This window comes from Tachysurus fulvidraco, chromosome 26, assembly GCF_022655615.1.
Source record: "Tachysurus fulvidraco isolate hzauxx_2018 chromosome 26, HZAU_PFXX_2.0, whole genome shotgun sequence".
Lineage (NCBI taxonomy): Eukaryota > Metazoa > Chordata > Actinopteri > Siluriformes > Bagridae > Tachysurus > Tachysurus fulvidraco.
The window spans coordinates 1,377,893-1,482,892 of record NC_062543.1 but is presented as its reverse complement, the minus strand read 5'-3'; the positions used below and the strand labels follow the sequence as shown (position 1 = coordinate 1,482,892).

The window sequence follows — 105,000 nt, the reverse complement described above, 5'->3', positions numbered from 1 at the left end:
GGGGTGGACAGAGAGAGCGAGAGAGAGAGAGAGAGAGAGAGAGAGAGAGAGAGAGAGAGAGAGAGAGAGAGAGAGGGCAGAGAGTAAGACAGAGAGAGAGACAGAGAGAGAGAGACAGAGAGAGAGGGCAGAGACACAGAGAGAGAGACAGGGAGTCAGAGAGAGAGACAGGGAGTCAGAGAGAGAGAGAGACAGAGAGACAGAGAGACAGAGAGAGAGAGAGAGAGAGAGAGAGACAGAGAGAGAGACAGAGAGAGACAGAGAGCAGAGAGAGAGAGAGAGAGAAGAGAGAGGGAGAGAGCAGAGAGAGAGAGAGGGAGAGAGAGAGAGAGAGAGAGAGAGAGAGAGACAGACAAACAGAGAGAGAAAGAGAGAGAGAGAGAGAGAGAGAACAGAGAGAGCGAGAGAGAGATCCTATAGAGGACAGAGATAGATTATATCTATATACGAGCTAGATATATATATATATAGAGAGAGAGAGAGAGAGTTATCTATAGCTGTGTGGATATGATGACTTTGGGATTTCAGTGTGGAGAACATGTTTAATCACATCTGTCTTCTGTTCAGGTGACTAGTGGGAGTCACAGAAGGGGAAAAAACCTCAAGGATAAAAATATAATGTATGCTTCCCTGTATGATGGGCTGAGATAGGGAATAATCTGTCTGCAGATGTTCCTGCAGGACTTATACTCGCTCATGTCCTTGGGTTTTGCCACAAAATCGGAATTAGTTTAGCTGAAAAATGCCGGTGCTGGCCGGGTCTTGAGCTCTCGCGCTCTTTATCTGTCATTATGATTACTAGTCTGAGGCACGGGGGAGGAAATCGGGGCTCTTTTCCTCGCTTCCTCTATTCCTGTGCGACGGTCCATTGTCTTGGTCTCCACAAGTTTGTATGGAACATCATGGAAATGGGGAAAATCGCATATGCATGAAGGTTCAAATATATCCAAAGTTCACGGGTTGTGAATGAAGTAGAGACAAGAAACAGTGTGTGTGTGTGTGTGTGTGTGTGTGTGTGTGTGTGTGTGTGTGTGTGTGTGTGTGTGTGTGTGTGTGTGTAGGAAAATCAGCATCTGGGTCAGGCTAGGTTCACTAATAGGATGTAGAACACCGAGTACATGTTTGTAATTACTCGTAGATTTCTTCTAGAAAATCCCTTCTTCATCGACAAAACGAAGGAGAACATACAGTAGGAGAGGAGCGACGACCACCTTAAGACAGAGTGGACGGTTTCCATGGTTACCTCAGGATTCACCTCTAACGGTCGGGTCATGACGGCCTGGTGAACAAGCCTCGTCGAGATCGATACCAAACTTAAACCTCTGTGTACTGTAAGGTGATAGGGAACTTCAGCATGCTGACAGGATGCATCACAGCCTGGTTTAGGAACAGCACCAATCAAGACATGTGGCCCTCTGGAGGACGACGTGATGTATGGGTGCTCCCTGACCTGCTGCAGATCTACAGTCAGCAGTGCTGGACCAAGGCCAGGAACACAGTGAAGGGCTTCGGCTTTCTGATCAATGCACTCTTCTGCACTCCGTGTTGTGGACAGTAAAGAGCTTCCACTTCACACAGAGAAAAAGAGGCGGAGCTTCTTCCCACAGGTCATTAAGACCCTAGAACATCTAAGACTAGAGCTTGGACCTCAGCCAGATGTCGCATTCATTCATTCATTCATTTTCTACTGCTTATCCGAACTTCTCGGGTCACGGGGAGCCTGTGCCTATCTCAGGTGTCATCGGGCATCGAGGCAGGATACACCCTGGACGGAGTGCCAACCCATTGCAGGGCACACACACACTCTCATTCACTCACACACTCACACACTACGGACAATTTTCCAGAGATGCCAATCAACCTACCATGCATGTCTTTGGACTGGGGGAGGAAACCGGAGTACCCGGAGGAAACCCCCGAGGCACAGGGAGAACATGCAAACTCCACACACACACAAGGCGGAGGCGGGGATCGAACCCCCAACCCTGACGGTGTGAGGCGAACGTGCTTACCACTAAGCCACCGTGCCCCCCCCCAGATGTCGCACAGCATTATATTCCGCTTTACTCAAGATACCGTTGCTGCCAACAATCGTTCGTGTCCTCGACATATTTCCTGTCCTACCTGCAGACGAGTAAATTCTAGTCTGTGTAAATTCCGTCTCACCGCACGTCCTACGGCGAGCCGTCGTTTCCGTGACCGATTATAATGGAATGTGAATTTTTTATCATTAATGATGATCATTGGATTGGGTTTTTGGATCCCAGACATGCCATCGCTCTGATGAGGAGGCAGCTCACCCAAACTCCTCCCTGTCTCGACTTGGCACCGCAAAAAAAACGAAATGGAGAGAAAGATGGGAAACAAACATCCCATTCTCCGGCAGGTGGTCCATTCAGGAGTGCTGGAATACATTCTCGGAATCACTTGGCCCTTCAAGGATCATTTCATCGCTGCGGAGTGGATGCCAAAGTGTTTACAGCGAGCCCAAAATCAAGGCTATTTCTCACTAAAATGAAAACGGTTACTCGGCAAGGATTTAGCAGGAATGTCGACGAGGATAAATATGTAGACAACGAACATTCCTTTTAGTTCTCGTTTCATTAGAGAACGAGGCAGCGGTGCGGAAAAATCTCCCAGGTGTTTCCATGAACTTAAAGAAAGCTAATGAGCAGTTCTTAAGGGTTCGTTTTTAGTGCCCCTTTGGTGGAGTTTCCTTTTAGGGTTCATGTCACCATCAGTTCATCGGGTTAGGTGAAGTTATAAGGTGAGGCCTTAGACGATCGATGAAGCGGGACACCATCCATCGAGCCACCGGTTTATTCTAACATACAACCTTCTATCCAAAACTCTAATAATCTGTTCATCCATCCATGTATCTAAACATGCACCATCCACATATCCATCGCTCCGACATCTATTCACTTTCATCCTTCCATCATTAACCCATGTACATCCATGCCACCAAACAAGCCTCATCCTTGTACAGTATATTGGTCCAAATATACATCTATTTACTTTCACCTATTGATTTATCCATCCATGTAAACAACTAACTATTCAGCAATTCATCTATCTATCTATCTATCTATCTATCTATCTATCTATCTATCTATCTATCTATCTATCTATCTATCTATCTATCTATCTATCTATCTATCCATCTATTCATCCATCCATGTAAACAACTAAGCATTCAGCAATTCAACTATTCCTCGATCCATACATCCATCCATCAATCTATCCATCCATCCATTTTCTGTGCTGATTGTCATACACAGTGTCTCAGGGAACCTCAGGAGACTCAGGGGTCACCCTGGATGGAGCACCAATACATCACAGGGCACAATCACTCACACTTACACACCCATTTAGTGATGTCCATCGGCCAACATCTCATGTCTTTGGACCGGAGCAGGAACCCCTTGAAGAACACGGAGAACGAAGGGCCGAGATGAAAATCGAACCCCTAATGGAGTGAGTCGTTTAAAGTGAACACTGAGGTGATGCTACATGATGTAGGAGATTATGCTCATTGTGATGGAGAACCGAATCCCAGTTCTGCTTCATACAGCATCAGCTTGGCATAAGCACGGCTGTGACTAACGTGGCCTCGGCGTCCTTTCCCACTCTCCAGCCGTCCAGCCTGTGCTCGTGTAGACTCTCTGGTTCATGATGTTTTCCAGATACAGCAACTAAACGCTGTGCTTTGTTTAGTTCTGCTACAAAAATCAATTCTACTCTTGATGAAAAAGTGAAGTGACTACTCATGAAGTAGGTGGAACAAGGACAAGGACATGTTAAAAACAGCACATACAACCACCCACACACACACACACACACACACACACACACACACACACACACACACACACACACGCACATACAGTACTCACACACAGACACACACACACAGACACACACACACACAGACACACACATACTCACACACAGACACACACATACTCACACACAGACACACACATACTCACACACAGACACACACACACACACATACAGTACTCACACATACACACACACACACACACACACACACAAACACACACACAGAGACACACACAGACACACCTACACACATACACACACAGACACACACACACACACACACACACACACACACACACACACACACACACACACACACACACACACACACACAGAGACACACACAGACACACCTACACACACAGACACACACGCATACACACACGCACACACAGACACACACAGACACACACATACAAACAGACACAGACATACACACACATACATACAAATACACATACACACATTCACAAACGCACACACACACAAACACACACACAGAGACACACACAGACACACCTACACACATACACACACACGCACACACACACAGACACACATAAAAACAGACACAGACATACACACACATACATACACACACATACACACAGTCACAAACGCACACACACACACACACACACACACACACACACACACACACACACACACACACACACACACACACACGCACATACATACATACACAGACACCACAGTCATCATTTATTGTGTCATCAGACATCATTATTCATTACCAACACCATATGCATCTCTCCTCTTCAAAATACAACCTGAAACACTTTTGTTATTAAAAAAGCTGCTCACAACCTCGTGAATAAAACGAACACAACACACATCTCCACTTCAGCCAAGGACTTATAAAAGTAAATCTCGCTACTTTTTACGACTGCATGTCACCGAACGTACAGGTTTTTTTTTTTTTAGCCACACAATCGCGCTTTGTCCTCAGCAGCACAATGCTGACTTGCAATGCAGAGGGATTAATCACCTTGTGCTCTGTCAAGCTGATGTACTGCTCTTAATTGGTGTTGGGCCTTGTGGGAACGCTCGACCCTGAGTGACGCCACGCAAGGTCGGCCTGCCCGAGCCGCCATGTTCACCCAATTGGCCCATACATCACAGGCGACATGCTGGAAATGAATGAGAGCGCTAACCTGAGCACATGGCCGCTGTAACGCTGTACGCTCATCGCTAACGCCACTGTGGTCAATGCGCCTCCAACAGCACACCGACACCCACGGGATGTAGCAGGGATTTATATATGGATGCTTTAATCAACTGATCGGTATTATTTCTATTGTGTTAGTAATGAACTGCTCAGAAACCTCGTTTAACATTTATTTGGGAATGTTGCAGTGAAAAACAATTATAGCAAAATAATAAATGTTTTTCCAATAATAAAATGTGCATTTATTTGTTTGTTTGTTTGTTTGTTTGTTTGTTTTATTTGAAAACTTTCTCTGTAATTCATGTAACAAATTTGGCTAGTTAATAAATAAATAAATAAATAGATAGATAGATAGATAGATAGATAGATAGATAGATAGATAGATAGATAGATAGATAGATAGATAGATAGATAGATAGATGAAACTATTTTGAACTAGAATGTGTTTGTTTGTTTGTTTGTTTGTTTGTTTGTTTTATTTGAAAACTTTTTCTGTAATTCATGTAACAAATTTGGCTAGTTAATAAATAAATAAATAAATAAATAAATAAATAAATAAATAAATAAATAAATAAAACTATTTTGAACTAGAACGTGTTTGTTTGTTTGTTTACAGTTGCTTTTCAAAAAACATTTTATATATTAATTTAATTCTTCTTCTTCTTCTTCTTCTACTACTTTTTTCTATTTATTCTTCAGTGGTGGTGTTAAAATAAAAGAATAATAATATGTACATATTTTTATTTTTGTCAAACCGTATGAACGTACTTGTTATTTATTCGTTTATTTATTTATTATTACTTAGATTACTTTCTCAGTTTTTTTTTTCTTTTTCTTTTACTGAACACTTTATGTTGTTAATATTTTTCCGCCTTTCTCGCCGCCCGTTTGCTCGGCCGTTTGTCAGCCAGTGCGGTGGTAATGAACTGCATCTCTTTACTTATTTATTTTGTTTGTGTGATTTACAGAAGCACCTGCAAGTATGGGGTTTGTTTGTTTATTTATTTATTTTTATTTTTTATGTAGGTTATTTTTGCTGTTCGCATTTTTTTTTCTTGCAGTAATATATGAAGTTATTTATTTATGCTTATTTATGCTTTGAGAAGCCGCGAGAGTAATGAAGGAAGTCATTCTTTATTCTTTTCCCTAACGTTTTTCTTCGGCATGTCAGTGGAGCGTCTCGTCGAGCGCACTGTACGTTTACTTGATGTTACTTGTTATTACAGCGTTTGCCATTAGCAGGAACCACTGAAGGATATTTGCCCTTGACCGAAAGCGAGAGCTGCTGAGCGGTAAAGATGAGCGCTAATTCTGTGCTTGAGCGAGAAAGATCGTTATGTTTCATTAGCCGATCAAGTCCACTTAGCATTAGGGGATATGACCAGTGAGATGACCAGGAGTTTTAGGGGACATGAAAAAGTTCATCCTTGTTGTTACTTCACAGTTCCTCTGTTTTTCTTTTAAAAAAATCTATTTTTCCTTTTTTTTTCTTTTTCTTTTTCTTTTTCTTTTTGTACAAACGGTGGCTGAGATTTAGCAGATTAGCAAAGTTATCAAGAATTAGTGAATGTCTGCTCATTTTCCCTCAACACTGAACACACACTCAACACACACTGAACACACACTGAACAAACACTCAACACACACTCAACACACACTCAACACAAACTGAACACAAACTGAACACACACTGAACACAAACTGAACACACACTGAACACACACTGAACACACACTCAACACAAACTGAACACACACTGAACACAAACTGAACACACACTGAACACACACTGAACACACACTGAACACAAACTGAACACACACTGAACACAAACTGAACACACACTGAACACACACTGAACACACACTGAACACAAACTGAACACACACTGAACACAAACTGAACACACACTGAACACAAACTGAACACACACTGAACACAAACTGAACACACACTGAACACAAACTGAACACATACTGAACACAAACTGAACACACACTGAACACAAACTGAACACATACTGAACACACAAACTGAACACACACTGAACACAAACTGAACACACACTGAACACAAACTGAACACATACTGAACACACACTGAACACAAACTGAACACACACTGAACACACACTGAACACAAACTGAACACACACTAAACATAAACTGAACACACACTGAACACAAACTGAACACATACTGAACACAAACTGAACACACACTGAACACACACTCAACACACACTGAACACAAACTGAACACACACTGAACACACACTCAACACACACTGAACACAAACTGAACACACACTGAACACACACTCAACACACACTCAACACAAACTGAACACACACTGAACACAAACTGAACACACACTGAACACACACTCAACACACACTGAACAAACACTGAACACAAACTGAACACACACTGAACAAACTGAACACACACTGAACACAAACTGAACACACTGAACACAAACTGAACACACACTGAACACAAACTGAACACAAACTGAACACACACTGAACACAAACTGAACACACACTGAACACAAACTGAACACACACACAACACACACTCAACACACACTGAACACACACTGAACACAAACTGAACACAAACTGAACACAAACTGAACACACACTGAACACAAACTGAACACACACTGAACACAAACTGAACACACACTGAACACACACTGAACACAAACTGAACACAAACTGAACACACACTGAACACAAACTGAACACACACACAACACACACTCAACACAAACTGAACACACACTGAACACAAACTGAACACAAACTGAACACAAACTGAACACACACTGAACACAAACTGAACACACACACAACACACACTCAACACACACTCAACACACACTGAACACACACTGAACACACACTGAACACAAACTGAACACACACTGAACACAAACTGAACACACACTGAACACAAACTGAACACACACTGAACACACACTGAACACACACTGAACACAAACTGAACACACACTGAACACAAACTGAACACACACTGAACACAAACTGAACACACACTGAACACAAACTGAACACACACTCAACACACACTGAAAACACACTGAACACACACTGAACACAAACTGAACACACACTCAACACACACTGAAAACACACTGAACACAAACTGAACACAAACTGAAACAGACGAACGTTTGATCAGAACGAAAAAAACACGACTCATTTTACTGAATGGACTCATATGATTCAGAAAGATTCAAATGACTCGCCTCTAGTTTTTTTGTTTGTTTGTTTGTTTTGCTGAATCTGGTTGAATCGTTTAAGCGAATGAATTAAAATGATTCAATTCATGATTTGCAACGATTCATGTGTAACTTTTTTTGTCCCTCTGAATCTGAATGAATCATTTAACTGATTTACTCAAATGATTCAATTCAGGATTTGCAAGGATTCATGTGTAGGTTATTTTTGTCCCTCTGAATCTGAATAAACTCAAATTATTTTGAATCATGATTCATAAAGATTCATTTGCAGTTTATCATCCTTGCATACTGTTACTTTAAAGTGTTTAAACAAACAAACAAACAAACAAACAAACAAACAAATAAATAAATCTGGTGACAATTTCCACGATTTGGAATTTTTCCACAATTTACTAAAACATGGTATAAATCATTTCATTAAGAAGTCTTTCCGTCTCCGCAGACGTCTGTTTTCCAATTTCAGCTCCTTGAAAGTAAAAGCATGAAAGTGAAAGTGTTTATTTTCTGCAGAAAGGTGACAGTAGCACAAGACGGCTTGTCTGGTGAAAGAAAAAACCCGACAGCTTGTGTTTGCTCGGGATTCGATTCAGCCAATCGAGCCGAAATCTGCATGCAGTGCTAGCATGGAGCGCATTGGGATTAGCACGCGTGTTTACTCAGCTTTAGCTCACACTGACTGAATACTGAGTGCAGATTAAAGATCCTCTACATCAGAGCTGTGAATGAGGAATGGAGCAGAGGGTTTGAGAAGATTAACGCCAGGTCAGTGGCAGCAAAGTGATGATGGTGCGACTGGGCAGGACAAAACGCTCCAACTCCTTCAATATGAGGCACTGATTATTAACACATGTCAGCCTGATTATAATAAACACCATTAAATACCATTATAACATTTATTACATACCCAAACACTCAGGAGTCTGATTATTTATATTAACATGGATATAATGCTGAATAAGAATAATAAATAAATAAATAAATAAATAAATAGATAGATAGATAGATAGATAGATAGATAGATAGATTCATGATAAAGCAGCATCTGTTCTTAGAAGTATATATAAATATATAATTATGAATTTCACCCTTTCTTTATATGGACAAATTATTTCTAAAGTATTTATTTTTTTATCTGACAGTCTAAGGATCTTCTTCCTTAAAATGTCCTTTCATTTTTTTTTTTACACAAAATGATGTAAAAATAAAAACTGTTTTGAACAAAATAAAATTAAATAAAAAATAAAAAACGACTACTTTTTACCGAAATATAAAACAGACAAACAAATAAATACATAAAAAGTTTATAAATAAATAATATAATAAAGTTCATTTGAAATATTAAATTAATAATTTTTATTTAGATTTAATCAATAACAAAATATGATCTAGAACAGTTTTTTAGAAATTGTTAAAGTAATAAATATAATTAAAATCTTTTTAAACACAAAATAAATAAATTATAAAACTATATATATATATATATCTATATATATATATATATATATATATATATAAATATATAAGTATATATATATATATATATATATATATATATATATATATATTATATATATATATATATACATTTCTTAGCATATATATTTATTTAATTAATACATTCATATTCGTCAGCATATTACGCCATTGACATTTGCTGTGTCCCAACATCACGAAGGAGTAAAAATTCTTCTAGGTTTCATTGTTCTTCACTCATCAGTTACTGAGTCTCTGAATCATCTGTGTTTCTGTTTAAATCACAATCTTCTGAAACTAAACCAAAGCTCGAAAAAATCTTTAAGTCATCTGGACTCTGCCTCACACAATCCTGTAAAAATCCTTGCTGTCAAATATCCCGCATCACTTCGCTTCAGATGACTCCGGCAGCCCTGAAGACTTTGCCTGAAGAAAGTGTCTGAGCGTGACCTCGCTAGCGCCGTTATTCATTACCATAAAGAGGCTGATAAAGTGATAGAGGCTCTCAGGAGCAGATGGAGGGGAGGAGAAGAACTCAGCATCACTCGCTCCCACCTGGAGGAGAGGAAGACGACCACAAGCCCGCTGGCTTCGGGACGGCCGTCCTTCTGAATTTGCTTAAACGGCAGGAGGTTTTGTACTTGACCTTGGTCACTCGGAGAGGAAGCGTCCTTTTAGGAGCGTCTGCCATGACGAGGCACTTTTCAGTCAATTAAAAGCTTCCTCCGTTTTATTTGAAGTTTCTGAGGTTAAAGAACTTGTTCATAACATTAAACACAGTGATGTTTGGTTCTGGGGGTGACGGTGGCTTAGTGGTTAGCACGTTCTCCTCACACCTCCAGGGTTGGGGGTTCGATTCCCGTCTCCGCCTCGTGTGTGTGGAGTTTGCATGTTCTCCCCGTGCCTCGGGGGTATCTTCTGGGTACTCCGGTTTCCTCCCCCGGTCCAAAGACATGCATGGTAGGTTGATTGGCATCTCTGGGAAATTGTCCTGAGTGTGTGAGTGAATGAGAGTGTGTGTGTGTGCCCTGTGATGGGTTGGCACTCCGTCCAGGGTGTATCCTGCCTCGATGCACGATGACGCCTGAGATAGGCACAGGCTCCCCTGTAAGATAAAATGTTTCAGTTGTTGGCTATTAGATACCATGATCATGGTGCTTGGACCCCTAATCGCTAACATATACACTACAGTAAATCCCTGCAGAATTAGAGTTAAATGAACTTTATTTAAATGACCACACATTACATTTGCATGGCATTTCCTTCTTTCTGTGTGTGTGTGTGTGTGTGTGTGTGTGTGTGTGTGTGTGTGTGTGTGTGTGTGTGTGTGTGTGTGTGGTTGTATCCTGCCTCGATGCCCGATGACACCTGAGATAGTTCGGATAAGCAGTAGAAAATGAACGAATGAATGAATGAATGTTTGGTTCCCAACATCATAAACAACAAAAAAAAAAATGCTAAATGGACAAAATACACCATGAATAAAGTTTTATTTAAGATGTTTAGAATTTTTCACATGATCAGGTGGCTGCAGAGAGATTTAATATAAAGCCCAGTGTGCATCTCAGCGTGATGGGGTTTTGTACTGTACTGTACTCAGGAGCTCTGCCCAACTCCATTGCTGAAAAATAACCCATGGGGTTTCCTTCACTCAGCTGCATCAGCGACTAATATCGTGAATTATAGATTATGAAATCGACTGCATCCATCCAGTGCAGCCAGCTGAAGTGATTTTTACTGAAGTCTTGATTTCAAATGAAAAATTCATTGAAGCGATAACGAGTCAGAGCTTTATATCGCTCTGTTCTGTTAAAGCGCCTGGACGTTTATATTACATCGTGTCTCATATTTTTACATCTTTTTTGTTGTGTTGATATGGGGATGTGGTATCCTAGTGGTTACGGTGTTGGACTACCGATCGGAAGGTTGTGAGCACAAATCCCAGGTTCACCAAGCTGCCACCTCTCGGCCCCTGATCGACGCCCACATCCGGAACAAGGCCTTTAACCTTCAACTTCTCACTTGTGTATCACATTTATTACTAAATGTACTAAATGTCATAATGTTTCATATGACTTTATATAGAAATAACCAATCAGCTGTTTCTGTAGGTGACATCATCTGGGTTTCACCATGATTGAGATTCATGGCGGCAAAACATGAGATGCCCCAGGGAAGAACTTAAAACCTTAAACAACAAGTTTGGAAAAAAGACATCACACCATATCCAAAGCCATGGTGAAGCACGGTGGTGGTAGCATCATGCCATAGACTTGCTGTTCTTTAGCTGGGACTGGAGCTCAAGTTCAATGTGTTCTGGAATGATGAGGCATTCTAAAAGGCACAAAACAAGACAGGAACAGCATGTCCATAGACACGCATAGTGATGTGAAGCATGATGGTGGCAGCATCATGTTATAGAGCTGCTTCTGTTTTAGTCTGATGAGACCAAGGCAGAATTATTATCAGGCATAATCCTAAATGGCACAAACAAGACCATAGCCAAAGTCATAGTAAAGCATGTAGGTGGCAGCATCAAGCTATGGATCTACTGTTCTTCACCTGGGACTGGGGTTCTAGTCACGACAGACTGAATTACAGATCAGTCTAAACACTAAATCTGTTGTGGCAACACATTTAAAAAATCTAGCATGAAAAAAAACTCAAACAAATCCAAGTCAACAAAGTAACCGTGTAAGAAGAAGAAGAAAAAAGAAGAAGAACAAGATGATGATGATGAAAAGGGGCACGAGAGGGTGAAAGTAGTATACTTACAGGGGCAGTTAGCTTTAGCCATATGCTCTTTTGTCTTTCTGGCAGGAGGTGATGAAAGGCGAGCGAGTGATTTGTTCTTACTTACAGAAAATAACACCGCTGTTAGGATCTGGAACAAAAAAGAATGGGGATGAAGTAAAAGCCTGCCGGAGGAGGAGGAAGTGGAGGATGAGGAGATGGAGGAGGAGGTGCAGCGATAGCAGCAGTTGTGTGATATCTACCGGCCGTTACTTCGGGCGAACGGACTGGCGCTTTAATCTTCGAGATGTTTTGGCACTCACCTCAGGGGTTTCATCAATCCTGAATAGAAGTGATGAAGCTCACCGAATGAGTAGATAAACATCTTGAAGATTAATGAAAGGTCCAGGCATCTCAGTCACCTTGAGTTACTGCTAGACGTTTTGAGACGATCCCAAAGAGGCGGATGTTGCCAAATACGGAACATACGTCGGGTTTCATGCACCGGCTTCACTTTTGTTTGTTTTTACAGATATAATCCTGCTCTGAATAAAACACCTCAATTAATCCACAGATGATGTCAGGAGCAGACGTCTTCACGGGTCCACTTCGATCCGAAAAACCGAGGTCCGACCAGAGACCCGAGCAGGTTCGGGTCTAAAAGTTTCACGTGTGCCTCGGACACGGGTCAGTATAATTATAGCGACGACGGGTCTCGGGTAATTTAAAATGAACGTGTTTGTCCCGAACGGACCCGAGAAGACCGGAACTACTGTATCTCACGTGTGTGCATCGATTCGAGTCCTTTTCCAACCTCTCGTCTGTTTGCCAAGACTACCTGCGACATCGTGTTGCCTGCGCTAAGCTAATTTTCGTCGAAACAGACCTGTCAATCAATTTTGAATCCACGCTGTAGCGGTTACTTTTCTGTCTGACCGGTACGTGCAGGGCTGCATCGGGGTGTCCAACACTCGGGTCCAGTCGGGTTAAAAAAAATCGACAACCGGTCGGACTAGGGTCTAATTTTTTCCGGTTTGTCTTGGGTCGGGTCTTTCTTTAAAAAAAAATATGCACGTCGGGTTCGGGTAAAAAGTGATTCGGGTCACTTCTTCTCATTCGGGGACATTTCTTTAGACCCGAGAAGATCTCTAGTCAGGAGTTTACACTGAGAGCTGAAATTTTTCACATCATGTGCTATATAACGGCGTAATGTTTTTTATAAATGTTGTTTAGCCACGTATGCATCAAGGCAGTCGTGGCTCAACTGGTTAAGGCTCTGGGTTGTTGATCGGAGGATCAGGGTTCAAGGCCCAGCACAGCCAAACTGCTAGGCCCTTGAGCAAGGCCCTCAACCCTCCCTGCTCCAGGGGAGCTGTATCATAGCTGCCCCTGCACTCTGACCCCAACCTCCTCAGTTGGGGTATGTGAAGAAAAGAATTCCACTGCGCTGTAATGTATATGTGGTGATAATAAAGGCTTCTATGCCCCCCGTTGTATTTACCGGCCAGTTCTCTGGTAGCATGTTGTAGAAAAAAAGGATGGTGTCTGTTTGGCAGAACAAACTTTGCGCTCACTTTGCTCTAGAACGTCCTCCACATACCTGGAAACCTATTTTTTAAACACAATATGTTTTTTTGCTCCTAACGTTTGAGCCAATTAGAAATAAAAGCTCACACAGTAGCTGCAGATGTCTTTCAGTGTTCACATTTAAAGTGTTGGGAATTCACTTTAGAAATCCCTGCAGGGATTAATAACACACCGCTCAGCCTAAAAAGCCGGCAGGACGTGATCACAGATATTTCTTTTGTTCAGTGACAATTTAGACCTCAAGTGTTCTGCCTTTTACTGCAAAAAAAAAAATTAGACAAGGTAGAAATAGCCTCCCAGGGATAAAGGCTCCACATGTGTCTTTAGGATGCTACAATCAAGAGTTCAACATAAGTGCCTTTACTATGATGTTTATACCTTTACATATTAATTAAGGCACACAATCGGAGCTTAAGGACCAGTGATGTTCCTATAAAGCATTATTAAGCAACATCAAGCTTATTAAACGGATACACAAATGAAAATACTTACTAAATATCGCACAGGCAACAGTGCACCAGCTTCATAAGGAAGAAATAAACAAAGCGTAACTCAGATTTCAGATGTAATACAGCAAAGGTTGTGTTTGTTTTGTCTCCATCAGCCAAAGTGGTTCCCATAGAAGGCACTAATGGATGGATGGATTGATATACTGATGGATAGATGGATGGATAGAGCATTATTAGTTGCCATGACAGCCATGGTGAAGTGAATTGAAGTGAAGCATCAGGTTCAGTTGAATGCACTACTGTATATATTGTCATTTTTACACAGACAAGCAGAGATTAGTACAATACAGTGAAATGTCTCAGGGCTCCGGATGCATTTACATGTACCCACTTGTCCAATCAAAATAGAGGACAAAATGTACTAAACGTACAAAATACGTCCCCATGATGGGGCTACTCCAGTCACAAGGTAAGGTAGTGTTTGGTCCCTTTATTAGGGAAGTCGTGGCCTAATGTGGAGTTTGCATGTTCTCCCCGTGCCTCGGGGGTTTCCTCCGGGTACTCCGGTTTCCTCCCCCGGTCCAAAGACATGCATGGTAGGTTGATTGGCATCTCTGGAAAATTGTCCGTAGTGTGTGAGTGTGTGAGTGAATGAGAGTGTGTGTGTGCCCTGTGATGGGTTGGCACTCCGTCCAGGGTGTATCCTGCCTCGATGCTCGATGATGCCTGAGATAGGCACAGGCTCCTCGTGACCCGAGAAGTTCGGATAAGCGGTAGGAAATGAGTGAGTGAGTGGCCTAATGGTTAGAGAGTTTGACTCCGAACCCTAAGGTTGTGGGTTCGAATCTCGGGCCGGCAATATCACGACCGAGGTGCCCTCGAACAAAGCACCGAACCCACCCAACTGCTCCTCCAGGTGCCGCAGCGTAAATGGTTGCCCACTGCTCCGGGGTGTGTGTTCACTGCTGTGTGTGTGTGTGCACTTCGGATGGGTTAAACACAGAGAACGAATTCTGAGTACGGATCACTATACTTATCCGTACGTCACGTCACGTCAATTTGTATTTCTGAGAGTGTTCTGATAGTCCACAGGAACCAGCTGGCTGTTTTAAAAAATAATTACACAATGTAAAGTTCAGGTGTCGAAGCTTAGTCATTCAGTCATTCATTAAACAGTAGACAAGAGCTTTCAGTTCTCACTAAGCTGTGTATTTTCACTTACTTTCTCCTCAGAGATCTTTGAAGAAGCACCGACAGAGTCTTCAGGCGAAAAAAGTTTGTATATTTCATGAGACACGATGAAAATGACTTCAGTCAGAAAGTGAACTTATCACAGAAGTTATTAAAGATTTTAAATATTAAAAAAAAGAGGGGGTAGCTACTATATCTTAAACCCTGCAGGATCTCACTGTGCAGCTGGGTGTAGCTCGAGCTCCAGGATAAATCACTACCGTTCTTGCTAAAAACGAACAAACTTCCATTCAGATTTAAACATTCCTGGGCTTAGTTTTTTATTACTATAAGCAAACTATTCTCCAGAGCTAATTACAGCTATAATTAGCGAGTGAGTCGTTGGAACTGTGATTATCACCGTATCAGAAATCCAACCGGTCGAATTCCAGCCAGCGGTTAGGAGCGTACAGTAAACACGAGATGTTAATTGAGCAGGTAATTTGGTTGGTAAAGTGAAATGAAGTGCACACTTTACCTGAATGCCCCTGTGTGGTGATAAGTCATTTCCTAATTGAGTGAGTGAGTCATCAGGGAGCATATTGTAATGTGAGAAGATGTATAGGGCAAGGCAGGTTAATTGGGTTCTTCACTTGAGAGTCTCTCCGGAGAACCTTGGAGAACTTTTCCACCCCATTGGAATGGAAATCCTTTTCTCTTGTGTACAGAACTAGATTGCTAATCCTGCTCCCGAGCTTCACCCCATGATGGAAGGGTTCGTATTTCCAGATGCTGACTTCCTGTTTTAATGCCGAGGAAGGTTCATACAGACAGAAAATGCTAGACAGGGTGCTCTGCAATGGACAGGCACTAATGGTGCCATTTTGGAATTCTTATATCCAAGATGGCCGACACCGTAAAGCAGTTGTCCCCAACATTTTTTTCTCCACGGACCGGTCAATGTTTGATAATTTTACCGCGGTCCCCTGGGGGTGGGGGGTGGTGGCTATACAATTAAATTAAAATAAATCATTTTAATTTAATAGTATTTAAACATGCCTTTTTAACTCACTACAACGCTAAATCAATGAGAACCCTGAGCTTGTTTCTTTACAACGAGACGGTTCCATCTGGGGTAATAGGAGACGATGACACCCGAAGTGTGTCGCTTATGTCCAGTTTATTCCGTTGTTTTGTTTCGGTTGCCGTCACTGCAGAAATCCCCGCTTCACACAGATAGCATGTCGGAAATGGCGATAGGGATGTAAGTGCTGTGGTGACAATCTCAGGGTATTCCGCCATGACTTTAATCCAGAACACCGGCAGAGTTTCTAACTTTCTAACGACGTCTGTTTCCTGCTCATTTTTGCTAATTTGTGGGTTAAATTTGAGCAAACACAATACACACGTACACCAAGCACTGTTAAACATGACAAAGTACCGGTGAACAGAGAGAAGAGCGATACACACCTTCTCTCTCCACCAAAGCTACAACACCACTGCCGCTTGCAGCCGCTCAGCTCCAGACGTCACCTAAACCCGGCCCGATATCATGATATTTTGAGCATGCGCGGTATTGGTGCGGCTTTAGGTGACGTCTCTCAGCTCCCGTTTATTAACCTCTCGTCCATGGAAAGTCGAACAAACCCGAGAGAAATACACCACAGTAAATAAAATGGAAATAATTTAATGTTCCTTGGGTGGCCCGGTACCATTTGGTCCACGGATCGGTACCGGTCCACGGCCCGGGGGTTGATGCCTTTTGAAGAGCTTCAGAAAGAGAAAGTAGGTTTAAAACCAGGAAACAAAAAAAAAACCCAAAGACCCAGGAAGACTGAAGAGACTTTGGGTTGGAAAAGCTTCATTTGCCTGGAGATTCTTGGACTTCTTCATTTCCTCCTGCTGTTAAAGGTCCAATATGTAAATCCTAAAGATTTTTGCTTAAATCTAGCAGGGTATAACCAAACGGTTCTTCCTCACTTTTATTGCCCCAGGCTTTTTATCTAGGATCTCAGTGTACTCCTGCAATCAGATTTACTTACAGTAGAGCTCGGAAAGTAGCTTTGAACCCAAAAATGTTCCAGTGCATCAGTTCGGAAAAACTTGCATGACTGGAAGAAATGTTGTAAATAGTAGGTCAACAGTCCTAATTTAATTCATAAGAATTCTGTCAGAATGGTCTTGTTATTCATTCATTCATCTTCTACCGCTTATCCGAACTTCTTGGGTCACGGGGAGCCTGTGTCTATCTCAGGCGTCATCGGGCATCGAGGCAGGATACACCCTGGACGGAGTGCCAACCCATCACAGGGCACACACACACTCTCATTCACTCACACACACACACTACGGACAATTTTCCAGAGATGCCAATCAACCTACCATGCATGTCTTTGGACCGGGGGAGGAAACCGGAGTACCCGGAGGAAACCCCCAAGGCACGGGGAGAACATGCAAACTCCACACACACAAGGCGGAGGTGGGAATCGAACCCCCAACCCTGGAGGTGTGAGGCGAACATGCTAACCACTAAGCCACCGTGCTCCCCTGGTCTTGTTATTGTAGTGAGATATTTTCTGTTTAAAGTCTAAACTTCCTGAACACCTTTTCCTAAACCAAAGGGACTTCTGTTTAATGGTAACTGTGTGAACCACCACATCGCTGTGATGTCAGGTGTGTTTATGTCAGATACCTTCATCAGGATAAGATGGATGTTGGCATATTTTCCGGTTGGGAAAATTCTGTCCAATTGCATTGAACCCTGCCAGAGGTCTGCCACCTAGTGACAAGGTCTACTGTAAAAAAACATGTAACTGGATTGAAGTAAGTGAAATAAACACTGAAGGGAAACAAAATGGGGAAAAAAATTATAAAAACTTGGACTGGAATTGCTCAGGATGTTCGCTAATCCAAAATGCTAATGACTGATTATGAAAGCATGTGTTGCTTTGGTGGAGAGAAAGAATGGTGTCTAGAGACAGAATCAGAGAAACGGATAAAAACAGAAGCACTGGGTTGGGAAGGTACTGTGATTTTCTGCAGGTATGTAGCTGTTCATCATCTTCTAATCCGAAACCAGGAGAAACAATTCTTCGGTCGGAATTAGCCTTGAAACGAGTGTCAAAAACGAGGGAAGAATCGCTAAGGAGAAAAGAAATAGTATGAAGTGAGATATCGAAATGAAGACGTCGGAAGTCGATCTCCATTTTGGCGGCCATGTTAAATCTTTAAATCGAAAATGCTGATGAAGTTTGCTAGGTCAGATTTGGTGTAACTAGAGGAAGATCGGACGATTTGGAGACGCGTTTTGGGAGGAAGAAAGAAAACAAGAACATGGAGAAAGAAGCGAGAGAGTGAGATAGCGGTACAATGCTTTAGCGTTGTTTATTCAAAAGGACCAGTGAGCTTTGCTTGTACTAAGGATAGATTTGGTGTAAATCAAAGTAAAGATTCAGAGATTGTCAGATAAATAAAGAACGGGAGGAAGAAAGAAAGAAAAGTGGGGATAGAGATGGTCACGGCGTTCGGCAGCACGTCTAACCTAAAGCCCCGACGGACGACTACAAGCGTGATTATGACCGAGATACGGTGTGACGACCGAAAGGTATCTAGAGACTGGAAGATGTGTTCTGGGGAAAAGAAGAAGAAAGAAAAGGTGAGGGAGTATGTCAAAAAAAAAAGGGGGGGAGGCAGGAGATATGGAGCGAAGGATTGGGAGCCTGTCTGGGTCCCTTGACAGAGACAGATGGAGTGGGAGCCACCAGATTTAGTGGAGGAAGCAGTTTATAGAACACTGTCAGAGGGGAATTGGGAGAGCAGGCTGAAATCGAGAACTCGAGTCAAAGCCATCAATCTCTCTGGTGTGCCAGGCGAGATCAGACAACAGAGAGAGTGAGAGAGAGAGCGAGAGAGAGAGAGCGAGAGAGAGAGCGAGAGAGGCGAGGCTTGGTTAGCGTTCACACAAAATCACATTTTAATATGGCACTCAGAAACCAATCTCTCGCTCACTTTCTAGCTGTCTTTATGCTTTCCTAGCCTGCTAGCTTTGGAGCAGGTCATGTTGGTATCCTGCCCAGGCTTTTTCCTGCACTGGAGAGGTTCCATTTATGCTGGACATCAGTATGTAAATGCTCTCCATCCTGTCAATCATCAGCTGTAAATTGGGACAGGAGCGTCTCTGCATTTTTTGGGTGGACTGTAAAACCCTGTCCTGGATTTCACTCTAAAAGAAATTGCTTGTTTTTTTCAGTCCATAGCACTAGGTCTTAAAATACCCAACATATCTTACATTCTAATTGGATCCTGGACCATCGTTAATGCAAAAACCCGTGTTAGAAATGAGGAACGACGCAGATCTTAGTCAGGGAGTCAGGTCAATAAAGTCGAAAGAGCAATACAACACAACGGACATAAAACCGCGCGATTACAGCCGCCACACTAATCACGTTCACGGCTCGGGGTCTCGGGGGACCTCTTCATCCGCCAGGAGCTTTCAGGAGCGGAACCGCTTGGAAATTAAACTCCGCTCGGCGAAGGTGAATGAATACGAATAGATAAGCAGCTAGCAATTACAAAAAGCATGCTATTCAAGGTGCGATGGAAAAGAGCAAAAAAATTTAGGTTAATTTGGGAGAATAATGAGCATAAATCATTATTATGCACTCGCCTCTAGCCGAGAGCCGCACGTCCGTTTATGTAATCAGCAAACTTTTGTACAAACTGAAGTTGGAACATTTTTAACTCTGGTGAGATTGGTTTCTGGCGTCGAACTGGTGGATTTGTTTTAAAATAAATAAATGAATAAATAAATAAATAAATAAATAAATAAATAAATAAATAAATAAATAAATAAATAGGAAGTGTAATAATGTTTAAATAATCATTATTTTATTTAAAAAAATAATATAAAATAATATAATTTTATTTAAAGTTCTTTTAAGAGATTTTTTTAAGTTTTTTAATTTTTTCTTTCTTTTCTCCATATAATAAGACTTCAATATTAGAACCGATTATTATTATTATTATTATTATTATTATTATTATTATTATTATTATTATTACTATTGTTAATATTATTATTTATTTCATTAGGATAATTTTGCAGAAATTAATGTCAATTTCCTTAAAGATATTAGTCAATTATCCTTTTGAAATTGTTACCCATCACGCTGGCTTTTAACACATCAACATGTCCCCCTCCCCTCCCTCCCCTTTCCTCCCCTCGAGATGTCATTGAATGTATTTTATTCAATATCAGTAATTCCACATAATGACAGTCTTAGTAATGACAGCCTTTGACTTAATTTTTAATGACATCAATCATTATCGGAGACATTTCTTATTATTGGCTGATATTTGGTCCATTTCTGTCCTCGTTCAGCTACATATTTTACTTTCTTGTCATTAGACGTCTGTGGCTGATTGATCGGTCAGAAGGTTCTGATGAAATTTCCCAGCATCATAAAATCTGCGAATTGTTTCTATGGCAACATGCGTAACGTCGGCTCGATCAGAACTTTTAACTTCAGTTTCGTCGTGTTATTTAACCTCAGAACCACTTTTTAACAACAGAAATGCACGTTTTTTATACGGTATATACTGTGATGCCACTGAGTTTAGAGGAAATCCAGATTTCACACCGAAGTTTGAAAAAAGTGTGATGTAAATTATGTACAAGATGCTCGATACTATAATTACGCTAATTCCTGTAATTACCGATACTGTAATTACAGAGACTGTAATTTCCATAACAGCGTGAGCTCAGTCACGTGTGTGTGTCCGCTCATAATGGCACGTGTTTGTAATCATTAATCTGTTTTGTGTGGTTGTTCCTACAATGCTGGTTTCCTGTACTGACTACGAGTTTGTTCTTCCCGGTGTTTCCTTGATCGTACGTGCTCACCTTGTATGTTGTATACAGGATATTCATTGGTTGGATGAGTGTGATTGACAGTTTTTGTTGAGATTGGGATTTGTCTCCATTTTTCCGATGTTAGAAATCCACCCAGTTTCACCGCCCTTGGGCATCATATACGTGCTCATTCATTCATTCATTCATTCGTTTTCTATCACTTTACCCAAACGTCTGGGGTCACGGGGAGCCTGTGCCTATCTCAGGCGTCATCGGGCATCGAGGCAGGATACACCCTGGACAGAGTGCCAACCCATCACAGGGCACACACACACTCTCATTCACTCACACACTCACACACTACGGACAATTTTCCAGAGATGCCAATCAACCTACCATGCATGTCTTTGGACCGGGGCAGGAAACCGGAGTACCAGGAGGAAACCCCCGAGGCACGGGGAGAACATGCAAACTCCGCACACAAGGCGGAGGTGGGAATCGAACCTCCAACCCTGGAGGTGTGAGGCGAACGTGCTAACCCCTAAGCCACTGTTCCCTATATAAATGCTCTATTAAGCCTTATTCATTACCCCAAGAATTTTCTCACACTGTGCAGCCCAACCCCGGCATGCACGGTAACCATCCCCATGACCTCGTCACTTCCTGCTTCCTTCTGGTGTTTATCTCTGACTGTAAAACCGAGATAGACGTGTAGGCTCGCACTGGCACGCTGCATCACTCCTGCCACTTTGATTTACGACGCCGCTCTGGCAGGGTGAGGCAGCGTTTTTAGGCCGTGCTGTTCCCTCACAAACCCGCAGGTGTTAATGACTACATTTTGCCAACATCAGGTTCGGCGACGTTCCTCGCGGGACACATTAGCGCTTCACTCGGGGACAACAGACACACTTAGAGCTCATTCACCTTGCTTTGTTCCGTATAGGGCAGTTTATCCCAGCGCCGCTGATCCCCTGATTCTGATTGGTCAGAATTATTTATTAGTTTTAAACTGCGAATCAGAAATTAATTGTAACTTGTTACTGTTTCTATGGTAATGATGAACACATATTTGTATGTAGGAATTGTATTGTATGGAGAAATATCTGCTTTGAGATTTTTTGTGATGGAAGGAGTCTCCAGTTTCAGCACTTTTCTTGGTAACATGACGTTTTTTTTTGTTGTTTTTGATGATCACTCACTCACTCACTCTAACTCATTTTCTACTGCTTCATCCGAACTACCTCGGGTCACGAGGAGCCTGAGCTATCTCTGAGCCTATCTCAGGCATCATGGTGCATCGAGGCAGGATACACCCTGGACGGAGTGCCAACCCATCACAGGGCACACACACACACTCTCATTCACTCACACACTCACACACTACGGACAATTTTCCAGAGATGCCAATCAACCTACCATGCATGTCTTTGGACCAGGGGAGGAAACCGGAGTACCCGGAGGAAACCCCCGAGGCACGGGGAGAACATGCAAACTCCACACACACACAAGGCGGAGGTGGGAATCGAACCCCCGACCCTGGAGGTGTGAGGCGAACGTGCTAACCACTAAGCCACCATGCCCCCCATCATATAATAATAATAATAATAATAATAATAATAATAATAATAATAATAATAATAATAATTAGATAAAATTATTTGGCAAATTCTTGTCTTATAAATGGAATAAAACCCTTGAACGTGCTGCATGAAGTGTAAATCACTGTGTCATGCTGTCATGGGATGTTATGTCATGTCATGTCATGGTGGCGTGATGGTGCAGATTTCCTTTGACCAGCCTGATGTTAATTATTTTCCCATTACAGCATGTTTTATGTTAGATTTCCTTCCTGCATTAAAGCATTCATTTCCCTTAGTAGTAATAAATGAATAAGAAAAATACACTTCAGTTAGAAGGTCCACAAAAGTTAGATCACGGTTTTGATCCAAATGACTGTGAGCTTCATTCCGTTCTGACCTGCAACACTCCGAGAACTCATCATCTTGATGGCATGAATCACTTTGGACCTACATCTTGGTCCGTCCTAGCGGAAGTAGGAAAAGGACATGGAGCAGAACAGGATTAGCGTCGTTGTGGTTCTCCTCAGAAGTGCTTTCGGCGTAATCCTATTATACTGGGTCATTCTGTTGTGCTCCAATTACGCTCTGCCACAGGACCGGCCTCCGGCGGTCCGAGCATGGCGACTAAGGACAGGACAAAGGGTGTCATGGATGAGGAAGGACAACCGAGCAAAGTCACCTCACGCTTTGTAATGATTAGCAGTCTGTAGCCATTAAGGCTTAAAGGCTGGATTTTAAACACTAGATAGCAGAATGTTAGCTAGAAAGAACAGGCTAATGCTAAATTTAGCAGGAAACGCCTTATACAGTACAATAGAATGCTAAACAACTAGCAAGTGCTAGCTAGAAGTCCTGGATTTTATTCCGACTCATGCTAATAATCATGACACAAGCTATCCATGCTAACCCCAACACAGAAATTAGCACATACTGTACATCTCTTTTAGCGAATACTTTATAATTTTGCGGCCGATTAACCACTTTATCTATTTATACACAAACATACTGTATGTTTTTACTGAAGCAAATAAACACTCGTACATCCTGTATGTCCGCTCATAGTCACATTAAATGCTGGGGAACGTCCATGAATCAAACTAACACTTGCACTTGCTACATGTACTATGAATACACGAATCCTATTGCTTTTGTTCATTTTGACAGTAATGAATAAAAATCAGACACCAATTTACAGTTTTATGACGCTTTATTTCTTAAGTCTCCATCTTTGTTTAATGTTCAAATTTTTGTACTTTCTGAAGGAATTTCTTATTTTCTGTAAAGCTGCACTGAGACAAGGTCCATTGTTAAATGTACCCTTGGGGGTCACGGTGGCTTAGTGGTTAGCACGTTCGCCGCACACCTCCAGGGTTGGGGGTTCGATTCCCGCCTCCGCCTTGTGTGTGTGGAGTTTGCATGTTCTCCTCGTGCCTCGGGGGCTTCCTTCGGGTACTCCGGTTTCCTCCCCCAGTCCAAAGACATGCATGGTAGGTTGATTGGCATCTCTGGAAAATTGTCCGTAGTGTGTGTGTGTGAGTGAATGAGAGTGTGTGTGTGCCCTGTGATGGGTTGGCACTCCGTCCAGGGTGTATCCTGCCTCGATGCCCGATGACGCCTGAGATAGGCACAGGCTCCCCGTGACCCGAGAAGTTTGGATAAACGGTAGAAAATGAATGAATGAATGAATAATGTACCCTTAGGAATAATGGCCATCCCCATTTGATAGACATTGCTATCAGGGTAATTAGGTGCGTGGCTTAGAAAGCAATTAGCTTCTTTTTGGATCTTATTAAAGAGATCCTACAGAGAACCTACAGAGATCCTTCTAGGCCATTTGAGTAACAATACTACTATACACACCGGGTGTATCTTCCTCCTGTTCCTCCCTGACAGATGTTCTGCCATCAGCTTGACGAACCGACATAGAAACCCCTTATTTTCAGTCCAATGTTCAGACCAAAGTCAATCTTTTTTCTTTACAATGACACATTGCAGAGTTTACGGTGACGGAAGACGGTGGATTTGATGATAAATCCCAGCACTTAACATTCTACAGTGTGTAATGGCGCTTTTCTCAAACAACTAACACTCGCTACGAAGATGTATGGCATTTAATAACCGTCGTGTTTTGTTGTGCTGGGGTTTTTTTTTTTGGAGTAAATTATAAGACATTTTTCTATTTCTGTTTCTCTTTTTTTTTTCCGTGGCTTTTTATAAAGCTGCCACAGCACGTCAGAGACTCCATTATAAACACCATTACTTTTGTGTCGACGCTGCATTCCTTAGCAAGATGAAATGAAACCCGAGCCATCAGAAAGTGAGGATTGATAAATTGGAAGGCGGGTGACTGCAGGAGTGCGAGCAGAATTACCTTCGACCCGGATGGCGTTAAGTCTGTGTGAACCGATTCATTGGAACACGGCGCGGATCAGTAGGACGCGGTTTAACAAAATGAGATTCTGTTTGTAGAGGTGGAGACGTGCTGACTCGAGAAATCGTCTCTGTGTGTTTATTTTGTCTTTTAAAAGGCTGGCTGTTTGTTGTCTTGGTGCAAATCTACTGCATTTGGTGGCGAGATGAACCTGCTGGTTTTCGTGGACACGCCCCCTTAATTAATTATTATTCGAATTCGTTTACAGTTTTTATTTTAGCAAAAGACGAAGTGACAAAGACGGTCAAAGAGCGAAAACATCTAGTAGGTCAAAACTTTTTTTTTTTACCTTTGACCTTGAGATAGCTTGATTTTATGCTAATTAGTGATGTTGGTTAATATTCTTGTCTTTCAGACAATCACCTGTCATTGTCCCGTGATCTCATTATAGCATTCTTTTTTTTTTCTATTTTAAAAATAAAGTGAAATAACTCTCGGTGTTTGAGTCTAAAATTAATCTGAGATTTCAGTCAGAAATAAACCTGGGCTTCATTTTACCCGCTCTGAAAAGCGACTATCGATTTTCTTTTTTTGGCCCTCAGGGTTCGGTAGCGTTTATAAACAGAAAGCCATGCTTCAACGCTTTCCGTTTCTGACAGACCTGGACATGATCTCCACACAGGTTACTGCTGCAGCTAAACAGCCTTGGCCTCGTTTTCTGTTGAAATACGCTGCGTGTGTTAGGCTAATCTGCTGAAGGTTCACACCGGCGAAGTGTGAAAAAGAAAAAAAAATCTGAATCCACAACAGACGCGGTTACTCATACTATTAGTCATTAAGAGTCTGACTGGAAGATTATGTACCGTGTCGTAACGGCTCGGATTTTAAGAACACGAAACAGAGGCACGTAAAGAGGATTGGAAATTCATAGTTGATGTCAACACCGTGGGGATAAAAACAGACCCAGATGCAGGATAGCGTAAAATAACTGAATTTATTGACTTAAAAAACACGAAACAGGGACAAGGACTCGACAGGACATGACATGACAGGACAGAGACGACATAGGACGACACGGCTAAATAGACATAACAATTAACACATGAGGAACAGGTGTACAGAGGCGGGGAGGAAGAGACATGGGTGGGGCAGACACGTGACACAGAACATAAACAGAAGCACGTGGCTAAAGTCCGGCTGAATCCTGACAGTACCCCCTCCTCGAGGCGCAACTCCCGACGTGCCAATTCTGTATCAACCCATATCTGATGGGGCCATGATCCCGTCGAGATCCAAGAGGGGGGAGCAATGCACACGGCGAGGCAGTGGGGGGAGCAAGGCACACGGCGAGGCAGGTGGGGGGAGCAAGGCACACATGAGGCAAGTGGGGAGAGCAAGGCACACGGCGAGGCAGGTGGGGGGAGAAAGGCACATGGCGAGGCAGGTGGGGGGAGCAAGGCACACGGCGAGGCAGGTGGGGGGAGCAAGGCACATGGTGAGGCAGGTGGTGGGAGCAAGGCACATGGCGAGGCAGGCCAAACAAGAGTTAGGATAAAGGCTTAGGGTTAAAGAATTTGGAGTTAGGGTTAACTGAATTTTGTTGCTGTGTACCTGTACTATGCAATGACAATAAAGTTCTATCTATCTATCTATCTATCTATCTATCTATCTATCTATCTATCTATCTATCTATCTATCTATCTATCTATCTATCTAAAGATAAGAGATTGAGAAAAAGGGAGGTTTAAGGGTTAAGGCCTGGGGTAAGGGTTAACATTTGAGGTTAAGGGTAGGGGTAACAACATGTCTCCATATTTTAATCCTTCAACACTGCGGCAATTTTCCATCCACGACACCTTGTACTTTTTATCCATTTATAGTTATACAGACATAATGTTGTGGATCCATGAAGCAAGTCCTCACGGATAATATAGCAGCTATAAAGAGTCGTTCACCTTCAACCAGTTCTGTTCTTTTCTCTCCCTCATGGTTACGGACACACACAAAAAAAAGTCAAAACATTTCTGTCCTTAGAAATAATAAATAAATAAATAAATAAATAAATAAATAAATAAATAAATAAATAAATAAATAAATAATGTGATAGATGAATAGATTAATAAACAAATAAATAAGTCAATAAATAAATAAATGAATGAATAAATAAATAGATAGATAGATAGATAGATAGATAGATAGATAGATAGATAGATAGATAGATAGATAGATTCATTGATAGATAAGCCAATAAATAGATAGATAGATAGATAGATAGATAGATAGATAGATAGATAGATAGATAGATAGATAAATACATAAGCAAGTAAATAGATAGATAGATAGATAGATAGATAGATAGATAGATAGATAGATAGATAGATAGATAGATAGATAGATAGATAGATAGATAAATAAATCAATAGATAGATAGATAGATAGATAGATAGATAGATAGATAGATAAGTCAATAGATAGATAGATAGATAGATAGATAGATAGATAGATAGATAGATAGATAGATAAATAAATAAATAAATAAATAAATAAATAAAAGTTATTGCTTTACCTCAGACTGGTCCAGAGTACTAACAAACCTTTTCTTAACCCATTGACGTCTGCTATACGAGTCCATACAGTATAAAGGAATCGTCAGTGTTGGAATCATGACGTATTATTTATCGTTGCAAAAATAAATCTGTCTAATTAGAAGTGAGAATGCACCACCACCCAATAACAGGTGGAGTTTAGAAATCAGCGTCTGTAAGTAGCCCTACGTCGTGCTGTAATTCAGATGGAAACTAACGTAAGCGCGTCTTGTTTACAGAATCGAAGTGATCTCCAGTCGTTACGTCTCCGACTCCCGCAGGAAACTCCGTCCTGATGCTTGTTAGTTTTGCACAAGCTGACACGAATAGATGTCATGTTGTGTGCGAGGTGAGATTTGGCAAGTCAGGATTTGTTTACTCGTGGCCTTGTATCCTGAAGTTAACAAACAGAAAGAGGGAATTCACCTCTGCTAACAAGTACACACATATAGAGATATATTTTTACCATTATTTCTTTATTTCTTGTCAGGTACAAGCGGTTTAGAGACCGGAATTATTTGCTTATACAACGAGACGGTACAGATTTCATTCCCAAAGACGTGTAGATGTAATAAAATGAAGCTATCAACATTTGAAAGCTAAGGGAAAGTCAAGCTAACGTTTCTTGTCTCATCTGCGTTATTACGTCTTGAGTCACTTAACTAGTCATTCAGATATACGAAGCGGTTACTGTAAATATCGAGGGAAATAATCGTAATGGATTTCTTTCTTGGAATTATTTTCAGATACTTTTAGATCATTTACATTCACTGTCTTCTTTAAGCAGCAGAAAGTGTTTGGAGAGAGTGTGAGATGATGTGGACCCCAGTTCTGTTCATCCTGTCCCTCACACCGTACATAGGATTACATGAAACTCCAAGAAATACCAAGTGAATCACACTGGACACCAATTCCTACATGTTCTGTGTTAAAATGAAACCCTTATCTTTTCCATGCTTCCACAGATTCTCACTTCGAAAACCTACCGGAAAACGTAGAACTTCCAGGTTCCTTAGAGCAGTGGTCCCCAACCCCCGGGCCGCGGATCGGTACCGGTCCGTGGACCAAATGGTACCGGGCCGCCCAAGGAACATTAAATTATTTCCATTGTATTTACTGTGGTGTATTTCTCTCGGGTTTGTGCGACCTTCCATGGACGAGAGGTTAACCGGGAGCTGAGAGACGTCACCTAAAGCCGCACCAAAATATCGTGATATCGTGCCGGGTTTAGGTGACGTCTGGAGCCGAGCGGCTGCGAGCGGCAGTGGTGTTGTAGCTTTGGTGGAGAGAGAAGGTGTGTATCGCTCTTCTCTCTGTTCACCGGTACTTTGTCATGTTTAACAGTGCTTGGTGTACGTGTATATTGTGTTTGCTCAAATTTAACCCACAAATTAGCAAAAATGAGCACGAAACAGACGTCGTTAGGAAGTTAGAAACTCTGCCGGTGTTCTGGATTAAAGTCATGGCGGAATACCCTGAGATTGTCACCACAGCACTTACATCCCTATCGCCATTTCCGACATGCTATCTGTGTGAAGCGGGGATTTCTGCAGTGACGGCAACCGAAACAAAACAATGGAATAAACTGGACATAAGCGACACACTTCGGGTGTCATTGTCTCTTATTACCCCAGATGGAACCGTCTCGTTGTAAAGAAACAAGCTCAGGGTTCTCGTTGATTTAGCGTTGTAGTGAGTTAAAAAGGCATGTTTAATTACAATTAAATTAAAATTATTAATTTTAATTTAATTGTATAGCCGCCACCCACCACCCCACACCCCCAGCGGGCCGCGTTAAAATTATCAAACATTGACCGGTCCGTGGCGAAAAAAGGTTGGGGACTGCTGCCTTAGAGTCTCGTTTCAACGTACTAAGAATTAGGACACACTCGCTCTTATCTCGGGTACTACTCAGGACAGATGGCAGGAGAATTGAGACGCAGCAGCATCACGTTCATGTTACACGGAGCTATAGTCATGCACGGCTGCTTTAAACGATGTTTCACACACTACCAAAGACACGAAAGAAAGAAAAAGCTGTAAATATTTCTTGCGTAATAGTAACACCTGCTGCATTTCCATAAGACTCCTTCATTAGCGAGATGTTATTTATTCCCTAAAGAGAGATCTTAGAGATAAATCCTTCAAAATAAGCAGCAGAATTTTAACAGTCTTCCTCGAGGCACCTTTTTTAAATATTTTAAAGCAAGGGATTCGACCTGATAACCTTCTGCTCACTACCGCACTAGTGCTTCTGCTGACTAGTCGAACCCCTGACCAACTGCTAACAACTGCTGAGGAATTTGAATTAATTTATTCACCGAGCTGCAAGTCAGTTTTGCAAATCATATTTTCTTCTCTCCATTCTCTCTCGAATGAATCTTCCTCTCCTTCCCATCGGAAGATGGACGGTTCTCGAGTAGGGCAGGAGCAACGGCGATATCGACGAGCGCCACATTTTACATTCCCATCGTCCAGGGAACAGAGTCTATTACCAGCCGAGCATGAATTCATTCCGGCACGCTGCGATGGAAATTAAAATCATATTTCCCTTTCGCTTCTCTCCACATCCTGCACACGACGACTTGTTAAGTCTGGCACAAAGTTGACACCATTTTGTGTATTTTTAGGTTTTTCTTGCACTTTTTTTTTAGGAGTTTGGAACGACGGGCGCCTCGTCGTTAGCGGTGCAGAGGAAACGAAAGGCAAAGGATCCAAATCTTCTGAACAGAGGAGATGTCAGTGTGAGCGATGGGACTCGTTTCCAGCACTGCTAATGTTTTTATTAAGAGAAAAAGTAGCTTGAAAGGAAAAAAAAAGAAAAATACACACGAGCAGTGCCTTTTTTTTTTTTTTTAAATCAAAGAGCGATAGTAACCTAGATGTGTTGATGGTATTTTAATATTCCAAAAAAAAATAAAAATAATAATAATAAAATGGGGGTGGGGGTGGGGGCACAATGGCTTAGTGGTTAGCACGTTTGCCTCACACCTCCAGGGTCGGGGGTTCGCTGTTTAAAAAAAAAACCCTAAAGATAAAAACTTTTATTTTCTGTCTTTAAACTAATCAAATTAAATTCTATTCAGTAAGTTCAGAAACTGCTTTCCCACTTTTATTCCTTCTCTGCATATATTTTGTGTAAATAAACATAAAACAGAATTTCCGGTCATTCAAACATTTCATAGTTTTGGATTTTGTAATGCTTTGTTTTTATAGTAAGATTTTACTCTTTTACTTTCATTCATTCATTCATTTTCTACCACTTATCCGAACTTCTCGGGTCACGGGGAGCCTGTGCCTATCTCAGGTGTCATCGGGCATCGACGCAGGATACACCCTGGACGGAGTGCCAACCCATCACAGGGCACACACACACTCTCATTCACTCACACACACTCACACACTACGGACAATTTTCCAGAGATGCCAATCAACCTACCATGCATGTCTTTGGACCGGGGGAGGAAACCGGAGTACCCGGAGGAAACCCCCGAGGCACGGGGAGAACATGCAAACTCTACACACACAAGGCGGAGGTAGGAATCGAACCCCCAACCCTGGAGGTGTGAGACGAACGTGCTAACCACTAAGCCACCGTGACCCCCCTCTTTTACTTTGTTTTAGAATTTTGTATAATTTTGCATTTAATACTAATTATTTGAAGCATTTAGTATTATCCTATTTTTCATTTTGTAGCACTTTTAGTATTTCATAGTATTTAGAATTTCACCTTTATTTTGGAATTAGTGTTATTATTATTACTGTTTTCTGCCATTTTATATTTTTTCTTAATATTTGTTCACATTTTTTTGCTGTGGAAATTGTTTAGTGTTTAGAATTTCACATTATAATAACACGTTTTGTTATTATTATTATTATTATTATTATTATTATTATTATTATTATTATTATTATTGTGATATTTAAAAAATTCACAAAGACAAATCAAACATAAGCAAAAATCATTTTTGGTGATATTTATCTGTGAACTTTGTGTCATTGTGTCTATATTTGTCAGATTTGGACCGAATCTTGCCTTGTTGTTGGACAAATGTGTAAATTTTTCACTTTTTCCAGATTTGTGACATTTTTGCATTAAAATATAAATCTTAAAATGACCAAATATAAAATTTGTATGAAGTCAGCTGGATAAAGTCTTACATAATAATAATAATGACGAGATTTTGTTCTTAATTCAAGGGAAGAATAGAACAGGATTTGATTGGATGTATTCATGGATTGGATGTATTCATTTGATTGGATGTGTTTGTAATGTATTCATTCTAGCTCCACCCCTTTTTCACTGCAGTGATATGTAGACTGCTAGATAACAGATATACAACTGCACTTTTCTGCTTTATTCTTTGACTTGTCAGTGTCGTGGTAATAAAACCAGGTGCCTGAGAGTGAACTCCTGTAAATATTCGCCCTCTCACTGGGGATTTTGTTCTCAAGTCGACTTTGCGGTGCTCTCGTCATCCATGAAACACAAAGCAGCGTGATTTATTACTGCGCTCTAATTACAACCTGGACCGTGCAGGAACACTGGAGGTTTGGGTGTGGACAGACTGTAACACACACACACACACACACACACACACACACACACACACACGCTTCATTAGCAGTAGACCGTAACTCATGGCATTAATCACTCTTTCATTTGGATGCTTGGAAGCTGATTAAAGAGAACAAATGGACAAACTGAGACAGACCAAAGCAGCTCCATCTTCGCTGCTCATCATCCTCAGCCAAGGTTCAGATACACACTCTGCAAAAAATGATCTTAATGTCGAACAAACAGCTGGGAAGTTCTTGATGTTCCCAAAATATTTTAATAGCTTCAACCTTCTATGTTCTCTGGGACAACTATCCAGTACAGCCTTACATTTAAATAAATATATTTTTAAAAATTGTTTTATGAAATTATTTGATTCAATTTCACTTTGTTAAATTACATTTTCATATTTAGTAAAATAAATAAATAAATAAATAAATAAACAGCAGTAAAGTAGGAAAAGCAGGAAAATATTTAATAGCTTCATCGTTTAACTTTTTTATTTGATCGTTATTATTATTATTATTATTATTATTATTATTTTTTTTTTTTTTTTGTTCTGTGGCCTACATGTTGCCTTACATTTAAATAAATAAATAAATAAATAAATAAATAAATAAATAAATAGATAGATAGATAGATAGATAAATAAATAAATAAATTGTAAATTATTTTATTACATTTGACTTCTTTTTTATTTACATTTTCATTTCATATTAATTAATTAATTAAAGAGCTATTCAGAGATTTGTCATTTAGATCCATTCGAGAGCTTTTAAAGCAGACATGGAACATTTACAGCTTAATAAATTGTGTGTGTGTGTGTGTGTGTGTGTGTGTGTGTGTGTGTGTGTGTGTGTGTGTGTGTGTGTGTGTGTGTTTGTTTCTTTGTTTCTTTGTTTCTGTTAAAAAACACGTTTTACAGAAAGGACAAGCGTCCAGTGTCGGCACCTTTAACTTCTTTCTAAAGTTAAAAAAAGACAGAATGATCTCCGTCTCTAGCTGCTGTAGCTGGAAGTGAGAACAGGAAGTTGTTTTAGAGACATTTCACACCGTTACATGGAACAACAATTATAACGTCCTTTAATGAATAAAAAAAATTGCATTTATTTGCAAATAATCAATCAAATGCTTTGAGACGTGCAGTTATGAAAAGACGTGAAAATAAACACGGATTTTTCCTTAACAGCAGGACAGCTAATGATTTACTGAGGGGGTTTTTTATTTACGCTAAACCAAAAGTAGACTGAAAAACTTTGTGTTTCTTTGCTTGTTTTAAATCCCAGTCTGTTTCAGTAGCTAGCCGCGGTTTCTCTCCCAGCCGAAACAGTTACCCGCTCACGTCCGTACAGGAAGTGCCTGCTCTAGCACATTTGGCGCCTCAGGCTAGCTTCACTCTGGAGAAAGACGTGTGCAGGGCATCGAATGATGTTTTATAACATACTCGACGTGGACTTTAGTATCTGTGTGAGACGCCGTTCGGGTTTGTTTTTAATAAATGTCGTGACAGGTGGACGCTCGGCTGTGTGTACTGTACAGTACGTGGACCAGCAAGGAAACTGGTCAGGGTTCAGAATCAGCAGGTGGACGATAAAAATGTAGAATAAGAGTCTGTCGCTCTCACAAAAAAAAAATCTGTACTAAAAATAAAGGAAATTAATACAAATAAAATAATATTTCCTCGGATAAATAAAAAAGGGATACAAATAAAATATTTCCTCTGACATCAGATACATTCATTAATATAGAGTTATGTTAATGGTCCATTTCCTTCAATCCCCAGTAGTCCATAAAACACAGCCAAGGGGTTTTTATGGATTGTTTTCAACAACTAAAGTAATAAATAAACCACAAACATCGTGATTGATTTGTGATCTCAATAAGCCTGTAAATATCATCATCATCATCATCATCATCATCATCATCATCATCAACCTAACAAAGCTTTTTACACTTAAAATGTTTCTCTGCTGAACACAATTCTGGCTTGATGTAGTCAGAGGTTTCACACTGCTCCTCCTCCTTTCTCCTACTTAACACTGAATCCTGGCTCTTCGGAATCTGACCTCGGTTCACTCTGTACATTAAAACCCTTCTGCGACCTTCTTCTCGTTTGCATATTCGCGCATCGACAGTCCTGATTGGACAAATCCAGCTCCTCCGATCTCTCTGCTATCCTTATGCTCGTTTTAAATTTGTAGTGAAGTCGACTAGCCGTTTGTTCATCCGTATCTGACTTCCTCGAATTACTCATTCATTCATTCATTCATTCATTCATTCCTTTACTACCCTCACTCACTCTCTCACTCATTTTCTACCGCTTATCCGAACTTCTCGGGTCACGGGGAGCCTGTGCCTATCTCAGGCGTCATCGGGCATTGAGGCAGGATACACCCTGGACGGAGTGCCAACCCATCACAGGGCATACACACACTCTCATTCACTCACACACTCACACACTACGGACAATTTTCCAGAGATGCCAATCAACCTACCATGCATGTCTTTGGACCGGGTGAGGAAACCGGAGTACCCGGAGGAAACCCCCGAGGCTCGGGGAGAACATGGAAACTCCACACACACAAGGCGGAGGCGAGAATCGGACCCTCTAATTTCTCGGTGTGCCGTATTTCCCCCTCGTGCCGGAGAGCACTTCCGTCATGTTCGCAGTGTGTTTTGTCTCCCGACTCTTTCTACCAAGCCGTTTTTGTTCAGTGATGTTCAGCTACTTCCTGGTTTTAACCTCACACACTCTGCTCACTTTCTGATCGGGTTTCTGTTGCTAAGCGACCAGCCGTAACATCCTAACAGCATCGTTTCTCACTGTACACGTTCGGCATCGTGATGTGGAGTTAACACCGTAACACCGCTTCTACATCACAGGTGTGAATTACACCATCGTGTACTCAGGGTTTAAAACCACGATAACACGACGTCAAACGTGGCGTGAAAAACCGTGGTGTGTTTTCTGTAAATTATCAATAAATATCGCTAGTCAAAATGGCTAGCAAACAGATTTATATACTGCGTATCACACACTGTGAACTATTAACCAAAACAAAATGAATATAAGCGAAATAAAGTTGTATATTTGCGTCTGAATTCTCTGATGTTGTAGGAAACGGTTGTAGCGCTCGAACGCTTCGAACCTTTATTGTGAAATTTATTGTGTCCTGGAAATAAAAATGAAGGAAAATGATGATGAAATATTCATCCCTCATGGCTCAGTGATGTTAATGCAGAAGCTGCTTGGAAGTGGTAGAGACAAGCACGGCTCTTCGTATTAAATATAGCATTTTTAATGAGAAATAGATTATTATATGAAACATTCATTTGAAGAAAGCTGATTATAGTTTTTTTTTTCTTTCTTTTTCCAACAGAACAGCAGAAATTACATAGACAAGGTAGTGAAAGCTGTTTGCCGATCAGACCCATGGCGAGGTGGTGTACCGCAGGGTGGCGTACCGCGAGGCAGCATACCGCGAGGTGGCGTACCATGAGGTGGCGTACCACGAGGCGGCGTACCGCGATGCGGCACTCGTGTCACACATTCTACATCGTTCTGTAAGAGGCGTACGAAAGGACAGTGTATGTGCTTGTATGCATGGGTGAGGGAGGTCGTAAGGGTGGCGTTCGGCACCGGCTGGTGATTTTTCCTTCAACTTCAATAAATTAACCCAGCGACTCGCAATCCATCCGTCGTCTTGTGCTCGAGTTGCCGTGGCTGAAAAAAACTGGCGGTGACCTAAGAAAAGCCGTCAAGTCTCACGTTCATGGCTATACCAAGGCAATGAAGCTATTTACACATAATATACATCTTTAAATGTTTTCAGCAAAGGAGGTGACTCAAGTCTCCTATAAATACATGCAGAATACAGAGAGGATGTGGACAAAACTTCCTGTCTGCCCTTTTTACTGACGCACGAAGAAACGTGAGATACGAGAAAAGAGGATGTCATGGAACCTTCGTGGAAATGGTTAAAGGGATAGGTAGCAGGCACTTAATAAGACTGAATGGGAATTAATAACTAATAATAATAATAATAATAATAATAATAATAATAATAATAGTAAGAGATCTTAAGGATGACATGGGAATCAGTTTGACAGAAACCGAACTACGAACGTACAAAAAAAGAAAGAGTTCCAAAAAAGAAGTCACATCATAGAGTCGAATGCGAGGCTAAACTCAACATGAAGTCGTTTCACATGTACTCCACATCTGGCTTCGGGAAAACGCCGCGGCGATCCGACGTCTTCGTACTCCGTGATCGTGGACCGCTACGTTACTATACAGTACAAACTTCCTGGATAGGAAATCATTCTCAAAATAAATGCGTACAAGCCTATCATTTTTATTCCCCTGGGAAATATGGCTTTATGTCGTCTCTCGCAAGTGTAACGGACTAAAATCAGTCAAAATGAAAAATAAATAAAACATTTCAAAACATTGACATGTCAGAAGTTTCAGGCAGGATGTTTTTCTTTCTTTCTTTCTTTCTTTTTTTCTTTCTTTCTTTCTTTTTTTTTTTTTTAGAATTGATCGCTCACCTTCAAAACCACAGACAAATCGCTCTCGGTCACAAAGCAAAATAAATCAGGATCAGCTTCGGTCGCTCGTTCTCAAATGACGTGAGCGACTAGCAAGCAGCGATTAGCGTTAGGCGTCAACACAACTGGAGCTATAAACAGCTGTTTTAGTGGAGAATGTTTCCTTTCTGCCTTGTATCATGCCAAGCACACTCAGAGGGACGATTAAACAGAGGAAGAAGGAACGCTATACAGATAATGACTTCCTGTCGTCTTTAAACCGGACGGACCTAAGACTAGCGAGATGCTCTGTATGCTGAAAGTCTTCAAATTAAAAGAATCTCTCGTCCGCTTCGCTGATTCTCTACAAACCTTACCCAGTAAAGAATGGCAGTTTCAGATGGACCTTTGTTCCCTCTGAGTAATATCAAGGCCTCTTTGTCATCATCGGATGTTGAATTTATTAATATATATTTATATATTTATGTGTGTCATTTTTTTTTCTTTTCTTTTAATGATCCATTTGGAAGTGACAGACATGCTCGGACAAATATGGTACAGTCATGTTCATTTTTTTTTCTCTTCCTTCAGCAGTGAACTAAAAGGCTTAATCTCTGTATTTTTAGTTTCTTATTTAACAATTACACTTACAAAGTTGTTAATAGTACATCAAAAAAGCAAAAAAAGTCCCAAAGGAAAGGGAAATAAAAAGAATCGTTGTACGTCCTCTCCGAATGTTGCTCGGTGGCGAGTTTGCACCTTTTGTTAGCGTTTAACTTTCAGCAAAGTTTGGTAGTCAGATGGTCCGACTGTTTCAAGATCTCCGTGTTGTACATGTCCAGTGCGTGATTGACACGGATCATCTCGCTGTTGTTGAGCTTGAGTCGGTGCTTGAGCATACAGGAGAACAGGTCTAGCTGGGGTTTACCAGGCGCCGCCGGAGGGGCCAGGCGGTTAATCCTGTCCCTGATATCCAGGAGCAGAAGCATGATGGACGAGGATGAGTAAAACTGCGTCCCTTGCGTGTAGGACTGGTTGACCTGCTGGACGGCACTCCGGAGAAGGTCGGAGTTGAAGCGCAAGCTGTAGCCGAACACCTGGATGTCAGAGATCTTTATATAGATCTGGCGCTTGTTTGGGTCGGAGAGGTCTACGGGGCCATGGCCGGTGTCGTTGCGCAGGACAGTGGGCACCTTGGCACGACTGCGCAGGTAGATGTGCACCGTCTCAAAGAAGGTCTTCCAGCGGTTTCCCAACATCAGGGTCCAGTTGAAACATTGCGAGTTCTGGAGCCGGACCTTCTCCCAGCGGGGGTACCCATGTTCACCGAACGGCATGCTCCATCCTTCCGAGTGGCTTCCGCTGAATGGGTTGACGTAAACAAAGAACATGGGGTCCATGCTGCTGTTCCGCATCTGACAAATCTTCATAGACAAGCCCACCATCATGTGCAGGTAGTCCATGCGGTTCTTGTTGCTCTTCAACGTCAGAGACATGCGTTTGCGCCAGCGCGGGTCGAAGAAGGTCTCCAGACGCACCTCGTTGCTGATGAAAGTGGTGTGGATGTACAAGCGCGAGTCCATCTTCTGCAACAGGTACTTCAGCTCCAAGTCCTGAAAGTCCAGATCCGTCTCGAAACTGATGAACTGCTCGCTACGCTCCGAGTCCACGTTTTGCGGTTCGCAGCGCCCACGGTACAGCTTGTAGCCCTTGTTGCACGAGCCGCACTGAGATATGTTAGCCAAACTGCACATGGCACAACTGTTGTTGCCGCCGATCACGCACGGGATAGGACGCTGGCACAAAGTGATGCCCGTGTGGCAAACGCACGTGCGCTGGCTCTCCAGGAAGGTGCCCCAGAAGCCATTCTCATTGCAGTAGAGGAAGGACTGCACCCGGTTCAGCCACTGCAGAACAGACCTGCAAGCACAAAAAAAAAAGAAAACGAACAAAGACAAGTGAATAAAACGGACCATTACCAATGTGCCAAGGCTTGCTGTTGCGGAGGATTAAGTAACCGTCACAGGCTGCTTCAGTTTGCAACGGTCCAATCTGTAAAATGGATAATATACCCTGCCAAAAGAGAGACTTCATTTTTCTATGAATATCACATTCCTTCCCCCTCAGGCATCGTGACCTGTCATTCAGATGAGCAAATGCAAGATTTCATGTCTCTAGACTACGATGACCACGCTTAGTGAAAACCGATGACCTCAACATTCTGCAAATCAGCAGGACCTCCAGCCATCTCCAACCAAACCATCACCCATAGACATGACACCAAAGGTGAAGCTGGAAAGACCCTTTGTTCAGAAATTCTACTTTTCTTCTCAGGCGTCCCTGGAATAATTAGATCCGAATGTCATTTGCACTTAAGGGATTATGTAGCGCTAATTGGGCTAGAATTTCTCTGACTCTGACTTCACTCATATCCTCAAGTCTCCCAGGACAAAAAATCTGTGAATTCTTCATCCGCTGCATATTTAATATGCATCTAATGTAATATTAATACCTACGGTTCTATAGGTTTTAAAGGATTGTGCGGTCATGAAAAAGCTTTCGAAAATCCATGGAATTTATTTCAAAGCAAAGATTTTTTTTCTTCCCTTTCCTTTGTGAAACGTCGTATCAGCTCGGAAAGTTGAAAAATACGGTGTATGGTAGCGCGGGGCTACACTCATAATGCCTCGTGAAGGCTAGCCGAGCATCCGTCTCCATCTCGGCCATCGGTCATGACTTTTACAACTTTGCATTTGTAAAAGTTTCATTCGTAAATAAAAACCCAGACCTTTCGGAGATGATTCCGCTGTAAGGCCACGAGGTCTGTGTGATTCTCACAAAACACTAGCTGAAGAAAGTGACCCATGGTCGGTTCATCGTGCGCATGAACTCGTGTTCGTTCATTCATTCATCCATTTTCTACCGCTTATCCGAACTACCTCGTTTCACGGGGAGCCTGTGCCTATCTCAGGCGTCATCGGGCATCGAGGCAGGATACACCCTGGACGGAGTGCCAACCCATCACAGGGCACACACACACTCTCATTCACTCACACACTCACACACTACGGACAATTTTCCAGAGATGCCAATCAACCTACCATGCATGTCTTTGGACCTGGGGAGGAAACCGGAGTACCCGGAGGAAACCCCGAGGCACGGGGAGAACATGCAAATTCCACACACACAAGGTGGAGGTGGGAATCGAACCCCCAACCCTGGAGGTGTGAGGCAGACGTGCTAACCACTAAGCCACCGTGTCCCCCATGATCTCGTAGATCCCGTATTAAACAGAGTGGAAACTCTCGTTAAACTCCCGTCTGTCCGTTCTCTCCTCTCACGCCGTAGTTTGTATTAATAAATGCGGTCTCTGCACTCATCAGCTTCACATTTCCTGAACGCTGTCATCTTTCCTTATGCACCAGGATAAACGTCTCATAAAGATTCCGAATGGTTACGTTCGATCTATATGACTCGTCCTGAAATCTGAGTATTACCAAAATGTAATTCTAGCCCCGACGTGCTTTAGATTGCGTCCCTGATTAAATCTCTTAAGCTACCAGGTTGATCCGAGAGCTCTTACGCTTTAATATTGTCGCCCGATGTTTATTCGCAATAAGTCGGATTTATGCGGGTTGATGCGTTGGGCTACAATATGTCGTGTTTTGCTTTCTTCTTCGATTTGTGACTTCGGAGCAGAGCGGCTTGCTGCTTTTATTTCTGCTATTCTTATTATTTCTATATTTATTATTTTGCTGGAGTCAGGCACGGGGGGAAATGATTGGAAACAATTGCTGTTTGTTTTCAGGAGTCACAGTACATTGACGTAACAGTAATCAGACAGCTTTTGGTGCCGGGGATGTGGTGTGTGTGTGTGTGTGTGTGTGAGAGAGAGAGAGAGAGAGAGAGAGAGAGAGAGAGAGAGAGAGAGCGATATCTTCGCGCTCGCTAGAGATATAGGATCGCCCTCCCTCCAGCCATAATGAAAGATATACATATATATAATAGATAGATATGATCTACCTAGACTGATACATATCATTCTCTCGCCACTCTATCTAAAAGCTCTCTCTCTCCTCTCTCTCTCTCCTCCTTCCCCCTCTCCCTCCTCCGCCTCCGCTCTCTCTTCTCTTCTCTCTCTCTCTCTTTCTTTCTCTCTCTCTCCCTCCCTCCCCTCCTTCCCTACTTCTCGCTCCCCTCTCATCTCTCTCTCTCCCTCTCCCCCTCTCGCTTCTCTCTCCTCTCTCTCTCTCTCGCTCCTTCCCCCTCTCTCTCTCCTTCCTCCTCCTCCTCTCTCTCTCTTTCTCTCCTCCTCTCTTCGCTCCTCTCTCTCTCCTGACTCCTCTCGTCCTTCCACAGTACATTGACGTAACAGAGTATCCTCAACCAGCTTTTTTGTTTTGTTCCGGGAGCTTTTTGTGCCCGGGGATTGGTGTTTGTGTTTTTTGTGTTTTTTTTTTTTTTTTTGTTACTCTCTCTCTCTCTCTATCTACCTATCTCTCTCTCTCTCTCCTCTCTCTCTTCCCCCTCCCCTCCCATCCCTCTTCCCTCTCTCTCTCTCTCTCTCTTCTCTCTCTCCCGCTCCCTCTCCTTTCTTCTCCTCTCTCTCTCTCCTCTCATCTTCTCTCCTCTCTTCTCCTCTCTCTCCTTCCCCCGCGCCCCTCCTCCTCCTCTCTCTCTCTCTCTCTCTCTCTCTTCTCTCTTTCCCTTCTTTCGCTCTCTCTCCCCTCCCTACCCCTCCTTCCCTCTCTCCTCCTCTCTCTCTCTCTCTCCCTCTCCCCTCTCCTTCTCTCTCCTCTCCTCTCGCTCTCTTCCCCCCCTCTCTCTCTCTCCTCCTCCTCCTCCTCTCTCTCACTCTCTCTCTCTCTCTCACTCCCTCTCCTCCTCCTCGTTCCGTTCCCTCTTTTCCCTCTCTCCCTCTCCCTCATCCTCTCCTCTCTCCCCCTCCCCTCCCTACACCGACAATGAAATGAACAAGAGATAAGAGATAAGAAGAAATTACTAGAGAGATATATATTTAGGTACCAACCCTAACTTAAAAATATAACTAAATACCAAATCCTCCTACTATCTCTCCTCTCTCCCTCTCTCTCCTTTAACCTCTCCCTGTTCCTATCACTGGGCACGCCTCCTTCCAGTCTCTCTTCTTCCTCCTCCTCCTACCTCTCGGTCAGCTCTTCTCTCTCTCCCTCATCTCTCTCTGACTCTCTCTAATGGCTTCTCTTTACATCTGCTCTCATCATACTTCAATGCTCTCTTACACATCGTCTCCTCTCTCGTTCCGAGTACCCGTCCCCACGCTGTTTATCGCTGTGGTCTTGATCGCCCCTCTGCCCATTCCCCTCTCGCCGTCTCCCCGCTTCCCCCCTCCCTCCTCTCTCTCCCCCCCGTCCCGCCTCCCACTGCTTTCTCTTTTCCCCTCCCCCCCCCCCCCCCCCACCTCCCCCTTCCTCCCACCTTCTCGCTCCACCCTTTTTCTCCCTCCTCCCCCCCCTTTATTCCTGTTTTCCTGCTCTTATTTTCATCCTCCTCACTCTCCCCTTCTCGTCTCTTCCTTCCTCTCTCCCTTTTTCCTCCTCGAAAGACCCTCTCTGTCCTTTCCTTTTCATTATTGTCCTAACATCATTGTCCTAACATTATTGTCCTAACATTATTGTCCTAACATTATTGTCCTAACATCATTGTCCTAACATTATTGTCCTAACATCATTGTCCTAACATCATTGTCCTAACATTATTGTCCTAACATCATTGTCCTAACATCATTGTCCTAACATCATTGTCCTAACATTATTGTCCTAACATCATTGTCCTAACATCATTGTCCTAACATTATTGTCCTAACATTATTGTCCTAACATCATTGTCCTAACATCATTGTCCTAACATTATTGTCCTAACATTATTGTCCTAACACTTAATCAGCAGGAACTCCCGCAGGAATATACTGTATGTACATTTTTAAATCCGGTTCTAGTTCCGTTCATTCGGCCGAGAATAAAATAAATAAACAAAGCTCGTGAAGTTCCAGAGAAACGTGAAGCGTAAACTCATCTTTCCTAAAGATTACTGCATTACGTCTGAGGGTTACAAAGCGTTTACACCGGAGACTCCTTCCATAAATGTTAAACATCTCTACACAGAAAGCTTCAGCATGGAACAAAACATCAGCTTTGTGTCTGTTTAAACCCCCGACACCGACTTCATACCATAAAGATTAACGACGCCGCTTCTGCTTCACCGAGACGAGCCGTGTGGGTGTAACACGCAGCACCGCTGGAGAAAAAAGCTCCACTCGTTCCTCTCCTTTCTGCCCTTTCTCTCTTTCCTCACTCTGCCATTCCACCCACTGTTTATTACATTACAACTAATGACAAATGGCCACAATTCCGGCGAGCCTTCAGCCGGGGCAATAACCGCAGTCTGGACTTCTCATAAGCGCAGATAGGCTCTGCTCTGCACTTTCCTTCCTCACTGCTGTTTTGATTAAATTTCAAAATGGCAGCTGGGTTGTTTTTTTTCTTCTTCTTCTTTTTTTTTAGTTTTAGATTTTATTCCTTCTAAAGTGAGATTACTTGCTTTGCTTGGAGTTTAAAGAGAATCTCCAGCTAGCGTTTATTCTGCTCTCGGGACAGGACACTTTCCTGCTTTTTCTTCCTTAGTTATATTTAATTAAACGTAAACCAAAAAAAAAAACAATCATTTAAATGAGTTTTAAAACCAGTGTTCGTTTATTTATTTATTTATTTTTTAATGATTAAATATTTAAAGAACAACGTGCTATAACAGTAAGGTTTAAAATCCACTCTGGAGTAAAACTAGAACGCAAGAGATTTGTGCTGAAACGCTAAACTTATGCATCAGCTGTTTGACTCCATCAGGGCAGGACTCGCTCACACCGGCTTTTCCTGACGACGGGAAATTGCGCGGCTCGCAAAATAAATAAATAAATAAATAAATACATAAAAATGCGGCTAATCGAATCAGAGCCGGTTTATTGCTGAGCTGGATTTCCTTCTAAAACTTTACGCTTGTCTCCGGAGCGTCTGCGCGCACTCAGGACCTCGTCCCCATTAAAGGACGAGAGCAAATGGCTCAAGATAAGTTAGTGTGGGTGCCGAAAAAAGTGCCGTCTCATATATTTTATATGTTATATATTTATATAGGCTGAAGATACTTTTTTTTTTTATCATTCAGCACTTTGACACGAATAGAAATAGTTTTGCGTCTTTGGTCTTTCTTATTACAGCGAGATCGTCTTAGGAATAACGAGGGTTCGTCTTTTTATCCGTCGGCGAGTCCGAAGGGATCCAGGGTGCTGTTCGCTTCTAATAATGAGCCGCTCGTTTCTGTTCGGCATCAGCAAGAATCTCTTTCCTTAACAGGCAGACAAAGAGCAGGATGAGGAAGATGAGCAGGACGAGGAAGACGAGCAGGACAGATAAACTAAATCCAGTCCGAGAAGCTGGGAGACAAAGAGCAGGATGAGGAAGATGAGCAGGACGAAGAAGACGAGCAGGACGAGGAAGACGAGCAGGACAGATAAACTAAATCCAGTCCGAGAAGCTGGGAGACAAAGAGCAGGATGAGGAAGATGAGCAGGACGAGGAAGACGAGCAGGACGAGGAAGACGAGCAGGACAGATAAACTAAATCCAGTCCGAGAAGCTGGGAGACAAAGAGCAGGATGAGGAAGATGAGCAGGACGAGGAAGACGAGCAGGACGAGGAAGACGAGCAGGACAGATAAACTAAATCCAGTCCGAGAAGCTGGGATTTAATACTATTTACACTCAGTGACCAATAAACTCCTGTACATCTGTCTGTCTGACCCAAAGCCATGAAGGTGTTTGCTATTTGATCTTCTGTTCCTTTGACAGACTCGATCAAGTTTCCGGCTGTTTCGTGTTTATTATTAATAAGCTCCAGATACGGTGCACGTCATCCATCTGAATTTTCCCAAAGTAACTTTTATCAACATGGAAAATAATGAACTTTTCCAAGCAGATTTCAGAAGCATGACACAGAAAATACCACTAAAGCCTTTAATGGTGTAGAAATGATGTCACAAGTCAAACCCAAATATTCAGCTTAAAACTTTAAAATATTCCAGGTTCACAAAAAAAAAATACCATTTTTGTGTGTAAGCGCTTCTGTTTCTGAATAAACCGAAGGCCACTCTTGAGAAAGTTACTGAACGAGCTCAATTTCACCGAATAATGACTAGTTTAATTAATTATCTAAGCACTTTTATGCAAATAAACAAAGCTTCTTTCACCAAAAGTCTCCTTGAGAAATGTGTCGAGCCGAAAGAGAGAGAAATTGGTGATGAAGTCAATATTACAAGGCTGAAATGTTCCGAGAAACGAAGCTGAAGCACTTGAGACTCAAATATCTTACATCTGTATACAACCGTGTAGACGGAAAAAAGCATTCACTTTATATTCAAATATCATTCACTCATTCATCCTCTACCGCTTAACCCGAACTTCTCGGGTCACGGGGAGCCTGTGCCTATCTCAGGTGTCATCAGGCATCGAGGCAGGATACACCCTGGACGGAGTGCCAACCCATCACAGGGCACACACACACTCTCATTCACTCACACACACACACACACACACTACGGACAATTTTCCAGAGATGCCAATCAACCTACCATGCATGTCTTTGGACCGGGGGAGGAAACCGGAGTACCCGGAGGAAACCCCCGAGGCACGGGGAGAACATGCAAACTCCACACACACAAGGCGGAGGCGGGAATCGAACCCCCGACCCTGGAGGTGTGAGGCGAACGTGCTAACCACTAAGCCACCGTGACCCCCTATTCAAATATCAGAGAAGAATTAATTAGATTTATTGATTTATAACAATTTTTTATTCAAAGACTTTATTTTTTTAAATATGCAAACTACAAACACAACTACTCTTGTTATTAGGATAAACTACATAGATACAAAATAAAGAATAAGAAGTAATTATTAATAGCTAACACCTAAGAAGTATGAGCCCTTAGATGAGTTCAAAACAAAAGCACATCTTGGAAACGAACCACAGCTGAGCTCTAATCAGTGTGTCCACGGGCTTCAGGAGCTTCGAAGATATCAGCTGAGGATTCTGGGAGTTGGAGATAAAAAGTATGATGTGGCATTCTTCGTTCATATATTATATTAGCAAGAACATTTCTGGTCTGTTGTTTAGCCGCTAAAATGTGACTAGGTTTTAAAAAGTCAAAAATTTACAACACCCACCGCCGGCGTTCCCGGCGACGCCGCCCTGATGTCTTCCTTATTAGCAAACAACTGCCATGAGAGGTTTATGCTACCCGAGTGTGCTATTTGGATCTGTTTGCTAAATCCTGACCCGCGCTATAGATCCAGATGTGTTTGGAAATCGAATGCTAATTAAAATTAGCCAGTAAATTAGCCAGCCACTTTGAACTGTATACACAGGTCCTGTTCATACATCGGGATGGAACAGACAAACCTCCTGTTTCTCGGAATAAACAGTTAGGGCAGAAATGCAAAGTGGCCGTTTAATTTCCGTGCTACAGAGCAGTGATAAGGCTGAAGGTCTTCGTTTAGTTTACTTTGCAGTATAATGACACATTCCTCCATTTCTACTTCATCTCTCTCTCTCTCTCTCTCTCTCTCTCTCTCTCTCTCTCTCTCTCTCCTTCCCCTCTGTGCTGTCACATGTCCTTGATGTTTGCCTTGCCGAGTTTGACTACACTCTGCTCTCCTTTGATAACGCTACGGCACAAAACCTTGTCAAAGCCGCCACCGAAGCGTGGATTCGCTGCCTCCACATTAGACGAGCGACGTCGTTGCCGTCCACAACAAACACACCTCCACCACCACAACACTCTGACTCTCACTCAAACAAAACTCGCTGGAATTTTCTTCCCGACCTGACGCATTTCCAACCTTTTATGTGACTATCAGATGTTCCCTTGATTTTCCCGGAGCTCACTTTCTTCTCTCCGTTGTTTTTTTTTTTTACACTGAGCATACATGTTCAGATCTAATCTGCTTGTCAAGTCTGCCAGCATGTTGCGGAGAAGGAAAAGTCTGACGTGGCACGGCGGTTTCTTCTCCAGCTGTGTTTTTGAGGACCTTTTCAGAGTTCTGGATCGGTATTCAAACAACGAAACTGAGCTTTAGAGGACGTACTTGCTTCTCTAGACCGTGATTGGTGGTGTGAAATATACAGTAGGGAACTTGATCTCCTGTAGAACATCTGAATATGTTTGTGTTTATGTCTATCATTTCGACGTGAAGTCTGACGTCACGACACGGCTACATCTTTCATGCGTGTTACGTATTTACAGCATTTGGCAGACACACTCATCCAGAGTGACTTACATTATGTCATTTTTATACAGCTGAGCAATTGAGCGTTAAGGGCCTTGCTCAGGGGCCCGACAGTGGCGGCTTGGTGGACCTGGGATCGAACTCACAACCTTCCGTTCGGTAGCCCAACACCTTAACCGCTAGGCTACCACATGCCCCGGGGATGTGATCAGAAACTCAACTGAACGAGTGTTACAAAGGTACAAACACGATCTCTGCATGTAACTTTTCTACACAAAATGTATACGCAACTTTATATTATAAAATATTTATTGCCTTTAACCCTGTCAGGGTTTCAGTTGCAGACTAGCCTCAGGTTCATGTTTCACAAGCTGACTCAGTATCTGATCTCTTTTCTGATTCCTGTTCACTTTTCTGGCCACAAGCTTCACAAACTTCCAATATAACCTTGGCTTTGGAGAAAAATCAATATCATTTCAAAGCTGAGACCTCACTACATCTCCAAAACCTCGGCCTCCAGACTCGCGGCTGACAAACTATCAGCTGTATCTTGATATCTTATGGGTGCTTTTTCAGGCCACAGGCTTTAGAACCTTCACTCTTACGAGTTAAATCCAAAACATTTCGAGGAACTTTTAGGTCCTCGGTGGATTTTTTTTTTCATTAAAACGAGGCCAATATCTTTGGATTTTATTTCATTAGAAACAAAATCTGCTAATTTGTGTTTTACTTGTGTATCCGGCTAGTCGTCCGAGTCACCTATGCTAGCTAGCTAGTTTAACTTACTTTAGCCACTGAGCTTGAGTGAGCTCACGTGTTCTTAGCTGCTAAATCTTTACTCTGACTTCACGCTCTATCAAAAGTACATTTTAAAGTGTTTTCTAAACATCTAGCTAACGTTAATAACTACTGTACCTAGTTAACGATCTATGTTGTCTGTGTGTGTGTGTGTGTGTGTGTGTGTGTGTGTGTGTGTATGTGCTCACTACACATTCCTTGCTGTTTTACTGAGATGATTTATGCTAATGACCAATGAGAATATTTTAGGATATTTTTAGGGTGAAAATGTCCCTCTGTGCTCTTGTCTGATCACCATGTCCGGTTTGCACCATTAAACCTGATATTACATCTTCAGTGATTATTTATTCTGGTCTATGGCTTTATTACACACAGACACACACACACACACACACACACACACACACACACATGCTATAAAAAAATTTGCAGTAAAGTGTTTGATTTTGAATTTATTTCATTATTCTTTAGAGATAGTGTGTGTGTGTGTGTGTGTGTGTGTGTGTGTGTGTGTGTGTGTGTGTGTGTGTGTGTGTGTGTGTACTGTATGCTCACCTCTCTCTCGGCATCTGATGGTTGGGGTTGTGATGACAGCGGATGCTAAGGCTGAACAGTTTACGTGCCGTGCGCTGAATCTTCAGCCTCAGGACCTCGAGGGAGCTCTGAAGCAGCCGGTAACGAGCCTGCAGGTCCCAGTCGCTCCCCCACAGCAGGTGAACACTGCTCACTGGCAGGAAGTGTGTGGAGGGCAGACGCTTTAGGAACGACTTGAACTCATCTGACAGGTGTGTGTGTGCGTGAGGGAGAGAGAGAGAGAGAGAGAGAGAGAGAGAGAGAGAGAGAGAGAGAGTTCATTAAAGCAGTTGCACCTTCATCAGTTTAACGCTGCATAATGAGATTTAGCACTCGCGGCTCCAAACACTACACGAGGTGCATTTCTGATACTATTAACACCAAAAAAAACCTCTACAACAGATCCACTATATATATATAATAAATATGATAAAAGAAAATCTTCATTATGAGAAACAAATTGATGCAAATCATTCAATGACCGTCAGACTTATTTATTTATTTATTTATTTATTTATTTAAAAATGGTCAGATACTGAAAATTTGAACACGCCATCTTTTGTAGAAATCCTTAAAATATTTTATTTGAATAATAATAATAATAATAATAATAATAATAATAATAATAATAATAATAATAATAATAATAATATCAACAACAACATTAATAACAACAACAAGAAAAAGAAGATTTAAAAAATAATTTTCTGGGCTTGATTTTGAGGCTATCTATCTATCTATCTATCTATCTATCTATCTATCTATCTATCTATCTATCTATCTATCTATCTATCTATCTATCTGTCTGTCTATCTGTCTGTCTGTCTATCTGTCTGTCTGTCTGTCTGTCTGTCTGTCAAAGTTAATCACATCCATAATCAGAGCAGATTGAGACGAGTTGGCCTTGACTTTTATCACAACGTTTTCATAACCTGTCCTCATGCCTCATCCTCATCCCCCGTGAGTCCGTGGAGCCCAGACTCGGGTGTTGTGATGTTTTTAAACGCAGAGCGATGTGAGACAGAAACAGGGAGCGCTCCAGCATCATCTCTGGCAGCTAGCCCTCGGCACGGTGCAGAAACTCCTCCATAAATATTTTTTGCAGCCTGGCTTTATCGACAGCGTTGTTATAATGGTGTCAGTATGAGCTCTGAGAGATCTGCTAATGCACACGCTTGCTGCTTTAAATGTGTTTGGTGTGCGATGCGATTGACCCTGCGTTACACTGTTGTAGATTATAAGGTCTGACATCTAATTCAGAGTGTAGCCGAGTGCCTTGTGGAAATAGCGTCGTAAATTGGAAAGGACATAAAACACTCTGCGGCTGGTGTAGACTCGGTGTAGGTGAGGCACTCGGTGCACCGCACACTCTGTCATGGCCTGCGGCTTTTAGCTTCGGTTTGCTCTTTGTGTCGAGTCTGCGCGTGAATCCGGTACGGACTCTAACCCGAATCAACCTGTAACGCTAATGTGCTAACACACTTGTAGAATCTGGGTGTTATTATTTTAACGACTGACCCCATATGCGAGAAATTAACCATGACGTGTCAGTCTGTTACCAAAAATAATCACTGACGCACCGTCAGACTCTCCAGATCTCTGACTGTAACAAAGAGCTGATTCTGGAGAATCCTTTAAAAATAAATTTAAATAAATAAATAAATTAGTGAATTTATATATATGTATATATATATATATATATCTCTGAGTGGTGAGGCTAGTAAGTGCTTGGCCCCCTAAATCGCTGCTTGCCACATTATACATTTTATTTGCAGCCAATTTATTTTGGGTCATAAAGTCCCAGGTTAAAATGTTCACCCATGCCTGCTTGATAATATTTGATATTATTCTATAAACCATTGCACCGATGATGCTTAGATTTCTTCAAAGTTTCCGTAAAGGCAAAGTTCTGAGTACACATCCATCCAATCAACCGATTAACCGTTTCAAACAATTACCGTGTCCCGACCGGAGCAACGATGCGTCTCAGAAGACCGCTTTGTGCCTTTTGCTGACTTTCGTTTTATTTTTCCTCCCCCGTCCGCTTTCCTTTCCGTGTTTATCGCACACCCAGGACCGGTTCGTTTATTGCCAGGCCCGTCTCCAGAAATATTGCGTCGACCTTGAGGCCTTCAAACTCAATTTGAGTGTCCTCTGTTCACTATAAGTATATCTGAGTGTCAGGTTTTATTTGGGCCTTTTATTACTTGTTAATAATACATAAGCTGTGAGGCTGGTGTGGTGGATATTACGCCGTGTCCTCGGAGATGAACCTATTTTGGTTATTTTTTCTCTTTTCGTGTGGTGTGTACGGGGAGCGTTGGCTCCATGTGCCAGTTCTGTGGCTCGCATAAGTTTGTCTGGGTCTGAATATCGGCTCTGCTTTCTCGAAGAGAAAAGACACCGAGTGGCAGATATGATATAGGGAAAACGAACACCCCCAAACATGCAGTATGAAAACCGTCATCTATTCAGTGGTATTTGGTTTACTTCATGTGTACTTATTGCATTGACGTCATCTTTAGTGTAAATATCAAGTATGGATAGTTCGGGGACTGGATGTCCAACTTAAAGACCACTTGAAACCTTTCACGTCCCCGCGTCCTTTTCCCTCCAGCGAGCCGACATTTCTGCCTGATGTATTATTTTAATCACGTTTTTTTCTGAACAGTGCTTTAAGACATTATTTGGAGTTTTCTGAGCGAACACAGGAGTCGTACCAAACTTCACACTTCAAGGTAATTCACCGAAGGTGACAGGACGTAGGACGTCTGAGTGGTTCTTGTGGACGCTACTTTCTTTTTACACCGATTTATTCTTGCCAGATTTTGGCCTGTGAATAATCTGTTAGTGTAGATACGTGTTGGAGAAAATAATGAATGAAAATTTTAACTTCATGCACTTATGAATTCATTCACTCATTTCCTACCGCTTATCCGAACTTCTCGGGTCACGGGGAGCCTGTGCCTATCTCAGGCGTCATCGGGCATCGAGGCAGGATACACCCTGGACGGAGTGCCAACCCATCACAGGACACACACACACTCTCATTCACTCACACACACACACTACGGACAATTTTCCAGAGATGCCACTCAACCTACCATGCATGTCTTTGGACCGGGGGAGGAAACCGGAGTACCCGGAGGAAACCCCCGAGGCACGGGGCGAACATGCAAACTCCACACACACAAGGCGGAGCCGGGAATCGAACCCCCAACCCTGGAGGTGTGAGGCGAACGTGCTAACCACTAAGCCACCGTGTGCCGTCCCCCCCCCCGAATTAATTTCTAGACTAAAATCAGAATGTTTTGTAATGTTGCAGTCTTTAGCAGAAAGATGATATATAGCACGTCGTGCGTAAAATGCAGGAGACGTCGTTTGCTCGTAAAATGGCCCCCGAAGTGAAGTTTCTTTCGCTCGGCTGTAAAACGTGTATTCTCACTGAGCTTTTTTGATCATACAGAGCTCTGTAGATCGAGGCAGAAAGGCTAAAATTGACTGTCGCGAGGAGTCTCTCTTCTCTGACAGAAGGCATGACAGCCTGTGAATAATTCATGGACGCTTTATTGGAGATCGGCTGAGCGGCGTTGTACACATGTGGCACTGCTCCAAAGTCAGGTGGCTCGCGGATTGTGGAAAAAAATTACAATGCTTTACTGATTAAAATATAGCAGAATGAGATTCATTTAGAACCTCCGTCCCTGAAGATCCGAATCGATCGACTCGCTTTGAAAGAGTCGTTTGAAAGCGTCGGCACTATATCGTTAAATAAAAGGTAGAAAAGCTTCAAAGTTACCTGAGTTTTCGAAGTCCTTGTAGGAAGCCGCCCAGGACTCGGACATTCCCCGGAGCGTGTTCTCCATGATCTGCAGGTCGGTGGTGGGACAGTTGCATTGTGGGAATTCATCAGCGCACTGGCAGATGCACTGGTTGCTGCGACACACATACTCTCCCTCGCCGTTGCACATGATGTAGCTTAAAGCAGACTGCACAAACTTCTCCTGCAGGTACTCAGGAAGAATCACCTGGAGACCTGAGGAGAACATTCAGAGAATGGTGGTTATTGACTTGACATTAAAGAGAACCTTGAGGAAGCACAAGAACCAAAGCGGGATTACAGAAATATGGGAACATGTCCTCTGTGGACACCACATGCTCTCGGGCTCTGCCAAAAATGTCCAATAGATGTAACACCAGAAGATGTGCAGAAGATCAGGACAGTCCTTATTATACAGATAACTTAATACTGCCTGCCTCGTGCTAGCTGGAAAATATACGAGTGTGTCCACATCATTCAGAATATTTTATATTTACTTTATACATTCTTCAAATATTGATTACTGGAAGAATGATTTATTCCAAACCCCAACATGAGCAAGGTCACACGAGCAGACTGGAGAGCAAGGAGAGAAAATTGAAGAGAGAAAAAAAAGCTGCATGAATAATAAAACAGTAAGTGGTCAGATATCTCTACAGCTTCTAAAGGATGGCCGAACAACCAGCAAAGCCCCGAAAGCCAGCAAGGAATCTCTCCAAATATCAATCAGCAAAAAAAAAATAACAGGATATTAAAATGAATACAGAATTTAAGTCTCTGTCTGTTGGTTAGTCTCGGTCTTTAAGTCTCAGGTTCTTAGTTAGTCTCAGTTTTGACTCTCAGGTTCTTAGTTAGTCTCAGTTTTAACTCTCAGGCTCGTAGTTAGTCTCAGTCTTTAACTCTCAGACTAACTAAGAGCCCGAGAGTCAAATCTGAGACAAACTAAGAGCCTGAGACTTAAAGGCTCTTAGTTAGTCTCAGTTTTGACTCTCAGGCTCTTAGTTAGTCTCAGTTTTAACTCTCAGGCTCTTAGTTAGTCTCAGTCTTTAGGTCTTTAAAACTTAGTCTCAGTCTTTAACTGTCAGGCTCTTAGTTAGTCTCTGTCTTTAACTCTCTGGATTTTGCTAAGTCTCAGTCTTTAGGTCTTTAAAACTTAGTTAGTCTCAGTCTTTAACTCTCAGGCTCTTAGTTAGTCTTGGTCTTTAACTCTCTGGATTTTGCTAAGTCTCAGTCTTTAACTCTCAGGCTCTCAGTTAGTCTCAGTCTTTAGGTCATTGACACTTGGTTAGTCTCAGTCTTAAAGTCTCTGGATCTTAGGTAGTCTCAGCTTTAAAAGTTCTGACTCCTTGTTAGTCTCAGTCTTTGTTCATCTATGGATTTAAGGCACTTGGTCAGTTTTTTTTGCTAAAAAACAGCCTCCAAATGAGCACGATGAGGCAGTGAGCTGTTGGCCAAGACTTCCCCTGCTTTCCTCTTTTCATCCCACCCAAGTACCAGTGTGTGAAGATTGAAATCCTGCATCTAGTGATTTTCTCTGCATGACGCACAATTTGCTGTAATTTCTGCTGGCAAGATGATGATGCAAAGGCAGAGCAGAATATGATGGAGGCTGCGATGACTGATTCTATTACAGCTGTGTGTGAGAGCATTAGCAGAGGCATTTCCCACACAGGTCAGATATCCATCTGGAAAATACCACAAGTACAAAAAGCAAGGCTTATGTTCTGTCATGACGTCAAGCCTCTGCGTGAGAGCGTGTGTGAGTTTACACGCCGAGGAAGTTTGGCCGCAGGTCGCTTTGACTTTGAAACGTCCCTCACGGGTGGGAGGGGCTCGCTGTAATGGGATAAAAAGGAGCCGTGATTGATGCGTTCTGTCCTGATCTGTTTCGGCTTATTTACCAGGCCACACATTATATCCTTTCATGCGTGTGTGTGCCGCGAGAGCCATTCAAAGAAAGAGAGAGAACGAACGAGAGAACAAAGAACGAGCCAGTATTTGTTTCTCAGACACACATCCAGAAAGTTCAGAAGAAGAGAACCAGTTAAAGGAGGGTGAGGAGAGGACATCCGAAGTACTCCAGGCATCCGGGAGCAAGTGCATTAGAGACAGAAGAGTGGTAGAGAGAGAGAGAGACAGAGTGCATCTAGAGCTCCGTAAAAGCTTGTTCGTTTTATTTTTTTTTTTCTGAGAGCCACAAAGCTAAAACGCTATAAAATCCTTCGTGATAAAACTACGGAGCCTTTATTATCACTCCGAAGCATTCAAGCCATTCTTAATAGATCAGATGTATAAATTCTAGATGAAAGACTTGAGACAGAAAAGACAAAGTCCCAGAAAAATCCAATTGAATGTAAGGAAAAGGAAAAGAAGCGCTTTGACAGACATACTGTATAAGTAATCATTAAAAAAAGAGGTGTAAACAAACAAACAAACAAACAAACAAACAAACGTTCAGAAGTTTCGTCTCCCGTTCTGAATCTAATCTTGTCTAATCTTAATAAGATCTTAAACTCCACATTTCACATCTCTGCTTTCGAATCATCTCTCCTCTAATATTCGACCCTGTCTCGTCACCTACTTCTCTTCTCTTTTTTTTCCCCGATGTTATGAAATTATAAAGGTACGTGCTCACTTTTTTTAATTTAACATTCATAAGGAATGCAAACTTTCTGATTATCTCTGTATATCCGCAATAATTGAATAAAGATTTAGCAATAACTCAGAGACTTGGACCATGGGCGTGTTATTGTTCATCCTGGAATTAGCAGAAAGTTTTGCGGTGTGTTAACTCAGCAGGTTTGGGGGGAAAAGGGACGCTTTCTCATAACAAAACCCTGGAATTTACATACGCCATGATTTTATAGACAGAAAAGCGAGGAGGCTAATGTTATGTTCGGGGATTGGGTTTGCTCCTTTAATTATTTCTTATTCACACACACACACACACACACACACACACACACACACACACACACACACACACACGCACACATACAAAAACACACACACACACACACACATACACACACACATACACACACACGCACACATACACACACACACACATACACACACATACACACACATACACAAACACATACATATACACACACACACACACACACACACACACACACGCACACACACATACACACACACACACGCACACACACACGCACACACATATACACACAAACACACACATACACACACGCGTGCACACATACAAACACAAACACATATACACACACATACATACACACACACACACACGCACACATACACACACACATACACACACACACGCACACACATATACACACAAACACACACATACACACACGCGTGCACACATACACACACACGCACACACATATACACACACACACACACATACACACACGCGTGCACACACACACACACACACACACAAACTTCTATGCTGTACTTCAGTGCTGATGTGAAAAAGCCAGAGGTGCCATGAGTGTGTAAGAGCTGATTCATATCTGACCACAAAGAGCTGGATGGCACCAGTGAGTGTCTCTCTCTCTCTCTCTCTCTCTCTCTCTCTCTCTCTCTCTCTCTCTCTTTCTATCTCTCCCATCTTTGAGCCAGTATTCATTTAGCATGATGTCTTCTTGGGCCTGAGACTTTAATGTGATTTGTGGATGAATCCAGATGGCGAGATTACGGATGAGTGCAGCTCGCCGGTGGTGGCAGCGGTGCCAACGGCCCAGAGTTCACAATAACAGCTCTCACTCCTCTTTGCTCCCTCGTTCTCTCACTCATTCTCTCCCTGTTTCTTCTTGTTACACTGCCACAGCACTGCTACTAGGCCTATTAATCACACCCAGAGCTGGGCTTCACCTCACACACTCTCTAACACTCACTCTCACCCTTTCTCATACACTCTCATACACTCTCTCTCTCTCTCTCTCTCTCTCTCTCTCTGTAACTCTCTCTCTCTCTCTCTCCATCACCCTGATTACATGTGACATTATCTCACACTCTCTCGCTGCCTTCACACTGTCTGAAAGTGCAGGAATCTAAACAGCTGTCATGATCATAAACACAGCAAACTGATGCTGAATCCTAGAAGCTGACTTCATGACGTGACGAGTTGTGGAAACACGAGGAGACGCCTGTACTGCGTTGTCCTGTTCTGCATGAGTGCCGTAATAACAGCGAGACAGATCACACCCACAGACGTCCACACTGAGGTCTTTCTGCAGACGTATCATTTCAGTTAATGGGCTAAAATCTGAAGACTCTAGCAGGGAGTGTGCACCTGCTGTGGGTTGAGAATGCTGGACTCTGCTCTGGTGAAACCAGTTCTGTGCGCTGCCCCCGGTGGTCTGCTCTATAAATTACAGTCCCGTCTCATCTAATTGCACATCATACATCATTCAGTGGCACTGAAATTCACTTGCTCTTGGCGTCAGAAATAACAGAGCACACACTTCAGCATTAGACTTTTTAAAACTTTCTCTCTCTCTCTCTCTCTCTCTCTCTCTCTCTCTCTCTCTCTCTCTCTCTCTTATTCACTCTCTCACTTATTCACTCTCGCGTCAATCTCATTGGTACTCTGACAGTGATTAGGGATTTTGACTTTGATTGTGTACTCTGACTCTGATTGGGTACTCTGGCCCTTATTGGGTACTCTGACTCTTATTCAGTACTCTTGAACTGAATTAGGTACTCTGGCCTGGAATTGGGTACTTTCAGTCTGATTCAGTACTCTGACTCTTACTCTGGCCCTGATTTGGTACTCTTGCTTTGATTGGGTACGGGTACTCTGGCTCTGATTGGGTACTCTGACTCTTATTTGGGTACTCTCAGTCTGATTGGGTACTCTGGCCATGATTGGGTACACTGGCTCTGATTGGGTACTCAGGTTCTGATTGAGTACTCTGGCCCTGTTTGGGTACATAGACTCTTATTTGGGACCTCTCAGTCTGATTGGGTACTCTGGCTCTGATTGGGTACTCAAACTCTTATTTGGGAACTCTCTGTCTAATTTTGTACTCCGACTCTGATTGAGTACTCTGGCCCTGTTTGGGTACTCTGACTCTTATTTGGGTACTCTCAGTCTGATTGGGTACTCTAGCTCTGAGTACTCTGGCCCTGTTTGAGTACTCTGACTCTTATTTGGGTACTCAGTCTGATTGGGTACTCTAGCTCTGAGTACTCTGACTCTTATTTGGGTACTCTGACTGGATACTTGGACTCTGATTGGGAACTCATACTCTGATTGGAAACTCGGACTCTTATTGGGTACTCTGACTCTGATTGGGTACTCTGACTCTTATTTGGGTACTCTCAGTCCAATTGGGTATTCTGAATCTGATTGAGTACTCTGGCCCTGTTTGGGTACTCTAACTCTGTTTGGGTACTCCGGCTCTGATTGGGTACTCCGGCTCTGATTGGGTACTCTGGCTCTGATTTGGTACTCGGACTCTAGGCTTATCGATTAAAGAGAAATAAATATCTATAACTTTTTCTACATGTCAGCCGACTTCCAGGGTGCAGAGGCAATAAGTGAAGCAATTACACAACCTCCGAACGGGATGCTGTTATTAAAGCTGTGTAATATGCACTCAGCCTGACATTTTTAAAAGTGGTGGTCTCTTCAGCGTCATAAAAAAGGACATATATTGAAAAATATCGATCAATTCATAAAATCATTTACAGGGTAATTTTATTGCCGTGTGGCCGTATTATAACATCAATCACGAGAAGGCGAGTAGATTCGACTTCACACACAAAAAGGAGAAAAGAGTGAAGAGGAAAGTGTATATTAGCCTCATCAATCACACCATCATAGCTCATCTACGACTTCTTTCACATAATGCAAACATAACGTGGAGAGATCGTTCCTGTCAGCAGGAACCAGTAGGAGCGTAAGCACATGCTGGGAGCAGGGTGAGATCTCATGCCACGTGTCCAGTGTTCAGCCTCACTGCTGATGGTTCAGTGGACACCATCGATGCTGTGGACAGCTCATCTGACTCTCAACCTGTAATTTAGAGCACTGTGCAATTTCTGCCTTTCCATTTTTAGTCAGCAGACCTCGTGATTACTGGCACCATCATTGTGTGCAATTTGTGTTCGTCTTCTTCTTCCTCCTCCCAACTTATTCCTCACTACTGAATATTAAATAATTCTGGACATACACAATACTTAAGTGTACAATGAGCCATCAATAGCATTGTGTAGTGTTTAGACAAAAATCTTCCTTTTAATCGTTTTTATATTTACACATTTACTGTTGAGATGCAGATAATCTTTGCTCCTGGTTTCCTTTCATCAAAACACAAAAACAAAGCACTAACCTTAACCCCTAACCCTAAATCTTAAATCCATCTCCTAAACCCTAAATCCTAACCCTAAATACTAACCCTAAACCCTAACTCCTAAACCCTAACCGCTTACCCTAAACCCTAACCCTAACTCCTAAACCCTAACTCCTAAACCCTAACCCTAAATCCTAACCCTAACTCCAACTCCTAAACCCTAACCCCAAATCCTAACCCTAACTCCAACTCCTAAACCCTAACCCCAAATCCTAACCCTAACCTCTAAACCCTAAACCCTAAACCCTAACCCTAAACCCTAACCCCTAAATCCTAGCCCTAAATCCTAACTCTAAACGCTAACCCTAAATCCTAAAACATAACCGTAAATACTAACCCCTAACCCCAAATCATAACCCTAACCCTAAACCCTAAATACTAACCCTAAATCCTAAACCCTAACCCTAAATCTTAAACCCTAAGCCTAAATCCTAACCCTAACCATAAATCCTAAACCCTAAATCCTAAACCCTAACTCCAAACCCTAACCCGTACTATGTAAACACCAATGTATTTAAAAAAGTGCATTAATATGCAACTGTAAGTTTGGGTGAATTAAAAATGTATTAATGCCTTCTGACCAATCAGAATCCAGAACATTGCTGATTTCATTAAAACCATCACACTGTAGTGTGTTTATCCTAACAGTGACTCGTATCGCAAATATTTGTGTACAAGCAGAAACGTCGAGCTGCCACAAACACTGTCTGACAGTGAAAAACCTCCAAATTAATACAGGAAGAAAAGAAAAAAAAACAAGCATGGTCCAGGCTCATGGGGAAAGAAGGTCGGCAATCTGCGCTCGTGGCTGATTTATCGGCCCACTGGTCCAGGCAGAAACACACTCCAGATTGACCAACTCCAATCGAGAGCTGACCCGCAGGTCACACAGGAGAGATTTCATCAGCTAGCTGGGCGCCTGGCATCCCAGAGAATTGAACTGAATCACGCTGGCATCAATCTTCTAAATAATACGCCATTACGGCTGCGGCCGGCCGCCGAGCTTTCTCAAACAGAGCCATTCCTCTGCTCGCTACTCCAGTGTCTGATGTGAGGCTTGGCTTTGACATCGCATGACATTAAGCAGAGCGAGATTAAGCCGTAAACGTTTCTGATTATCTGCACGCCTCAGATTTTGATTACATTCATTCCTGTCTGTTCAGAAAGCCATTTTCATCTCTGGGTGCCATTTTCATCTCTGGGTCTCTGCCGAAGTTCTGGTTTGTGATGAGAAAGTTTAATGGTGCTTTCAGGACCAGTCCAGCGTTCAGTCTGTTCAGTGAGTGGTGCAGTGTGGGGTGGGGTGGTGTGGGGTGGGGTGTAGCAAACAGGGTTCGATCCTCACCTGAATGAGCTCTAGTGAGAAAGAGATTCGACTCTGAATCTAGTTGACGGAAGGAAGTGAATCAAACACCTCTGTGTTCTGGGTCGTGACGAGAAACCGATAAGCTAATAAACTGAAGCGAAAAAAAAAGCCGTAGTGCCGAATAACGACAAAACGTTCTTAACAGTCGAACAAAACACAAAGACGCAAAGACGTGTTTTTAAAGAAGCCATTTGTAGAACCAACTTCATGTTTTGGACATTTCTGTGCTATCCACAGCATTTATACAGAGTTTATACACCAGTTTTTTTTTTTTCTATGTAGCTTGAAACTTAACCAAAGAAATAATTCAAAAGACTCCTGATTCGACTGAACAGGTGTAATGTGAACGCGTCCTTAGATTAAACAGGAAATGTGAGTGTAGCTCTTAATGTCCAGCTCGAACGTGAACCAAAACCAAATGCGATCGTTTTCTTACGGAAAACTCTTTCGGCTATAATTTGATAAATAGGTGTGATTTGTTTTATAGTTTCATTACACTTTTTTTTAAATATCTTTTAATATTTCGGTAGCGGCGTCGGCTCAAAACGATCGTTTTTCATAACTTTATTTCCAGCCCTGAATTTATCGCTGCCAGCCCCCGATGCACATACGTCTTAATTGATTTGTTTTGTTCCTGTTTGTTTGTTTACCAAGGGTTTTTTTTTCTCTCCTGTTATTTGAAGGCGACAGAGAGGGAAAGAGGGAGAGTGCGATGATGGGTATGTAATCCATCAAACTGCAGATGAATTGCCTGTGGGGCTGTTTAATTTATTTTCTCTCCACCACTTTGAAAACTGTTGGCTCAGGCTATTCGAACATATTCATAAATCTTAGCAGATAGGCTCATGACTCATAGAAGAAGAGAAAAGGAGAATATGGGTGGAGGAGAGAGATAGAGGGCAACGGAACACTGAAAAATGTATCTGCTTTTGTTTGGTTTTTTCTCCCTAATTTATGGATGCCCGAGCTAAAGAGATGACGGACTCCCTGTTCTCCATCCAAGCTGTTTCTCATTCCAATTAATTTAATATATAGTAAGTATCTAGACGACTCAATTTAATGTCGCGTCCGGAGCAGATTTTCTTCAGATGCCTAAAAGTGATTTATTTCCTGATTTCCGGTGGAAGAAAACATGTCTGTTGTGTGTATGAAGGAATATTTAGTTAAATTTATATGGAGGTTTCATTAGCAACAGCGTTTAACAAAGAGGAAGGATGACTTGAATCAAAAGATGACAGGAAGAAAACAGCCGAGCTGTTCGGGTCTGATGATTTTTATGTCTGTCGGAAATAAAATCGAGAAATATTTACATCGAAACCCCTTTTTAATAAGTCACGGCGGTCGGCTCTGCAGATGGCTGAACGTTAATTTGAGTGCCGAAACGCTGCGATTGTCAGGTTCAGCCCTCGCTGTATGATTACGGCGTTTTGACGTTTTCTAAAACAGGTCATTAGTAAAAGATTGAACAATTCAACTGTCCAAAAGATGAGGGATCACGTGACCTCATGGTTCATGGTTTTTACGATGATGATATTATCAAGTCGTTTATTAAATAATGCTTTGACAGACTTTACAGTATGAACGAGTGTTTATTTGGGATGTTATAAACGCACCGATCTCGGAATGGTTTATCAGACACATCGGCCCTTACGCCATCTACACCGACGTCACGTGTGAACACATTACAGCTGTGTGGAAGGGTGAAATTTAATTCAGTGGATTGGGGAGATTTGCTTTACATAATCTTTGCTTTATATCTAAAGCGACCTACGAAACAAATGAAACTGTAGAGTCAGAATCGCGTCTGCTGATAATACGCAAACTATCCGATCCAATCGATGCCTACTGTAATCTCAATCTTACGCAGAAATGACTGTTTAAAAGGAACATACAGTTATTTTATTATGAGATTATCGTATTAATGTATGCGTGTAATCCAGACTGATGACCGACCGACCATAACACTAAACCGATCCGATCTGCAAATGAATGTCTGGTATCAGTATCGTCTCAGAAAAATCGGTGCCGTGACCCTGATGGATCTGTAACAAATTCCACTTAGAAAGTCACACCATATTACCAGAGAGTTTTTTTTACTCGCACCGCTGTGGTAAAGGGTTTCGATTTATGCTTCTGCCTTGTGTTGGTGGGGTTTGAAATTTGTCCTGTGCTTTTGGGAGTTTCTCTGTTTTTTGACTGCCATCTTTAAATAATCTGTAGTGCATGAATTTGTGTTTGGGGCTTTTTACACCTGGTCACTTCCTGCGTTGTCTGTGATCAGATAGCTATCTGACGGTATAAAGACCAGGTCTAAATGCCCTCCGAAACGTTTTGGAGACGGATATAAATCCGACGGACGGTACGAACCCCTTCAGGAGGTGGTCTGGGACGCGTTTCAGATGAAACTGGACAGGTGTAAATGGGATGGGATTTGGTAGCTCAGTGGTTAAGGTGTTGGGCTACTGATTTGAAGATCACCAAACTGCCACTTCTGGGACCCTGAGTAAGGCCCTTAACCCTCAGTTGTAAGTCACTCTGGATAAGAGTGTCTGCTAAATGCTGTAAACGTAAATGAATGTGGTTGTTCAAGCCACGTATGTCAGCGCTATACTCCTCCCAAACGGAAGTACGTGACTCGCGAGTCATGCATCGCGCCAGAAACAAATGTTTTCCCACCAGCGCTGGCTCCGATCTTACACCCAGGCGTCTCGTTTGGTCTTAAAATGCACTGCTGCCGCCAGCGAAAATGCAGCAAACAGTAAATGCTGTTTTTTGTAGCAACCACATACACCAAAGCGTGTTCCATATCAATTACCCCGGAAATGAGGTAAAATATATTAGCATTTTGGGCGGGAGTAGAAAGATCGGATCGATATCCGATTCGCCGAGACGCGTTTATGTGGCCTGATGTAAATGGAACAGCTTTGATAAATCAAATAGCTATCGGATCAGAGACGACACACGGAGTGACCGGGTGTAAAAAGGCCCTTAGATTGGTTCAGGTGGGTTCTGTGATGGGTTCAGGAACTGTGATGGGTTTGTATCTTGTGCCCTGAGTACTCTGCCCTGGATAGATGGATCTCTACTCTGTTCACTTTGTGGGAAATTGGGAACTTTTAGTACTTTAGATCTTTACTTCCACTTCCATTCTCTGTTTTTCATGTTTCCTCGACCGAACAGTTTAACAAAGATAAGATACTAGAGATCTATTTCTCTCATCCTCGGTACCATTTTTCCTAGAAGAGATCACAGAACTCACACACAGAGCTTGTGCATGCTGTAGAAATACATTTTTTGCTCCTCTCGCCGTATTTACGCAATAAAGCCATTTACTTGTTTATTGCTGCATGCGATTTCTTTCTCTGAACTGCATGAACCAGACATGATGCAGCTTTAATAGGTGTCTTCCCTTGATGCCATTTTTTTTTTTTTGCCTCAGCATTTCAGTCTAAATCCAAGCTAGAGAAATGCAATATCGCTCTGTAGCCCTTTGTTGCATTATCATTCACTGTTATCAGCGCTTCCCAGGCCTAAAGATAACAAAGCCTGGCAAAAAGAGAAGCTCTTTGAAAAGTGGGAGAGAAAAGGGACTCTTGTATTCTCCTGTCACCAGAAATACCTAGATGAAAGCTTCTGCATGCACCAGCTTTCTGATTTATGTCACTGACGGCAGCATAGCATTTCCCTCCTGTCGAAAATCTCCAGAAAGAGCTTTTGGTGCAGCAACTCATTGCGATTAAAAGGTTGCAACTTGTTTGACCTTTGAAATCCCTCAAAAAACTCAAAATGACAGCATTAGTTTTTAAAAATACCTTCTTTTCCCCCCTCTAAAGCGAGGCAGTGCTTTTATCCCAGTGATTTCGTTCCTTTCCATTTTGCAAAACAGCAATTTACCCAAAACACCGTAGGTCCAATTTCAAATCACCTAAATGAATGCTTGAGAGGAGGAAGCAAGCTACAGACGTAATTTGTATGCAAACCCCATGCACATATTCCTGACTGTTCCCATCAGCACGTAGTAGAAAACAGATCTCCGCTCCCTAGCAACATCTAGCAAAAATTAGCAAGCCCATCTCCCTCGCTTAATTTCCTACAGATCTACAAGGCCCATCTCCATCAGTGTTTGGAAAAATTCCTCTGCCATTGCTCTTTGATTTTTAGCTCCAGAGTTAAAGATCTTTCCCACGCTTGCCAGAGGATCACCGTCAGACCATCGTTTGAGGGAGGCTATTAACCTTGACCTGCTCTTCTTTATGATTAGATTGGACACTGCATGTAGGTTAATTTGTATAGAAAGCATCTGCTGAATCAATAAAGCTGAATTTGCAATCGAACAAGAGTTGATTATTACAGATCTACTACTCAGAGCAAAGTCCATTGCCTCATATTTGTCTTTCTCCATGAGCCTGATCTAGAAGAAGTGCAAAGAATAAAAAGAAAAGGGAACGAAACCACCCGAGGAACCTAATAGGCAGCCTAAGATGAGATATCCAGCAGAATCCTCCTGGAGAAATGAAACATGTGGGATTCACCACTGACCGAATCCCAAACGCCGCCTCGACACCTCTGGGTTAATAACGATCTCTCAGACCCGTCTCTATACCCATTTCACGTCGACCTTGCTATGGCTGGAGCATTTCATACTGCCATCTCTCTGAGCCATGCTGCTTTCTCTGCTATCTTGAATGGCAGCTATGCCAGGAAGCCTGTCGTGCAGCTCAGTCTTTGTCAGGGGAGGTCAGAGATGGAGGTTACAGAGCGGGGTACAATATGGGCTGAATCATGTTGGCAAAGCAGAGCCTGACTCTGTTATCGTGGACAAAGCCGCTTTGTTTATGTTGCACAACAATAGAAGGTCACTCGGCTGCGGCTAAACTCGAAAACGCCTTCCATAAGAGTCTTTTTAAGACATGCACCGACAAACTAAACCACAGCCTCTTCAGTTTCATTTAATTACTAAAATAAAGACACTTTGGAATGTGCTGTTATAGGCTAAATAAATTAACCTTCCATTTTTCTTTAGTGCTTTTTTTCCTAAACAGGGTCACTGGGAACCTGGAGATTATCTAAGGTGGCTTGGGGCCCGGTTGGGGTACCAACACAATACAGGGCTCAATCATACAGACATTCATTCATCTTCTACCGCTTATCCGAGCTTCTCGGGTCACGGGGAGCCTGTGCCTATCTCAGGTGTAATCGGGCATCGAGGCAGGATACACCCTGGACGGAGTGCCAACCCATCACAGGGCACACACACACTCTCATTCACTCACACACTCACACACTACGGACAATTTTCCAGACATGCCAATCAACCTACCATGCATGTCTTTGGACCGGGGGAGGAAACCGGAGTACCCGGAGGAAACCCCCGAGGCATGGGGAGAACATGCAAACTCCACACACACAAGGTGGAGGCGGGAATCGAACCCCGACCCTGGAGGTGTGAGGCGAACGTGCTAACCACTAAGCCACCGTACCCCAAACCACACAGACATTAACATGATAATTTAGATATGACGATCAGTCTACTACGTATGGATTTGGTGGAGGAAACCAGAGAACCTGGAGGAAACCCCTGAAATATGGGGAGAACAAGCAAACTCTACGCACACACACAAACCTCTGCATGACAACTTAGTTCTTGTAATTATTTATTTTACAACAGTCTTGGGAATGTTTGTGGGATACAGCAGCGTCTCTTTTTCTTCAAACGCAGCTTTTCATATTAACGAGAAACCTAAAAGCACACATTGCTCTGTCCTGAAGATGCTGTAGAAAATGTTAAGTTACAGCTTTTAAATGATTTGCAGATGGCAAGGAAGACACCCTGTTGTGCCAGAGTATTGTGTCTACCATAAAGAAGCTATAATTCTCCAAAAAATTCTAACCTAGATGCTGATTTTCTGCATAATTCCTCCCTAAAGAGTTTTATCATAAAGTCTGGCGTTAGTCACGATGCAGTAATGTCCTGGATGCTCAGCACTAGCATGTTGGCCTGAAGGTCGGCTCGTTCTGGCTCGACTCCAGAATAAACTCCTAACTTCATCTGTTTCTGCGATCCCTACAGAGAAGCTGATAGACCCAATCTGGTCGGTGCGACGTCAATGCAGTGATACACACGCAGACATACAGTGACATCACCATGCAAAAAAATGCATCATGTATTAAAAAATAAAATCTGTCAGAAGGTAATTTGTCCAACCGCGTGCTGCTTTACAGTCGGTCCGTGACGGTGAGGTTGATTTTATTGCATCTGGAAATGGAGATGTGTGTCATTATCTCTGTTTGCTGGGTGTCTCCAGGCAAAGACACTCAGCTTGGTGAAAGAGACTCATCCACAGATAAATAGTACGCTGAGTATCTTCACTTCACACAGCTGACTTGTTACAGGATCGAATTAAAACCCGAGCATGAATTTCAATCTGCATCCATCTGGAAAGAACTTCCCAGCTTACTCTTGCGATAGGCAAATTAATGTGAGATTATAACCTCAAAGCTGTTGTATAATTAACTTTAGACATAATTGGATAAATGCTGGATAAATTTATACCTGCTATTTTTATTCCGTCTGTCTATTCAAGGACAAATATTTGTAAACCCCAATGGGTTTATTCATTCATTCATCTTCTACCGCTTATCCGAACTTCTCGGGTCACGGGGAGCCGGTGCCTATCTCGGGCGTCATCGGGCATCGAGGCAGGATACACCCTGGACGGAGTGCCAACCCATCACAGGGCACACACACACACTCATTCACTCACACACTCACACTACGGACAATTTTCCAGAGATGCCAATCAACCTACCATGCATGTCTTTGGACCGCGGGAGGAAACCGGAGTACCCGGAGGAAACCCCCGAGGCACGGGGAGAACATGCAAACTCCACACACACAAGGCGGAGGCGGGAATCTAACCCCGACCCTGGAGGTGTGAGGCGAACATGCTCCCAATGGGTTTAATTCCACTTTATACCAGAGCAATTTACTAAAAAATGTACGTGGACACCTGACCATCACAGCCATTGATTGGAGCAGCCTCCACTCTCCTGATAAAGCTTTCCACAAGATATCGGATTGTGGCTGTGTGGATTTTTGATCATTCCCACATTCTACAAGAGCATTAGTTAGATGTTGAGGAGACTCATTACATTTACATAATTTGGCAGACGCCTTCATCCAGAGCGACTTACATCATTTCATTTTTTTATACAACCGAGCAATTGAGGGTTAAGGGCCTTGCTCAGGGGCCCAACAGTGGCAGCTTGGTGGACTTGGGATCGAACTCAAAACCCTCCAATTGGTAACCCAACACCTGAACCACTAGGCTACCTTGTTCCAGTTCATCTCAAAGGTGTTCAGTGGGCTTGAGTCAGAGTCAGGGCTCCGTGCAGGACACTTGAGTTCTTCCTCTCCAACAGTAACCTGGAGTTCAGGTGATGGTAAATGTTGAAATTGTGAAATTGTGTGCTTCTGACTTTGTGGTAACTGTGTAAAGGTCTGATGGTCAGTGGGTGCACATAGTTTTAGCTACATTTAACAACATAGAACCTTTACAAAGCATGTTCATGTTCTCACTTGTAACGTTCCCTCACCAGACTTTTACAGAAACACTCACCATTTGAAAGATAAGGTACTAATAAACAAATAGCACCATGGCATTGGGATTTGATCCACAGGGGAACGATACTTTTACATTTCCTGTTGAAAAAAACTAAATGTATTAAAAAAAATGGGGCAAATGACACACGACGGTACAGTTTAGTGGGGCAGAAGAATGAATCGCTTGGAGCGAGTCTTATTGCTCTCGGTGAAGACAGAGCATCTTTAAAATGGATATAAGACACACACTAGGTCATGTCCTAGGTCAGGTTCAGGAGATACACTACATTCTCTTTCCAAGAACACGTTCAGTAATAAAAGGTACGATATTACAACCATGCATACAAAATGCAGCTGAATATGCAAATATACACAAACAAGTCCCGAATATTCCCAAAAGATCCCAGTAAATTCTAACTGGGTTTAAATGCTGATAAATTACAATTTTTTTCCAGGGAAACCGTCATCTGTGTCAGCGCTCGGCTCCAAAACACGGCACGAGGAACTCGGAGGCAATTTTATTAATGACTTCAACGATCCTTCACAATGTGACCTTTTGTAATTTGTTATTAAATACAGACAAAACAGTCCACTGCCTAATAGAAGGTGATGGAAGATTTGCTTTTTCCCTCAGATTGTTGTGATCACTGCTCACTTTCTCCATTAAATCCTATCGTGTCAATCAAACCTCCCTGCTCGGCTAAGAACACTTAATAACGTTCGTCTTGCTAAAATAAGACACGCCGCAGTTCACATGTGTTGCCGACTCCCTGCAAAATGTCATGTCTATTTTCTGAAATGTCATCTTTTTTTCTGCAATATTCTCCGTCGTCTTTTTGCATTTCCATTTTCCACACTTCACCCTATCGCGAGTGTGTATGTATGTGTGTGTGTTTTCAGACGCTAAGCACCGATCTGTCAGGAGCAGGCGTTATGTTAGCTAACCTGTGCCATGGGTTGAGGGTTTCAAGTTCTGAGGCACAGCACTGAATAAAAACATGACCGTATAATAATAAGGGAAAGATGGAGGGTCAGAAGCTCTGACTAGCAATGATGCTAACGTGATGCCTGGGTCTCTTCTAGATATAAGTAAAATATTTGTGATTGGTTACATCCTGGGGGTCACGGTGGCTTAGTGGTTAGCACGTTCGCCTCACACCTCCAGGTTTGGGGGTTCGATTCCCACCTCCACCTTGTGTGTGTGGAGTTTGCATGTTCTCCCCGTGCCTCGGGGGTTTCCTCCGGGTACTCCGGTTTCCTCCCCCGGTCCAAAGACATGCATGGTAGGTTGATTGGCATCTCTGGAAAATTGTCCGTAGTGTGTGTGAGTGTGTGAGTGAATGAGAGAGTGTGTGTGTGTGCCCTGTGATGGGTTGGCACTCCGTCCAGGGTGTATCCTGCCTCTATGCCAATGACGCCTGAGATAGGCACAGGCTCCCCGTGACCCGAGAAGTTCGGATAAGCGGTAGAAAATGAATGAATGCAGGAATGAATGAATGGTTACATCCTGACATGTTAGCATCATTGCTAGTTTATTGTAATCTTGAACTATCCTTCTGACCAGCCCGAGACCACAATTTTGAGAAGACAGCAGCCATTTTCTCCAACCTTTTTGCTTCCGGTACATCATGCCATCGATTTTTCTAGCATCGGTTCTCGTCATTAAACTCACATGCGTATAAACAATTTGCATTACTTTTATGGCGTGCCAGATGGCTAATCCATATAAGCACAGAGATGTGCTGTCACTGCCTGTTTACAATGCTTTAAAGGAAGCTTAATGACCGATAGCATCAAAGGCTATTGGCTCCAGATGTTGCATCGCTGAAGGAAAAAAGCTTTCGGAGAGGAAGGAAGAAAAGACGTGAAGGACAGATGAAAGATGGACCAAGAGTTGCACTGCTAACAGCGTTGTTCACTATGCAGCAAATGAAATATTCATCATAACCACTCGGTCACGGTTCTGGAGGCACGGCACAAAATCATGGGGTTTGAATGGAGTGACAAGAACTTACATATCTTTCTGTGTCAAAAATATCTGAAGATCCCCAAGTCTTCATATTATTACTTTTAACAGCAGCAAAATAACAAAAAAAAATTAACCACACATCATATGTTGTGGAACATCCACTACATGAAGATGTCAGACCTTCAGTGAGATGAGGACAACCCTCTGAGGATCCTGAGGCATCTAGAGATGTTCCAGCTCCAGTTGGATTCCACTTCATTAGGATTCAGACCTTCAGTGAGAAGTTACCAACTCCATGTGGTGTTTGAGGACAACAACCTCCTCATCGATACACAATTATCAGACTGTAGAAAGGACATTATTCATAATAACACTCTCTGGTGTTTATAACAGTTTATAATCACACCCTCCAGTGTCACCCACATGAGGATGAGGTTCACCTTTGAGTCTGGTTCCTCTCAAGGTTTCTTCCTCTTCCATCTAAGGGACTTTTTCCTCACCACAGTCACCTCAGTCACCTCAGGCTTGTTCATTAGGGATAAATACATACACATTAAATATTAATACATAAACAAAGTTTAATATTATTCAAAAATTCAAGATTAATATTAGATCTAAATCTTGAATTTTTGTATAATATTAAATTGTATGTACTTTAGTTCTTATGGTCTGTAAATCTGCTTTGAGACAATGTCCATTGTTAAAAGCTCTATAGAAATAAAATTGAGTTAGTTCCTGTTCTCACTTATGGTATAGCAGCTATAAATGGATAGGTTTATTTCTCTCTCTCTCTCTCTCTCTCTCTCTCTCTCTCTCTCTCTCTCTCTCTCTCTCTCTCACTCACACACACACACACTCTTTCCTCTTCACCTTTTCCTTCCTCCTTCTTTTTTTTCCTTTATGCTTTTGTAACTCTCTCACCCTTCCTATCCTTTACCTATTGCCTCTTTTCCACCGGAAAGACCCGGGTGCTGGTTCAGAGCTAGCGCTGGTGCTGGTTCAAAGTTGGTTCCACTGGCGAACCTTCTAAGAACCGGTTTGCCTTTCCACCAGCTAGAGAGCATCACAGCGCCGAGTCTGACGTCACTGTATATGTGTCACGTGTCCCAGCGACGTTAGCACAGCAGCGGCAAACACAAAAACAACAACAATAGCGGATGTCGCTTTACTGTTAATGCTCATGGCTTTGCGAACCTACATCGGCATCCAAACGCGGCGAATAAAACGTGTACGTGCGGCTTCGTGTAATCTGTATAAACGGAGGTTGTAATCGATAAAGTACATAACGCTATTTTATCGTTAACACAGAAAAAAAGTTAGCCTTAGCATGTAGCTACCTACTATCATGTGTGCTGATAATGTATCATATCGCGGTAAAGTAAAAGTGTATTAAACATTAGTATACTTAAGGTACATTATCAAATGCGCTAACAGTAGCCCCGCCCACAGCTCCTTACGCAAGCGGTTCTTAAGTCTAGACCAGCAACATTTTGGTGCTACTTAAGAACCACTTTTCCTGGTTCAGAGCCGGTGCTTTGGCGGTCGAAACAGAAAGAACCGGTTCTAAATTAGGCTCCGAACCTGCACTCGAACTGCCTCGGTGGGAAACAGGCATATGTCTCTCTTCCCGTCCATTAATACCTCTCTTTCTCTCTCTCTCCTTCTTCTACATTAATCTATCTGTCTATAGTCAATCTGTTCCCTTGACTCTCTCTCTCTCTCTCTCTCTCTCTCTCTCTCTCTCTCTCTCTCTCTGGTTAAAAAAGAAACCACAAAGTACCACAACTATCATTTGTTTCATTTTCATTTCTCATCTCTTGAATTCTGATCGTGATAGACGTGATATGATTTATGTCCCGATTAAAATACACAATAAACTGTGTTTTACAAAAGAAATAGAGCCTCTTTGTTACCATCAAATAACACCTCTGTGTTTCTGTGTGGGATTTCTACAGGTAGCCGCTACGCCGGATGCTACGTCTCTTCACGTAACTAGCCGACGATCACGCTCTGCATGGCTGTGTTTTATCGCTAGACGCCGATTTCATACCGACGCCGACGTCGATCCACCGGATGTGCGAACTATAATCTTAATACGTGAGACTGTGAGCTGAGGAAAGCTGAAAGTGTGTTTGACAGACAACGTCGTTATCCAAATCCGTACAGACACGGCAATCTCTTCAGGATGAATTCATGCGTCTCAGGCGAAGCTGAACGGCAAATGAAGGAAAACATTTCTCTCTCCCAGTCAAATCTCCAGCGCAGAAACCTGCACAGACGAAGCCGGAAGCGATATGAGCCGAGACTAAAATTACGACTGCGACCGTCTTTCATCTCGTTTGTTTCGGGTTGTTTTTCTTTTTTTTTTTCTCTGACAGACAGAAAGCACATGTACAAGTGGATGATAAATGGAACAAGAAGACAATTACAGCCCCCTCGCCTGATGAGACGCTTGTTCCCTACATGCTCGGTCTCTGCTTTTATTTGATTTTACTTTTATTTGTCAAACATGCATGTTGTGTGAGCAGACAGACATCGTATCAGTTGTTAATTGGGTAATAAATCATCTTTTACATCATAAATATGAAGAGAAAAAAAATAACAGGCACTCTATCCTCATGGGCGTGGTCTCTTTAGCATAACACCGCCCCTCATGTCCCCGCCCACAGGGTAATGATATGAACGATACTGTATGTCGTGGCCTTCGCAGTCAACACCGGGACACTCGGCTTCGACTGCTTTTTTTTTTTTTTTTAGATTTCGGAGGATTTTCAAAACGGATAAAATGTTCAGTGTACGGTAGTATTACAAAAAAAATCGTTCACTTAAATTGAGGAGGAAAGACAGATTCAAAAGAGATCGATTCTTTCTAACGAGTTTTAGTATTGAGTTGAATTTATTTAAAATAAATTTGTGTCTAATAACAGCTTCTCTGCAGGTTGTTTCGGGGTTTGTATTTATTTATTTATTTATTTATTTATTTATTTTATCTATCTATCTATTTATTTATTTATTTTCCTTTACATATTTAACAAATCCACCTACTCGTTACATTTGTAGTCGCGGTTGCCGAGTGTTTTTATATGTGATATCAAATTATTTATGTATGTATTCAGTTGAACTTGGAAATGTTTTCGATTTCACCTCAGTGAAAACTTTCTTTTTGCTAGTAACATGACCGAACATGCGAATACCGCTTACTCACTAACTAGCATTCATTGTTTTTCTTCTGATTAGCAAGATCTTCACAGCTTTTAAACCAGTAGCTTGTCAACATAAAGCTAAACGCTGCATTCGACTTCACTCAGAAGTGAAAGCCTGAACGTGGCGATCGGGTCATTTTCCTGCTGTGTTTTTCGTTAGCAACAATCTCACCAGCTAACGTTAATGACCGTGTGCTTACTTTCTCCCATCAACGACTTGTACATGTTGTGTGTTATGTATCTCATGCAATCGAGTGACATTAGTGATGTGACATACGGCTAAGTACGGTGACCCATACTCAGAGCTTGTTCTCTGCATTTAACACATCCAAAGTGCACACACACCGCAGTGAACACACACACACACACGGAGCAGTGGGCAGCCATTTATGCTGCGGCGCCCAGTTGGGGGGGTTCGGTGCCTTGCTCAAGGGCACCTCAGTCGTGGCCGGCCCGAGACTCGAACCCACAACCTTAGGATTACGAGTCAGACTCTCTAACCCTTAGGCCACGACTTGACATGACATGACTTAGTCATATTACTTAGTCATATTATGAGCATGAGTGGCCACGTTGACATGATGTCACATCCTGAGAGATCTTCCTGACTTTCCCTGTACAGATTTCCAAATTGAGGGGTTTATTTTCCTTCGGTTTTAGTTGGAAATTTTGATTTACGTGCAAATGTCAGATTAATGATTAATAAACATATCAGAAATAATATAGCGTATAGCATCATTATGTACTGTAATGCGTTAAACCGGTGAAGAGTATAAACTTAGCTACGGCTACGTAGCACTTGTAAACTCGGTGGTTACAATGTTTGACTACTGATCAGGAGATTGTGAAGAAGTTCAAATCCCACAGCACCACCTTGAGCAATACCTTCATCTGCTCGGCTGTATAAATATACAGTAAGCTCTGGATAATGGCATCTGCCAAATACCATGAGTGCAAAAACTTTCATTTTCAAAGTCAATAAGGATAAGCGTTTTTTTTTTTATTGTTATTGTTGTTATTTATTTTTCTGCCTGTTAAACCTACTAGTCCACAGAGCAACTATAAATAAAAACTAATAACCCCGACGTGATATCGGCTCCTGCGAGGCTCCTGAGTGACTGATATTTCCAGCTCCGCTACACCAGATATGGAGTTTTTAATTCCAGTACAAGAGGAGGTACAGATGAGGATGTGGATTTAGACTTTACCTTGCAGGTGTAGTTTGCTCTCTGGACTCTGCAGCAGCACCGAGCTCACCGAGTCCAGGTTATCGTAGGTGCTGCAACCGAGAGGCCCGGTCCTCGTCTCCGTTACCTGCAACCGAGCAAAACCTGTGAGAAAGACTCTTAAAAAAAAACAGCATGAAAAGGAAACAGACATGAGTCATGACACTTACACGAGCATGCCGATACGACCGTAGGAGGCGTACAGACGCGTCTACGCTTTAAAACCTGGCCGTCTAGCCCACGTCTGCGCTTTATGGAGACGGTCTGAAGCTTTACCTCACGGCTCCGGAGAGCTTTTAAAACACTTTACCGTTCAGGAGGTACCACCCCACCCCACCCCACCACACTATACATCCTCCTTCTCCTTGTAAGGACCGTTTTAGGATTTTTATTTCTGCTTATAAAAAAAAGAAAAAAGAAAAGAAAAAGAAGGTGAAGCGCTAATGGCTTTTTTCTTCAAACAGCCCACTAGTTCTTGAAGAAAGTTTGAAGCGTTCCGCCAACCAAACTTTTACTCAGAAGCCTAATTAGACAATTCAAACCTCCCTTTAGCATTTGAGCATAAGGTAAGGATCCTGACACCGTGTCTTTTTTACCGCCTCCTTAATTAACGGCTGACCGTCGGCCGGTCCAGACTGATCCGTCTCGTCTCGGAGGAGGACTGTTAAAGTCGTCGGGAAAGACCGAGCCAAAAAAGCTTGACATTTATCAAAGTTTAATGCTCTTTCTTTCTGTATTTCCCCAGAGCTAATCCCTGTCAGAGAAGTGTAGAAGCACCTCCGTTTCAAATTAAGAGCACCAAATAGAGACAAAGTCCTCTATTAGAGCTAAAAATCTTATCGTACGGGAAGAAAGCGTTTATTATGCTAACACCAAGGAAACGTATATAGCGTAATCTGTGTTCATCAACTATCGAGTTAACTATAAACTCTATTTGTTTATTTATTTATATAATTGAAATTTGCTTATTTATCTCAACATACAGTATGACTGAACATGTCTTTATATTATATGCAAATTTATTCAATATTTTTATTATGTGATTACAACAAAATTTCTATAAGTGTCAGTGTTCGTATCGGGGTTCCTTTAAACCGCCGTTTCCCGGTGCGCCGCTGTCGGAAATCGTCTTACTGGACGTTTTCATTCAGACTAAAGAAATGAATGTCGTGTCTGTGAGTCTCATCTACAACGAGGCTAGATGACCAAACACTCAGAGCGTCTCAGAGAGCAGAACTGGGTTTGATATCAACATTTACTCTGAAGATACAAACATCAGTGTGGAAACAAACGAACCGTATGAATCTATCACCTCTAGTGTTGTAGAGAAAAACAGAAATAGTGATGAAACTCTATAAACTCTTATAAAGTCCCGAGTGTCTACTTTCATACGAACTTCATATTAACACCACCGTGGAGTGAGACACGAGGAAGACGTTCGGTCGTCAACATGGACACGAGAAAACTGGAGGGAAAAATCACTCACCTTTTAATAATCACCCTTTATAATCTCTGACCCTTTAATAATCTCTGACCCTTTAATAATCGCTCACCCTTTAATAATCTCTCACCCTTTTATAATCACTCTCTCTTTAATAATCACCCTTTAATCACTCACCCTTTAATAATCACCCTTTAATAATCACTCACCCTTTAATAATCACCCTTTAATAATCACTCTCTCTTTAATAATCACCATTTAATAATCACTCACCCTTTAATAATCACCCTTTAATAATCACTCTCTCTTTAATAATCACCCTTTAATAATCACTCTCTCTTTAATAATCACCCTTTAATCACTCACCCTTTAATAATCTCTCACCCTTTAATAATCACTCACCCTTTAATAATCACCCTTTAATAATCTCTCACCCTTTAATAATCACTCACCCTTTAATAATCACCCTTTAATAATCACTCACCCTTTAATAATCACCCTTTAATAATCTCTCACCCTTTAATAATCACCCTTTAATAATCTCTCACCCTTTAATAATCACCCTTTAATAATCACTCACCCTTTAATAATCACTCACCCTTTAATAATCACCCTTTAATAATCTCTCACCCTTTAATAATCTCTCACCCTTTAATAATCACTCACCCTATAATTAGTGTGTTCACTGATTAAGGTTCATTTTATTGAAGCAGTTTATCAGTTGATTCTCTAATACTGCAACCCAAAAACATACAGCGTGTTTGATTCACTTCCTGCAGGTGAGCCGACTCAGAGTCAAATGGCTTTATCAGTAGAGATCACTAGAACACGGACTGACATGATTAACTGCTGCAAATAATTGCGTCAAGTACAATTTTTAAACTCATAGTAAATCCATTTACAACCAAATTTTGTCGTTTATCTCGTGAACGTTAATACTATGAGTGTGAGAAGTGAAAACGTGAACGCATCCAGTCAGTAATTTATTTCTTTATTGATCCATTTAAATTCCTCAGATACATCATTTAAGCTGTGAGTCTTAAGCCCTGCTGCACATGAACACAAGAAAACAGGAGGAAACAACATTTTTTTGGTATCTGACAAATTAATTTATTATTAAACGATAATTAACACCGATAACGCAGAATTATTACACAAGACGTAACACAGATGCTTTAATTTACTAATAAGCCAAATGTAGAAAAGCTGATTTTTTTTATTTGCGCTCATTATTTAAAGTAATTATCTGCTGACGAAGAGAACCGAAAGCTTTCTATTGTAGCTATTATTTGTTTTTATTATACTCTCGTTCATATGGCAGTCTTTTGTAAAGCTCTTTGTGGTTCGGTGTGAGATGTTTTATAAGTCTAATAAAGACAGAGAGAAAGCGTTAGAAGGCAGAGAGACGTACAGGACTCTCTGTTCTCGTCGCAGGTCCTGACGTCATTCAACAGATCGAAGCAACAGTCACTTTGGTTCGATGCTTTTATATATATATATTTTTTAATTGATGTCGATTTTGTCTCTTGTGGTAATGATAAATTATCGGGTCTCTTTTGTGGGTGGAGCTACAGAAAGGGGTGAGGAATGAAAATGGAAATGGAAAATGAAAACGTAATCCTTAACTAGGGTTGGGAACCGAGAACCGGTTCTTATTCAGAACCTGTTCCTGTTTTTTAACAGGAACTGGAACCGCGCGGAATTTTTAAGTTACGGTTCCAGACACGGTTCCGACGCGATGACGGGCAAATCGCTGGGAGCGGTCACTTTAAATAGCCGTGTCTTACCTCATGAATATTAATCGTTTACACTGTTTACAGTCACGCAACCAAATTAACGCAGTTTACCACAGAGATCTGTCACTCGCGCTGCTGTGCTGAGGTTCGCTTTGTGTTAAACAGGTCTAAAATAAGTCAAAAGTGTGGATTCATTTCCAAAGCTACAACAATGAAGCAAATCTACCCCCCACCCCCTCAGAGAGGGTTTTCTCCACAGCTGGAGATACAATAAGCCAGGAAAGATCTCGTCTTCTCCCAGAGAAAGCGGACATGTTCATTTCTCTTCAGAAAAATTGCTAACCGTTTTGCTAAGTTGTAATTCTGGATGTTAAATTGGATGTTGTAATTATTTACATTTAAACTGATATGAATTGAAACGCTCTGTTTCAAATATTTAAAGAGGGATTAAGAAACACAAATGGAATTGTTTAAGTATTGTGCATTATTTTTCACATTTCTTTTATTATGGAATCGGAATCAGAACCGGGAATCGTAAGGCAGAACTGGAACCGGAATTGGAACCAGAAAATTTCTTTTGATACCTATACCAACCCTATCCTTAATGTTAACGGTAATAAGATGAGTTTGTACCCTGTACAAATGACTAGATTTCACACCTGCCTTGTTTAGTTCGGTTGAATCGTACCAGAGTTCGTTCGCTCGTTCGGTGCGGTTCGTTTGGGCAGGTGAGAACGCAGCAATCGAACTCTGGTGCGCACCAAAAGCGGACTAAACAAGCGTACCGGGACCTCCTTGAAGAGATGGTCTCGGTACGCTTTCAGACGAACTCTGGTCCGGTTCGTTTGTGGTGAGAACACGGTCCGAGATCGAATAGACCTGACTGCAAAAAGTATTGTGCATTTTGGACTAAACCAGCTGCCGTAGTGGGTCGTCGGCAATATTTTCGGAAGATGAGCATGTCACAGTTTCGCAAAAGTAATGCTCGCCGCCTCCTCCTCTTGCGATGCGTCTTCGCCGTTAGCGGTGCATTAAAATTATATTTTCAAACCGCATCCGCGCTTCATTCTGAAAATGAAGACTTTGCATAGAAAGCTGTATACGAGCGATGTAGTAGATTACAACCACGAACATAATCGCGGCACGTCGTCTCTCCGTGGTGTACTGTATGATGTATTTTCCTGTATTTTCCTCTTTTTGTTTACTTTCGGAGTTACGTCGGAAATTTCCCGCACGTTTATTCTGATCGATCGATAAGCAGTTTAGGAAATACGCTCGAAGACATGTGGCCAATGAGTGATGTGGATGTTATCACATGACTGCATTTTGGTTCGTTTCAACTGATGTGGAACAGAACGGACAGTGTGGTGTGAAAAGGAACCAAAAACTGCTAAAAAGCTACCAGATCAAATGAACCGAACTGTAGGTGTGAAAGCTCCCTGTGATTCATCTTACCTAAAATTTTTCTGTTATTATTTTTATTTTTATTTTTTTTTAAATCTCAGCTAGCAAGAAAAAACTGTAAATAGGTCATGTTGAGCACAAAACATTTCCAGGTGAAAATGGGCCATTTATATATTTATTTTTTTTATTTTATATATAAAAAATAAGCTCAATTATGGCTTTTAAAATAGAAAAAGCAGGAAAAATATTATGACTCACGATTCTGAAAGCGACTCAGAATGAAAACCTTTTCAGTCCATCTAGAAGACACAATGTGTGTTACGTGATGCAAAATGGGTTTAATCTTTTACGTCTGCAGCCTCCGGGGGAAGCTGGACAAACAGGAACAAATGTTCGGTCTGATTATAGGACATAAAGGACGATGAGAAAAAAAGAAAGAAATCAATAGAGATTTAGATGATTAGGATTTCAAGCAAGAAATCAGCCTAAAAAAAAAAAAATTGAGATGAACATGAACATAAAGAAGATTCATAGATAAAAACTGTTCCACTTTTTTGTTTGGGGATTTTATATATTCTTTAATGTAAAATATATCATTCTTTTTTCTGGCATTTATCTACACACGGTTTAGAAAATCCGCTCCGCTACGTGAACGAGTCAGAGAATACGGTCGTGACGGACTGTCGAAATTAGTAAGGTGAAAATGTTCTAAGCAAAGAATTCTGTCAGAAACAGATCAACATGTCCTCATTGTGCAATTAACACGTCCGTTACAGGATGCTTACTTCCTCCGAGTAAGAAGTCCTGTCCTGTCCTGTCTGTCCTGCTCAGTGAAAGCCTGATAATTGCAGGTAAGTCTCACGTACCGGATTCTTCCCGAATGACACACTCGAGAATGATGTCTTCTTCTCACCGCTAAAAGAACCGTCGCGTCCGTGGCCGGCGGCATCTCATCAGATAGACGGCCGAGAGAAAGGTTTAAAGCTTTTGGTGGCTGGGGAAAATAAATTGGAGTCGGAGAAATGGAAGACGTGGAAGTCGTGTTGTCATGGGACCGCCATGGTTCCTTATTACACCCCGTCACCTGGTGCCCTCCTAATGAAATTTCTATTTTAGGCACTCCTGAAAGTAAAGGCACATGAACCCTGGTGTCCCTCATTTGTGGTTCGGTCTCTGGGGTTGTGTTTTGTAAAAATATTTAAAAAAAAATTAATTAAAACGAGTTTTTACGTGATCCGTGGTACATCCTCGTTTAAATTCATTCCAATTATTTATTTATTTATTTATTTATTTATTTATTTATTTGTTTGTTTGTTTTTGTTATTGTTGTTTTTCCTTTCACGGCTTTTAATAATGTTCGTGTTCATGATCAACATCTTCATGATGCGCCGGAGTAACACCGTGTACCAAAGTCGCTTTCGGGCTAGCATAAATTAGCATTCTCTCAGCGTCTGACTTCAATGCCGCTCGATCCCTTTGTGTAATTATGAAAATGGCAGGGTTGTTTGTGGGCCAAAAGGTGCATCTTATTATTTCAGTCATCTGAACTAAATCTGGTCAGAAAACAACAGAACTTCTGGGAAAGCCGATATTGATATTTCGAGTAGATATTTCACGCAAACGAGTCCCTTTTTACGCCGTTAGCACAGTCAGACGTTGCACTGATGCGAGCACCGACCACGCTGTGGCTCTGTAGCAAACACCTTACTCTGTCTAGGATCTTGGATCTATTCCAGGAACACTGGGAGTCAGGTGAGATTTCACCTCGGATAGAACTCTAGTCAATCATAAGACAATATACACACATTCACACACTCAGTTTCAAGAATGTTCACCTCTTAACACGACTCTGTATTACGGTAAACTGTTTGTGTGCCATGTTCTGACTTTTGTGTGATTATTCTCTTTTGTACTTCTCTTTTGTCTGGTTTATACTTTATATACAATAGGTAGTAATAGTGCAGTGGTTAAGACACTTGCCTAATATTTGGAAGGTTGTGTGTTCAAATCCCAGGAAAAAAAAAATTGTCCGTAGTGTGGGAGTGTGTGAGTGAATGAGAGTGTGTGTGCCCTGTGATGGGTTGGCACTCCGTCCAGGGTGTATCCTGCCTCGATGCCCGATAACGCCTGAGATAGGCACAGGCTCCGCGTGACCCGAGAAGTTCAGATGAGCGGTAGAAAATGAATGAATAAATGAAAGTTCTGTATGTTGCCCTTGTATTACATGTCATATGACTTGAACTGTATGTAGATTCGTGTGTATTTTATGTCATAAAGCTTAGGTAGTCCTTTGTATCCCAGATACGATGATTTTGCTTAAAGGGAAATCGACTTTCCTTGATTATTCATGAACGTGGTTCGGATCAGAAGGAGACAAAAGAGAAATACTCTTTCTCTCTGTGATAATGCGTATCAAATTTTGTGCCGGAATTAAAATTTACTCAAGTTTCAAAGAAACCTGGGATGAAGTACAACTTCAAACTTTTTCTCTGATCTCTGTAGGTTGCCTAGATAAGGGTGCTGTTCCATTCGAAGCAATTTATTATTTCTCTAGTCATGTTTCTGTTAAAGGAGTTGTGTTAAAGGGTCAGTATTCTTAAAGAGCCTGAATTTTATTTTTTTTAAAGGAAGGATTGCCGTGGCAAATCCGCCTGATCCGAGCGTTCTTCCCGAGCGATCCTTCAGCCTGGAGCTAAATCGATAGGTGCTGCTTGAAAACAATTTGGTCTGAAGACAATTTTGTCCCAAGCATCTCTAAAGTGGAGGGGAAAAAAAAAAATCAGACAACACTCCAGAGTGTTCTTCATGGCATAGTTCATTTTTGAATGATGCTTTTCAAAAGGTTGATAGATCTTTTGTGGATTAGATAAAAAGGTCTGAGCTTTAAAATCTGTGAAACATTCTATCTGCTCCACTTGCCCATGGGGACCTCTTTGTCTTCCCTCTCTCTATTTCTAGTTACATTTCATTGGAACAGTGGTGTGGACAATTATTGGATATCTCTGAATCGAGAGCTGTTGGAGCAAATCCTCCTGATCCAAGAGTTCCTCTTCAGCAATCCTTCACCCTGGAGGCAAATCAATAATTTTTGCTTCAAAACTGTTTGCGGTTGAAACAAGTTCAGTGCAAGCATGTTCTATGGTCCATGTATGCATGTATCAATTAGTAAAACGATGTCGTCTGAAGGTCGGTGGATCTTCGGAGACTCGGTTCATCCTCAGAAAACATTTGATTGGAGGTTGATGGATCTCGAGGAGCTTGGTGATAAAGACCTGAGCTTTAGTATGTCTGAGTAATGCAAATGAATCATTATAGACATTTCTCTGTTGCGATTGTTTGCCGTACGTATCATATACCGACCTTGCCAATCAAGAGACGCTTCAAAAAAAATCCTCCTAAAATAAGAATTCCTCTTCAGCAGCCCTTGAAACTTTTGGCCAGATAGTATATACAGTACAGACCAAAAGTTTGGACACCTTCTCATTCAAAGAGTTTTCTTTATTTTCATGACTATGAAAATTGTAGATTCACACTGAAGGCATCAAAACTAGGAATGAACACGTGTGGAATTATATACGTACATAACAAAAAAGTGTGAGACGACTGAAAATATGTCATATTCTAGGTTCTTCAAAGTCGCCACCTTTTGCTCTGATTACTGCTTTGCACACTCTCGGCATTCTCTTGATGAGCTTCAAGAGGTCGTCACCTGAAATGGTCTTCCGACAGTCTTGAAGGAGTTCCCAGAGATGCTTAGTACTTGTTGGCCCTTTTGCCTTCACTCTGAAGTCCAGCTCACCCCAAACCGTCTCGATCGGTGGTTCAGGTCCGGTGACTGTGGAGGCCGGGTCATCTGGTGCAGCACTCCATCACTCTCCTTCGTGGTCAAATAGCCCTTACACAGCCTGGAGGTGTGTTTGGGGTCATTGTCCTGTTGAAAAGGTGGTGTGTCCAAACAAACTTTTGGAAGGTGTGTCCAAACCTTTGGTCTGTACTGTATATCGTAACATTTCATTTCAACGGTGTGTGTTGGATTATTAGATGTCTCCAAATCAAGAGCTGTAGCAGCAAATCGACCTAATCCGAGAGTTCCACTTCAGCGGTCCTTCAATAATGAAGAGATTTGCTTCAAACCGATCTTCATTCCACCCCGAAGCATAAACGATGACCAGAACTCAAACCGTAATGGCCTCTTCATTCAGAGTGCATCTTCAAATAGTTCTATCTGAAAGTCGTTGGGATTCATGGGCTTACAAGGAAATGCCGAACTCTGGATCAGCCAAACCAAGAAGCCCAATAATGAGGAGGTATTCAACATGACCTTCAGGACCTCTCTACATTCTCTCTCTATCTATTTCTAGTGTTATAGTATTACCGGATGACACCAAATCAAGAGCAGTAGAAGCAAATCCTTCTAATCCGAGTGTTCCACTTCAGCAATCCTTCAATAATAAATACATTTGCTTCAGACCAGATCCTCAATCATCCCCAAAGGAGTAAACAACCAGGAGTAAACAACTGCAATAGCTACTTGATGGCACAATTCATCTTCCAATGGTTGTATTTGTAGGTTATTGGGCTTCAGAGGCTTAGAGGGAAATACCTGAACTTTTGGATTTCCAAACCAAGAAGCTCAAATGAGATATTCCCACTGTTCAGTATGACCTCCAGGGCCACTCCGTCTTCTCTCTATATGTATACGTCTGGTGTTATTTGATAAAAAACTGTGGTGTGGTGCATTATTGGATGCCTTCACATCAAGAGCTGTAGGAGTAAATCCCCCTAATCCGAGTGTTCCACTTCAGCAATCCTTCAATAAAAATAAATTTGCTTCGAGACAAACCCCCAAGCATCCCCAAAACCAGCACAAGAAATACACACTGTCCAGAACTCAAACTGTCATGGCCACATCTAGGAGCAACCGACCGTTGAATTTATCGGAATCTGCCGGACTTGCCGGACTGCCGATTTACTGGGTAAAGAAGAATCCGGTGAGGTATCCCTACAGCTCCTCCCAACCTTCGGGACCTCACCATCATTTCTCACAACTGTTTCTAATGTTATTTGATACATACGGTGCTGTGTGTTATTATCGAATGCCTTAAAATCAAGAGCTGTAGAAACGGATCCGACTAATCCGAGCGATACAATTCAGTACTCCTTTAATAATAAAGAAATCGGCTTCGAAACAGATCCCTAAGCATCTCCAAAGCCGGCCCAGTGAGTACAGTAGGCGATGCGCAGTGTTGTAACGTAACGGAGTACAAATACTTCGTTTCTGTACTTGAGTAGAAATTTCACATATCTGTATTTTACTTCGCTATTTAAATTTATATCAACTTTCACTTCGCTATATTTTCTAGATAAAATATATATATATACAGGAGCATAGAAGCCTTAATTATCACCACATATACATTACAGCACAGCACACTGGAATTCTTTTTTCTACATATACAGTACCCCAACTGAGGAGGTTGAGGTCAGAGTGCAGGGGCAGCTATGATACAGCGCCCCTGGAGCAGGGAGGGTCGAGGGCCTTGCTCAAGGGCCCAGCAGTGGCATCTCACCTTGAACCCTGATCCTCTGATCAACAACCCAGAGCCTTAACCAGATGAGCCACCAATGCCCATGTATACTTTTATTCTGCTATATTTCCACTAAGCATCTTCGTTACTCTTCGTTACTTCGTTACTACGTTATTCTACCGCTTATCCGAACTACACTACGGACAATTTTCCAGAGATGCCAATCAAACTACCATGCATGTATTTGGACCGGGGGAGGAAACCGGAGTACCCGGAGGAAACCCCCGAGGCACGGGGAGAACATGCAAACTCCACACACACAAGGTGGAGGCGGGAATCGAACCCCGACCCTGGAGGTGTGAGGCGAACGTGCTAACCACTAAGCCACCGTGCCCCCTCTCTGTTACTCGTTACTGCAAAAAGAAATCTAAAGAAATGTGTGTGACTGCAACAAGGGAGGTTTGGCGAATCACTGCTCCTAGATTGCATTACGCAGCTCTGCACGCTCTATTTCAGGGTAATGTTGCCCTAGGAGGAGGAAGCACAACTGAAACCGCCACGGAAGCACCCGCTGGAGGACCTCCGGTTACTCCGGCAATAGCGGTGAACTCGGTGAACAGGGTGAAGGAGATAACGTTATACACCCATGGCCGTATTCGCAAGAAATGTTTCTATACACTGGAATGAAAGATTCTTCCTACCGGATGAAGTGTCTCTTACAGTATACCTACTTTTTACTTTTACTTCTGATACTTAAGTACATTAAATATCAGAAAATGACTTCTGACACTTAAGTACAGTGAATATCAGCTACTTTAAGACTTTTACTTGAGTAATATTGTAAATGGTGACTTTCACTTCTACCGAAGTCTTTTTCCAGTACGATACTTGTACTTTTACTCGAGTACCGCTTTCTAGTACTTTATACAACACTGACGATGCGCAGAACTCAAACCACAACAGCCACAACAGCCACCTGATAATACAGTTCATTTTTGATTGTTCTATCTGAAGGTTGTTGGGATTTAGAGGCTCACCTGAACTTTGGATCTCTAAACCAAGAAGTCCAAATCCACCGAATTATTCCCACTGCTCAACATGACCTTCGGAACATCTCTCTCTCTCTCTCTCTCTCTCTCTCTCTCTCTCTCTCTAAATAATATATCATGGAAACACAACGGTCTACACGGTTACAGGTCTCCAAATTCTGCTTCAAAACAGATTTCGTGCCCAAAAACCAAGTCTACAAAGTAAACAGTGTGAAAAAAACACATGATGTTAGTGTCATCATGGTACAGTTCATCCCCAGGTGTCAGGTTTGATAGATCCTCTGAGGTTAAGAGTGAACTATCTGAACTCGTGGATGTCAGGATGATGAGTATACATTAAAAAAAAAAAAAGTCAGTCTATCTTTTCTACAGTGGTATACAGGATTATCTGACCCTGTCAGTCAAGAATAGTTGTGTCAGATCTTCTGATCCAAGTGTGAAGACGGATCAATAGTTTCTGCTTCAAAACTGTTTGTTCTGGAGAAAATCTTGACCTAAGCATCCTGTGAGCAATTTCAGAAAGGAGGAGAGAAGTCCCAAAGAGAGACAGTGGCACCGCCGCTCTTTAAAGTCGATGGATCTCGGAGGAAATGAGCCGAGCTTTTGGACGAAGGGAAGCTTTACCACTTGTTACGTCTTTATTTTGACTGACAGAGCAAAGATGTGCTGTATATACTGGTGGGAGAAAAGAAGGGAGGAAAAGAAACACGGCTGTAGATGAGAAAATCCTCGGAGGCCATCGCACTCCCGCCGTCTTGTTGTCGGTTTGTCTGTGACACGATTTATAATGCAAACTGAAGTGTCTGGGGCACGTCGACGCTCAGCCGGCGGAGATTAGGGACGGGAGACGAGTGAGAGATGACTCGGAGCGAGAGACGTAGAGATGGTCAGACACTTCTGAAGGAACTCGACAGCATTCAGAACATTACTGGGACTCTGACACACAGAGGAGAAAATAACAAAAAGGTCATGTGATGATTATACGTTGGTCTCCATGAGGTAACATCGATCGTGTCGCACCCGACTGGTCCTGGAAGGAGTCTCCGGTGTCAGAGCTTTGTACCGGACAGAGCTAAAGATGTAGCGTTAAGGAGGTAACGATGTGAGGATTCGTCGTACCACGACGCATTTAATTGTCTGATTAACTTAAAAATTAGGAATAAAAAAAAAACAATGTAAATAAGACGGCGGTGAAGAATTGCTCAAGTTGCTTTCAACACAAACTTAGTCTCTTTGGAAGACTGATGTGTGTGTGTGTGTGTGTGTGTGTGTGTGTGTGTGTGTGTGTGTGTGTGTGTGTGTGTGTGTGTGTGTGTGTGTGGATTTAGCACCCACAATGACTGCAGTGGAAGTGTTAGATCTACACACACTGGTGCACTAGAGAGAAATAGTGTAACAACAGCTAAAGAAGAAGAATAAATCATAAAGCACTGTGTGATGTGATGAGTCCTGTGATGTCTACCCCTGAGATTCGGTGTGTGTGTGTGTGTGTGTGTGTGTGTGTGTGTGTGTGTGTGTGTGTGTGTGGGGAAGAATGAGTGCAGGGTTGGACTGCTGGCAATATTAAATCAATACTGGAAAGGCAGTCGTGTGTGTGTGTGCGTGTGTGTGTGTGTGTGCGTGTGTGTGTGCGTGTGTGTGTGCGTGTGTGTGTGTGCGTGTGTGTGCGTGTGTGTGTGAGTCCCAGTACACTCTCAGCTACTTCCTGCAAGCAAAGACTGTTGACTGTCTGCTTCGTGACTAGCAAACACATGTCTCTCTCTCTCTCTCTCTCTCTCTCTCTCTCTCTCTCTCTCTCTCTCTCTCTCTCTCTTCACTTTTTTATCCCCTTTCCTTCCTCCTTCTTTTTTCCTTTATGCATTTGTAACTCTCTCAACCTTTCTATCCTTTACCTCTATGTCTCTCTTCCTGTCCATTTCTCTCTCTCTCTCTCTCTCTCTCTCTCTCTCTCTCTCTCTCTCTCTCTCTCTCCCCTACTCTATCCGATTCTCTTCTCTTCATTTACCCTCCTTTATTCTTTCCTTTTTCTCTTCTTTCACCCTGCTCCCTCACTCTTACATTACTCTCTCACATTTATCATTCTCTATTTGCTTCTCGTCTTTACCCCCACCCCCCCACCCTCTCTCTGGCTCTCTCTCCCTCTTTCTCTCCCCCTTCTCCTCTTTTACCCCACTCACTCTAATTATCTTCCCGTACCCCTCCCTCCATCCCTCTCCCTTTATCTCTCTCTCCATCTCTCCGTCGGTCGTGTGTACAGAATAACGATCACACACTCCGACCTTGAGCTGTGTGTGCTAACGCGTTCTCAGTCCTTTCTTTCGTCGCTTTAACGTTAACGTCGCTTTTCCACGTGAGTTTCAGGACACACCTCACGACACGTGAAGACGCGGCACTGTCCAAGGTGCTAGAAATTCTACAGAATGCATTTTCTGACCGAACGATAATTTCATGATTGTCATGATGTTTCAGACAAACGCGTAAACAGCTTCAGAAAAAATACTTTTCATCGTCCCGTAGTCTCGTTAGCGACGAGACAGAGCCGAGCGACGGAATAGCGGTCGGCGCTGCACCATAAAATACCTCGATTACTCCTTTATAGCATGCGGTTTTACTATAAAATAGATTAAAAAGAAAAGATAAAACATTTAAGTAGTAAATTGTAATGAATTAATTCTACTTAGTGCATGATAAGTGTTTTGATACAGATGCTATGATATAGGATATGTAACACGTGAAAGACCAGGTGAAAGGAGCAGGGACAGAACTGGTTTTTACTGGATTATAATTTTAGACTTGTTCTGTATTCTCTTCATCACTCTGGTGTTCAATAACGATCGATATTGTCATGACGTGCATCTGTTTACGTTCTTCGTCACGTGTCTGCCCCGCCTTCGTCTGCTCCTCCCTGTCTACACACCTGTTTCCTATTGTGATCACCGTGTCTATTTACTGTGCCACGTTGCCTTGTCCATCGCGGAATCGACCGTTGTCCTGTCCTGTCTTCGGTCCGTGTCCTGTTTCGTGTTCCCTTTGTTATTAAACCCTGTTTGTTTTGCTATCCTGCGTTTGGGTCCTCTTCATTACCCCGTGTCATGACAAATATGGTGGATTTCACAGCAGTCATTAAAATAAAATAAAAAAATCGTCTCGATCACATTTTTAATGGCCGAGAACGTCCCGAACATCGGGTCGGTAATGTAACTAGATTTCCGTTAAAAAAAACAGACGACGATGCTTGATGGTTATTAAAGAAATCAGGCCAAGAACAAAGGTTTATATGGGTGAAAAAAATAATTTCAGTCCTGTTCTATTTTTAGTCTAAAAAAAAAAGAGACAGAATGAAAAGAAATGGGTCATTTTGACCCGAGAGGCACGTGAGGTTCGGATGGAGCTTTGGTTTGTTGGCTGCTGCCTCTGCTTCCTGTTCTCCTGAATCAGCAGCTATTGTCGATTTCACTTTGTTCTGTCATGCTTCACTTCCTGCTCCCGTCTCCATCACTATTAAATACTAAAAACCGCACAGACATGCAGATAAAGAGACGACAGGGAGAAGGAGAGACTGTCTCGTTTATTTCCTGGAAAAAGGTGCGTTTTATGTTTTATAATTTATCAAAAAAAGGTGATTTTTTTTTCTTCTTCTCTTGAAATATTGATCATTCACAACCTTTATACAACCTTTATACAACCTTTATACAACCATTTAATCTATTGGAACTTTATCTTCCATGTTATTTATATTTCCACCCTCAGTATTACGAGAGTATAGCTTTAAGAAACACAAACTTTAATAGGAAGTAACTTTAGAGATTTTAATATTATTATTATTATTATTATTATTATTATTATTATTGTTGTTGTTGTTGTTGTTGTTGTTGTTGTTGTTATTATTATTATTATTATTATTATTATTATTATTATTATTATTAATATATGAAGATTTTTATGAGGCTTTGGGAGTAAATTCATGAATGTTTATAACCAGAGCTGCAGACGTTGTTGACATGAGCACAAACCTGACAGATGATTGAAGTATTTACCTTGATGGCATTGCTGGAGATCTGGATCTCGTGGAGTTTGCGCATGGTGCCGTCGCGGTCGATGAAGTAAGACGAGGCGAGTTGGTGCAGCGCTTCCACCCCCTGCGTTGCGTTCACCATCTTCCTGTCCAGCTTGTTCTTTGCCATGTACATGGTGAGAGCCTCCTCACCTAAACAACAGAAACGATATTCTAATTTATATCGACGTACATTACACAGATAGAGTTCGCAAAGAGCTACACCATAATGTATGAATCAGACTGCTAGTGCTGGCTAGCTTCAGTAAGTTGCATCGCAGTGTTAGCATGTGACCTGAATCGTTTAGCTTAACACTTACAGGAGCTAACGGGAAACATGCTAGCATTTCCCAAATATATTGAAAATGATCAAGAAAATTAATTAAATCATTAAATAATCATAAAAACAGTAATTAGTTTTAACCAATTTAAGGTTATATATATATATATATATATATATATATATATATATATATATATATATATATATATATATATATATATATAATAAACTAAATTTATTATATTTATATAATTAGATAATTTTCGTATTTTATTTGGGGATTTTTATTTATTTATTTGTTCGTTTGTTCGTTCGTTCGTTCGTTTATTTATTTATTTATTTATTTATTTATTTATTTGTTTATTTGTTTGTTTGTTTATTATGGTCCAGTTACCAGGTTAAATGAACATTTATTGCGTATTGAACCCAGCAGCTAAGTAGAAGCTCATAATCAGTTATTTCCTGGTGTAACTGAAAGCCGTACGTTCTTCTGAGCAGTACGAGGTTGAGAGTGAGGTTCCTCCTCAAGCGACGACGCGGCAGGATTAAGGGACGTCTGTCACGGCGCTTCACGTCTCAGCGTGTCTTTACGCTCAGCCCTGACAAACAGTGCATCGCGTTCATGCTGCGGTTTGTCACCTGCCACGCCGAAGATGGTCCTCGTGTCAAATCAAGTCAACCCTCCATCTCTGCCCTGCCCCGCCCCCCCACCCCCCCCACCCCGAGGTGACAGGAAAAAAAAGGTTGCAAGGGCCAGCAGGAGTGGAAGAAAGGAAGCAGGATTGATTTGGTGACCTTTTTCTAAACGACTGCGACGATGTGTCAGAAAAACGGCGCTCACAAAATCAGTTTCACAACAAACACTGCTGTGTTGATCAAGTAAATATTCTCAGTCTACCTCTCCCTCTCTCTTTCTCTCTCCCTCTTTCTCTTTCTCTCTCTTTCTCCTTCAGCAAATCTGAAAAGCACTCAAAATCATGTTGCATGCACTCAGCAGCCCTACACTCTGATTGGCCATTTAGCTTGCAGCACTCTGTACTGATTGGTCACTTAACTCTTGTAGCACAATCAGATTCTTTCCAACACACACACACACACACACACACACACACACACACACACACACACCTGACCCTTGTGTAGAGCAGACACGCTTAACAACTTCCTATTAACCTGCATGTGTAGTATGGTTCTTGCGCTAAGCCTCGTGATGGTGGCCGTGTTCTCCAGGTCAAACAAGAGGCTCACATTAATAACTCACGTGCTCATGAAGTTTGAACGTTTGCTCGTAGTTTAAGTGGGGATCGAGATTTGATCTAACTGCTACATGCATCTCTGGGATTTCTAGGGACTGATTTGAATTCAGTGCCAAAACAAGCAGACGAGATCATGGACGCCAAGTGGATCTGTGACTGTCACTGGTACAGACCAAGCAGTAGTAAAGGACACTGGGAGTACCTCAGGGTGGAGGAGTAGGACCGCTACTGTTCATTCATCCTGCTTAGCCGAACTACCTCGGGTCACGGGGAGCCTGTGCCTATCTCAGGCGTCATCAGGCATCGAGGCAGGATACACCCTGGACGGAGAGCCAACCCATCACAAGACACACACACACACACACACACACACACACGGACACACACACGGACACACACACACGGACAATTTTTCCAGAGATGCCAATCAACCTGCCATGCATGTCTTTGGACCGGGGGAGGAAACCAGAGTACCCGGAGGAAACCCCCGAGGCACGGGGAGAACATGCAAACTCCACACACACAAGGTGGAGACGGGAATCGAACCCCCAACCCTGGAGGTGTGAGGCGAACATGCTAACCACTAAGCCACCGTGTCCCCCATACCGCTACTGTTCAACTTCTGATTAGTTATGGTTGTGGTGTGAGAGAGAGAGAGAGAGAGAAAGAAAGAAAGAAAGAAAGAAAGAAAGAAAGAAAGAAAGAAAGAAAGAAAGAAAGAAAGAAAGAAAGAAAGAAAGAAAGAAAGAAAGAACTCTAGGTGAAGTTAATAAGGTAGATGTCAGTAGTATTAGGTGAGTAATGGAGATAAATATCTACACAGTTGTACTTTCCTCCTTCAGTAATTGTCGAACGGTCCCCCGTGTTTGTCTTGTTGTGTCGTTGGCACTTCTATTATTTCTTCACACTTTGTAGCCAGACATCTAAAACAAGCGATAATTGTATTGCGATGAGCCAGGGAAGTCATCTTCATCTCCATCCTCGGCCATTTTAACCAAATCGGCGCTGCAGTCGGAATGAAATGGAAGCCAGACACGGTTATGGCCCACAGTCTGATAGTACACGTCGTCTCAATCTCAGCCTTACACCTGTTCAGGATTTATCACAGTCCTGTGGGCTGGAAAGCAGATACAGCTTATATTGATTTCCTATTCTGTTTTATGGCCAAATTCTGGTGCTGCTGGTGCTGTGTGTGTGTGTGTGTGTGTGTGTGTGTGTGTGTGTGTGTGTGTGTGTGTGTGTGTGTGTGTGTGTGTGTGTGTGTGTGTGAGGATGAAAGAAGGGATGTAGAAGGGCTTGAGAAAAAGTCTGTGATGGCGGATTAATATCACCGAGGTGATGCTTGGTGTTAAACCTGAAGGCAGGGAAAGCAGCCAGAGACGCAAAGCCACAATTACAGCTCATTAAAAAACCATTAGCCGGTCATTGGAGGTCAGTGTAGAGTATTAGCATCAAGTGCCATCTAGCCATGCGCTAGCTCACAGCTCATAGCCCATGCGCTAGCTCATCGCTAGGTCCTGGCCATGCGTTTGACACGTGACATAACAAATACACGCAGAGCAACACGGCAAACAGGAAGGAGGATCCACGCCGCACCGGCACAGCATCGGAGGATCGGTAACCACGGCGACGCCGGAGCTCAGGAGAGTTGTTTAGTCACTTCGACAGATAATAAAGCTACATCAACACATAAACCAGTGCCATAAAGCCTTCATTTTAATAAGTGTAGACTTTATTTGTTAAGTAACATCCACAAGTTCCACCACACACAGTATGACTTTAAAGACAAAAAAAAGTACGTTTCAAAATGAACTAAGAATAATATTTACACTTTTTATGGTTTGCCGTTTCCTCAAAGATCTTAAAAATATCGATGGCATTTATTTGATTAATTATTATTGTATTGAAAATAAATCAATGCCCTTGAGACATAAAAAAAATCAGATCCATACCCTTTGTGTCACAGGCACATTAAAGTGTTTTAATATCTAATTTTCATTTTTATATTAATTATAATTATAATAATAATAATTTAATAATTCATTAAAATTTAATTTAATTTAATTTTGGGGGGCTCATTGGCTTAGTGGTTAGCACGTTCGCCTCACACCTCCAAGGTTGGGGGTTCGATTCCCACCTCCTCCTTGTGTGTGTGGAGTTTGCATGTTCTCCCCGTGCCTCGGGGGTTTCCTCCGGGTACTCCGGTTTCCTCCCCGGTGCAAAGACATGCATGGTAGGTTGATTGGCATCTCTGGAAAATTGTCCGTAGTGTGTGAGTGTGTGGGTAAATGAGAGTGTGTGTGTGTGCCCTGTGATGGGTTGGCACTCCATCCAGGGTGTATCCTGCCTCGATGCCCGATGACACCTGAGATAGGAACAGGCTCCCCGTGACCCGAGAAGTTCGGATAAGCGGTAGAAAATGAATGAATGAATGAATAAATTTAATTTAATAATTTAATAATAATTTCTGTGGTTATTGTATTAAGCAAAAATGTGTTCCATAGGAACATTAAACAACTTTAGTGTGTATTTAAAAATATATTATAATTTGAAAATTGTAATTTTTATATTAATTCAAATATTTGATGTTTTTTTTTTTTTTTGCTTCAGGTAAATATTAAGGATTTGTTGCTACAGTCACCTTTGACTTGACTCAGAGTCCTGCGGTCTATATACAGTACTGTAGCTGTCTGGACTCTCATACAGAAGCTGGCTGTTATTTCACATGAGCAGGTATCCTGGATGCCACAATATGGGCTTTAAAGCATATTCACATAAGCATTAATGTCCATCCTCTTTATAATAGCCCAAGTGAAAGCATAGGTGTTGAGTGCTGATGAACAGGAGGGGAATATACAGGCTTTCAGACAGCAGCTATCAGGCAAATAAGCCGTAAAAGAGCGCATCCTCTGTCCTTTTCCGTCGTTCTCTAATGCTTTGTCTCTCTATACTTTTAGTATAATAGCTGCAGGCCACCACTCGGTATGGATCTCGTCGCTTTATCAGCCGGCGCTACAATATTTAATGTGTTAGTGCTAGACTGAAATAGACGACGTCTGGGTGACGATCGTCTTGAGCTTAAACACACGCATAGAAGAAGAAGAAGAAGAAGAAGAAGAAGAATAAGAAGAAGAGAAGAAAGTGCTGTAGATTAAGTGTACGTGTTCTACAGATGTTAGAGAATATTCATTCATTCATTCACTCATCTTCTACCGCTTATCCGAACTTCTCGGGTCACGGGGAGCCTGTGCCTATCTCAGGCGTCATCAGGCATCGAGGCAGGATACACCCTGGACGGAGTGCCAACCCATCACAGGGCACACACACTCTCTCATTCACTCACACACACACACTACGGACAATTTTCCAGAGATGCCAATCAACCTACCATGCATGTCTTTGGACCGGGGGAGGAAACCGGAGTACCCGGAGGAAACCGCCGAGGCACGGGGAGAACATGCAAACTCCACACACACAAGGTGGAGGCGGGAATCGAACCCCCGACCCTGGAGGCGTGAGGTGAACGTGTTAACCACTAAGCCACCGTCACCCTCACCCCCCTTATGTTAGAGAATAGATATACATTATTCAGGATGACGTACAAATAGAACGAGGGATATTTTATTTTCATTTTATTTTCTTAACCTCACTAGACAGCTTTACAGGACAGTTAGGATAGACTAAAAGGTGCGCATACAAAACGGGATCCGGAACAAAAAGTCACCAGAGACAAGGGTTTTACTTTCATGGAGGCGCAAGCAAGCGGTCACGTATAATTTAGGACAAAGAAAAAAAATGTGCTGAGGTTTAGGAGCTGCCTGGTGGCGGTGGTGAAGGTGAGGATGATTTAAATATTTAAATGAAGCTCTGAATTTGGTTTTTGTTTTGTTTTGCTGGGAAAAATCATTAGAAAATATTGCAGTCAGATCCAAATAATAATAATAATAATAATAATAATAATAATAATAATAATAATACAGATGTAGATGTTGGGAGGATTAAACAGATTCAGACTCTGATAGTAAAGAAAGGTGTCAGGGAGTGACAGACAGACAGACAGACAGACAGACAGACAAGACCGACAGACAGGCAGGCAGAAAGACAGACAGACAAGCAGACAGACAGACAGACAAGCAGACAGACAGAAAGACAGAAAGACAGACAGGCAGACAGAAAGACAGGCAGACAGACAGACAGACAGAAAGACGGCAGAAAGACAGGCAGACAGAAAGACAGGCAGACAGACAGGCAGAAAGACAGAAAGACAGGCAGACAGACAGACAGACAGACAGACAGAAAGACAGGCAGACAGACAGACAGACAGACAGACAGACAGACAGAAAGAAAGACAGGCAGAAAGACAGACAGACAGACAGACAGACAGACAGATGACCTACAAGCGCTCATAATTATCATACACCCCTATATTTATTTTCTCTTTTTTCACCATTCTCATTACCATAAGCAGCAGCACATCTGGTTCAACCACTTGCCGGTGCAATACATTTATTCATTCAAGGTGACTTACAGGAGAAATAAAGTCTAATCTGATCATCTAGCACCCTTAAAGGTTCTCAAAATTCTATTTTGAGCTCAACAGCTGAGGAAAAAAGTTTCTAGTAGCACCGTTATCCACCTGAAGAATCCTGGAGTAACCACTTTTTCCACCGGTGTACATATGAGCACTTGAGGTTTCTGAGTTTTACTCATTTTCCAGATCCTCAGCCAGTGAGATTAGATACCACTGAGCGACCAGAATAAAATAGATATATCACTTGTCAGGATTCCTGTAGCCTTGATGATAACACCTATTTAACACTAATAGGGTTCCTTAAGAGTTCTTTAAAAAGTTGAGGGCATTCAGACCTCTAAAGTCTTCTTAATGTCATCTCCCTTGGGGAAATCTTTAAAGTTTGGCATCAAGCAAGAAGAAGTCCTTTAGACAGAACCGTTAACCAAACATCTGACCCTGGTGACATTAGAGTCAGTCCACAAGCCATACATTATAGTTTGATCATCAAACAGAACTTGGTAATATGACCGACTCATGATACATCATCTAAACCTGTACGCTGATGATGCAATGCTACATGTGTTCAGCACATTTATTTAGAAGTCCAAGAGATGCCTGAAGATCTCAGGAACACTGAGTACAAGGCTGACTAAGGACTCCAGATGATCACAAGAACGTCTTTATGCCCACAAATAATCAGTGAGCTCAGGACTGACCCGATGACCATGGAGCTTCCTCTGCTAGTCCTCTAATCATCTCATGTTTTTTAGTTCTGGTGAAACTTACATGGAAAAGTCATAGCACTAGTTTGGACTTCTGGCACATCTACTGTATACTTGTAAGAAAAGCTTAACATTTAAAATTCTTTTATATATCCATGTTTACTAAATAGGGGGGCACGGTGGCTTAGTGGTTAGCACATTCGCCTCACACCTCCAGGGTCGGGGGTTCGATTCCCACCTCCGCCTTGTGTGTGTGGAGTTTGCATGTTCTCCCCGTGCCTCGGGGGTTTCCTCCGGGTACTCTGGTTTCCTCCCCCGGTCCAAAGACATGCATGGTAGGTTGATTGGCATCTCTGGAAAATTGTCTGTAGTGTGTGAGTGTGTGAGTGAATGTGTGTGTGTGTGTGTGCCCTGTGATGGGTTGGCACTCCGTCCAGGGTGTATCCTGCCTCGATGCCCGATTACGCCTGAGATAGGCACAGGCTCCCCGTGACCTGAGAAGTTCAGATAAACGGTATAAAATGAATGAATAAATGAATGAATGAATGTTTACTAAATCAAAATGTATGGATACCCATAGAGAAGCCAGATGACTGCTATCACATATAGAATCCTGAGTGCTGAGTGTATAATAACCACCGCATATACTGTATGTTTGTCAGGTTTAAGGCTCTGTGGAGCTGTGGTTCATCCAGGGTTCATGCAGGGTTCTTACCTCCGAGCGTAGCCGAGATGAGGATGTGAGTACCATATTTCTTGATGATGGTGTCGATGAAGTGCTGTGTGGACGGACGCCGTCCCAGAAGCCTCATGCTCCTCTGGAACTCGGGCATGAGGGGTACGGGATTGCTGATCAGATCCCGCCGCTCAATGGCTGTGTTCCTCACCTTCCAACGTGCAAACTCCCTGCAAGAGAAAGATGTGCAAGATGCAACCTTTAGGAACTAACTGACTTTCACCGAAATCCTTTATCTGTCATGGCCGCCATATCGGGTACCGTATTTACTTTTACATTCATTGTACATGTAAATGTGACCACGTTTACATTTACAGCATTTAGCAGACACCTTTATCCAGACTGACTTACAACTGAGGGTTAAGGGCCTTGCCCAGGGGCCCAGCAGTGGCAGCTTGGTGGACCTGGGGTCCGAACCCATGACCTTCCGATCAGTAGCCCAACACCTTAGCCACTGAGCTACCACATCCCTAAAGACTAAAGGATGACTGTGTTTTTGTCACTTATTTCATTTCGGAAGGTCATGGGTTCGAACCCCAGGTCCACCAAGATGCCACTGCTGGGCCCCTGAGCAAGTCCCTTAACCCTTAGTTGCTCAGTTGTAAGTCACTCTGGATAAGGGTGTCTGCTAAATGCCGTAAATGTAAATAAGACAAAGCACTACTTTTAATTTATTCACACAAACCAAAAGTTAAATCTATTGGTCTTAATGGTTCTTTAGACAAATTCCAGATGTATCAGTAATCAAACATAGACAAGGACCAGCAGAGCATAAAGATAATATGAAGCAGCCAATCACATCTAGCCTTGAGTACAAATAAAGACGCCCACGATTCTTTCTTGTCAAAACACCAGCCGCCTGCTGGCTATCGTTGTTTGTGATTGCTATCTTAATTAAGAAAATACAGATGAACATCACACTCGAGTTGATTTCCGCCAACGGGCAGACTCTCGGCTTGCTAATATGCTGTATTGGCCAGATTACTTTTTCATTTGAGCTTCGCTATAGACAAAGAAACACACTTCCTGTAATGGAGCGCAAAATTGAAAAACCCTTGACAAAGACACGAAAATGCATCCGAGGTGCATTCCGGTGCTAATCACCCCATCCGAGTGTAACTAAGCAGAAATGAAAAACATTATCAACGGGTCGGAGAGAGAGTAAGAGACCCAAAGTGGTTCATTAAGCTTTGAATCAACCCCGTTGGGTCATTGCCATGGAGATCTCAGGCATCTGTGTCGGCCGCCACTCGAGTCCTCGGCCTCGGGAGATGTGTTAATCATTAGGATGGAAGGAACCGGGTAACTGGGGACATGGACAATGGATCTCAAGGGTTTGTAATTGAGTTGAGCTTCACCTCAGAGGATGTACCTCTGCGTTAAACCCTTACCTGCTTGCTTGCTTCCTTCGGTGGCATTAAATGATATTGCCTCGGCGTCTGGGGGTAGTAACCGATAAACTCAAATTTCTGCTGCATGGCTTCAGATGATCGGATAATTATGGACTCTGAAGTCATTTTTCTTACATGTCTTCCAAGCCGGAGAGGGAATAAACTGGGACAGGTCTCTCTTGTACTGATTTCCATTTGTTGGGCTTATTATTTTTCAAGGCAGGATTTATCATGCAGACAAGAGTACAGGACTCGATGTCATCGATAAACACCCATAAATCCTCAATACATGTCTTGTCCTTTGTGGTATACTAAGATAAGCCTACACTCGATCAATTCCTGAGTGAAAAATGGACATGTTACGGTGGATAAAATAAATGAACAGAGAGGGTACCTTTCTGTTAATGTGTACGGTAGCGTTAGGACTTAACGTTTAACATGATATACGATAGAAGGAGTAATTAAATTAAGCGAATAGTAATATTATCAGTGAGACCTAGTGATATAATGTATCGCTCGAATTCATTGTCAAGCTACAGACATTATATTTAGCCTCATGTCTAATTCCAGGACCAGTCATTAGTGCACATAACATCCTCTGAGGATTTAAGAGACTGTGGCAACCTTTTGATGTTCCAACTAAAAAAATTCCACTCGTATGACAAGCGTTTGTAAATAGATAGACACAGTCTCTTTTTTCCTGAAAGAGAATAAGATAATCCTCCCTTATCGAGGCACTCACACTGCCTTATTTATTTCCGCTGGGATCGGCTCAGTGTGGCTCGGCGTAACGCGTGAATGGCGCTGTGTTTCTGGAGGTGTCGAGCAATCGGCGGAGGGCTTTGGGGTTGGAGTCATAATGAAAACATCACCAGGCAACTGGTAGTGCCAGGCACCGGTGTACAATTAAGTCTACCTGCATGGGGTCGGCCCACGCTGTGCTGCCAGTGCCAGAATAATTTCTGACTGCGACATGTCCTTAGTCGGATATATCTCAAAATCGCGAGCAACAGGTTTTTACCTCCGGGCTGCGTCGGATTTCCCTGCTATTAGCCTGAGCGCTGCAAAAACACTGGGTGATGCTAATTCAATTGTGCAGCTGAGGTTCTCCATGGCCCACGTGACAGGTGAAGCTCACGGGCTCTCGCCTTGTGAAATGGATCTAAGCGCTTTCTAATTACTGCTCTTCAAGGGAGTGGGAGCAAATATATGCAAATTGCACTGTGTCTGCCTTGGCATCAACAAATCTCAAGGTAAAGTAGGGCAGATAATGAGGCGTATTAAGCCTCTGCATAAAGTTGCACCAGAGAAAAGATTGTTGGGGGGAATAAGTGTGTGTGGGTAGTTATGAGAAATGTCTGAAAGGAATACCCGATGCACTGCGATTCTTATTAGATTCCTTAATGAATGACAGCAGCAGTGGATTATGGATATCATTGAAAGCTATATGGAATGGGAAGACTACAGAATTTAGCCTGTAGTTATAATCAAAGCAATTTACAGTGTGGATTTCTTGTTGACTTTATTGTGGGGTAACTCAGCATTTTATTAAGGGTAAATTAGATCTAGTCCCTGGATATTGAAAAGACTCCGGAGCTTTAAAAGCATTTTCACATCACTGTATAGATTGTGGGGCGCACGGTGGCTTAGTGGTTAGCACGTTCTCCTCACACCTCCAGGGTCGGGGGTTTGATTCCCGCCTCCGCCTTGTGTATGTGGAGTTTGCATGTTCTCCCCGTGCCTCGGGGGTTTCCTCCGGGTACTCTGGTTTCCTCCCGCGGTCCAAAGACATGCATGTTAGGTTGATTGTCATCTCTGGAAAATTGTCCGTAGTGTGTGAGTGAATGAGAGTGTGTGTGTGCCCTGTGATGGGTTGGCACTCCGTCCAGGGTGTATCCTGCCTCGATGCCCAATGCCGCCTGAGATAGACACAGGCTCCCCGTGACCCGAGGTAGTTCGGACAAGCGGTAGAAAATGAATGAATGTATAGATCGTTGTTTGTTCTAGCAGCCTTGTATTCTCAGGCAGGTCTTCAAATGCCTTTACTGTATATCACATGCTTTGGATTCTTTCAGTGTTATTTGGCTACAGGAAATGCTAACTCCACAACGTTTTCGATGTCGCTAACATCAGTTTCTCAAATTGGCTTAAAATCAATTGTAGCTTATAGCTCAGGCTCATGCCCCTTAGCCCCAGTAATTAGCCATATGTGCAAGCATATGCGGTTTGGTCCATATGTTCAGATTAGCAAACTGAAAAATGGGCTTTCTGTGATTCAGCGTTTTTGTGGTTTGCTTGATAAATGAACTGGCTATGCACTGGCTAGGCAGGGGACCAAAATAAAGTCACATCTGACTGCGTTGTTTAAAAAATTCAACAAGATCTATGCTAAGGTCCAAAGGGGGAGAAATCGTTCAGCATCGAATTTAAACACGCGAAGACGTGACGATTTTCCCGACAGGAAAACACATACGTCTTGCCTCGTCTTTCCCTGTATGCCTTACTGCAATAACATGCAGCACTGTGGGATCGACCCTGTGTTGGTTTGCTCACGTGTAAACACGTCTCAGATCCGTTCGTCTTCCTCTCTTTCTGTTTTATTTCTCATCGACGAGCACAAACAGACAGACGGAAAGACAGACAGACGTATAATCAACCGCAAATCGCACTTCTAGCACGCTCGGTTTGAGAACCGGATGGATCCCTGAGGCGAGTGATTTTCGGTTAATTGGTGCACCAGCGGGTTCAGTAATGTCCAGTTCTATTTCTTCCCAACAACAGAGACAGAAACTAACAAGGAACGGATGCAGTCATGCTGATAACAATATGCACCAACATCTCCACAACACACTGAATTTCTATTTAATTGCAACTCTGGCGATTAACTAGGTATATTTTCAGGGCAGGAAATAATGAAATGGAAATAGTTTTGATCTGAAAGTTTTCACCCCCTATCAAGCACTCTTTCAATAAATTAGTTCCTTCCTTCATTTGATATTTGTATATACCTCTTTTTAAACAGCGAAGAGCCCTTAACCAGCCAAACAACCCTTAGGAAGCCTTTCTTGTAATAAGTGGGACTATATTGAGAGAGATGGAGTATTTTCATTAGAAATATGAACTGATGAAATGAAAATGAGTGACAGGGGACCCAAACATTCACAAACCATACACTAGAGGTCTTCTTGGGTCTAAAGAAATGTCCCCGCCCCGAAGAGACCCGAATCACTTTTTACCCGAACCCGACGTTTTTTTTTAAGAAAGACCCGACCCGAGACAAACCCGAAAAAATTAGACCCGAGTCCGAGTTTTTAACCCGACTGGACCCGAATGTTGTGTAACTCTACAGCAAAAGTAACCGCTACAGCATGGATTCAAAATTGATTGACAGGTCTGTTTCAACAAAAATTAGCTTACCGCCAGCCACACGTCACCAGCCACATGCCGCAAGCGGTCTTGGCAAACAGACGAGAGGTTGGAAAAGGACTCGATTCGATGCACGCACGCAAGATACGATAGTTCGGGTCTTCTTGGGTCTGTTTGGTAAAAACACATTCATTTTAAATTACCCGAGACCCGACGCCGCTATTATTATACACGACCCGTGTCCGAGGTACACGTGAAACTTTTACTCCCGAACCCGCTCGGGTCTCGGGTCGGACCTCAGGTTTTCAGGTATAAGTGGACCCGTGAAGACCTCTACCATACACACTTCTTTAAGGGATATATACAGTATATATATATATATATATATATATATATATGGCTAAAGTTTGTAGCTTATTGTGTTGAAAGCTTGTCTGTTGATAACAAACAACAACTGTAGGGTTTTAAACTGTACCTTAACTTACGTTTCCATCAGAGGAACAAGAACTAAAACCCTTCAGGTGCTTTTGCTTCTTGGGAAAAATGTTGAAGGTGTGGTTCTGTGGTTCTAAAACACTAAAGATGTGGTTCTGAACCCTATGACGATGACCTTCTCTTTTAATAAGGATCATTAACTTATAACCATTAAAAATAACCTCTGATAAATGTTCGAGGAAGCATTTTTTTTTTTTTTTTTGAGAGTAGAAGATATTAAATGATCAACATCCAAACCTCAGTGGGACTTCGGTGGTCCTTCCGGTTGTATCCGGAAAGGTTCTATACGAAAAGTTTCTTTTTCATAGACAGTCAAGTACAGTACAGTGCCTTAAGGAGGCTAAGCATCGTTAACTATTCAACAAAAACACAGAGGAACTTTGTTTTAAGTCATAAAAGCGGAAATTTGTAGAATTATTAAAGACTCTTCAGTTTTCAATCAAGGGACTTAAAAATCTAGACCATGAAAATTTTTAATCCTAAAGGCTTCTTCATTTGTTCCTCTTGGGACCCATTAAAGTTTCTATGTCAGAGTCTTTCTCTTAAACAGAGGGTCAAATAGAAGTCTTTAGGATGCTTTAAGTCATTATCAGAAGAACCCTTAGGGAGTGTTTGAAGAACCTTTTTTTAACCAAGATTGTTGAAGGCAAAGGGGTCTAAAATATCCATAACATTTCCTACAATCATTCACAAGTTCCAATCTTAGAAAATGTAAAAAGTGTTCTTTGATTCTTTATGTGAAGGAACTAGTAAAGATCTCTGTGGAGAACCCTTTGACTCAGGGTCAAGCAGAATACGTTTGGGGAGACAATTATCGCAAATACTGTATGTTCTGTTCAATCCCGTCTGTGTTCATTCGTTCATTCATTCATTTTCTACCGCTTATCCAAACTTCTCGGGTCACGGGGAGCCTGTGTCTATCTCAGGCGTCATCGGGCATCGAGGCAGGATACACCCTGGACGGAGTGCCAACCCATCACAGGGCACACACACTCTCATTCACACACACACTCACACACTACGGACAATTTTCCAGAGATGCCAATCAACCTACCATGCATGTCTTTGGACCGGGGGAGGAAACCGGAGTACCCGGAGGAAACCCCCGAGGCACGGGGAGAACATGCAAACTTCAAACACACAAGGCGGAGGTGGGAATCGAACCCCCAACCCTGGAGGTGTGAGGCGAACGTGCTAACCTCTAAGCCACTGTCACCCCAACCCATTAAAAATTCTCAAGAGGGTGGAAGATGTTCTGGGATGTCATGGAAAATCGATTCGATCCCACTTCCGCAAACGAGCCTCGTTTTTTTCCGGGGTTCTTTATACAACTCAGCGTCTGACAGATAGAAGGCTAAAACCTTTGTCTTTGGCTAAAGCACTATGTACATGTGGAGGATAAATATTCAGTGGCAGTGATCTTAACGTGCGACGGTGTTGAACCTCGCTGTGACGCTGATAACTCATCCTCTGTGGTGGGGAACTAAAGCCCCACTTGCCCTGTTATGTTTTTGCTCTGATGCGACATGCTGCACTGCTTTCACAGGAACGCCAATCCATCAGCGGCGACTCGCCTACGCCGTGTCAGGCCCCCGAAAGCAATTTCACCGGGAGATTCATTTTTTCCATTAAAAGTGGGCGACATTAAGAGCGAGCACGGTGGGATAATCCACGGCGCGGAATAGTCGCGCCGAACGGCCCGACCCTGACGGCACCATGTTTCACACAGTGAGAGAAAATGAAAACGCCTGTCCACACCTTCCTGGAACAACAATTGCTCAGAGGACGCCTTCTCCTCCTCCTTGGTCTCTTAAGAACACACCTACACACACACCCACCTACACACACACTCCATTCTGATCTATATCCCAGCGGAGCGCTTTTTGCGTTTCCTCCACGTTTGTAGCCGACCACGCATCATCTGGCGTTAATGAAACAAAAGGTGACTTGACAGAGATGCAATGCCGTGTTTGTGTTGGTGTTTGTCAAACGTTCGGCCATGTGCCAATTTCGTTCTCGGCTTCCTAATTAGGAATGATTGGGGCTGGACAAAAAAGTGACTTAAAGCAATTTCCCGAGTACAATAGAGATCTTCAGGAGAGAAAAAAAAACCAACACATGAAAATAGTGGCTTGTTATCGCTTGTTACGATGTAGAACCGATAACACAATTAACACACTATCACACACCTGCTTAGTGTTTCTATTGTATGTGCCTAACAGCTCACAGGTACGTTGCGTAGCTGAATTAAAGCTTCACAATTACACCTGTGTTATTATTTCACTATTACATCCCGACATTGATAAATCCTGCATTCTGATTGGTCAGAAGGTGTCGTCGCTGACGTGGTGAAGACGGTTGTCTAACATTTCCGAGTCCTTGTGAAGGAACAACTGTTTATCGCTGCTATAACGTAAGAGACACGTATAACGTTTCACATTCGTTCCCTAAGAAGAAATTTAAAAAAAAAATATATATATATTATTCAGTTTTTATTTTAGGCATAAAACACTTTGTAATTTATGAACCTTACTTCAGCAAAAAAAAAAAAAAAAAAAAAAGAATACGTTTTTATTTTGTCCATCACACGTCTCCTGTATCCCAACATC

The 105,000-nt window shown here is 42.3% G+C and overlaps 1 protein-coding gene across 1 annotated transcript; it reads right to left on the bottom strand.

Moving 5' to 3' along the window:
* Positions 1 to 35,141: 35,141 nt before the first annotated feature.
* brinp1 (bone morphogenetic protein/retinoic acid inducible neural-specific 1) lies at positions 35,142 to 98,656 on the bottom strand. The gene is made up of 7 exons (XM_027152745.2): positions 98,531 to 98,656; positions 97,119 to 97,338; positions 89,613 to 89,782; positions 74,400 to 74,505; positions 52,674 to 52,910; positions 48,857 to 49,079; positions 35,142 to 39,112 (listed from the first exon to the last, which is right to left on the bottom strand). The coding sequence occupies exons 1-7, from the start codon at positions 98,654 to 98,656 to the stop codon at positions 37,972 to 37,974; spliced, it is 2,223 nt and encodes a 740-aa protein (XP_027008546.1). The 3' UTR covers positions 35,142 to 37,971.
* Positions 98,657 to 105,000: the final 6,344 nt, after the last annotated feature.

Bases quoted from the DNA above. Each gene is read 5' to 3' on its own strand.
- brinp1 (XM_027152745.2), bottom strand. From the start codon at position 98,656: ATGACTTCAGAGTCCATAATTATCCGATCATCTGAAGCCATGCAGCAG. The intron at 97,339-98,530 runs GTAAGGGTTTAA...TAGTTCCTAAAG, and splicing joins CGAAGGAAGCAAGCAAGCAG to GTTGCATCTTGCACATCTTT. The intron at 39,113-48,856 runs GTGAGCATACAG...TTGTGCTTGCAG, and splicing joins CATCAGATGCCGAGAGAGAG to GTCTGTTCTGCAGTGGCTGA.